Here is a 144179-nt window from a genome sequence, read left to right as displayed (position 1 = left end):
CTACATCTCAGAGGCAAATGTACTTTTTTACTTTGCTATGCTTTATAACGGGTCATTATTGTAAAGTGCTACCGAAAACGGTAGTTACTAGTTACTTTGCAGATTTAGATTAGTATTACAAAAAAACGCATACACATCACACATCAAGCTCACCTGCAAAATAATCTCAAGATTTTCTTTCCGTAGCAGACGCCATAGTGCGTGGCAGTTTGACTGTACAAGAACATGATAACCAGGGTAGATAATAGCAAACAGGCCACAGCATTTATCTTTTTTCGGTGCTTAGTTTAATAACAGTCTATGTATAGGCTGATGGATAGATAGATTGTATGGTGAGAGAGCAATAGTGATCTCATTGTACTGAACCTGGTCCAGACTAAATAGCGATAGTAAGACTGCTGGCACATATATTGTTAGATGGCGCAATTTACAATGTACAGAATGCACATGTACAGATTATGTAAGAGGATAAGTTATTAGTTCTCTCTAACACACACACGCACGCGCACGCGCACGCACACGCACACACACACGCACACACGCGCACACACGCACACGCATACGCAAACACACACCAAATTTGGTACTAGTTGTTGGTCCAGTGATTTTTTCCCCCTTGATGTTGATAAAGAGAACTTTATTTTCTGGTAATATTACTTGATTAGCTAGCTAGTGTTATGGCCTATATTTGGTACTGCGGTTTCAGTCACTGATAGGGTAAGATAACATCTTTTTGGTCATAATTTGGTATGACCTCATGCCGTCTGTTGTACTGTTCAGTCTCTGACCATGTGTTTGGTTGAAAGATGAGGCTTGTTTGACCCCATGCCCTTTGAATCCGTCTGAAATACAACAACGTGATCCTGTGTAGCTTAGCTGATTGAACATCGCACTAACACTGCCAGCGTTCAGTTTGTTATTCCAAGAGGTGTCCCCCGATACTTAACCACTTAAGCCCCATTTTATACTCCATCTTTTAGATTTTCTTATATAATGACATGCCCAAAATAGGAACACCGGGTTGAAAGTGGTTAAAAGGTCCACAGTTACAGTATAGTACTGTAAGCTACTTAGTTGAAATCATCAACAACATGGTATGCTACTGTATGTAGCCATAGGCATGACTTCATAAACCTTATGTTGTTGCCACACACCTCATACTAACTGTAATGATTTACTAAAATGGTCTTTCCCCTGCCATTTCCTTGTGTGTTATGTAGGCCGACAAGTTTCCATTACACTTGCTTTTTCAAATCCGTCACTGGATGTTGGAGAGAAGTCAAGTGGAATGGATGGAGAGACCAAAAGAGTCACTCTTAGAGGTTTGCACATATTTATGTCTGTATGAGAGAGTGGAGACAGAAAGAGAACACAGTGTATATGGAGAGGGGGGGGAGAGAGAGAGAGAGAGAGAGAGAGAGAGGCTGGCCAGTGAATTTAGTGTTGTTTATCTCCATGACAAAGACATTTGACATTTCCACTCCGGCCATGGAGACTCCCTCAGTGCTGCCAGCGCTGTGCCGGCATCTCTCTCACACAATGAAATAAAACTCCTAATCTCTCAGTGTGTACCCAAACCCTGCCAGCATAGTACTCCAGCTGCCCTCACATTCTCTCTCTCTCTCTCTCTGACCCTCTCCCTCAATCTATCTCTCCCTTGTTGTCCCTGCAGTGCTGGTCGCAAACCCTCTTTCTCTCCCGCCACCACAGTTCCCTAGCTCACCCCCCCAAAGACCACTTCTGTCAGGCTATATTCCTGGCACAGGCCCCCAGCATGGCTATTAATGCATGAGAATGGACGAGAGAGAGAGAGAGAGAGAGAGAGAGAGAGAGAGAGAGAGAGAGGTGAAAAAGTAAAGAACAGGCAACAGTTGTAGGGAAGTTCAGAGAGGTCAGTGGTCTCAGTGTGTGTGTGTGTGCGCGTGTGCGTGTGCGTGCGCGTGCGCGCGCGCGTGTGTGTGTGTGTGTGTAGAGGGGTGTTCAGTGAGGTATGTGGCCACTCCCTGGCTACCCCTGGCTCTCTCTAATGACTTCCAGACAATAGGCCCTGTTCCCGTCATCATCTCCATGGAACCAAGTTAATAACTAACTGGCCAGTGGGAGAGCTCACCTTGATGCCCCCTCAGACAAATGCTAGGTCTGCTGGGTGAGCTTTTAGTCATAGCAAAACTCGCCTAAGAGTACTCAAGGTTAAACTCCAATCTGTTGCACCCCTGTTCACCTCCTTCACCACTTTAACTCGCTATTCTTCAAATGTTTTAAAACAATGTTTTAACCATTTTTGACAAAGCAAATGGTGTTAACGGTTTAGTTTTTTGGTAAGTTTGGGGAATGCGGTTTTGTGGTGTTTATTTTGTGGGTTTTTGACATTTTGTGCTGGAGAGTATGAATCGTTTAGACATACCTCGTTAAATATTTGTGTCTTCACACAGCTGAGAGCTTAGTGGTGTTTTGGCATTTGCTCCAAATATGGTGTCGTATTCCTACAAGTATTTATCCCCACCAGCTAAAAAAAGAGGCACTGCGTGCCGCGTGGAGACCGCAGGCCCTTAAGGCTCCTTCTCCCTCTGTCCTTTCCTCTCTTCTCAGTGGAGGTCAGAATCGAGCCTCTCAGGTTAACGCAGTGTTCTGCTGCGTGTGGTTTCCCCTCGTTTTATGTGTTTGTTTATGTGGTTCTGAGGCCTGAGGGGCAAGGCAGAGCCAGGAATAAAGAGGATCCAGGGAATGACGTGGGTCCATGGGCCGCTTAGTGCTACGGTGGTGGTGGTGGAGAAGATGATGATGTGTTCTCCAGCTGGTGTCTGGTAACTCTCGCAAGCTAGGTAAGACCTAGGATCTCCTGAGGAATGGTGCTGACTGCCGGGAGGGCATGTGCAATGAGATGGATGCTTGCCTCCGTCATGCAAGCCTCATTTCTTGGTCAGTCGTCGGGAGGCGAGTGTAAGGAGTCATGGCAGACTTGTCTGTGATTGTACTTGTCAACCTTTAACCTCCCATCATCTGGCCCAAGTTAATACGTCTGAACCCCTTGGCCTGCTGTCATCGGCCTCGCTTAGAGGAACGTTAAGAGTAGAAGGACGGGGAGGCAGTCAGACGACGAAGAGAACAAGAGAAGTGCATGTTACTGCTCCAGTCTTCTCATTCTTTTTGTTTAAACACTTGGTCCTATTTTATACTGCCCGCAGCGAAAATAGCTACTCTTTATTTTTTTTTATTTTTTTTTACCTAAAATGGACCATAATACAAACACCAGGGTTAAAGTGGTAAGAGTTGGCGCTTTTGGCAGCACGTTGACTGTTATAAGAGGCTGTTGTGTTTATGTGGGAGGTAAACACAAAAAAAGACAATTTAACACAAGTTACAGGACCTCCCTGAGTGACTTGGCTGATAGTTAAAATTAATTAAATCTAAAGCCCGAGAGAAGAAGAGAGGGGAAAGACAGGGGTATAAGGGAGAGATACAGTCTTATCAAGGCCCAAGACTGCTATACTCCCCCAAAAGCTGATAATCCAATCAGAATGTAAACGCAGTTCACATGCTCTCAATCCCACCACACATCCCACCCTCCTGCGAGTGAATCCGTAAGAGAGCCGGTGGGAAGTCTGGGTGTTCTCATGTGCCTCGGTGCACAGTAACATCTTTAGTGGTAATTTACTGTAACTCTATAGGCAGTGGTGTAAAGTAACTAAGTACATTTACTCAAGTACTACACTTAAAGGGGAATACCACTCATTTTCAACATTGAACTCTTTAATACACCTTAGAGCTGTTGTGTGGAAAAAGGTCCCTCCCCCATTCTATGTTGCCTAGAACTGGATAATCGATTGAGGTCACGTGATCAGTGACATACGCAAGGTGTACTTTTTGCTGAGGGGGCGGAGCTACGCATTGTGAGCTTGTAGATCTGCTATTTTCAAAAGATTTTTTATACATGTTGAACTTGTGAAATGGGACATTCTGCATAATGAGTACTTTTACTTTTGGTACTTAACGTATATTTTGATGCTAATACTTTTGTACTTTTACTTAAAGGGATATTTCACTTTAAAAAAACTTTGGGTCATTGTATCGTCTACTCAGGCTTATGTGAGCCCCCCAGACAGTTTTTAGGTTGCTTGATTCAGTATTTAGATATTTGATATTCATTTTACAATGGGTTTACAAACCCATTGTAACTTCAAACTCCATTTTAACCGTGTTAGATTAATCAGAAACACTCGTCCTTTGTTCTGGTGACTGATATTGTCTTTCTAATACGTGAGGAGACCGTGTTTTTTCAATTACTTTTTTCATTTATTTTAAAAAATGGGAAAATGAAAAAAACAAAAAAACAATAAAATGACATAAATGAAAAAAGTCATCGAAAAAACACGACCCCCTCACGTATTAGGGTTAGTTTGTATAGGAAGGGGGCGTGTCTGATAAAATGAATATCAAATATCTAAATACTGAATCAAGCAACTTAAAAACTGTCTGGGGGGCTCACAAAAGCCTGAGTAGACGATAAAATTACTTTAAATTTTTTTTTAAAGTGAATTATCCCTTTAAGTAAATTTTGATTACCGGACTTTTACTTGTAACAGAGTATTCCTACTCTACAGTATTGATACGTTTACTTAAGTCAAAAAAAAAATAGTACTTTTCCCACCACTGCTCTTAGGGTGTACACATGTAACAAAATGGATACATATTGTACACTCTCTGAGTAAAAAATTCAATAAATCAACACTGAGGATTTTTGCTGTGTGCACACAGCAAAATCGTTCAAGTGACACAGAGGATTAACTGTGTGGTGGTATACAACTTGGACACCCTATAACAACGAGTGGGATATTCATCTCTTGTTGCAGTTACTCCCTCACCTGCAATCATATACGTTATATCTCAAAGGAGGGTATGTGTATTTTTCACCCCCAACTCCCAGCCTAGGCATGTATTTTGTATGATTCCCTATTAGAAAGATTGCAGGCCATGTGAATGCGTTTGAAGAACAGGTGGTTGTAGTGAGTGCTTCCTCCAAAAAGGATCCCCTGTATAAATCTAGGAGCAAATTACAGAGCAGGAGCGCCCTTACTGAGGCCCTGCATGCTACCTCTGTCCTTGTATTGCCAGGGAGGGATGTAATGGCTTTACAATAGTAATAATAGAGAATTTGTGCGCCCACCCCTAAAGCGTCTGCTGTCGACAACCTGTTGTCGGATAGCGTCGTTCCGTCGAGTCGGGACTTCTATCGACCCGGTGGTGAGAAACCGAGCATGTTCATGGTCTTTAGGCCGACTGCTAGACACGTGGGGTAGTGAAGAGGGGGGTAAAGGTTTGGTCCGAGCTGGCTCCTTTGTTGCCAGATTCTGTGAGTGAAACAAGCGACCAGGTCCATGAAAACAAGCCCAAAAGAAGCGACCAGTTACACCACTTGAGCCCTATTATATCAGCTATTTTCAAAAAGAATCTTGAAAGCAAGCCCGAATAAGCAACTACACTTCAGAAACAAGCCCAAACAAAAGCAACCAGCAACTATGAATATTTACAAGCGACTTTACAGGAAAACAAGCCTAAAGTCACTTATAATAAGCAGACCTGGCAACACTGGCAGGCCAGACTGCCAGCTCTAACGCATTTGCACAACAAATGTGCGCATCGGCCGAAAAAACTAAATGTAAACCTTTTCCAACAGACTACCAGTCTGAAGTAGTCTGTTTGGTGGAGAGTCACCTTTAGGGACATTTTATGCTTCTGGTCTTCAGTCAGGAGGACTACTCTGCTACAGTACATACATTATGTGTGTGTGCTGTGTGCTCACAAGCCCACAAATCACAGCATGCAAGTTCATATACGACAACAAATGACTTGACCCTGTACTCGCTTATTTAGGTGAGTCACATACAGTTGACTTTCACAAGTCATTTTTCAATGGAAGCCAGCGACATAAAGCTGACGGCCGGTACTTAACAGGCATGACGCGCTACCTCCAAAAAGTTGAGCTGGCTTCAACTTTTCTCAGCGCTCCAATGACGCAGTGTCATTGAAGTCACAAGTGCCAATCAATATGTTTCGTTTCACCATTTCCACTCCCCTTCTCTCTCCCCATAATTCCAGCCCTGTTCCGTGAATAGAAGAAAAACTCATTCTTGCCGTTAACCAGTTCTCTTTGATGTTTAAACCCACCGTTTCATTTACACAGTGTGGCTTGAGCAACACTTGGAACAGCAACAGAGTCCTATTGTGTTATTGCCGTTAGAAAGTGAAGGTGAGTTTGTAGTGTGACTCATCTTGATTACAATCTGTTTGTATCCCACGTTAGAGCGTTGACACCGTGTTATGTGGCTACTATTGTAAACAGCTCATACACAGAGAACACAAATGTGAGCTATGCAAAAACAGCATAGCAACATTAAGGTGTTGTTTTGTGTGCCATGAGACACACGCGCACGCACGCACACACACACACACACACACACACACACACACACACACACACACACACACACACACACACACACACACACGCACACGCACACACACACACATTCTTACACTCCAACTGTGCCGAAATTTGAGTGGCAAATACTGGCATGTCCCTCCTACCCCCTGTCAACTCTCTCAACATGCCCCCATTGTTCTAAAGCGTTCCATTCGACCATCGCCCAAAGCCAGCAGGAGCTCAAATGTCACCCCCACGGAGAGACACAGAGAGAGAGAGGTCGGACAGAGGATGGGATCAAATCAGAGAGTTGAGTATGAATTCCAAGAAAGATGAAGAAAGGACGGAGTAAGACGGGAAGGAACACAGTTAAATCCTCAGTGTTCATTTAGCTTTTAAGAGTGTACAAATGTAACCAAATGGACCGGTTAGGGTCCATTTGGTACTCTCTCTGAGTTACGCATGAATAAATGAACACTGAGGATTTCACTGTGAAGGATGAAAATGCTCCTCCTAACCTCCTTCCCACTCCACTCGACACATACCGACTGTCCAGTCTCCTAGAAGCGGCTCTTCCTTTATTGAAGTGTCACTGCATGAGGATGGCTCTGACAGCTTGAACAATGCCTCCTGGCCTTCAATCAGAGCTAACTAACCGTTGGACGCAGCAGTAAGCCTGGGCTCTCACACTCTCTCCTGTTTGAACAGGCAACTCTTGTCTCTCAGGGCACGTCGCCCAGGAGCAAAAAAGCTCAGGTTGCTGGAGAACTTTCACATTGTTCCTTGAACTCCACAGTGTTGAAGCTGTACCGAGTCGGTAAACATCCACCAAGGCAGTGAACGAAAGTAGGAACTCACTTTAGGTGCAGTGAGGCTACAGGTTGCATCACATAATGCTATACAATAAGACAGTGGTTCTCAACCTTTTCAGGCCACGACCCCCCAAAAGAATCATATTTGAACTGGAGACCCCCCACCCTGACAAGCACTTGTTATTGTAGGCATTACATTTGTGAAAATAGCAGATCTACAAGCTCACAACTAGCTTGTAGATCGGCTATTTTCAAATGTTTTGCCTCTTTCTAATAAATGTTTGACCAGTTTTTATAGTAGGCTATAGTTTGTTGATTACTTTTGATGCAGTCTGGGGACATCTGGGGACCCCCCCCAAGATCATATGGGGACCCCCCTGGGGGTCCCAACCCACAGGTTGAGAACCATTGCAATAAGATATAATTCTATCATAAGTTGGTGTTCTAGCCGTTTTTCGATTGTGCAGAGTCTTTTTCTGTACAATACTGCAGTAAGACACCAATGAAAGACAAACTATAGTGTACCTCAGTCAAAACACCGCCAGTTCTCTCTCCTTGCTGCGAATCCAGGACCCTGGGTGTCTCTTTTTGTTGGCACACAGATGTTCGGCTCATCTAGCGGCTCGTTGACCGAAGAAACTGTCTGTCTTAGTCCCTCAAATCTCTCTGTTTATTTCCCTGTTCACACCACAGAATGGGTTTATTGTCAACTTTCAGTGTTACTGCAGTAAAAGAGAGACTAAACCGAAAGAGATCTGACTTTAATGAAAAAGAGAGGGGCAGTGAGACAGATCTGACAGAGAGAGTGTGCTTCCAAACAGGGTAGGCCAGTAAAGCTTCAGAGAGATCAAATCAGGGCGAATAAGAACTACTTTGTATCATTCTCGTTCTCTCATCGCTACTGTTTTGTTGACTTTGGCAGGTCTGTTTTGTTTTTACAACATGGGCCGGATTTTCCTAGTCGTTGCATCACATGATCAGTTATGATAAAAATACCGTCCCATCTTTTGGTGTTGAGCTTCACATGTTTGTCTTGCTCGGCCCCATCAGATGTACCACTGCTCACAATAATTAAGGGAACACTTTGATCCCTTAATTCTTTTGAGCAGTTTTTGTTAGCAGTATGTACACAGTTCATGAAAACTCAAAATAATTAAGGAGGGATCAAAGTGTTACCTACATTTCTTTGAGCAGTATATTTGACAGCAGCGCAGAATGTTGATTCCAGCATGTTGAAACTCAACATTGAAAGTGGCACAAATTTCTAACAAAAGCGTTTTGCATGATGGAAATAAGGCTAGAATAGTGCCAAGGTTGGAAGGGAAAAAAATGGGACATATCCTTTAATAACTGTTTCCCTCTCTGTCTTATTATTCACTCCATCCCCTGCAGTCTGACTGAGGGCTTTTCCACGTTTTCTAGTCAGTTTCCTCCAAATATTTTATAGTTTCCCTGCGATGATGCAATGACGCACATTCAGAGACTTGGGGATTTGTTGTTCCTGGAAGAAAGAGAGGGGAGCTTTTGTCTGCTTGAACTTCTTTTTACTAAATTATGATGCACTGTGTGTGTGCGTGTGTGTGTGTGTGTGTGTGTGTGTGTGTGTGTGTGTGTGTGTGTGTGTGTGTGTGTGTGTGTGTGTGTGTGTGTGTGTGTGCGTGTGCGCGTGTGCGTGCACGTGCGTGCGTGCGTGCCTGTGTGTGCACGCACATCGTCGCTGTCGAAGTGGAAACCATCCATGTCCAAAACCGTTAATTGTCAGGAAATGGAAAAAGAACCTGTGTTCAAGTGGATCCAATGTAATGATTATTTAGTCACAAATTCTTGTTAATACTTTTCAATGGTTACATAAACCCACAGTCAGACCACTTTCAACCTGGCGTCTCCCTATTTTGGGCATGTCATTATAGGCTAAAACTGCTGTAATAATGACAATTATAACATAGGGTATTCATTTATGAAAAAGATTAAATATGGAGATGCAAGGTTTCTGCCCGACTGGCAATATGCAGCTGGTCAAGGCAGAGCAGACTAAAAACAGCTGAGCCATGTATCCTCTCTCTTCTAACACAGTCTGGTTGACTTTATGGAGAACAATGAGGATTAAGGAAGGTATAAACAGAGCTTGGTTTGTATTTTGTAATAATGTGTCCCAGCATTCCATTGCACATAGTTCTTTGTTATGGCATCTTAATTCAGTGAACATAGGACGTTACGGACCCTACTTTTGGCCAGTTATCAGTAGGCAGTGTGTGCACATCGTCAACGCACAACTTGTCACGTGTCTGAGTGCACAGCTACTTTTTAATAAGAGGAGAAATGTGACTTGCGAAATGTGTTGTGTGTGTGTGTGTGTGCGTTTGTGTGTATGTGTGCGTGTGTAAAAGAATCAGGGGGGCGTGCAGATATGTGTTTTCTGACAAGACATATTGTTTGGCACTAGAGGTGCCATGTAAGTGATAAGCTGTGTGTTCTGCCAGGGGGAATTGGACCTCAGCATGAAGTTCCCAAAACCTCAGTCGCCCCGGTCTCATGTTCCCCTCCCTGACCTATGATGGACTTCAGATGATCTTTTGCCGCTAAGCTGTCGGGAAGCTTTGTGGTTTGTCTCCCTCCCCCATTGGGACAGCCAGCTGTTTCCACCTGGCTGCCTCTTCCCTCTGTCCCCCTTCTCCTCCTTCCCCGTACGCACTCCATTACTGGTCCATTTTTACAAGAGTCAACTGCCTGGCACCGTTCTACAGCTGACGTCTATAAATTAAGCATATATAGGCCAAGGGAATTATTTAGAATTTTCACCTATAATGACCTGCCCAAAATTGGGATGCCATGGTTAATGTTCAAATTAAAGGTACTGTATTCACACAGTGGAGGTGTGATGTATAAACAATTATGTAAATCGCAGGCGAGTATTTTGCATCAAAACTATCCCTATAGTTCACGTTCTGTGTGGATGTACACATGTACACATGACACAAACAGTTTGAAATATAATTCTGAGCAAATTGATCTCATGAAAAAAAAAATCCCTCTGTGTGTAAGGACCTTAAACTTCCAGATTTAGCTGTGTAATGCAGTATGCAACAGCCTTCCCCATGGTTCTCCTAACCCTCTTCTGACATGATAATGTCCGCCATAATTCCCCCACTCTTTCCCTTAACAACCCCCCGGTTATGTGTGCAGCCCCTTTATGAAGTAACACAGCCCTCCCTGCTCGCTGTACTGTCTCTTATGCACTCCCCAGTTTACATTCCTATACGATGAACACACAGCTGGGTATAGCCTGATTTATAATAGTTGCGTCATGGAATTTGAGCTTGTATATTGGCTATTTTCTGTGCTCAATTAAGTATACATCAGGGTTATGCCTCTATCCCTCTCCCCATGCTAATAGCTCAGCTTAGGATCATGCTATACTTTGTTAATCAACTACTTTCCGTTTTCCTTTTTCTTTTTTGAATTCAGTCAATGCCAATTCCACCATTTTTGTATAGTCCCTGTACTGCCAACACCTACTGTTTGGTCTGGGGAGGGTGGAGGCAACCATGTGTCTCCTCCGATACACATGGAGTCGCCAGCTGCTTCTTTTCACCTGACAGTGAGGAGTTTCACCAGTAGGGTGATACCTACTTTCCAAGCTCCCTGCTGAACAGGCACCCCAACTAACCTGTAGGAGTCGCTAGTGCAGTGACAGAAATCTGGCTTCCCGCACGCACAAACACGGCCAACTGCATTCGTTGGAGCACACAGCCAAACCTGAGGCACTGTGGAGGAATCGAACCCCATTCTCCATGGTGGTGGTGGCCAGGAACTTAGGGCAGTAGTAGCGTTTTCTTCCCAACGACCCCCAAATTGATATATATTTGGCCGTGGACCCCCGGAAGAGAAGATTTGTGTTAAATAATTCAAAATTATTCAAACATTTTCAAACACTTTAAAGATAAAAATAGCAGATGTACAAGCTCGAGCTGTGAGCTTGTATACGGTATCTGCTATTTTTAAATAGCCATGGTAACATTTTGCTGGGGACCCCCTGGAACCCCTCCCCGGACGGCACTTTGAGAACCACTGCATTAGGGTGGCGAGAGGGTAGATCACGCCTGAGGGCTAATCTGCGCTTCGTCAAAGGCCAAAACTAAACACAGCTCATTTGCTTTGATGTTGACCTTAATAAACCGTGTCAGTTTGTATGGCTATCAGCGTGGCACCATGGACCTCATGGGCAATCTACTGTACATATGTCTATGAAAAGGTTTTGGGTATCAACACTTTGCCACTAACGTCTAATCTACAACAAGCCCACTGGCAGTGGCACGTGGATGGAGAGGGATTGACCCACAACCTATTTGTGCCTAAGTGTTAAGATAGGAGTCTTCATGGTGTGATTTCAGGCATGGATCTCTGTTTGCTGCGACGTGCGGCTGGTTGTGGAAAGAATGTCATTGCTGCTCAGTGTTTACGCTGGCGAGATTGTCAGGAAATAGTCAGGGTCACACATACCGTAGACGCACTATTCCCATAACATGTACTTGATGCTGATGATGTTGACATTATAACTCGATCTCCTGCGATTTTCGTCATCTGGCTCAAGTGCCTGGGCTAGATCTCCAAATGCAATTCGGCTGTTCACCCATCACTGATTGTGAGTGTGTGTGAGACAGAACTGTCAGATAAAGTGCTTCTCTAGCCTTATCAGAGGAGGAGACAGACACACAGCCCAGACCTCTGGTGTCGATAACACCCACTCGGCTGACGACTGTTTTACCGATATAGTATGGAGTCGTGCAACTGGGGTAATGCTTGATTTGTTAGTTTGCGTGTTTTGTTCTGTTCATTTGAAGTAGGGTAAAAAAATCACATGTTGGAGGAGAGAGTCTGATTGGCTGATTGAAAAGTGTACCGATCCAACGATGACTCAGAGAGAGGCAGACATCTGGATTCGTTTTTCATGACCAAAACCAAAGCAACATGATGGTCGATCCCTTTGTCTTTGCTCCAAACATAACATATTAGTACATATTATGGCTCCGCAAATAACTTAACTGCTTGCCCAAGAGGAAAAGAATCAATGTGGAGTAGTATGTACTAGTAGTTTTGCCTGGTGTTAACATGCGATCTTGTGTGTTCCAGAGCATTGAACGAGAGGAGCCAATAGAAGTGGACCCGGTTCCAGCACATTCTGCAGTGGAGAATGGACACTCTACCGTCACAGGTAACCATCCAACAGCTGTCTCCCCCAGAAGCATTAATTCATCCCTAAAATGTACAAACTAAATACAAAATTCCTTTGGACTCAATTTAACTGCTTAATGCTGACACTGTCACACGACGAAATTGCTATTTTTGCTGTATGTGCGACATCGGCATACAACAAGTATAAATTAATCACATGCCTAGGATATTTTATGGTGATGCCAGGGTAAGGTTTGGGACATAGGGTTGAATACCTAAGTGAACGAGTAATGCTCTCTCCCCTTTTTCAACAACTACCTTGCCCTTGGGCAGGGCAAGGCAGTTGACGTCAACCCACTCCAGTGGCCATCAGTAGAAGATTGTATATGTTCTGGAAAGCTCAAAGCTCCCATGTGTCAATATGTGAATCTGTAGAAATTACAGAGCAGTTTGTTTAGTCTTGTCTGTCCCAGATAACTCAAGATTAGAAAAAGATGGCACAGTTTTGATCATCACTTGGCAGATGTAAAACTTACTCCCCCCTTGCATCTCTTTTGTCCAATCAGAAAATTCAACATTGGTTCATGGGAAGATCTCTCCACCCAATGTCGTGCCACATGAGCACACGGCTCCAGTGACAATGCGGATGCCGCACCTCCCTATCACGGCTACGACCAAGACGGCTGAAATGGGCCCCGACTCACCTGGCAGCCCTACTGATTCCCAGGTCTCACCGGTCACAGAGGCACCGCCTCCCAGCCAGTCAACCGCTAACAACAACGAACCTCAACCAATAGGAGAGAGCCCTAATCAGCCAGGTGAAATTCATAGTTCACTCACACACTAATGTCAATTTGTCAAGCCCTTCTTTACATTTTATATAGAAATATTAAGCTGTATTACAGGTCATATAGAATGCCCCTCACTTTGAATCTTGTTTTCTTTTGGTTTGTCTTTGTTGTTGTTGTTGTTAAGTGTCTTCTATGAAGTCATGGACTCCAACTCCAGCAGTCAGGACTATGGGATCACCCAGAATACAAGGCAAGTCTTACATTTGGGTTGCATTGACCATTATATGTAGCCTGGTAAACCCTCCCTCCGGAAATCTCAATTCTATTTGATTCCTGGAGTGAGTCTGGCATGAACCGCCTCTCTGCAATATTGGCTGTGTATGCCAAACGGCCGCGCCTATCAGCGTCGTCGCTCATTGTTCTGTGATTGACAGCTTACGTTGGCCAATCAGGTGGCGAGTTCGAGTGAGCCCAAAACACGAACGGCAGCCATCTTTTTCTTGTGCGGCCAATTCTCCGCTATTTTTTTACTTCAAAAAGCTCTCTAACTTCTATTTTGAGGCACGGAATTTACTTATAAGATATCGTTTGGATAGAATTTAGTTGTTTAACTTCATATATGTGGTCAATTAATCATGACAAAGCCTATTTAAACAAAAATAATTAGAGAACCGGTAGGGGCGGGCAGTGACACCATTGTACCCGAAAAAGGCAACCCATTTTGGGTATGGCTGTCTCAAAAGTCCCGTCGCGTCACATTAAGACTGGTGAACTGCTGATTGGCTGAAGGGGAAAAATTATCATTGGCTGAAGGGGTTGTCAGTCAACGGTATTACTCCCGCCCAACTCCAGCACAGCCAATATTGCAGACAGGCGGATCAGGCCAGACTCACTCCTGAAATGAAATGGAATTGAGATTTCCAGAGGGAGGGTTTACCAGGCTACATTATATGCACACAGTGGACATTTTGTTCTAATTCCATAGTGGGGGGAGGGGGGGGTGCACCACCCCACCTTGGGGTATGCCATTGGAGCAAAATGGATGCCGTGTTTTTTAATGTTTGAATGCATTTTGTCTTTCGCAGACAAAGCCTTATCTGCACCTCCCAAGTCTGTGACCTACTCTGGGCTTCCCCAGCATGATAGGTGAGTGGGGTTTGGCTACTTGTGCTACAGTTGAAACACTAGCAAGAAGGTCATAACGTCTGTCTGTTAGCAGGACATCTAGAGCAGTTATGCATTATGATTATAAAAACACTTGGTGGAAAGGTTGGTCCTGGACCAAAGAACTGATTCAATAATGTTCACACTGATTTGGCCAACAGGGCAGTGTGTGGCCTGTCACAAAAATGCATATAATTTAACTGAAAACAAATAACAAATTGACAACAGCAAAACGATAAAGGAGGTTTATCATGCACACATAAAGAACTGATTAACTGGTTACACACATCATGAAGTTCTATTGGACTAAAGAGGGTTTGGCGCCAGAAGCATCGCAATGCCAAACTGCCACCTTGGCGGAGGTCTTGCTCTATTGGGCAGGGCACATTTTCTACTTAGGTTATGAGTAACAGCTATTTTCCTGTTCACATAGTGTGATCTCTCTTCCCATCCTGCAGGGTCAGTGATATCAGCAGTGATGCATTCTCTGGGCGGGGAGTGGAGAGGAGGCGGGAGCTGGTGAGGTCACAGACTCTGCCACGTAACATTGGTGCTCAGTCCCGTCGATTAGTTTTTGAAAAACTGGACTCTGAAGCCAATCAAAGGTACATAATATCAAGCACGCAACTTCTCTGACTTTTCCTTCTTTTGTTCATTCAGACCAGAATGCAACTGGTGGCTCAGATAAAGATCAGATGAGATGAGATAAGTAAGAATTGCGTGCTGGAGAGTTTTCACAGTTGGCATACGCGGGTGTTCCCAATTGGCAGCGACATCTAACTTTTTTGATATTCGTGCCACTGCTCGTACCAGACCACTGAATGTCATTGTGTTAAATATACAGCATTTTAATTGGTGGAGATGAGGCAGTGACTAATGGGGATCTATAATAATCAATACACAGAAAAACATGATTTAAATGGATAAAATACTTGTATTTTTGCTGCTCTTGCATAGTACAACTTCCAGCAAAGCATAGATGTAATAGAAAAACAACTATAACTATACTTTTTAAATGACAGAGAATTACAAGAAAACTTTGTGTAATGTGTATTGTGTAATACACAATACACAGTGTATTACACTCTTATGTCTCCTTGTCCTACACTATTGAAAATCATTGTGTCCTTGTCCTACAGTATATTCTTTGTCATTATGTGTCCTTGTCTTACCCACTTGTTCTGTGCAGCCGTCCTAAGCCAGTGGACTCTAAGCCCAAACTGAAGCGTTCTCAGAGTTTTGGCGTGTCCAGTGCGAGCAGCATCAAACAGATACTTCTGGAATGGTGTCGTTCCAAGACCATTGGATACCAGGTAATATAATACCTATTGGTTGTGTGTGTGCGTGTGTGTGTGTGTGTGTGTGTGTGTGTGTGTGTGTGTGTGTGCGTGCGTGCGTGCGTGCGTGCGTGCGTGCGTGCGTGCGTGCGTGCGTGCGTGCGTGCGTGCGTGCGTGCGTGCGTGCGTGCGTGCGTGCGTGCGTGCGTGCGTGCGTGCGTGCGTGCGTGCGTGCGTGCGTGCGTGCGTGTGTGTGCGCGCATGTGCGTGTGCGTGTGTGGTGTGTGGTGTATACCAGCTTCTGTAATGATGGGATATTATTGAATTGGAAATGACAATTGAATTTCCCTGCAGTGATTAATAAAGGTTCAAATATATATCTACTAACATCCTGTGTCTATACGTAGGTTTATACAGGTTTAGGAGGATGTGTGAATGAGATATGAGGACAAGTTGAGCAGAGTTAAACCTTAGCTGGACCGTGCTTGGACTCTGTACCTTTTATTTGGTACCACAGAGTGTGGTGATTAACACTGCCATTGGTTTGCCTGTTACAGCTGCTTGTGGCAGCCAGAACAGAACATGTGTCCTTCGTTATACTCACCCCTGTCAAACACACTTACACGCATAAGAAAGAGATGGAGACAGAGCGAGAGACAGACAGAGAGAGATGGTCGTCTGAAACTGGAGAGGTTGCATTTCATTACAGACAAACTGAGGGCTACTTCAGGACTGCCTTGGAATGACATAACTCTGAAAACATGCAACAGAGTCAGACTGAGAGAAAGAAACATGAGGAGCAAAGAGGAGACAGAATGACAGGAGAGGAAACAGGAATAGGGCGAAACAGGATCAAAGAGAAGGAGGAAAGAGCCAAGTCGGCAAGGGAGAGGAGAGGAGGAGACACGCTGCCTCTGTTTTGTCCATTATAATTACGAGAAAGACACTGAGTTACAATTGATTGTCAGTCATTCATTTTTACAAGTCATTTTCTTGTGTCTGTTTTTGTCTTAACACACTTTACTGGTTTTCCTTCTGCATACGAAGCCGCGAATGCACGTGTGCACGCACGCGCACACACACACACACACACACACACACACACACACACACACACACACACACACACACACACACACACACACACACACACACACACACACACACACACACACACACACACACACACACACACACACACACACTCGCTACTGTCTCATCTCTAACCTCCTATGCACAACATCCCTCCCTTCTGTATGTGTGTCTGCAGAACATAGACCTCCAGAACTTCTCGTCCAGTTGGAACGATGGCATGGCTTTCTGCGCTCTGGTCCACTCCTTCTTCCCCACCGAATTTGACTACAACTCCCTGGCTTCTGCCAACCGCAAGCACAACTTTGAACTGGCTTTTGGTACTGCAGAGTAAGTGGCAGTGATACTGTATTTCCTGTTATGTCTTCCTCCAGAGTGTACCAACAGCGTGTAAATGGAACCAAATGGACCCAAAAGGGTCCATTTGGTTCCATTTACACGCTCTCAGGGTTAGATGAACACTCAGGATTTTACAGTTTATACTTGACAGACTATTTTAAAGACCCACATGAAAAGTTACATTTGGTTGATCTCAAATAAATGTGGAAATTAAAGATTAGCGTCTAACAGAATTAAATACAATACTTACTGTATATACTGTCGCCACACTGTGAAATCCTGAACGTTCATTGACCTCTGACGGTGTAAAATGGACCCTTTAAATTACACACAGTACACGCAACCGCAGGCAAATTAAATAACTTTTAATAATAATTGAATCAGAGAGGTATTTTCTCCATGCAAACCATTAACAGTGGCCATGTGCAGGACAAAAAAAACATTGAACAAGGGCTTAGATAACAGACTTTCCATTGTAGCCCTGCTGCAATCTGTAATGTACTGAGATCCAGGCCTCACATACTATGAATGAATGATGCCTCTCCCAGGGCCCAGAGTGCTCTCTCTGTCTGTGTCTGTGTCTGTCTGTGTCTGTGTCTGTGTCTGTGTCTGTGTCTGTGTCTGTGTCTGTGTCTGTGTCTGTGTCTGTGTCTGTGTCTGTGTCTGTGTCTGTGTCTGTGTCTCTGTCTCTGTGTCTCTGTGTCTGTGTCTGTGTCTGTGTCTGTGTCTCTGTGTCTCTGTGTCTCTGTCTCTGTCTCTGTCTCTGTCTCTGTCTCTGTCTCTGTCTCTGTCTCTGTCTCTGTCTCTGTCTCTGTCTCTGTCTCTCTCCTCTTGTCTGCCCTTCATACTTACTTACCCTCATCCATACATCCACATCTACCTTGCACATTCCTTTTACCTGACCACATGGTGTTGAAAACACCATGGTTGAACACCATGGTTGCAAAACAGAGTGTTGCTGTTCTCTGAGTGAACAGACAGACAGACAGACAGACAGACAGACAGACAGACAGACAGATGCGCACACACACACACACACACACACACGCACGCACGCATGCACACACACACACACACACACACACACACACACACACACACACACACACACACACACATACACAGCTGGAAACACACACAATCAGTCACACACATAGATCGATGGACATAGGACAGATCATACATAAGTTCACACATAGTCCATCTATCGTTCATCATGTTTGAAGCAGTTTCACAAACTTACATCTTGATGGCATCAGACATGAGTCTAGACTCTAGTAGATGTCTCATTTCTGTTAGAGAAATAGACTTTAAACTTAGAAAACTTGATCGTCCTCTGATAGGCAATTTTTCATTTTCGTTAGAGACACGCTGTTGCAAAATCAGATGACACTTTTTGTATTATCAGTAATAAATCAATTAAATTAACGACTTCTCTTCTCTGACCTAAGTTGTTTTTTATTTCTCTGCATGGCTTCAGGGTGAAGGCAAGCTGTGACCGGCTGATTGAAGTGGAAGACATGATGATTATGGGTCGTAAACCAGACCCCATGTGTGTCTTCACGTACGTACAGTCTCTCTACAACCACCTGCGCAAGTTTGAGTGAAGAGCCAGCATGGCAACTGAAGCAAAACAAAACATGATCTCAACTTTGCAATAATATCTTGTCATCTTTGGCAAGCTTTTAAGTAGAGACTTGAATTTTGCAACACTGTGTGCCTTCACAGTATTTACTTGCAGTAGGCCTTTCTCTGCCCAACTTTGTCCTGAGTGCAGACATATGACTGGTGTAACTGCAGATGGAGCATTGCACTCTGAAAGGTCTAGTATGCCCCCTAGTGGCATACAAGTAATATTACGCCATATGCTGTAGCGAATATGCCCCTGAGCATTATTCATGAGTAAAGTGCTTACACCTCTGTTCACAGATGCACAATGGACATATATCACAGGCAGAAATTGAGAATGCTGTGTATGTGTGTTTATATTATCTTAGTTGTTAATGTGCATTCATGAAGAAGATTATTTTACACATAGTATGTGGGATTTGGATTATATACCGTGTGTGTGTGTATGTATATGTATGCTTGTTCTTTATGTAGAAGTATATTTCATGTCACAGAGGGAGTGAAGAATTAGTTGTTATATAATTCACTATCATGATTTTTTTTAAGGAAGTGTAGCAATATTAACATTTAACTGCACCAAGAACATTGGAACACATTTCACAAAATCTATTGTTATAACAGTTACTGTGCTATGTGGATGGTATATCATTATGGACACATTCTTTAAAGTCTGCATTTCAATAGCTTATTATAAACAAAATTGTCAGAATTTTGGAGAAGCTTCTCTTTTCATGTGCACAATCAATGGTATAATTAGGTGTGGAATGAACAGAGAACACAACAGAATAATAGTGAATAGTCAAGTGGTGTGACATGTCAGATTTAATTTGTTTGAAAATGAAAGAATACATTGTGCCCGGTTTCATTCCCAGGCTACTGTATATTTTTCACATCACCAGACAACATATGACTTACAAGGTCTTGTATTGTCCCTAAATATATATTGTTTTAGAAGCAATACATTTGGGACATCTGGTCTAAAGGATTTGTCAGTCAACGTCCAACGCTGTATCTGTGTGTTGATTCGTTGTCAATGACTGCTCCAACAATGGCAAAACAAAATTGCTTTACTGTGAATGACAATTTAAATGTTAGATTCTTAATGTTTTGTCAACAGGAGTAACCAATTCCCCAGTTTTAAATCACCCTGATCCCTTCATTTTGGTACATTGTAGTAGGCTATCAAATACAAAAGACGACCTACACAATGTGTAGTCTTACAGTGACTTCCGTCTGTTTCTGTCAGAAAAGTAAATGAGATAAGCTGATATAGGCTGATCCCCATGTTCAATAGCTTGGAAATCCTTCACTGACTTTTTGCGGAATGGTTATGCTGGATGTCCAAAAGATGTTTGATACAATATATTATTATTTTGATCAAAGCCTCAAAGGACTCTAGGCTGGTGGGCTTTAACACCAAGGCAAGGGGAGGCAGTAGTACAACAATAACATACAATATACAACCAATTGGATGCTTGTGCTCTTAGTGCTCTGTGTACATGTCTGGTCTGCAATGCATACTGTATGTACGGATGTAAGTTACTGTTTGTTTTGTTCCATTCACTGTCAATGTTATGTCTATTAAATAGACAAAAATATTTCACAGACTTTGTGTTATTTTTGTACAGCATTTTGGTCAGCGTTGTTTTACTCAATTTACTGCACTTATTTACAATATACAGCATAAGACCATATAGGTATGCGCCACCGGCTTATGTTAAGCACTGGTGCGCACAGTGATTTCTCATAATTATCAGTCCTGGTTCCCCCAAATACACACAAAATAGGCTAAACGAACATAACCAATTATATCAATCAAAACCCCAATTAAACACGTTCTCTACACACAATAATAAAAATAATAAAGCACAATAAATCAACCACAAACTTTATTTTGTATAGGATGTAGCCTACCAGAGTGTAGCCTACCTTAAAGCCAGTTCCATAAGCGATATTATTGCCAGGTTTGGAGGCAGTTGGACTACTGGTCTGCTGTAGGACCCCAGACATAACATGATAACATCATAATGGGGATCCTAACAAAAAAGAGGAAAAGACAAATCAGACAAACACACTGCACACACTGTGCACGAGCGCACACGCAGTCACGCACACACACACACACACACACACACACACACACACACACACACACACACACACACACACACACACACACACACACACACACACACACACACACACACACACACACACACACACACACACACACTCCAATAACAATTAAAGTAGTAATGATGATGATGATAATAATAATAAGGCAGGCAGAGATATTGACATCGGTGTGTGTGTGTGTGTGTGTGTGTGTGTGTGTGTGTGTGTGTGTGTGTGTGTGTGTGTGTGTGTGTGTGTGTGTGTGTGTGTGTGTGTGTGTGTGTGTGTGTGTGTGTGTGTGTGTGTGTGTGTGTGTGTGTGTGTGTGTGTCTGATTTGTCTTTTCCTCTTTTTCAGAGATAGACTTTAAAATAACACTACACTACACTTTTTTGTGCTGGTCCATTTTGGTCCTTGGTGCCATCGGGAAATAACGTCAGATAAAATGTCTAGGGAAAAGGGCCCCTGCATCCCACCACCACCACCATCATCAATGAGTGCAGACATTTTCTGCACTCATTTAATTTAATTCACTGTTATGTTGTATCTGGGTAAACTGTGAAATGATGCTGATAGGTCTATTTTATCAATAGTTTTCAATCAATAAAGTTGCCTTGGGTAACGCTTTGTGATTAAATGTCAAATTATGTGGCATAGTATAACTAATCCCACTGTCAGCTGTCACTTTTCACCTAGAAGTCAGACCTGCATGTGCTCACGTGTAGACCTGCAACAGCAGAAGGTCACTGACTGTCTCTTCAGGAACCCAACAACAGCTCATTGTGTTTAACTTGACCACTGGTTTAAACAACATTAGGAAACAAGCCCAAAATAAGTAACTACGCTTTAGAAACAAGCCCAAAAAAACACAACCCAACTACCAATATTTACAAGCAACTTTACAGAAAAAGAAGCCCAAAGTCGCTCATGATATTAAGCGGACATGGCAACACTGGTGTCGGTCAACTGGTGTTGGTCAACCTCGTGCAAGCGGTGCTTGGGCACGGTGGGTGGGTTCGCTGGCACTGGGTGGGTGGGGTCACTGGCACTGGGTGGGTGGGGTCATTGGCACTGGGTGGGTGGGGTCACTGGGCGGTGGGTGGGGTCACTGAGGTGAGTGTTGTTCTATGGGTGTATAAGAAGTTGATCTGAGCGCATCATTTAACATGCATGATCCCTGGCCTCAACACAGCAAAACAGCATTCTTAAGCATCATTGTTTTCATGGAATTATACCAAAATGACCCTCTTCACGGACACTGACTTCACTTTGAACAAGCAGAACGAGCATACAGCCATGGATTTTAATGCACTCTTTGGAGACCAGAATAACTGTACAGGTATGTTGAATATTTGATTTTATGTATTATTTTTAACAGAATCTTTGATTCTTTATTTAGCCTATAACTTCATAATTGCTTCGTGCATTTTCCCCCATTCTTTTTTTAATTTAATTTGATAAACTTTATTTTGAACTTGCAGGTAAAATAAAACAAGAACCAATAACAATGAAAGCCACAATATAAAAAATAAAATAAAAATGAAGTAAACAAAAACATTTCAAATGCGATCATTGATCATCCCCAACATGTTCAAAAAGAAGTAAGAAGAAGCAAAACCTATCTACTCCTACTCCGTTCTTATTTAACATTCATAATCCATATAAACAATTACAAATGTAACTAATTCAATTTGAGTAGCTATTATTATGGCCTAAACTAGATTAATGAATGGCTAAAAGCTGAATAGATAGCCTATATGCCCTATGCCTTTGATGGAAAATAAATGATTAAATATGAATTTATAGTAGGCCTAGCATTAGCATGATGATAAACAAAATTTATATCACTTTCATCCAACTTTTTTGTGTGATTGTCTAAATTAATAGCTAGGCTGATTTGTAATCAAACTATTCCATGTTCTTTGCTATAATCATGCTTATTCTTAATGTTTTACCAAATACCCAATCTTCTCGAAACATTTATGGTTTTCGATTGAAGTTAATTTAATAAATCGATATAAACCTTTACCAAGTACATGCACTGAAGTACAATTTTCATTTAAATTATTTTTCAATTTACTTCTACTCCACGACATCTCAAAGGCAAATATTGTACTTTTTACTCCACTACAATTTTATATGAAAACTTTAGTTACTAGTTACTTTGTAGATTTGTATTATTATTACAAAACATGCATTAACCACTTTATCCCTATATGCTTCTTTTTTTTTTATAGCCAATCTACAATAGCCGAGCTACAAGCTCACAGTTTGAGATTGTAGATCTGCTATTTTCAAAACAGGTTTTATACATTTTGAACACTTGTGAAATAGGACATTCTGCATAATGAGTGCTTTTACTTTTGGTACTTTAAGTACATTTTAATGCCAATACTTTTGTACTTTTACTCAAGTAAATTTTTAATACCAGACTTTTACTTGTAACAGAGTATTTCTGCATTATTGCAGTATTGATACTTTTACTTAAGCAAAACTGTCATCATGGGGCAGCCGTAATGTCCAGTTTTACACTGTGGAGTCCTTAGTGTCTATAGGGCACGGCTTGCCCCGTGACAAGAACATTTTAGTTACTTTTCCACCACTGATTGCAGATGTCAAGAGGGAAACGACGCACTTGTCTCCTGAGGCTGGGTACATGGAAGGCCAGAGGAAACGCAAGCGGACCATCTTCAGCCGAGCACAGCTGTCCGAGTTGGAGCAAGCTTTTGCCGTGACCCCTTATCCTGACATAACTCTGAGAGAGAGACTGGCTGCTCACACACACCTACCTGAGAGCAAGATCCAGGTTTGTATGCTCATTGAATTGTCACTTTTTAAATTTAAAATTAACATTTACTTTACTAAAAGTACTAAACATTACTTTACTAAAAGTACAAAAGTATCAAAATGTACTTAAAGTACCAAAAGTAGAAAGTAGGCTACTCATTATGCAGAATGTTTCACAAGTTTTTCAAATGTATAAAAATCTTTGGAAAATAGCCGATCTACAGGTTCACAATGCGTCGCATCGCGACACATTGTGAGCTGTTTAGCCTATACTGATAGAGGACAAATAATTAGATCATTAGATCAGAAGTATTTTCATAATAATAATATGATTTTGTCTCATGTGATGTTTATCAAATAGGCTGGGGAGTGGGGACAACTATAGCTAATGAAATGATGTTTATGTTTGTTACACAGAGATTACTTTCTCATCTAGAGAGCGAAGGAAGAATATATAACCTTTCACCAGTAGCCTATACAAAATACCACAGCAAGTGCAAAGGTGAAAGCTACAGAATGTTACCCAAAGAAAAGTCAACCAGGGACAAGCGAAACTGTGGCTAGAGTAACTTGACGCAGACCTCATTACAGTAACACTGCTCAGATGTCACTTTAATCCTTATACACCAGTTCATCCAATATTTATGCTTCTCAAACATTTACCTGGTCAGTTACAACAGTTTGATCAGAAACTGAAGCTACGTTGGGCTAACTCAATGACAACCCTTGCGTTTCCCCACAGGTGTGGTTCCAGAACAGAAGAGCCAGAAGTACCAAGACTGTCAGACTTTCCAAGTCAGCCAAGTCAGTGTTGGGTGGGAGAGGAGCTGTGGATCCCTTCCTGTCCAGGACCCGGTTTGCCTCTCCTGGACCTGCCCCCTCCTCCGCCATTGGAGAGATATTCAGGCCAGAACGGAACCACTCCCGGGAAGAAGGGCAGCAAATATACTCCGACTGGATCCGATTCTATAGCAACCCTGTTTCATCATCTACATCATCCTCTTTCCATCACCAGCCCATCTCCCCGAGTCTCTCTGAGGCTGTTCTCTGGGAGGAGGAACGGCAGGTGCGGCCGCACCTAGGACCTCTCCCCGGCTCCCTCCCTTCTTCCTTTTCCCAGCCAGTTCATTCTGCATCCTCCCGCTTGTCTCTGGATGTCAGCTTTCACCAGAACTTCAAGAAGTTGAAGCCCCAAGGTCTGAGCCCAGGTGGAGCCCACCAGGCCAGGTACAGAGGCAGCCCTGGTGGTGGAGGTCACTGCTCTGTAGATCAGGTGGTCCCCTCCCACCCGCAACAGGTGTACTGGGACGTGACCCAGGGACAGGGACATCACCATCACCACCACCACCACCCTCAGGTGGGACCGCAGACGTCTATGGGTTACATCTCAGACCTCATCTACAATGCTGCTATTGCCACTAACTTCCTATGATTCAAAGGAACACGTCAAACATTTGACTGCATGTCCATTGAATTCTGAAGGAGCTGTGGACTTTTAGTAAACAACGTTTCTTAGCAAAGATGAGCCTGTGGACAGGAGAATGTGTAATACACTATGTTAAAATGTGTCTTGTGTGAGTTGATGGCCTGGCGATAATACAATTACAAGGACAATTGTCTGTTACTGTTTCACCCCTTATCTCATTTTACAACGATGTCCATCTCTAAGCCAAAGAACACTGTAGTACTTTCCAATGGGTGTTGTCAGTGTTTCTCTTAAACCGTTACAATCTGTTATCATGTTATTGTCAACAATGTGTTCTTGTTGTTACATGTTGGTTATTACAGTATTAGTGATTTTTTTTTTTACAGTGTTACAGTTGTTGGTTGTTGCAGCTATTATTGTTCAGTACAGTATTTGTGTGTATTCCATCATCCCATTTTGCTCTCTAAGCTGTTACAGAAAATGTATTTCCTGTAAGAGCCAATAGACTACAGGGAGCTCAGCTGTGTACAGTATATGAATAACAGAACATGTTCATATAGTGGTATCAGTCCTCTGACGTGAATTCTGCTCCTGTTTTACGGCTTGGATTTGAGCCGTGGCATTACAGTATGATGCTGCAACCAAGCATTATCTTTAAAAACATCCAGATTAAAATCATTCCTTTTGCTGAGATACCATGACAGGAATTATTATTTTCTGATTTACCCCCCCCCCCCCCCCCCCCATAGATATATATATCTCTCCAAAAGTATTAGGACGGGGTTATGGACAGATTCATGGGAATAAAATAGAATAATACCTAAATTAAAGCTGGAGCTTGGTGTCTATCAGCTTACAGGATCTGTAATTGTGCTTGGATTTATGTTCTGTAAGTATTACAACGGAGGAATAACAGAGACAGATATGACAGACAGTAGGACTCACTCACCCACTGCTGGACAACCATCTCTGAATATCATAATAATCTTTAATACAAAAATAATCTTCCAGTAAACCTTTAATCCTGGTGTCAAATCTCAGATCTTGGGGAGATACTTTTTTGGGTGCATTTCTGATTTAGTTTCATATTTTAATCTTTCGACTGACATGAGAGGACCTGTCCTTATTTGCAGATGAGGGATGAGATGAGATACTAAAATATGAGGGCGGGAGACCACAAACACAAAGCAGACATTCTACTATGTTATAGATTAGTGATATTCATTTTAACAGGATATTCCTCTATCACAGCTGTCCTCGCTGAACAGTAATTGGTTGTTTTGACGCATTGGCGGTAAAACCCACGTGGCCCTCTAATTCCAATCAAAACAGATCAAGTCAGACCAAGAAAAGTAATACTACTACATCTGTCAGGTGGAGATAGATTACAGGAGATAGCTCCACGATAGCAATAATAATAGGCGTCACAAACATTGCATCTGTAGCAATGACACATCTGTCATGTTATTTAGTAGAGGCCAAGCAAAGGCTCTGAAAACAAATGATTTGAAACTAACGTAATGTAAGGAATTTATCGATGTAACAGCTATGGTCAAATCTAATTCATTCAAATTTGAGTTAAAGTCAAAACAGGTTTACAATTTATATTAACATGATTTCAATGGACTTCTTGAAATACACACCTCTCCTGCAATCTACAAGGACTTTTAGGCACTATACAGGATGTTCTAAATTGAGTGAATGCATCAGTAACCAATTTATAAAGCACTATTCCTTAAAAAGGTGTGGGCTGTGACGCTGTGACATCATATCGCTCCATATTTGCCTCTCCATTGACTTCCAGTATAAAATTAAAGCTTAACATTTCAAAAAGTATAAAACATTTCAAAAGGTTGTATACTAGCCCAGTGGTTCCCAAACTTGGAAAATTATTTTGGGGGGTCCCCAGATGATTAGCTTAATGTGCAACATTGTTTTCTCACTCAACTGCAAACAAACCTACATACAGTATAAGTGTATTCAGAGTATCTGCACATTTATAAAGTGACAATTTAATGACTTTTAAGACCTTTTTTAATAGCAAATTGGCCAAATATTAGGTAAGAAAGAGGCAAACATTGTGAAAATAGCCAATCTATAAAATGTCCCGCAGTGTGAGACGTTGTGAGCTTGTAGTTCGGCTATTTTCACAATATTTATCTGTGGAACTGATTAAATGTAATGATTCAAGTTAAATGTAATGCCTACAATTCCAAGTGCTTGTCAGGGTGGGGGGTTCCCAGTTCAAATATGATTATTTTGGGGGGTCGCGGCCTGAAAAGTTTGGGAACCCTTGTACTAGCCCAGGATTCCCAAGCAAGCCAGACATTCGAAAGTTTGACTGAAGTTTCTAGGTTAAAGTTGATTGGAAAAAATAATGCAAATATATTTATGTATAGGCATACATTTAATTTCTCTCATTATGCCCAAAATGACTGATGTCATATGACTGACGTAATAGACTGGCCTCCAAGTATTTTTTTATTTTATTTATTTTTTATCCCACGATTTTGGAACCCTATTTTTTACACCCAGTGCCAATTGTCTATGTAATTCCTCCCTCTGCCAACCTTCCCTCGGCCTCCAAGTATTCTGATAAAGATTACGAATATAAGACGAGTAGGCACTCTGTGAGACATTGATTTAAGACACCAGCTAACTAGTACAGTGGTCACTGTATTGGTCAGTCAATACAATCCTTGAATGACCATGACCATAGAGACATGCTATGAAAGCACAGGATCTAATAATGGCATGACTTCCCTGTGAATATCTGAATCATAATAATGTCCATCTTGCCCAAATGGAGTTTGGTGGTACAGTGGATCTGAGAGCAGATCCCAAAATGTGAAAAATATGACTCAGCCAAGGATTGAACGCTAACCTCCCTGGCTCAGGGAGCACACTCTAACCACAAGGCCACTGAGCCACCCTCTAGGCAGCATGCTGTAAAAACAAGACCGGGTCTTGGCGTGGATCCCCTGTGCAGTCCGTAGTTGAAGGCCAGTCTGGAGCCGTGGGGATCTCCCTATTTGGGGTGGCTGACCACTTCAGTACCATCTTGTGCAATAGGCAAGGTAGAGAAGGAAGAAGTAGAACACTGTACACACTACAACAATGAAAATTATTGGACTTAAGACCAAATTGGGGGAAGGAAGCTGGGCTGAGGTATAGCTTAATCATTTACTGTAACTGGACAAGAGTGGACATACAGTTCACTGCACTTTTGTTAGCGCTCATTTTATTGCAGTAACTTTTACAGTTCCACATATGACAGCAAGGAGGAAATCAACAGACATTCAACAACATTCATACAGAACAGTAGGTTGACAATATAGAGGTTACCAAAGATGAAGGGAAGTAAGACAAAACTAGGAAAATAATACGTACATAATAAAACAAAGTAACTGTAAATAAATAACAGAACATCATTATCATTTAAATATGCTGTCAGGAGAAAAGAAAATGATCGCCAATCAAGCCAATCAATTTAGCAAAAACAAAAATGTAGAAAAACATTCATTTCACACACGTCCTAAAGAACTCAGTCACAGGATCACAGCATGAGTGAATATAGTCCATAAACATACTGAAGTATAGTAGCCTAAATAGGTTAGGCTGTAGTAAATTGAATCTGACCCTGAAAATATTTATCATTTACATTTAAAAAATAATCATCTTCAGGTGAAATGGAATGTGTACCATGTTGCTCATCATAACAGAGAATGCTTCCATGGATGCAAGGGTTCCAGATCTGTCTCCATGTTTGCTAGGTTCCCCGTTACAATGGTGGCTGTGGTTCCCTAGTTCTACCTCCATGGCTGCCACTAGGGTTCTCCTAGTTCTCCCTCCATGGTCCGCACAAGAACATAAAGCTCAGCCAGGCCCACTACTGACGCAGCAATCACAGCAGATATGACCCTCTGCAACACAAATGGAAGAACAAGGTTAATTAACATTTACATGCATTCCAGTATGGTAACTTTTTTAAATGTTACTTAGACAATTACATTAAATACTTAGTTACATGAAACATTAGGTTGGAATATGGCTTTATTGGCTTATTATTAGGTTCACTTTTGCACAAATTATTTGAGAATTTTACCTTGCTGTACAACAGGGGTGGACCACCATGTCAACCAAATAGCCCATCAAGATCACCCAGTAGATCTTTAAGACATGGTTGCCCACCCCTGGCTTAATGCATTTGATCATAATATTCATATTCTTTGTATTTTCCTACCGGTGCAATCTCCGTGAAGAGGTACTGGCTTCCCATGTAGGAACAAGCAAAAGTGGCAGCAACTGTCACTAGGAAGTTGAATACAGTCACCACAGCGGCTTTTGCAGATCTCACTGCAGAGACGGGTAAAAAGCAGACACTTTAGTTAATGTGATAACCTACAGTTAGGGAAATCATTGTGAATCTTTTGGACATTAAGAATGTATAATGTATATTGCTTTTAGTTCCATAAATACTAACTTTGCATCCCAAAATCTGCCAGTGTTCCACCGCGACTTATTTCCTGGAGAGAAAAGCGAGGTACATACAAGATACAATGAGTTAGATCTCATTTTGCAAGAGAGCTTTACTAGCTTTCAAGGCTACAGCAGGGTTGACACACACTTCACAAAACCACACTATATGCTATACAATCAATCTCCAATCTTTCACTCTCTGTTATATGACAGATTTTGGTGTCACCCCTTGGCTCAGGTCCAGACTACATTTTACAATACATGATTTCCATCAGTAATATAAATCGAGCATGATTTAAGATATAGGCCTACATTTCTACAATTATAAAATGAATAACATAGCACTGAAAATTCACCTGAGTGTTGACATTTCGTGTAATCCTGTTGTATTCCTCATTGGCTAGTTTGACTTTGATCCTCTCCAGGCGTGCCACCAGCTCAGGGTTCTGAGATGACACAGAACAAGCACACTGTCAGTTAAGGCCGTTCCCATCTCTGGCCCTGGAGAGTAGAGATACTGTAGTTCTCTCTCCCCCAGACTACCAGATTAGGAATATTAAAGGCAAATATCAAAAGCTGAATAGAGAATAATAATATGATGATGAATGCCTCCGTAAATGGTAAAATAAAAATGCAAAATTGCAAAAAAGTTGCCTCCGTGCATCAGTCCACTTACTCTGGGTGGCTTCAATACTTCAGGCAGATGCAGTGAGCTGTCCTCTAACAGTTCATGCAAGTAGAAGGGATGACCTACAAGTAAAACAGTCATAATCATATTCATAAGTAGTAATTTAGTTATATAATTAAACATGACAAAACAGTATTTGGGTTTCTGATTGTTTGTAAACTTTGAAAAAAACAAATGGGCAATACTTAAATAAAAAATATATATAATTCCAACACAGCAATGAAAATGAGGTATGTTAGTTAGTTAGTATTTTTGTTGTACATAGTGTTATCTTTTTCAGTTTTTTTTTGTTTTGATAGTGGTGCCACTACATATGTCTATGAATTGAAAACCAAGGACCTTGTTGGAAACAAGACCGCAAGGACTTTTATGAACTGACCTTTTAGACAAAGTATTCGAAATGTAACTATGTTTTTTTTACATTTCTTGCCTAATAAAATATTCAATCAATCAGTTAGTGTACAGTATGTTGCTGTTTGCTATTTTACTTGTCTAGTATGTTGAAATTGTATGAATGTATTTATTACAAATTGCATTATTCTGTAGCCTATGTCTCTGCTATGCCCCCCCTCCCCCAAACTAAAACGAAACACATGGCACTCACTTGGTTTACACACACATTTGCTTTTTTTTGTTTTATCCTTTTGACAGATATGTACACAAATATGTCATGTATGTGTATATGTCATGATATGACATGACAGTCGTGTTTCAGGGCTACCAAGTAAACCATTGGTTCTCAAAGTGGGGTCCGGGGACCCCTAGGGGTCCTTGAGGGAGTTCCAGGGGGTCCCCAGCTAAATGATAGATTAGGCACCAAATGGACCATTATGGGTCTGTAACTCTGAGAGTGTACAAATGGATTTGGTTCCATTTGTACACTCTCAGAGTTAAATTAACATAGATTTTATAATATAAATTGGGGTCCAAGATATAGAAATGCCATTAAATGGGGGTCCATAGCCTAATGCATGTCAAACTGAGGGAAAGTTTGAGAACCACTGAAGTAAACTAATGTGATCACCATTATCCTGAAGGTACTTCTTGAGTTGTCTTGCCACTCCAAAGGACAGTGTTGTTGGTTCTTGTCTTTCAAGGACCTGCTCCAGCTCTTCTAGTAATCCCTGTGGAACCGACGAGAGGTTCTTCTCCAGGAGCTCCACCACCTTCTCTCTGAATGTATCCCCAACCACAAAACTAGAAGCCATCTCAGTTGATGAGCTGCAGCTATAATTGATGGGAAGTGGAACTGCTTCCCTCTTTGTAACGTTAACCAGCGAGACGTGTTTCTATTTAGAAATCAGGCATCAGTTTTTTTCCCCTATATCAACAACTTTAATCCTCTAATTTTAACCCACTGGGTGTCAACAGTGACAGCAGAAGACGGGCGCAGCCATGTTGTTTAATGTTTACCTTGTGACCAGTGTTGCCATGTTTAAAGAGAGAATTAAGCATCCGGGGGTCTAGCAAAACGAGCCCAAAACCCAAAATATCTTGAAATAATTTTTAAAAATGTGGAATATTTTCGAAACATTTTAACAACACAATACTTGTATGGGGGGGTCCCTGGAGTGAAATGTTTTCAGACGGGGGTCCGCATACAAATACATAATAATTTGGGTTTCCTTGACGCGAAAATGTTTGCGAGCCACTGGTTTTTAAACGACAATAGGAAACAAGCCTAAACAACTACACTTTAGAAACAAGCCCAACAAAACACAACCCGCAACAAAATGTACAAGCAACTTTGGAGAATAACAAGCCCAACGTCGCTTATAATAAGCCTACATGGCAACAATGCTTGTGACATGATGACGTAAACTAGCCCGTGTTATGCTACTTCCTGTCTAAAATATTCACGTTACAATCGCATGTTCATAATTTTTTATATTTTAGAGACTGAAATCATTAATTAAAGCAACACAATTGCATGTTTCCCAAAGGTGACTTAAAGACACAATCAGTGCCAGTCATTTTAAATAATTTAGAATGTCATGTTCTTGAGTTTAATCTCTTGATAGAAAGTATAGCTTTAATTTCTTCATTTCTTTCCTAACCCATTGTATTAGTCATTTAGGTCGGGGTTAGGCTAATATTTACAAACATTACCAATTACTAAACATAGCCTACGTTCTCAGCAACAAAACACAAATATACAATTAACAATTTAAATAATGTTTCGAGTCAATCAACTATTAGAGAATTAAATCGTGTGCCTTTACAATTTTGAGTTTTTTTTTACTTTACTGGAGTATTTCCAATTTTCAGTTTTACTTAATTACTTCTACTCCACTATATCTCAGAGGCAAATATTGTACTTTTACTCCACTACAATTATTTGAAAACTAGTAGAGTGCTATTTTCAAAAGATTTGTATACATTTTGAACACTTGTGAAATGGGACATTCTACATAATGAGTATACTTTCTACTTTTGGTACTTTTTTTTTAAATTTTGACACCAATACTTTTGTACTTTTACTCAAGCACATTTTGACTTTTACTTGTAAAAGAGTATTTCTACATTGCTTTTACTTAAGTAAAACATGTGAGTACTTTTTTCCACCACTGCTACGTTAAGATCACTGAAGGTGGCTTTAAAAACGACGCTCGCCCGGTTTTGCTATATCACGTGGTGTTTGCGCGCATGGGACGTGGGTGCGAGCGAGCGAGCGAGAAGCAAGAAAAAGATGGCGGCCTGCGCGTTACGCAGAGGTTTGCTGACCACTGTCAGTAGATACAACAAGAAACACACACAGAGAATATTCAGTGTCGTTGACAGCAGCTGTGGCTTTGAGGTGTGCAGACCGCGAATACAAGCATGTCTGTCCAGCACCATCCAACAGACCAGGTTCATGTCCACACGGTAAGAGTGTCCTCCTGTGATAGAGATAGCACTGCTAACCAGATCGGGTAGGATACGCCGAAATCGGTTACTTGTAGAATTCCGCGACTCTATAGCAGTGGTTCCGTAATCCGTCCCCCAAACATTTTAGCCTCAATCAAGACCCAAAAGAGAAATCAGATGTTTTTGCCTGGCTGGGACCCCAAACTGTACTGAAAATAGCAGATCTACAAGCTCATAACGCGTCACGAGCTTGTAGATTGGCTATTTTCACTACCTCTAAAACATTTGTTTCCAAATTCATGGAATTTCTTAGATTTGTTTTTTGTTTATTAAAAAAATTAAATTATTAAATTATTTTGAAAAATCATTGAATTTGTTTCATTTTTGCATTGTTTTGAAATAATTATGAAAAACAATGTAGGAAACAAAACATAAATGGATGTCTATATACTTGTGACCCATAATAAATGTGTCTGCGACCCACTGCTTGGGAAACGGTTCGTTTAAAGTGTTGGAGATGTTTTCATCCCAAACACACATATACACGACAACACGAGAGCAACATTATTTGGGTGTATGGCTCCTCACAATTGTAGAAACAAGACAAATTCAAAACGAATTGTACATTGTAATATATTTAAAATAACTAAATAATAACAGCTCACTTTGAGTGCTACATAACCCCGTGTGTGTGTGTGTGTGTGTGTGTGTGTGTGTGTGTGTGTGTGTGTGTGTGAGAGTGTGAGAGTGAGACACACAATATTTATTTTATCTGTACAGTTTTAAATATAAAGTGTGTGTGTGTGTGTGGGAATGGGTCAAGGGATCATATGTTTTGTGAGATGTGTGTGTCTTGCCTGTCTTAATAAATGACTGTGCATGTGTGTGAGGTAGTTTGCCCATTTTGTGTGTGTGTGTGTGTGTGTGTGTGTGTGTGTGTGTGTGTGTGTGTGTGTGTGTGTGTGTGTGTGTGTGTGTGTGTGTGTGTGTGTGTGTGTGTGTGTGTGTGTGTGTGTGTGTGTGTGTGTGTGTGCGTGCGGCACTAGCAGGCAGATCATAAGACTGGCTGCCTGGTGAAAATTTGCCGCAGGTGACTCAAGGTCAAGGTGTTTGCTTTGTATTGCAACCTCTCAGGTTGCAGTCACAATTCCTTCCATAGACTTCTGATTATTATATTTAATGGTGTGATAAACTCCCCAATATTGCACCTCTACGACCAGCTTCTTCCTCTGCAAGCTTTTGGTTTCACAAAACTTTCTGCCAATAAACTTCTTTTGCTGTTTTACACCTGCATTACTTGAGTGTGTGCTTATTATCGGCATCCAGGCAATCAGCAAACAGAGATGAAAAACAGGCGTAAAACAGCAAAAGAACACCACTTTGAAAATTGCAATGCATCTCACAGTTTGACAGAAATGTGCTCATCATAACATTGGATGGTGGAACACAACAGTGGATTATTTTCAAACCAAGGGCTTGCAGATACAAAGAGGATAAACCAAGCTGTCTGTAAATGTCCAAATACATGGGTCACCATTTAATACAACCAGATAGGAGTTTTGTTTCTCATGAAGAGGGCTGTCTACGAAAGGAATCGCGACTATTAGAGCAGTGGTTCTCAACCTTTTCAGACTGCGACCCCCCCCCCCCCCCAAATAATCATATTTAAACTGGAGACCCCCCACCCTGACAAACACTTGGAATGTAGGAGTTGAGGCGTTACATTTAGTTTGACTCGATTTCACAGATAAAAAGTTGTGAAAATAGCAGATCTACAAGCTCACAGTGATCGGCTATTTTCACAATTATTGCCTCTTTCTTATATTATTTGACAATTTAGCCATGTTTGACCAGTATGTTATAGTATAGTTTCTTGATTACTTTTGATGCAGTAATGGTCTTTTTCTTTTCTTTTTGAGGTAATAAAAAGGTCTTAAAAGGCCTTTTAAATTGTCACTTCACTCACTGTCATCTGGGGACCCCCACAAAATCATCTGGGGACCTGGGGTCGGACCCACAGGCTGAGAACCCCTGCTTTAGAGGTTGCAGTACAATGCAAACGCCCAAACACAGTCACACAAGTCGCTAGGTTGCTTCTTGGAAATAATTGTCCCGGAGGCTGCTGGTCCGGGCCTTGAGGCTGCCCTAAAGCTTGCCGGATGGTAGCAGCTGAAAAAGTCCATGGTTTGGGTGGCTGGGCTCCTTGCTAATACTATTCTTTCTATCTTGTATGATATTTTATTTAACCATATTTATTTAATACCACATTGAGATTTCCATCTCTTTTCCAAGTGGGCCCTGGTCAAGAAGGCAGTGTCAAGTCACCCTATTTGTATAGCACATTTAAAACATCATGTAGACCTCAAGATAGAGACCACAGAAATAAATAAAAGCATATAAAAAAGAAAAGCGTTTCCCAAATTAAGTTCTCACAGTGGGAACATGATGAGATATAATATATTATAATAATATTTGATATAATATACTTATATACATATATGTCCACGTTGTTGAATGAGTTGGCACAAAATACAAATACATTTTCTATTTGAAAGCGATAAAAGTGGGAAATATGTTGAAATAATCCTTAAATTGCACTGTTGTATGGGATTAAATGGTGATAAGATTAGTGCTTGCTGAGAAAAGGTCGACATTCAGTGCAAAGAGGCATACATCCCACAGCGACCTCTTGGGCCACAGTATTCGACAGGTCACCAATTCCAGTGTAACAGATGCTAACGACTTTAGCTATTTGTAGCTAGCCTGTGCTGTGCTGTGTTGTCTGTCTGGACTTCAAGATGGCATGCTTTCCACACTCCGTTATTCAGAGATACGTTGAAGGCTCTGACAGCTTGCAAACCACTACCAGGAAATATTCCAATATCATTATCATACTGTAGGCTATTCAGCTGAATTGTTTCCCTTCTGTTCACCCAGCAAACATACATGGTTAGCATGGAATAATAATGCTGTTGCTCAACAATTACCTGACGTAATATGACCCCATGGCATGGGGTGAAATGCTTACAACTTGAACAGATGGGTGATAACCTTTAGCTATCAACAATTCAATAAGTCTTATCTCTCGTGTATGTATGTATATATATATGTGTGTGTGTGTGTGTGTGTGTGTGTGTGTGTGTGTGTGTGTGTGTGTGTGTGTGTGTGTGTGTGTGTGTGTGTGTGTGTGTGTGTGTGTGTGTGTGTGTGTGTGTGTGTGTGTGTGTATATATATATATACTTATTAACAAAACCCAGTAACTGGGGAAAGAGCATCCACACACTGTGCATGCATGGGTTTGGTGTGTACTCAGATATTTTACTTATGTAAAAGTAGCAATACCACAATATAAAAATACTTTGTTACAAGTAAAAGGCCTGTGTTCAAAATGTTATCTGAGTGAAAGTACAAAAGGCATCAAAATATACTTAAAGTACTAAAATGTTTGAAAATAGCGTTGTGGTGCGTTGAGCTTGTAGATCGGCTATTTGCCTCGGTATAAAATAGGGCTAAAGTGGTTAATGTTTGTTTTATAATATAAAAGCAAAGTAACTAGTAACTAAAGTTTTTAAATAATTGTAGTGCAGTAAAAGTACAATATTTGCGTCTGAGATGTAGTGGAGTAGAAGTGTAAAACTGATTGGAAATACTCCAGTAAAGTAAAAGTACCTCAAAATTGTGTAGTACTTGAGTACATACTTATGTAGGTGGTTGTACTTTGAGAGACCACATTCTCCATACCATTGCTTGTGGGGCACCATCTAACATAAACCATTGTCACTCACCACAGTGGGTGCACTATAACAATATAGCAGTTTTTTTGCCTGACCAGTGCTGAAACATGTTATCAGCTCATAGATTGGGTTCTGTCATTAGTAACCTGGATAGTCGGTTGGTTGCACAGTGCTGTTAAGCTATGTATGCAAACGCATGAACTCTAGAGTTATTCATCAGCCATGGTGCATGGTAGACCTACAGTTTTAGTTGACAACAAGCTCTCTGCCCTTGTCTTTGAAAAGGCAAAGTGATTACATGTACAGACTAGTCTCTCTGGTTGAGTTTGTACTTTTTGCTGGGTGGCGGTTCCTGTGTGTAGATGGCTGATACGCATAACCAGCCTTTAGCCTACTGTCCCTGCCAAGGGCACAGAACTGGCACCAGTGACGGGAGACTTCAGTGGAAAGGAAGAGATTGACTATGCAATGGGCCAAGCACTGGGTCTAATTACCTGCCTTCTCCTGATGGGTTGAGGGAATAAACACATTTGGATCAGTGTGGTGTGAACGTGTGAATGAGGTGTGTGTGCACCTCCATGGCTAGAGAATAAAAAGTAGAAATTCAGCACCAGCTTGTTGCTGTGACAGTAATTTATGTAACCATTAATCATCACTTGCCTCATGGTATCTGTTGCCACCTTTCATTGTCCTAATGACGTCTTCACAGCAGTGAAATCCCATGTGCTGGACAGAAGAACATAAACAGACAAAATCAAGTCTAAACAGCCCACTGGATTATGGTTGATTTAATACATTTCTCAAATGAGAAATTACTCCCTGTAATTCGCTCCCACTCTGGCTACCTACTGTAAGCTATGTGGAAAAATAGATGCCTCTATTTGTTGGCAAGGCTTGCTTTTGGCCACTGGTTGCTGTTGGCCATGGGATGTGCCAGCCTTTGCAACTGGTAGAGCTATATTTATATTTGATATCTTTCTAGTTTTTGTTCAGATTGTAGGAGAAAGAGAGACCAAAAGAGAGGACAGTCTGAACATGTTCTGAGAAGGGGTTAAAGCCAGGCACAAATAGAGTTTGACTCTGAGGTCAAGTATTCCTGGTGAGAGAAGTGACCCCTCTGCTGGGTGAAAACAACCAGAAATACCCTATACAAATGGTTTTTCATATACTATACGAGACTTTTTGAAGTTGGAACTGGTCACCAGCTCTATCAGAACCACAACTGAAAATCTCAGCATTTAAGCCACACAAAATGCTATTATTCTTTTGTTTTGTTTGTTCGTTTGTCTGTTGGTTGTTCATTGTTTTTGATGTAAAGTGTCCTTGGGTTTATGAAAGACGCTATATAAATTCAAGCTATTATTATTATCAATCCTGTGGGTATTGGGTAATTTGTATCTAAGCTGGGCTTATGGAGAGATGAATGCCAAGAAAATATAGCCTACAGTATGTATGTAAGACCTTGTTTTCAACGACATTTGTTTCTATTTCTAACCCAATACTCGGACCTACCACCAAGCAGCAGTAATGGGCACCTCACTGGTGTTGGTCAGCTGTCCACTGCTTAATCTTCTGGGGGCCATGCACTGAATGATATGAAAAATAATCTGAAACAAATTTACTATGTATTAATAAATCCCCCCTGTCCATTTTGCTACCCTCGCCAACCCCCCACCCACACCATACTAGTCTCATCTCTGTTGTACAGATTAGCTCAGAGGAGAGCGGAGAGGTATTCATGTGATGTACTGGCTTTAGAAGTCTGCCAGCTGTTGTTGTCTGTGTCTTGTTGATATTGGTGGTGTTTGTGTGGCTGGGTGTGATCCATGGAGGAGATGGAAGGGATAGAGATTAGTGAATGAATGGTATTTTCTGTTTGTTGACCTCTGACACGTTGAGGTGTTTTCTTCAATCTTGTCAGACAGCCTATCGCTTGGGATTGTGATTACGACCGGAGTCAAGGGGATTTTATTTCTTTATGGAGATGACTTATGTTAACATGATTTAAAAGTATGCACAGTGAGCTGTTGTGTGATTTCCAGTATAAGGTCCTTGAGGGACTAAGACCATTGTTGTTAACTCATACTAAAGTAATCTAATCTGTTTGTGGTTTGCCCTATATTGTTTTTTCCATAACAGTTCATTTGATTTGTTTCTCACACACACACACACACACACACAGCTGTTTGTAATGGTGTTGCCGGTTTCTGGCAGGAACAGGCCTGAGACGAAAGTTTTGGAGACAGTTGGAGTGTTTGAGGCAGTGAAGCAGCATGGCAAATACGAAACAGGACAGGTAAGGGAATGAAAGCGCACACACGCACGCGCACACACACACACACATAAATATATATATATTATACATGATTATTTGTTTATGTAGTGCATTTCACACAAAAGGTACATTACTAAGTGTGATCTTATTGTAGACTAGGTTGTCATCCCTTATATGTACTGTATATCATCAAAGGATCATACCAGTGTCAATACATGTCATTGTCTATTCACAGCTTTGGGCCATATAGCGTACAATCCTTCATAAACATAGACCTGCATAGCTGTTAATGGCTTCATTTCTAGATTTAGTATTTGTTTACCTTCTCTCCTAAATCATTACAACTTACCTGAATAAAATTCAACGATCTAACATAACTGACAGAAAAAGAACACCACAAATTATTATAAATAATGATAAATATTTAACAACATCACGTGTTGAAGAATTGTGTCTTTATCTCGGTCTCTCTACCTCCCTCTCAAAACTCTAACGAACCACGTTATTCTTTGGAAAATGGTCCGCAGTAAAAGTATGTTTAGCCCATTGACTACAACCACAATCTACTGTACCAAGCCCGGTCTTACTGTTATCTTACACATCATCTTACATTAAAGTTGTACAATGCAGATTCACAAATAACGATTTTTAGCAACCTCTGCTGGTCACTACCGTCACTGCATACAATTTCCATAGTCCTCGATTACCCAGAATTCCATTTGTTTTCACCGGAAGCGTTTCAAAAAGCGTTCTTTTAATTGTTTTATACTATCTGCGGATCGTTTCTCTTAGCCAGTGGAGCATTAGTTACCATGAGCTGTGCTTTCTTTTTCTGTTCTTTTTCGATCTTCCAATCCTACCTTCTCTTAAAATCAGCGTGAGGTTCCTTTTTGTTAGCGTGGTAGTTCCTGGCCAAACAGGAAACCGTTGCGGTAGTTCCTGGCCAAACAGGAAACCAGTGCATTTCCGCCTCCGTTTTCCGGCCAGATGACGTCATTTTCCCGGGAAAGTCCCCCCCGACAGTGTTCAATAGAAAATATATAAATAAAAGGCTTCCGGGGGTGAAATTCATGGAGTGGGTGTTGTGAAACTTTTGCCACTCACAAAAGATATACAATTTAACTTTAGTTTTGTTGAAAAGGTTACCTAGTATTACTTTAACTCTCTCAGTGCCAATGAAATAAAAAAATATGTTCATACTGTGCCAGCAATGTTTTTTTTTTTTTTCAAAGTAAAAAAAAAAGTGCTTAGGAAGCGAGATACAGCCTTTTTCAGTTAAGTTAAACAAAGAGTGGATGGAGCTGCAAATCTTCAGATAATGATATCTTGAGTTCTGATTTTTTTTCCCCAAAAACTCTGGATTTTTCGTTCTGGCACTGAGGACATTCAGAAAAAAACTCGGGATAACTCGGGGCTTGGCACTGAGAGAGTAAAGCTTACATTTTTTACGTTTTTCTTTTTTTGCTCCTAATAAAAAAAAATTAAGCTGTTTTGTAAAGCGACTTTGTGTACTAAGAAAAGCGCTATATAAGTCTGATGTATTATTATTATTATTATTACATGGACTTATCCTCCCTCTCTCCATGTTGTTGTTTTTCCCTCCTCAGCTGTTCCTCCACAGTGTGTTTGGCTACAGAGGCATTGTCTTGTTCCCCTGGCACGCTCGGCTCTATGACAGAGATGTCACCCCTCCAATGGCCGAAAGGTAAACAGATCTTTTACACAGACTACTCTTTAAGGCTGAGTTGCCAGTTCACCCCCACAAATGTATGCTCCTTACTTGTATTTTCCAGTGATTTTATTGTAAAAATTAATTAATTAATTACTCATCCACATAGCTTAGTAGGTCCATCCAGTCATCTCAGGACACCACAGTTTATAAGTACAATTTAAGTTTGGTAGAGGTTTGGGTTTTGCAGTTACTCCCCATTTACTTGCATTGCAAGGTGAAAAAGTCAGACTTTAGAACAGAAACAGATGCAAACAAAGTTCTTGTTTTATACATTCTGCTAAAATTACAATATCTGGTATAGCAGTTTTGTTTTTATAGATAAAAATGCTTGTAAGAAACGACGATAGAAACTTATTGTAAACAGAAGAAAAAACACGGAACCAGGTTTTGTCATTTAATGGCACTTATTTGCGTTCATTTGTGTGCTAAAAGTGTGATTTTGAGACCAGTTTCACCGTGCAAGTCAATGGGAAGAATATGTTGGATCATCAACTTTTTATCTACGGAGCAACTATTTAGAAGATATCTTGCCAATATGGTAAGGTAACTACTTGTGCTTTATAACATTTTGTTTTATTTTTTTCATTTAACATTTTCCATTTCAAACAATTTTTTATTTTCTAAAATAGCAGATTTTCAAGCTCACAACACAGCAGTTCGTCATACAACAAAGTATATAGTCCTTTAGGTTAAACTAAGATAAATATGCTTTTTGACTGTGGGAGTTTGATATGTTGAACTTCAATCTTTGTGTCTTTATCTTTACCTACTCTAGCAAACCAGAGCCCCCGGGGGCCCACGGCTCCAAGGAGGTAAAGGGGAAGACGCACACTTACTACCAGGTCCTCATCGACACTAGGGACTGCCCTCACATAGTGAGTTACTGCGTCATTTCATTTATTCAGAACAGTTTAAAGAGCAGCATATCTTTATCTATTTCACAAGTTGAAAACAGGTTGTGAAATGGTTCTGATGTGGATTGAATGAATTATTACCATCATTGGAAATAATAATATCTTATTTGAATGTAGCTTATTTTACATTTACATGAAAGTGACTATAAATCCCCATTCCCACGTCTATATTCACCTCTTCTTGCTTAAACAGTTTTCTCTCTTGGACCTCTGGAAACGTGTAAGGAGAAAAAAAGGCTATGCAGAAAGTACAATAAGTTCAAGTGCAATAAAACGTCTGTTTACAAAAATGGCCAAATGATTGTCATAAATAATCATGATCTCATAATTGAGCCAATCGTTATTATCATTTTAGCCATGATCATGCAGCCCTACTCTTTAATAGGGTCTTGGCTCAGAAGCAGGTGGGAACTAGGGGCAGTGTCCACAGAATGTGTTTTTTGAGCTGCCAGCTCCTTTCTGCTATGTATTTCTATGGTAAAGATGCGCTGGTGGGCTCCTCTTCCCAGAATCAGAATCAGTTTTATTGTCACATCACAGGTTTACAAGGTAAAAAAGTGGGTGAAATTCGTTTTTGTACATCGTTCCCATCGCAACGTTAATTTCCATAGAAAGAAGAGGGGTGGGGGGCAAGTGGGAAGGAGATCAAAACAAGAGAGCAACAGAAGGCCAGACAAGTTATCTACATATTTACAAAGTACCTGAGATAATAAAAAACTAAGGTGCCTGAGCATAGCAGCAATGTATGTATACTGTGCATGTTATACTTATACTGTGCATGATATACATATGGACGTTAAGGTGCTTAGAGAAAAAAGAGCACAATAAAAAAAAAGACAAAAAAAGTCAGTGCGTTATACATGGGATTAAGGTGCAAAAGGTCAGTGCGTGTCCACCTAGGGTGAGCCTGAGCATGGCGCTTCAGCGCCCGCACAGCGACGGACAATAGTTCAACTTTTGGAGTGGAGCGCCGGTCATTTGATCCTCCCGGTGGTGTCTGACAACCTGGTAAATTTTGGCCCCGACGTTGAATCGTTGCCACGTCCATGTTTACATCGTTTCACCTGAGCTATTTATGCTAATAACGCAGATGCCAGGATGTTCAGGCACAGCAACGGTTGATGGGTTTGAACGTCGCAAGCATCAATAAATACTGTGTATCCAAAGCGCTCCTGCACTCAAAAAAACACTTTCTGTCCCCTTACTGTTATGGATAGTAATTTGACACATACACCCCTTGTTTTACTGTGTGTTTCTGTTGTGGTTGACAGTCTCAGAGGTCCCAGACAGAAGCAGTGACGTTTTTGGCCAATCATGATGACAGCAGAGCTCTGTATGCCATCCCAGGTATGACCAGCCTCAAATAAATATATATATATATATATATATATTTTAATAAATCCCAGAGGGGAAATTCTGCCTCCGAAAAATACTAATAATCACAACTAAAGATAGATAGATCTTGTTCACAGTAGAGGTAGGTACAGTCCCTCAGGGCTCTATTCTAGTGACCTTTCTGTTTTCACTCTACATTAAATATCTTTGCTGAAAACGGCCAATCTACAAGGTCACACCGCGGCACGACATGTTGTGAGCTTGTAGATCTGCCATTTTCTGTGACAGTTTTCCCAGAATACGAATGCTGGGGTTTCAGTGTTTTTTTTGTTTTGTTTTGTTACATAGAACCTGCCTTACAGAGGAGTTAGATGTAAGAGCAAAATGGCCGCTGTGTGAATACGATCATTGAACAGATCAACAGATAGTCCAAATTATGGGGGGGAACAAAAGCTAATTTATTTCCTGAAATATTTTCACTATGTAAACAACGGCTGTGGCTGGATAGTTTTCTACACTTTTCAGTACAGTTGAGCTCAGCAGTGTTACAGTGTTAGTGTGGTTGATGCTGGTGTTGTATGATGATGCGTGAGCGCTTCTGTAATAACTTGAAAACATCTGAGCTGGTGCAGCTCATCGGGTACATGTGGCGGTGTCCTTGTGAGTTGCTCAGTCTGTATACTTTACCTAAGATCTTGACTGTTTCCGAATGCATCTCGTTCTCTCCAGGTCTGGACTATGTGAGCCATGAAGATATCCTGCCCTACAACTCCTCAGAGCAGATCCCCATTCAGCACGAGCTGTTCGAACGCTTCCTCGTGTTCAACCCTGCCAAATGTAAACCTTTTCTCTTCAATGCTGCACAAAATCCATTTACTTCACTGCACAGTCACAATTGTGGTTTAGGTCAGTGGGTATGGTTACGTGCCCACTGACTTTCATTCTAAAGACCAATTCATACTTCGGCCCACCACGGTGTCGAAGTTAGCCGACCTACAAGCTCATAATGCGTTGCCGATGCGTTTACAATGCGTTTGTGAGTTTGTATGTCTGCTATATTCAGTGCACAACACTGTCGTGCGACAGCATAAATTAGGCTTAATTGTCATGTAAACCCCTAAACCTGGTTTTGTTATCTTGAGAGCATGACTGTGTCACCCAATGAATTTCTACTTTTTTATGGCGTGGTTTTGCAGGGGGTTATGATTGCTGGAGCTAATCGCACCAGCAGCTGGAATGATGAGCACCAAATTTCTAGGGCTCAGATTGGGTGGAAACGTTACTCAAATTTGTAGTCTTAGACGACTGACGCCACAGGCTGGCCACTTGAAGTCTAAGATCCACATTGGAGTACTGCCATTCCCATGTGGATGCCAAGATCCACATGATTGAATTCTTTATTTATTTTTTATTTTAGCTATTGGACCTGTTTTGAACAGACACCCAAGTAATAAAAACTGCTCCCAACTATTTTGCAATGGTATCGAAATAGACACAAGCTGTAAACACTTTTAGTAAATATAATTATGGCCTCAACCTGATGACTTACAATTCCAGGGGAGTACGATGAGCACGCAAACACATTCACAACCTGTGTAATTGAAAGTTTGCCATTTGTGTACCAGCACTATTGTTGAAACAAATTGTGTGTGTGTGTGTGGTCATCATAGCTCCTCCATTCGTGCCCAGAGACACTCTGAAAGCATGGCAGGAGAAGAACCACCCCTGGCTGGAGCTGTCGGACGTGCACAGAGAGACGACCGAGAACATCCGAGTCACCGTCATCCCCTTCTACATGGGCATGAGGGTAAAGAGGCAGGACACTACATTCCTGATTGACTGAAACTATGCAACCTACCTGAAACTGGATTTTCTGTTTATTAAAGAGCTGGAGAGACAGGGAGACTCCTGTTACTGAGCAAACACTATATAGCAATGATTACTATCAGAATATAGTGCTTTAACCTTTTAACAAAAAAGGTTTTGTTTTTACCCAAAAATATCACTTGCCCTACCTTTTAATGATAACTTAAGTTTCCTTTTTACCTGTATTGTTTTCATTTAAAATCCTTGTTTATTTTTTATTCCTATCATTATTTCCTTCTTAGGAGGCCCAGAATTCCCATGTATACTGGGTGAGTAGCTGACTATCTGTGGAGAATTGCCATTTTTGTTCAGAAATATATCGCCTTAGCTAGGTCTAATTTACAACTAGTAGTAGAGTATGTGTTCAAAATCTGTGTCTGCCTCCATAGTGGCGGTATTGTATACGTCTGGAGAACATGGGCAATGAGGTGGTCCAACTGAGGGAGAGACACTGGAGGATCTTCAGCCTCTCAGGAACCCTGGAGACGGTCAGAGGTCGAGGGGTGGTGGGCAGGGTCAGTACAACTGCAAGCACTCCTACAGTACACACACACACCTGCCAGCGCATACACACTGTGTCCAAGATCATCCAGGAGTCCACACATATTCAGCTTTGCATAAAGTTACAGGATTTCGTATAATCACTGTTTCAGTATTCCAGGGGAAACCTCAAAGTGCAGTGTGTGTGTGTGACGAGCCTGCACACAACTCACTTTATTATTGTGTCTTAACTGCAGGAGCCAGTGTTGTCCAAAGAGCAGCCTGCCTTTCAGTACAGCAGCCATGTGTCCCTGCAAGCCCCGAGTGGTCATATGTGGTGAGTTTGTTCATTCACACATTTAAAAATGTTCATGGAATTGTTGCACTTATGTCAGCCAAGCGACTAATTTATTACATTTGTGATCTCTGCAGGGGTACGTTCCGCATCGAGAGGACAGACGGCTCCCACTTTGATGTGCGCATTCCACCTTTCTCCCTGGAAAGCAATAAAGATGACAAAGCTCCCCCTGCTGGTTACACCCTCTAACTGCCACAATGCTCTTCCCCACCTACAAAGCTCCTGGACTCACAGCGTCAGTCCCGGCCATGGCTGTCTGGTCCCTTCCTAGTACCGTTTGCTTCAACCTTGCTCATAAATGTAGCATGGGTAGGGTTAAGGAAGGACAAAGTGTTACCTTTTTCCAATATAATCCAAACACGGAACCGTTTTAATAGTGCACTTTTCTGCAGTGCACCATTAATTGAAGTAGGTTAGGGCAGAAAAAACATTTGGCAGTCCTGTGTGTCTGGGGTCGACCTTGAGGTTATGGAGACGTTTTTGATACACATTGCTGAGCTGAGCTGAACTCATTGCAACGCATCTAGTATGGTGAGTAAAATTGCCACAAGAACTATGAATAAAGGGAAGGTTTCACACTGACTCAGTCTACACTGGGCTTCTTGTGTCCAACAGTTTTGACAAACCCAGCATCAAGCTCAGCTCAGCTCAGCACTGTGGTGTGAATGGGGAAACTTATGTCATTGAAATACCAACAGTGAAACACCAACGATCCAAAAAGCTTCCTTTTCTTCTCAGTCTGCTTCAAGTGAAAAACTACAATCCAGTGCATCGAAATAAAGGGTTAATTTTATAAATCCAAGGCATATGCAGTACTGCCCCGTCAAGTCTGATTTAGATGTGTCAAACGTATACAGAATGTGACAGTTGAGCCTAATTTACACTTTGGACACTTGACTGGCTTGCTCGCCGAAAGTCACTGATCTTGGACATGCGACACTGCTACGCTTTCGTGGCAGAGGAGGGAGGAAAAGAGTGTTTAATTCAGGCAAAGTTGCATGTGGATAAGTTGTTTGAGAATTAAATAAAGTGTGTAATAACAGCCTTGGTGGAGAAGAAGAGGATGACGGTCTCAGTTCTGTTGTAGGTCATGCATCCTGCACTGAAGTAAAGAGACTTCAAATTTTGAGACACAAGTTGGATGTGTGTCATGTTTAAAAAATTATGTCACCTGGACCCCAACATTTCTCATGTAAAGTGAGGAATGAAACAAACTTTTGGATAAGTGATTTGAAACAACTGTGATAGTTTATGTACTTACTACTGTAAATAGATGTGTAATTAAAGGAAAAACAAACCATTGCTTTAGCCTTGTATTTCCTATATGTATGAATGCACCTGGAATTCTCAAAAAACACAAACGCAACTACATCTGGAATGCTTTACTTTATTTTGGATTGACCTGAGAAAAAACAAACATGTATCTGAAAGGTACATTACATATATGGGAATAGAACAATATAATTTATTAAATATACTATAATAGAATTTAATGCAACATTTTCCTTTGACTTAATTATTGAGCCAAATGATAATCTGCTACAGTGAAGTTCAAGGCAGGCTGATAATTCTGACGTTCTGAATGATAACTTTTCAGCATTTGATTTTCTAAAAAGGATTAAGGCCATCTACTGATAATCTTCCATGATAATAGTTCACTTTATGCATAAAAGAAATGTTAAATGCATGAGTGTTATTTACTATTATTCTACTTTATCCTAATAACTATATAGGGTATACTATCATGTAAAACCCTATGGCATAATAGTATCATTGAAGGAATGAACTTTGAAAAAGCTGTCAAGAAATTCCATTCCAGTTTGTAAAAGCCAACAGTGCCCCCATGTGTTTAAAATGGTTTTCACATCCCAAAACAAATCACACGAAGAAGTTATGGACAAAGTCCAATTCAATAACTTAGCAGTTTATAGCCATACATTGATACAATGATTTAATATTAGTAACAGTAATATACAATTACATTCAAATGGTCAAGATTTGAAGCGTCCCTCTTGGAGATCTCAGTAATTCAGTCACTGATGCATGTAATGTATATGAAATCTATATCAAAGTCTCTCTCCTACACTTTCTCCCTCTCAGCTTTCCTACAGCTGTCTCCCCTAAACAGTCTCCCTCTCAGCTTTCATACTTTCTGTACTTGTTACTGTCTTTCCCTCTCAGCTGTCTGCTGCTGTCCACTGCTTTCGCCTCCATGGTACAGTAGTATGAATATTTAATACATTTTGTTTGCCATTTCACCACATTGGCCTTGCATTGTTAAGAACAGTTTAAAACACACATGCTATAAAACAACACTGGTTAACAGGAAACTTTATGCCCAAGATAAAGGCAATCAAGAGCAGAAACTTGTCTCAGCTATCCTGTCTCTCTCAGCTTACCTACTGTACGTCTTTCCTACCTAGTCTCGCTCTCAGTTATCGTGCTTTGTCTCTCTCTCAGCTTTCAGTCTGTCTCTCCTACACTCTCCCTCTCAGCGTTCTTACTGTCTGTCTCCCTTTCCATCTCCCTCTCAGCTTTATCAGTCTCAGCTTAGTCAGTCTCTCCTAAACTGTCACAGCTTTCTTACTGTCTGTCTCCCTTTCCATCTCCCTCTCAGCTTTCTTTCTGTCTGTCTCTCCCTTCATCTCACTCTCAGCTTTCCTATTGTCTGTCTCTCTCCTACCATCTCTCTCTCAGTGTCGTGCTGTCTGTCTCTCTTACACACCGTTTCCCTCTCAGTGTTTCCTCCTGTCTGTCTTTCCTACGCTGTCTCTGTCACTGATTTCTTTAAAAGAAAGTTCACTTCCTCTTCCCAGATCTGCGAAGGCGTCCAATTGCAGTGGAGAAGTGCAGGGCTGACCTCTGGCCCAGGGTACGAGGGGAGTCGGGTGTGGGTGTGTTGGTGTGGTTCCCCACTGGAGCATCACTGGTGTGTTCAGTGCAGAGACGGGGGGTCCCAGGAGAGACAGAGCAGGAACGGAGGGCCTGGGTTGGTAAAAGAAAAGAAGGCATAATCATAATAAAACGTTAGTTGTACTGTAAATAGCACTGTTTCACAACGTGGTGTTCAGGGCCCACCAGGGGTCCAAATGGACCCTTGTGGGCCTGTAACTCAGAGAATGTACAAATGGAGAGTGTGCAAATGGAAGCAAATGGACCCGAGTTAACTTCAACTTCTCAGAGTTAACTTCAACTTCAAATTACTTCATTTTCCTTCCGGAACTTCATTTGTGCAGTGGTTAAAAACAACATACAGACACAATACACAGATACCCGGTCAAAAAACCTGAGTTAAATAAACAAAGAAGATTTTACAGTGTAGATTAGGGTCCCAGAGATAAAACAATGGTATTAAATGGGGGTCAGTAAATGCATATCAAACTGGGTGTCCTCGAAATTCAAATGGTTGAGAAGCACCTTTCACTCATGGGATGTAGCTCTAGGTGTTGTTAGGACGGATACAAATTTAAGGACGAGACAGAGGACACACAACATCATTACAATAGATTATCTCTTACTCACTAGGCTCCACTAATAATGGTGGTCATCACATAAGAGAAGTTACAGCCTTATAGGAGCTTACATTCTCAATTCAACTGCAATATCAGACCACTGAGAGACAAATTGTGCGTGTGTGTGTGTGTGTGTGTGTGTGTGTGTGTGTGTGTGTGTGTGTGTGTGTGTGTGTGTGTGTGTGTGTGTGTGTGTGTGTGTGTGTGTGTGTGTGTGTGTGTGTGTGTCACAGTGTGTGTGGCGAGGTGGTGGCATACAAACCCCAGTTATGGGGAAGAGCCCTGCATCACCCACCTGAGTGCCTCCGCCATCGAGTCCGTCCAGGTGGGCCCGGAACGTGGATGTCTGTTGTTCCAAGGAGAAAAACCTCTCCTGGACCTTGTCAAACTGAGAGAGAGAGAGAGAGAGAGAGAGAGAGAGGTTTGAGCTCCCATGAACAACGTCTGTTTTCGTCTAGCGCAGTGGTTCACAAACCTTTCAATTTCAAGAGCCCCCATAACCCTGAGAGTGAACAAATGGAACCAAATGGACCCCTTAATGGGTCCATTTGGTTCCATTTTGTATATTCTCAGGGACAGACCTGTAAGGGTCCACTTGGAACCCCCTCTCAACCCTTGGACCCCACTTTGAGAACCAGTGGCGGCTGGGTGGGTGGGGGGGGTGTAATGTACTGTACAGTACCTGCTCAATGTTGGACTGCAGCAGCAACTCAGGCCAGACGGCCTCTGCACCAACAGCGCCGACACGGTGTGTCGTGTGCGTGTGGCTCCAGCTCAGCTGCTGTGGGACAGAGGAGAGGACTCAGTGCAGTGGTGGAAAGTACTATGTTCATTTACTTAAGTACTGTACTATTGTACTATTACTCCACTACAATTAGGTGAAAACTTTAGATACTAGATGCTTTGTATATTTAGATTATTATTACAAAACCCACTTCAGCCGTTATATACTGTACATTTTGGCCATTTGAAAATAGCAGATCTACAAGCTCACAATGCGTCGCTATGCGACGCATTGTGAGCTTGTAGATCTGCAATCTTTTATAGATTTTCATACATTTTATATTTGAAGACTTGTGAAATGGGATATTCTGCATGATGAGTACTTTTACTTTTGTACTTTAAGTATAGTTTGGTGCCAATACCTTGTACTTTTACTCAAGTACATTTTGATTTCCGGACTTTTACTACAGTATTTCTACATTGCAGTATTGATACTTTTACTTAAGCTAAAAAATTTGAGTACTTTTTCCACCACTGACTCAGTGTAAACACAGCCAAACAGAACACAACACAGTACCATATAACACATGAACATGCTGAATAGAACCTTTCTGCTACTCAGTCTGATTTATGTTTTGCCTTCTGTTTGGCTTTGTTTTTTATATTTCTTTACTCCTGTATATGTAACTACTGAAATTACACATTTCTATTAATATTTAAAGTTATGTTGTTTTTTTCAATGTGTTTTTTTACCCCATCTTACTTGCAGAAGTTGTGTGCTGCCCTCCAACTGCGTCTGGCAGTGATGCAGTCTGCTCCGGTACTCTTTCAGCACTGTGGACAAATTCTGCTCCGGACATACATAAAAGTACAAAGTATTATAATATGAACCAAACTTTAGCACCTTTCATCAGCACTCAAAAACCAAGAGCCATTGGGAAATATAGTAACACCATGATGACACATTACAATCTACCCCCAAAATGTATCAAACAATAAACCATGGCATGTTTGAAGGTGAGCCCAAAACGTCTTTGAATGCACCTTACCTTTAAAATCTCTTTAGCATTTTTACCAACCAATGTTACAATGCTTTACACACTGCCTTAGTTTACACAAATATTACCTGAGTGATCACAATGGAAATAAGCTGCAGGCCTTTTCGCGTTTTATCCTTTTAATAAGGGTGTGAGTGTGACAATGTATTTTACATATCTCTGCAGTAGGGCAGAAACCCGACAGTCCAAAATGTAAACATTTCAGGAGATTATTATTATTATTTTTTTAGCACAACACTGCCTCATCAAAGTTGGTATGGTGACTTTATACATTGTCAGATACTTGAATGTGTCCTTATTATCATCACTTCTCCCATACAGTATATAGCTCAAGTGGAGTTAGGAGGTTTTTGACCATTAATGTGGAGATAGGTCTTTTTTCCGTCTGACTTCGCCTAAACTCTAATCAAAGATGGAAAAAACAGCCATCTCTAAGTTGGAGTTAGGTGGTTTGACTGACAGTTTTGAGGATCCAGTTAGTTAGGCGGTTTAGTCAAAAGCACTTTTTTAATACTTTTCAGTTAGTTAGGTTTAGTCATAAGTTACATTTTATAACATGAAAAAATTGATAATAAATGATTACGTTTTAAAATATGTTCTGTACATATGTGTGTTAAGGAGTGCTTTTAAGGCTGATGCAGTGCAACTGCCCGCCCATCAAACCATCCTCCACCTGTTCCTTCTCATCACATCCTTACCTCGGTCTCCATCTTGACTGTGGACAGATCTCGGTGGCCTTGGCTCCACTCCTTGGTGAGGGTGACCCCAGTGTGGAGCTCTTCCAACTGAGCCCAGAGGTGTTCCAGTCCACCTAGCATGGCCTTTACATGGGCCTCCAATTCCCCCTGCGCCTGGAGAAGACTGCGCAGTGACCTCGTCCTGTCAGGAGAAGTGTTGGACACATTGACTGTGGCTGTTTTAATCCTGAGCTCTGTAAATTGTCAGTGTTTATCTTATATATTTTTGCATTTAATGCTGTATTTCAGATAGGGCAGAAAGAGAGAGCAGAGACATGCGAGACAAGACGGAGTTGGATCCAAACTCGGGTCCTTGCTCACAAGGAGCATGGTCTGTGCACGAATTGGCTGAGCAACCAGGACAAAAACAAGAAATGACACTTATACTAACTAATGTGTTACTGTATATCATGTTTTCTTGTTAATTCTTCAGTCTTCAAGCATGCTCACCTCTGCTGTAGGTAAACACTGGTGTGCTTCACCTTGTCTATCAGTATGGGGTCTGTGTCCAGGTGATTCACACCATCTGGCTGTGTCTCTGACAGAATGTCAGCCCTTTGAAGTGCAGAAGATACTGCCTGTTGAGGGAGGAGGGCAAAAAGACTTGAGAGTTTGACCGAATAAAGATGGAAAGATTGTGTAAGTATGTGCAATTTGTTTTTAAAAAAGCAGTTTATAAAATGAAATAAGACAAGATGCTAAATGAGAGCAGTTTCGACAGCTTCAGCATCACCCAGCTGACGGCTGCTCAGATGGTCATGATGAGTGCTGAAGGGGGTTGTTAGGGGTTAAATGTCAGTCCAAAAGTCTGATATCACTTCGGGGCAGCATACTGATCACTCCCACCAAGTTTGACATAAATTCGCCCATCGATTCTGGATTTTGACCTTTACCTTGTGACCTTGATCTTTGACCTTTGACCCACACATAGCTGTGGGCAGATACGTATGTGCTAACGACTTAAGCCCTATATACTTCCTCATACCACAAATAGCCAAACATTTTGAAAAACGTTGAAAATATTTTCCCCAAATAGGGACGCCAGTTTGAAAGTAGTAGACAACTTAAGACCATAAAGCTTTACACTATACAGATATTTTGAATTGCTTCTCATTTGTATTATTTAGTCATGATTCTGATTGCATGACAGTTCATTATGGAGCCTAATCTCATAGAGATGATGGCATTTCTTGTTTAAACGATATTCAAGTATTTCCAGCACATGTACAAACAAACTAAATTGCAGTGGTGTAAAGTAACTAAGTACATTTACTCAAGTACTGTACTTAAGTAAAATTTTGAGGTATTTTTTACTTTACTTGACTATTTCCAATTTTCTGTACTTTTACTTCGACTCCACTACATCTCAGAGGCAAATATTGTACTTTTACTCCACTACAATTATTTGAAAACTTTAGTTACTAGTTACTTTGTAGATTTTAATTATTATTACAAAACATATACACTGTATAAACCACTTCAACCCTATAGACATTTCGGCCATTTGAAAATAGCCGATCTACAAGCTCACAATGCGTTGCGATGCGACGCATTGTGAGCTTGTACATTGCTATTTTCAAAATATTTTTATACAATTTATATTTGTATATAATTTATATATAATTTATACACATTTATATTTATATTTATATTATTTAAAAACTTGTGAAATGGCACATTCTGTATGATGAGTACTTTCCATTTTTGGTACTTTAAGTACATTTTGATACCAATACTTTTGTACTTTTACTAAGTAATTCTTTTTTAAAACCAGACTTTTACTTGTAACAGAGTATTTCTCCACCACTGCTAAATTGCGGCACCATCTCCCTCAGGTGGCGATCTCACCTCCAGCCTAGAGAGAAGAGCCTGAATGTGTTCTAAAGTGGGGTCAAACAGGGCCTCCTGCAGAACACACAGCAGCAGACTGTCTGTCAGGGCGTGGGCCAGGGGAACAGGCTGGTCTGAGCTGCCTCTTTTTCTGGAGAGCCTACGGAAACAAGAAGAAGGATTGAAATAAAAAGGGTTAATCCACTAATACATTCATTATATGTATATATTATGTATATGTACTAGAGGTTCTGTACAAGATAGATCAGCGCTACTCAACCCGCGGCCCGCGGGCCGCATGCGGCCCGATCGCAGCGTCTTGGCGGCCCCCTCATGGTCAAAAAAAAAAAAAAAAAAAAAAAAGTTTTTTTTTTTTTTTTTTCCGTTTTTTTTTCGTTCAAATATATGGGTTGCTAAAACATTTTTCAAAAACAAACAGACAGACATACATACAGGTGCGTCAATTGTTACAGGTATAATGCATAGTTTTCTATGCATTTCGGGTTTTTGGGGGGGTTTGACCCCCAAATTTTTCCGGCCGCGCGGCTTTGCCGCGCGCCCAGGATAGGTGTCTGCCACTGGACATACACACAACACAAAATAAACTGGTACAGTGAAAAGAATATGATGTCAAAATGTACATTTTCTTGTGTGTTACAAAATCGAAAAATCCAAAATAGGACCGTCATTTTTATGGCGGCCCCTTGGACTTTTGGTATTTTGCTGAGTGGCCCCTGAGCCATCTTAAGTTGAGTAGCCCTGAGATAGATTATCAGCCTGAAAATCTAGTAGCGCTCTACCTTCTTTCCCCTTCTAGATATATGTGTGTAAAATGTTGGTCTAATGTCTGGTCTAATTAAATTATCATATCTATATTACTTTATCATGATAATATATTTTTGTGATAAATTGTGTTGAACATTTTCCCCCAAATAATATACTACAGCAAAGCCGGGAAGTCATTTTGACACGAGCTCTTCTAGTGTATATGGATACATGAAGTTGTTGAAACATTGTCTCACCATGAGTACTGCTGGTAACTGGTGTGTTCTTCTGTCATAGCCTCTCCCCACAGCCTTTGATGGGGCTCCACCTTCATTTCAAACACAAGGATTGAAAAATAGACATATTTTAAATCACTGCTGCTTTTGTAGGCTTGCACAGTAGACTGTAAAGAAAGAATACATCTGAGGTGTGACACATTATACCGTACATTATACACCACATTTGGAACAAGGACAAAGTTGGTATGACCCGGCTGGGGAAGATAGTACCATGATGTCATCGGAATAGAATAACAATGGATTAACAGTATAGTAATATTGTACTTTTATCTACAACTTATTTTTATGAGCTGACTTTAACGACGTGAGCTGGAGGCTGGATGCCATGAGGCTGGACTCACCTCTCTGTGTCTGAAGCTCGGGCAGCACCTCAAAGCGAGGACACACATCCACAGGCCAGTGCACAGCATGCAAACCAGCAGCAGCCTCCAGAACACCTGCGCTGGGCTGAGAGACGGGTGCAACGGTGCCTCCACGTGGCACACAGACCACACGATGCCTACCAAAGCTAAACTGTACCAGCCATGCCAATGGAGACCTGCCCTCGGAGTGTGGGAGTTGCGTTTTGGCCGGTTGCTGAGAGCCAGTCTGACCTGAAGAAACAGAAAGATGAGGTGACAGAGAGAAACACAGTGACAATTACAGATATCATTTTGTTACAATAAAAACAGGCTAAACAATTGGTGAAGTAATTGTTAATTATTGTTAAAGAGAGCCAAATGACAATTACACATAGTTCTAATAATAAGATCAAGAAAAAAGTGAAGAAGGAAAAATAAGACTAAATAAGTTTATTTGTGTAACTTTCAATTCAATTCAATTATTATATTATTATTTCATCTGTTCAGCTAATTGACAGAATCGATACACCAATATCACAGTCAGGTTATGTGTGAGATAGTAGCCTATCTCACACATAGCTGTGGTGTATAGTAACTAAGTACATGTAGCCTACTCAAGTACAATTTTGAGGTATTTGTACCGTACCAATTTCCTATACTTTTTACTTCTACTTTTACTTCACTACATCTCAGAGGCAAATATTGTACTTTTACTCCACTACAATTATTTGAAAACTTTACTAGTTACTAGTTACTTTGTAGATTTTGTAGATTATTACAAAACAACCAGTAACCACTTCAGCCCTATATACATTTCGGCCACTTGAAAATAGCTGATCTACAAGCTCACAATGCGTCGCGATGCGACACATTATGAGCTTGTTATTTTCAAAAGATTTGTATACATTTGAAAACTTGAAATGGGACATTTTGCATAATCAGTACTTTTACTTTTGGTACTTTAAGTACATTTAGATGCCAATACTTTTATACTTTTACTCAAGTGCAATTTGAATTCCAGACTTTTACCTGTAACAACAGAGTATTTCTACATTGCAGTATTGGTACTTTTACTTAAGTAAAACATTTGAGTACTTTTTCCACCACTGCCTCTACGTGGATGGGAACTGTGGTGATGGTGTCAGCTATGATGCTACTAGCAAAGAGGTCAAACCTAGTGCTCTGCAGGGATTTGAGCACAGCTGCACTCAAATCGCACTTCTTCCTGCCCTGTTCCATAATGGTTCACCTCAGGGAACAAAAAAACCTGCCAACTCAAAAGCTGATTAAGATAAAACACCAGTACGTACGTTTCTCTACAATTCAGCTCTCTCTCCCTGTCCTCCTTCCTTAGTTCCTTCTGTCGATCCATGCATCAGGCCTCTATCTCCCTCTGTCTGTTTCCCTCTGTGACCTTGATGGTATTGGAGGCTACTGAGACACGGACTGAGACAACTCTCGGGTGGCGATTTACTTCCAACAGAAAGTTCATTGGGTGTGTGAATTTGTCAAATGAGAAAACCAGCCTGTTGAACCGGTTCCCTCAGTCCACTTTAATTTATAGAGGTAGATGTTTTGCTTTTGTCTTCCCACATTCCTTGAAAGCAGAAAGGTGTTAGCACACTGGTGGTAATTGTGTGGGGACCGTATGTGTGCATACCCGACCCACCCAGTTCATACCCGACCCACCCAGTTCCTAAAACAGGGCGTATTAAACCAAGCAGAGAACCTTACTGTACAGAAGTCATTACTGTTCTGCATGACTCATTCCCACCACACAAGGGCCAATTCAGATTATCTGACAATACCTCATACAGTAGATGAGTTAGGTCAATAACATTTTTGCCTAACAAACTGCCTTGATTTAATGTTTACCGTAGCTAAAGTTAGATTGAGGAGTTAGGACTTTGTCTTTCAAAATTCTTTACATAAAAATTAAACTCCATGTTCTTCTGCACTTAAAACAGTTACAAGCCCTTTTTATAAATTGAACTTCTGTGTTTTACACTTGGCTCGACAAGGGGATGTCTTGTGTGTAAAGTCTGTCTGTTTTCACAGGGAACAGACTCCCTACGTTGGACAAACAAAAATGTCTAAAGATGTTGGATCTAAGCTTTGAGTGGACACAAAACTGCAATACACAATGTAAATGTTGAATATACCATGGCATTATCTTCGATTCTTGAAGCAAAACCACTATATCCACCCTTCTTTGTTTTGTTGGTGTAGAACAAGTTACTGCCCCTAGATGGGGTAATCTCCCCAAGCTGTTATAATATGGTTTAAAAGGCAGAACTGGTCCCTGGTGGCTCAACCAGTTAGTACAAAGACCATATGCTCTATCTTAAGAATTAAGCATAACAATATAAAATAATCTCTATTAGCTTGTGAAAGGGATACTACATGTTTTACAGAAATCTACCTAACGCAATATAAGGATAAAACATAGCAATTGGATATTGTGTACTTGATTATGTTTGAAAATCTAGGTTATTGTAGGCTTAAATGTTTATATACAGAAGCAGAGTTAGACATTAATTCTTCTTTTCAGATCAAAGTGATTGGACAGACACAGCTTAATGCCAGTAACCCAGAGTAAAAACGACCATTGGCTGCACAGAAGCGGAAAAAGAAGTTCCTTCAAGCTATGGCTGAACTTTTAAAACACACATGACCAACTGTCTGTTGGGAGAAATAAACTGTACATTTTATTTCATTCTGTAAAAAAACAAAGATTCCTTTTCAGATTCAAATATAACTGTGTCTTTATTATATACAAATATATACAGCATGCATGAAGTCAGTTTCCCTCTATTGGCAAAAGTAAGAAATTAATGAGGAACTATATACAATCAAGCTCTTTCTCCATCTCTTGGCTGAGGGCAGTCCATAGTCTTTCACTCTGTTCTCTGTATTCAGAGTTTTTTTTTGCCTCTTCAAAGGTCCATGAAAAGCAGCTGTAGCATACTTGGTCTGTTGTCTGATGTCAGGAACATGCTCTCCATCTCCATCTGACACCCCTCCTCATCCTAAAATGCATACAAAAGATTCTTTAACCACTTGAGCCTTATATATATTTTGTTGTAGGCCGAATAGCAAAAATACCAGCCCTACAAGCTCACGAAGCATCGCAAGCTTGTACAGTGGATCTGCTATTTTCACTACTTGACCATTTTTGACAATTTACATCTATGACAATACTGTATGCCCAAAATAGGGCCGGCAGGTTTAAACTGGTTGAGAATGGAACACCCAAAAATGCTTAAAAAAACAATGTTGATGCAATGCATCTGTATAAGCCCTGTCGTCTGCTGCTTATAATGTTGGCGATGTAAGTATTTATTGCACTGTTATTCTAGTTTTGCATCAGTATTGCTGGAAATAACATACATTTGTAGACACTTATGATAGCCATATTAGCCGATTTAATCAAATATACAAAATCACAACAGTATAAAACAAGGCTTACTAACCAGCATGGTCATGTTGACTGCATGTGTCTGGATGTTATGACTGTCTTCGCCAACACCTGCCACCGTCTCCACGAAGGGATCCATCCAGTCAGCACAGGGCTCAATGACATCAAATGACACACCTGAGGACAGTAAAAAGTATGTTGAGTTCAGGGTTGTAGTCAAGTAAATGATACAGTCAAAAGAAACTAGCATTGTTGAACGTTGACTTCTATAAACAGACGTGCAGTGAATGTGTATTGTGATCAGTGGTGGAAAGTAACTAAGTACTGTACTTAAGTACAATATTGAGGTATTTGTACTTTACTTGAGTATTTCCAATACTTACTACATACTTGAAATCATACTTCTACTTCACTACATCTCGGATCCAAATATTGTACTTTTACTCCACTACAATTATTTGAAAACTTTAGTTACTAGTTATTTTGTAGATTTTGATTATTATTACAAAACATACATTAACCATTTCAGCCCTATATACATTTCAGCCATTTGAAAATAGCAGATCTACAAGCTCACAATGCGTCGCGATGCGACGCATTGTGAGCTTGTAGATCTGCTATTTTCAAAAGATTTTTATACATTTAAAAACTTGAAACGGGACATTCTGCACAATGAGTACTTTAACTTTTGGTATTTTAAGTACATTTTGATGCCAATACCTTTGTACTTTTACTCAAGTACATTTTGCATTCCGGACTTTTACTTTTACTACAGAGTATTTCTATTTTGCAGTATTGATACTTTTACTTAAGTAAAAAATTTGAGTACTTTTTCCACCACTGGTGTATTGTGATTCAGTTTCGTGCTTACTCTGAGTCTCTGTGACTCTGTGCGCGTGGACGTCCACTGTCTGGTCCTCCCCGGTAGAGACGGTGCTCAGCCGTTCCCTGCTCTCAGGAGGACTGAGCTCCCCGCCACAGGCTGACTTTAGGAATGTGTCCCAGATGAACGCACCCACGTCAAAGTTCCCCGGGAGCGTCTCCTCCTGCTCTTCCTTCCTCTCCACAGAGAGCAGCAGGGGGCTGGAGGAGCACCGCAGGACTTTGGCTGCTGGGCTTTGGCTTCCGGTTTCTGGGGACCGTTTCCTTTTTTGCCTGCGGACCGCCTTGGCCTGCAGACAGGACCCCCCCAGCGTGGTTCCCTCAGGGTGATGAGGGTCCCTGTTCTGGTGGTCCACGCTGCTGGTGCCTTCTGCTGCATCTAGTCGCTGCTGTGACTCCAGGTAGGGGCCGGCCTGGCTGCCTGTAGGTAGACCTGCCACAATTAGTACATAATCGTCTAATCGCAATTATTTTTGCATAATCGTCATAATCGTTTCCATGCTGAAATATGTCCACACATTTCCGAATATAAAAAAAAGCAAAAATAGCAGATCTACAAGCTTACAACGCGTCACTTTGTGACGCGTAGTAAGCTTGTAGATCAGCTATTTCTGTTTTTTGTACACGTATAAAATGATTATATATGTCAATAAGTTCTTTGTATATTTAAGTTATTTGTCATATCTGCCCTGTGGATTTTTTTTATTACGAAGCCTAAATGGCAAACAGAAATAAAATGATGTATTCATATGTTCCAATGTTCAGTGCCAAACACACAATTCAATCGTTAATCGCAATTATTTGAGTGACAATTAATCGTCAACTCGTCAAGAATTTGTAATCGTGACAGCCCTACCTGTAGGCGTGCAGGGGCCGGTCTGGCTGCCTGTAGGGTTGTAGAGGCCGGTCTGGCTGCCTGTCCAGGGGCCGATCTGGCTGCCTGTCCAGGGGCCGATCTGGCTGCCTGTCCAGGGGCCGGGGGCTGTTGGAGGGGAGCCGGCCTGCAGTGGGGTGTGCAGGGCTGAGTGGATCTGGACAGAGGGCTTCATGCTGTTGCTCAAGGTGCCGGTCAGAAGGCTCTCGGCGTACTGAGGGTCGACCCTCCAGTACCCTCCTTTCCTCGACGGCTCACCTTTCTGACGCAGCACCTTGATGAAGCCCTTCTGCGTGGACAGGTTATGCCGGACCGTGTTCTGCGAAGAGGGGAGAAGCATTTTTCATGTGATGACACTTCAAACTGAGGCTATGTCAAGAGGCCACTTTTAATAACCACTTATGCCCTATTTTTTTACTTTATTGTACTCGAAAATAGAAGATTTACAAGCTCAGAAAAGGTCACAATGTGATGCGTTGTAAGCTTGTAGTGCTTTTGCTGAAGTGACAGTCTTCCCTCACCAAATTTAACTCACAGAATTGACGTTGAGTCAACAAATCTCATCATGTCCATATACACTTTCGATGTGACAATTGTGAGTCACAAAGAACTGCACCAGGCATCATGCAAGTAAGATCTACTATTTACATTTATATTTCTTTAAACCAATTTGTTTTACAAATATTTTTCACAGAAAGTTCACCCAAGAATAGGCATGCTAGGGTTCATGTGGTTCCTTACCTTCCATGTTTGGTCAGCATGGTGGAAGTAGGCGAAGTTGCCGCTGATCCACTCGTACAGGTAGGACACCGGCACCGTGTCCTCCTCACTGTCCTGCATGGCCATGCAGATCAGTGTGGCACACGAGTACGGTGGCTTCACGCTGTTGGTCCTGTAATCAACCGTACCCTGTGCCACCATGCCAGGGAGAATCTGCAACAAGATTATTATACTTAATTAAAACTAACAACATAACAAAAACTTGAATTGCAAAAACTAAACAAAACGAAGATCTTTTTTTTTTATATTTTTGGTTAAAACACGAAGTTTTTCGTGAAAGTGAAGAAGCTCTACATTCTGATAGTAATCATTGCTGTATAGTGTTTGTTCAGTAACAGGGGTATAGCAATGATTATTTAACACTTATTTTAACAGAAATAAATCACTTACTGCACCTTTAACATAACTAACTGAAACTGTATAGTGTTAACAAAAACAATATCCTTAGTTACTTATATATTTCATACATAAACCTAGTATTTTGGGTGGATATGACATCTACCCCTGTTGGGTCAAAAATCTTCCAAAATAGAGGCAATATCTGCATTCTCAAAGCACACTGCACATCACATTGTGGGGCGTTGAGAGCTGATTGTAGATCAGCATGTTTTCGCGAATTGTGTAGATTTTCGTTAACTATACATGTTTGAATCTCGCCCCTGACAAATAAAAATAACACTAAAACTACAAAATTAAACTAAAACTAGCCCTTAAAAATAAAATGTTAAAAAACTAAACTAAACCAGCAAACCCACATCAATTGAAAACATGAAGTCATGAAACAAGAACACAAAATACAAATCTAAACTATACTAACCTTGTTGTGTATGCGGCTGCAGGTTGTCACTATGGGCTTGCCGGGGATCGGTGGCGTGTCCATGGATGCCAGGTCCCCAGCCAAAGGGGACAAAGGCCCCTCTGGAGAAGCCAGCAGCTGGTTGCAGATGAAGATGGGAGGTGGCTGGTGGTGGAGGATGGCCGGCGGAGTGCCTAGCTGGGACCCTTGTCCTCCGCTGGCACCAGGGATTGAGCAGGCGACCTGTAGCCACTCTAGGCTGGTCAGGCTGTTGATGTTGATGTTTTTATTAACAAAAATGCATATACAGTATATATTATATTTGTACGTATCTGTCAAAAGCAGTGGTTCACAAAGGTTTTGTTGTTTAGTTGAAGAAAGCCGTTGAATTCAAACAAAAAATAATTTCTGGAGCGTTTGTTCGATAAGTGATGCTCTCTGCTGTGTCTCAAGGTGTGTGACTGATCTTGCACTTTCGAAGAGCATCTTCCAACGATGTGCCTGTGAGGAGAGCTTTGTGATTGGACAAAGGTTGTTGATTTTCAAGATAGCCAATACCACGCCTCGCACCTGTCCACGCCCCCAATCCCTTCATACCACCTATCCATTGGCAGAGCGTCATGTGCTTCTGGTCTTCTTAAAGTGACAGCGCCCTCCCAGACGATGGGAGCCTACCATTGGGAGGCGATTTCACCAAGCGTTTCACCAAGTTCTCGCGTACAGATGAAAATGGTGGGACTCATAACTCTATGATAGAGTTATAACATATTGGGAGGCAGTGGTGTAATGTGACTAAGTACATTTACTCAAGTACTGTACTTAATTACACTTTTGGGGAATTTTTTGTCTGGAGTATTTCCAATTGTCAGTACTTTTACTTCTACTCCACTACATATCAGAGGAAAATATTGTACTTTTTACTCCACTACAATTATTTGAAAACTTGTTTACTTGTTACTTTGTAGATTTTGATTATTATTACAAAACATACACTAACCACTTCAGCCCACTACATTTTGGTCATTTGAAAATAGCAGATCTACAAGCTCACAAGCTTGTAGATCAGCTATTTTCAAAAGATTTTTATACATTTTATACATTTGAAAACATTCTGCATAATGAGTACTTTCTACTTTTGGTACTTTTACTCAAGTACATTTGTTATTCCGGACTTTTACTTGCAACAGAGTATTTCTACATTGCAGTATTGATACTTTTACTTAGGTATGAAATGCGAGTACTTTTTCCATCACTGCACACAGGTGATGGAAATACGTGATATGTTGTTTTAGTTCAATGATTAATATTTTCTCCTCTAAACGCATATGTGTCACATAATGACCAGAAAGAGTCTTTTCTTTTCTTATTCGAAATCAAAACAAAAATTAAAAAAAATAGACACACGTACGTAACCGATTTGTTACGTTACGCGATGATGTCATCACGACTACGCTAGCGTTTGAAGTTGTTTACCGACAGCTGACCAATCAGCGACGAGCGAGAGGCGGGCTCATTCGGGATGCTTCAGGTATAAAATCGTTAAGCAAGACGAGCTGCGTCAGATGTGTCTGAGATTTTCATTGATTCAGTCGCATTTACCCAGAGCTTAACAGCCACAAAGACCTGCTTTAACAACCACTAACGGACGGAACCACCAACCAGAGGAACTTCTACAGATTGTTTTATCGACTTTTTTCTTGCAGCAGTGCTAATTTGTTGCTTTTTCAACCAGCTTTTTCCTCTACAACTGGTGAGTTTGATTTATTTTCATAATGCTCAGGCCGGGGGTTTAGGGGGAAACTGTCATTTTAATGCTATTTTATTGATTATGTTTGATTGTAGCATGATCTGTCAAAAGTTTAGAGGCTACAATTGTTAGTGGATGACTTTTTGCGGTTACTGCCCGTAACCGAAATAGTTAACATGACAACAACTGCTGTTGAAATGGCAGTTAACTAACGCGACGCCAGATGCATCGTGATGCGTTGTGAGCTTGTAGATCTGCTTACTGTTTACCGTTGACGATCGTGCTGTCGTTGAAATAGCAGATCTACAAGCTCACAACGCATGGCGACGCGTATTGATACTTTTACTTAAGTAATTCACAGGAGGAGAGCAGTTATAGGCTCCCTCCACACAATGATATTTAATTCAATGGTGGTAGAAGCAAGCCTACTCGGATTATTTTATTTACTCAAGTAAAAGTAGTAATCTCACAATGTAGAAGTATTCTGTTGAAAGTAAAATTACTTGAAGTAGCATACCAAAGTAACAGTACTCATTATGAATGGCATTTCACAATTGTTGGGGATTTGGCCCCAATATGTCAAAAATAGCAGATCTACAAGCTCACAATGTGTGGCATTGCAAGGTTGTAGATTTGTATTTTTGAATAGATGCAGTAAGGATTAATTGGTATGTATGTTTTGTAATGATCTAAATCTACAATGTAACTTGTAACTAATGTTTGTAATGAGATGTATACAATATTGAAAAATGGGAATACTCTATGTACAGTATTTCCATTTTTACTTCCATATTACTATAGTAGCCAACCTCAAATTTGTACTTAATTAGGCTACAGTCAGTTAGTATCTGTGTAAATGTTTAGTTACTTTCCACCACTGACATAAACTGACATATCTTTCTGTTTCTCTGTCCCTTTCACAGCTGTCTCAGCTCTCTCTTTCTCAGCTCTCAACTCTCTCTCTCTTTCTCAGCTCTCAACTCTCTCTCCCTCTCAGTGCTCTCTCTCTCTCTCGCTCGCTCCCTCTCTCTATTTCTCTCTCTCCCCCCCTCTCTCTCTCCACAGAGCAGGATGGAGCTGTATCGCATCCAGTTGATCAACAAGTCGGTTGCAGAGCGTGGCAGAAGGGCGAACAGGTTGATCAACGTTCACGTGGACAACCTTAGGAACCGTCCCCTGTCCGATGATGACATGGAGGTCATCACTGCGTGCATCCCTGAGCTGTACACTCGCATCGACCAGACGAGGGACCTTTCCTCACTCACACTGGTCGACAAGGAGCTGCTCAGGCCTCCAAAGGACTTCACGGTGGCGGTGCCGCTTCGTAAGCCAGAGCCCCTGGTGGACCCTGGTAAGGTAAGTACATGGTATTACTGTCGTTTCAGCCACACCTGGAAGCAGCCCACCGTGAAGCCACCAGGGGTGATGCCCACTGCAGATACGGCTCTCTACCAGGTCTTCTCCGGGTCCCTGGTGACTCCGCCCCACCCCACCACCCTAACATCACCCTTCAATGGGTGGAGGCACGCCCGCAACCAGTACGACCTCGTGGAGGTCTCTGGTCAGCAGCTGCCCAGAGTCATCTCCTGTGTGGAGACGACATGGGAGAAGGGGGGACGGGTGCTCCATCGCCAGTTTAGGGTGACCGTGTACAGGACAGACGGACAGATGATGCTGTCAGTGTTCTGTAGCTTCCCCGGCGATAAGGTACGGAGGCGTTTTGTCTTCAGCAACAGGGCGCCTTCCCCTTCTACGCAGGGGAAGAGGGAGGCTGATGTCGATGAGACCATCGTCAGAAGCCCCCCTCGAAGCAAGCCACGTCTAAGACTGTAACGCAGACAGACGTGGGATAGTTGAAACACCCATTCAAAGCTGGAGGGAAAACCACTTAGAAGTGGAGGCGCATGGGGCACCTGGAACCCCTGAAAGGGGCTGCTGGCTCCACCTGAAGGAGCGGAGGGACAGGAGGCGCCGGGACTGGAGTAGATGCTGGTAGAGAACAGTATCCTCAGTGGACATCACCGCGCCGGGACTGGAGTAGAAGCTGGTGGAAACCCTGTCGGGGAGGCACCACTTGAAGGAAAGGTGCAGTTTGTGAGTAGGTGAGTATGCCTGTCACAATTATTACATAATCGCCTAATCACAATTATTTGAGATAATAGCAGTTGTTTTTTGCATAATAATCGTAATAATCATTTCCATTTTAAAAAATTCATGTTTTAAAAAATGACAAAAATAGTGGAAATGGCAGATCTACAAGCTCAAAACGCATCGCATCGTGACGCGTTTTGAGCTTGTACATCAGCTATTTCCACTATTAATGTTTTATTTTATGTGTTATCATTTGTCATATCTGCCCTGTGCAACTTTTGTTTACGGAGGCTAAAAGCCAACCAGAAATATAATTGTTATTCATAGTGTTCCAACAATGATGTCAGTGTGTCGTGATAGGATCAGGTTGGCTGATGCCAGGGTGTGTCCTAGCCTCTGGGGCACACTGTTGCTCCGATTGTATGTTGTTTGTTATAATGTTGTGATATTGATAGGTCGTTTAATGTTAAGTTGAGGTTAAATTAAGGGGTGGTTGACGACTTGATAGGGTTCTGACTTTTAATATCAGGTAGTAATAGTCGTATTATAATTCTGTTGGCTGACGACTTGATAGGGTTCTGACTTTTAATATCAAGTGGTAATAGTCGTATTAGAAATGCGTGTTGTTGTTCAGGAAATCCACCCCCCACCCCCCAAAAAAAACAAAAGGCAAAAAAAAACATTTGTCTGTCTATGTGATGGTCTCTAACCCTGGCGTCTTGCGGGGTCAGGCTTTAGGTAGCGTCTTGCACCTGAGCTTTTCTGTTGACTAACAACTTTCTAGGGTTCTGACTTTTAACATCAAGTAGTAATAGTCGTATTAGAAATACGTGTTGTTGTTAAGGAAATGCACCCCCCCCCCCAAAAAAAACAAAAAAAACATTTGTCTGTCTATGTGATGGTCTCTAGCCCTGGCGTCTTGCGGGGTCAGGCTTTAGGTAGCGTCTTGCACCTGAGCCTTTAGCGTCTGTCTGTATGTCTGTCTGTCTGTCTATCTATGGGGCGCCTGGGTGTGGTAGAGGTAAACGCACTCTCCCACCACCGCAGCAGAAAGCTGGGTTCAACACCCAGCAGTAACGGCGGTGCCTCCACCTTGGCCGGGCGCTCCATCAAACACAATTGGCCGTGTTTATGGGTGGGAACTTAATCTGGCTATGGATCAAGTGACCGTCCTTTTTGCTGCACGGCAGAAGTTACTGGCAAGTGTGTATGGGAGGATGCACACAGTAGCTTATACCTCTCTCCAGCTAGCTGTGGAGGTGGTTGTGGTGCCAGCAACAGGGACTTAAGGACACTTGGGGACAATTGGGAATTGACGATGACTAAATTGGGATCTCCTCTCATGGATTGACACCTTGACGTTGGTGGAGGAGCTTGCGTTATCCCAGTGACCCAGAGAGCTACGCTCCTGGCAGGTGCCACCATGCCGGGCAGCTCAAAGGGTAAGGGGTCAGACTAAGGACAATCCATAGTTAAAACAAACATGTTACAGAAATCACTGCTCAAAACCAAAGCATTCCAGGCAGGTGATACTAGCCACGACAACACCTGTGCAAGGTAGAAGCCCCTCCTGGGAAGGTTGGGGCATGAAATGGAATCTCCTGGACCCAAAAGAAACCATCAGAGATGGAGCCTGGTATGTAAGAACTATTATATAAACTGTTGTATGACTCATTATGCCAATATTGCTTTAGTATTGTTTAGGATGTGTTCAGAACAGAGCTCTGCTGTGAAGAAAACTGGGTTAACACTTTACTTAAAGGCTGTGTCTATAATGCATTCTTAATGCACTTATAAGGCTCCATAACATCCGTTATACATATTTATAACTATGCATAACAACTTATAACATTAATTTCAAGGACCCCCAAATTGATATATTTGGCAACAGACCCCCATCTGAAAAGCTATTGTCCCAAGGACCCCCATACAAGATTTATGTTTAAAACTCTGATCGGGCAGAGAGCTTGTAGACCAATGTTTGTGATGCTATAATTTAGACCACAATTTGAGAACCACTGGCTTAGGGAACCCCTAAGACAGAGTCTTTGCTTGAATTGTCATGGTTTAGTTTCTGCACACCTTAACAGGAAGTAGATAAAATAATTGAATCAGAGGGGTGGTGGCAGTGGTGTAAAGTTTACTCAAGTACTGTACTACAATTTTTAAGTATTTTACTTTACTGGAGTATTTCCAATTTTCAGTACTTTTACTTCTACTCCACTACATCTCAGAGGCAAATATTGCACTTTTTACTCCACTATTATTTGAAACCTTTGGTTACTTTGTAGATTTAGATTATTATTACAAAACATACATTAACCACTTAAGCCCTATATACATTTCGGCCATCTGAATATAGCCGATCTACAAGCTCACATGATCGGCTATTTTCAAAGATTTGTATACCTTTTTGAAAACTTGCATTCTGCATAATTGCATTCTGAGTACTTTTTACTTTTGGTACTTTACATTTTGATGCCAAATTGCCAATACCTTTGTACTTTTACTCAAGTAAATTATGAGTACTTTTTCCACCACTGGTGGTGGGAGGGACATTAGGACTTGCATTGTAAACTAAGTGAGTAAATGTCCTGGTTTTCTGTTCACACTGCAGGCTAGAGGAAACAAAAATGAAACATCTCACGAGGAGCAGTTTGTCTGCTCTGAGCTGACCTCCACCCAGGAGAAGCTGTAGCCTACAGCACCGCTGACCAGGTGAGGAGTGGTGCAGCCGCCCGTCGCTTTTAATACCGTAGATTTAACTGACGGGGTCGCAGAGGAGACGGGGTCAGTCAACCAGTGTAAAATGATCCTTAAGATTAGTAGGAGTTGCAGTATGTTATGAACACAACAGCAATTCTCTCTCTGTCCGCTGGGCCTAAAAAGCTTGGTCTTGGAATGGAACAGCAGGCCTATTACAGATCTTTTCTTTCTACAAACATGGAGTTGTCCCTTGATGACGACCATCGATTATAGCAGTGGTTACCAAACTGTGTATTTGCATTTCTAAAGTGATCATTTAGGGACTTTTAAGACCTTTTTTAATACCAAATTGTCAAATATTATGTAAGAAAGAGGCAAACATTGTGAGAATAGCCGATTTGCTATTTTCACAATATTTATCTGCGGAAAAGAGTCAAACTAACTGCCTACAATTCCTAGTGCTTGTCAATGTGGGGGTCCCCTGTTCAAATATGATTATTTTGGGTTTAACCAATTTAGACCTGTCCTGGGGCCTTCTAAAACGCCTTACAACTAACGCTTTATGATTTGAAAAAAAAGTGTGATTATGTTGCTATATACTGTGTGTATATATGGCAACAACTAATGTGACACAGATGCTGTTCCTGATTGAAAGGTATAACAATGTATAGGTTTAACCGGTCTATTGCTTGGCTCAGTCTAAAAACTACAAAGAGCTGGCCATTAAACCATCTCATGGTTATGTGATCTCATTACATTTTCAAGCATGTAGAAAAGGCATGCTGGAAAACGTTAGCCTGGTATCCAGCCTGCTTCGCTACGTTCGGCGGACTTTTTTTTCTCTCTTCGCTTCTCAGTCGAGCCTCCTATCTCCAAGGGAGGCGGGACATGCCAAAAGCTTCGAAACCTACCGTGGCTTCTGATTGGTCTGTGGTGCGGGGCGGAACAAAAAAAAACAGTGTGATCGTTGTGATTCGTCATTCGTTTGAACAACATCCAATCAGCAACGACGTTGCCCAACGTAACATATGTAGTTCCAGTGTAGTTCTGCAAAACGAGTCAATAGGGTGCTCTCCAGACTGAGAAGCGAAGAGAGAAAAAAAAGTCCGCCGAACGTAGCGAAGCAGGCTGGATACCAGGCTAGGAAAACGTACCATCCTCCATGTAATGTTTTGTTCACGTATAGCCTGCCCTACACTATTTCTTTTGTGTAGGGCATTTTTTTTTTACTACTGCGACATGTTGTTGCTATAAGCATTGAGACAAAAAAGTTAAAGCGTGCAGTTATGTTTCTGACTATGCGCCTTGACACAGCAGCAACGAGAAAGATAATCCCAGTCTGACTTTACCAGTAGCAACACTTTTCTCATCAGACCGTACAGGAGTGGGTGTGCAATCAATCACTTTGAAAGTAGATTTATTAGAAATCACTCACTGTAGTAATTATTCTGCTGTAAATGATGCATCCTGCCCTGTGAGGAAGCTGAACTAGTCACATCACCCCAGTCCTCCACTCCACCACCTTAATGTGATGTTGTGCGTTTGTCCTCTCCAGCTGCTGAATACAGACCATGTCAGTACCAGTGATGTGTCAGGACTCCACGCTAAGCTGGACAGGAAGAAAGAGGTGATACTCAATTTCTTTGTTTTCAGATGGATTTCTTCATATTTTTGTTTCTGTGAATTGAACAGAGTGCATTCTAGCTGATTTTATTTAGGTTGCAGTAATCAATTTCTTCTTTTTTTTTAAACTCCAGGTGGATCACCAGAATAGTCAGGTCCATCAGTGTCCATTCCTCAGTCATCTCAAAACTTGACTACTGTAACTCCCTCCTTACTGACCTCCCGGCATGCATCACATAAGCGCCTCCAAATGATCCAGAATGCAGCAGCACGTCCGGTCTTCAACCAGCCAGTCTTCAACCAACCTGCTCCCAGTTGCTGCCCACACAGATGACAAAACACTGATGTTGGCCTACAAGGAAATATGGCACCCTCTACCTTCAAAGCCTGATCCAACCCTACAACCCCTCCTGCTCACTCAGATCAGCCAAGGCATGAAAGGTGAACATTCCCTAGCACACCTCGGGACAACGCTCCACACGCCAACCTCACCCCCTAGCACTTCACTCTCCCTGTACCCCTTCCTGCCACCATCTGCCTCCAACATTTTGGTCATTCGTTCTCATGTTTTTGTTAGTTGTATTAGGCTTGTTTTTCTAGACCACAATATTAAGAATGTAATTTAGATTAGCAGTTTATTTAAACAGATGCTAGGTTCGTTTTTTTTTACCTGGTATCCTATAGTTTCAGTATACAGATTAATATTTTTGATATTGTTTAAGCTGATGCTAGGTTCTTGATTAAAGTTTCATCCTAGTTTCTTGAGGCACTACTACACTGTCTCTCTACTACAATGCCTAAATTGTAATATTGAAGTGATTTATTATCTGCTCATGCACTTTTAAAGAGAAATCATTCCAATCCGTATACAACTCAGACCACCAGAAGTGGGCTTGAGTCCTGTGGGGTGTACCTGAGGTATGTTGAAAAAACAAGACCGGTGCTTGGACCCCTAATAATTCAGGTAAATTCGGCCTAGAGTTAAATGAAGAAATGGAATGTCGTCATTGTGCAACTGATTGTGCCAGATTATATTTGAAGTTGAAAGCAGTGTGATATTTTCTTAGTTAAAATAAGTGTTAAATACTCTGTATTTTGTTATAGATTGTCTGTTCAATAACAGGGGTCTCCCCCCATATCTCCAGTTCTTTACAAAATTGAAAATACATTTTGAGGGATAATTGTTTTCCAATCAGGAGAGAGAACGCATATGATGACACTGTTGGGCCAAAGTTCCATTTGTCCAGAATATATCTCTAAATTCAATGTGTGGAATGCAGGATGAACCCTACTGATTATAGTGACCCCATGGCCTTTCCTCTAGCAGTGGTTCTCAAACTTAAAAATGTCAAGGACCCCGGAACTCTGAGAGTGTACAAATGGAACCTTATTATTTAGTTCCATTTGTACACTCTCAGAGTTGCAGTCCTGTAAGGGTCCGTTTGGACCCCCTCAAGGAACCCTGAGGCTTTTAGAACCACTGCTCTAGCGCCTCCTTTGAATACACAATGTAAGCCCCCATGTAGTGTGATTGTATACCAATCCTGTGAGGAAATACTGATTTTAAATATATATATTCCATTTGGAACAAAGACTTTGAGGGTCTTCTAGCTGTAGATGTTACTATATTATGATGATTAATTTCTGAATTGCAAAAGAATGTTTTCAAATGCGGGTATATTTCTGAAGGGGGGGGGGGGGGATGAGATTTCAGGGGCAATTTATGTATGTTTTGAAATGTGAAAGATGGCTACATGAAAGATTCAATTGGAGAAATAGTTTGGGAGGAGTGTGAAAAAGCTATGTTATCCATAAGAAATAAACTCAGCCTTGTGATCTACTGTGATGGACTTAAAGTGGTGGACTTGACGTTTACAAAGCATGACGCATAGAACTCTTCTTCATTCCTCCAATAGTGTTAAAGCATCATAACATTATAGCGGCTGTGGGAGATTTTCATGGTAGGAGTCACAAAGACTGCCTATACATTTTCTACAATAGATGATCGATTCTCAGCAGCATTATATGAGGCTTAACATATGTTTCATGCTGCTATATATTTATAGAAACTGTCAAATGTTTGTATGCTACCAATAGTGTAGGCTAAGCTAATATACAGCAATTTTGATGTTGGGCAGATCAGATGTCTCCTGTCAGAATTGACAATGAAAGGCTTTTATTCCTGAAGTGGGAAAACATGTTTTCTTGGAAGTTTTAAGAGGTAATATTATTTAAAACAGAAATAACATATTGCATCCATCTCATGGAATGACATGATTAAAATAGTTAAGTATTTAACTCCAGTTCAGTGGCTTGGGAATCAATGCAATTTGCATTCACCAAACGTATTCCTAAGGAGGCGTAGTGTGTACGACACCGCCACCTCCTGTCCATAATATTGAACTACAATAACTAACTACCTGACTCTTGTACACGAATTTCCAACATTAAAAACAGTAGCTGTTTGCTTATTACTTTAATTAGATTGGTGCAGCCTCAATTAAATCACAACACTAGGCTTCTGCGTTTTACACACTTTATTGTTAGGGTTTTATTATTTAATTCTATTGCTAGAGTGTTTTACTACTGGAGTTTCCAATTTTCACTATTTTTACTTCCTACTCCATTACAACTCAGAGACAAATATTATTATTATTCATGTAGGACTCAAGTGTGTGTGTGTGTGTGTGTGTGTGTGTGTGTGTGTGTGTCTCTCTCACGCACGCGCACGCACACACAGACAGACAGACAGAGAGACAGCGTTCGTATTTTGCCTAGAATTGCCATATCATTGCCTTGAAAAAGAAAACCAATTGCCAGGTCATTTAATAGACGTTAAAGATGTAGTGAACTGCTACCTGTAATTAATAATGTACTATTATTAAATTATTATGATTATGTATTAGTATTATTAATAATACATTATCAAATTGGGATCTTCAATGTTTTTCAGGCCAGGGACCTCTTAGCTGCAGAGACTAAGCATAACATTGTGTTGCATATTACACTGTAGCTTTCAAAGCTAGCTGACAATATGTATCTGATTGTCTCATCAATAATATCTGTTGACTGTTGAGATATTTGAGTCTAGCTTGGAAGTATTCCACAGGTTTTAAGTGTCTGTCTGGCTTAAAACTGGCTTGTCTCCAAGTGATGCTGCAGGTTTGATGGCACTATAGCAGGGGTTTTCAACTGATTGTGAACCTAATTGATTGTGACTAAGAATCAACCAGGGGACCACTGTTTGTGTTGGGTGGGGATATGGGCTAAGAATAGTGTTTTTGGTAACACTTGCTGTCCCATGTCTATAGTGCATTATAATCAGCTTATAACACTGTATGATTATAGTTATAAGAACTCAAATACGCATAACCCTTTATAAGACTGTTTCTCAACCATGAACACAAGTTCTTAAATAATGACTGAAATATTATGCTAGTGAGTAACTACTGTCAGTGTCAACTACATCAACGGGTCATCTTAGGTCACCAGGTCATTGAGTGATCTGTTTCTCATGACCATGTCTATCTCTTCTTGGCTATAGTGGAGTCTCATGTAATTTTCTGGCTCGAACCTTGCCCTGTAGGCTACTGTACATATTCTTCAGGAATGCCAGCATGAAAATACTACTGTCACAGAGATACATAGTTATAAAAGGTAAACAATACATTTAGCTTTTACTGTAAGCTCTGGAAATTCTGCCTGACAACTCCTCCAGAACTTCACAAGGGATAGTGAAGTTCTTAACTTTCCTGCAATACTGAATGCATGATCAGGAACCACATGCGATACCTCCACGGGCCACCAGTTGAAAACTCCTGCTCACGTACAAGAGGTCGAGCTGCAGTGACTACACCCCACAGCTGGGTGACGCTAGTTTGCTGATAGAAACTTTGAAGTGGGGCAGTGGGCACTGTTTGACCCCCCTCTTCCTTGCTGCTGCCAGCGTTGCCATGTCCGCTTATTATACGCGACTTTGGGCATGTTTTTCTGTAAAGTTGCTTGTAAATTTTTTTGGGGCTTGTTTCTAAAGTGTACTTACTGTCTATTGTACATATTTCTTGTTTTTCATACCAGTAACATGTAAACTGATTGTATGACGTTCTGCATAGTAGTGTATATTTGTATGTCTTAAATGTCATCATGATTTGAGTGCACGGCCATCTCAATTTAAATAAGCAAGTGCTTTTATGAGCGATCCAGTTTAGAGGACCTTGTATTGTGTATTGTGATTTGTACCTCCATGTACTGTTGCATGTCTTTCTAAATAAAGTATTCAATCAATCAATGTAGTTGCTTATTTTCGGCTTGATTCCTATTCCTAGCTAATGTTGTTTAAACCAGTGGTTTTCAAACATTTTCATGTCAAGGACCCCCAAATTAATATGTATTTGTCTACAAACCCCATCTGAAAATATTTCATGCCAAGCAGGGACCCCCCCCATACATTTTCTGCAAGATTATTATTATTATTTAAGCTCGTTGTGGGCTTGTAGATCTGCTATTTTCAAATAACCGTTCATTCGTGAGTCGGACTCGTGACTGTACTACTGTCTGTACTCATGTGGCCGCTTCTTTTGGGCTTGTTTTCATAGACCTGGTTGCTTGTTTCCCTCGCAAAAACCTGGCAACGCTGGCTGCTGCTCGTACGCCGCGCCTCTCCTTGTTCGTGGAGAGACCCGAAACGCGACGAGGAGGAGGAGGAGGCCACCCTGTCACCCACTCCCTCTGTAACGGTCGCTATAACCGTTAAATCAACAGGACCTTTTCTTTTCTGTTCACTTCTCAGCGTAGCTGCTGATCTGATCCCCCTATAGTTTCCCCTGGTTTTTCCAGCTTATCCCCCCCCCGGTCCCCGGACCCCCTGTCTGTCTGTTACCATGGCGGCGAGTGCGAAACGAAAGCAAGAGGAGAAGCACCTGAAGATGCTCCGAGAAATGACCAGTTTACCTCCCAACAGAAAGTGCTCTGACTGCGACCAGCGCGGGCCGACCTACGCCAACATGACAGTGGGCTCCTTCGTGTGCACCTCCTGCTCTGGCATCCTGTGAGTATATAGTTACTGAATGACCTTATTATAGCAGTCAGTCAGTTAGACATGGCTGCGCACACACGCATACATTATCCATTCAACTGCATTGTGTCTAGGCTAATGTTAGCTGTTGTTACAATGTTACAGCCACAGTGACTAACGTTAGCGATGACTGGTGGTGGTCTGGTCTCTAGACTTTGTCTTTATATATTTAAACGTGTATTTGGGAGGGACAGCACAATGAACACCACACATATGTAATTACGCCGGATTTAGCTAGAATGCTAATTTCCATCCGCAGTCCCCCATACAGAAAACGAGCAACATTTACAAATAGAGCACATATAAATATTACTAAAGGGTACAAACGGATGAGGAAAAACGTCCTAGTTTTGACCTAAAATACCAGAGACTCGGGGAAACTAACAGCCTGCTAATGCTAGCCATGGTGGGAACTTCTATCTGACACTTGCTAGTTAGTCAGATCCTCTGGGCTGGTAGATAAAGCCGGGTATGTGCTGGAGTAGCTACTAGTTGCTGGTGTATCTTGTAGCAGGCACTACCACATTGTTAACTAACAGTAACCTAAGTACATTTACTCAAGTACTGTACAGTACAGTACTTGAGTAAATGTACTTAGGTACTTATAAGTACCATTTTTAGGTATTTGTACTTTACTTGAGTATTTCCAATTTCCAATACTTTTACAAAACATACGTTAACCACTGCTACATTGTTCTTGACTGCTTGTAAAGTTTCATGCCAAGCTCTCCTAACTTACCCAACGCCCCCACAACTGTAATCATCATCATCATTATCATCATCATCATCATCATCATCATCACACACATATCCAGCATAATATAAATCATCTTGACAATGATTCACCAATATTTGATCAGTAGTCCATATTTGTCCACACATCTACATTGATATCCGCGCAGATAAGAGCTTGATGTCCACGCTAATTCCACAGTTTAAATAAAAGATTGTATGATTTTAAAGAAATTAATCCATTTTGACTTACTGCAGTATTTATCTGATTTAAAACCTTGTTGTGCCGTTGTGTAACCAGGCATCTGCGCTTTGGATTTGGGATTAGCGAAGCACTCTATTTCTCCAATATTGTTCTGAAATGCTTTCCTCTATTCAGCAGTCATATGTGTTTCTAGATATCTAAGTCCAGTAGGTGAGCATGATGCATCCAATGGTAATTCACACCTTCGCCCTCAATTTATTTTGACGATTCCACTGTCTGCACAGTACAGTAGGTTCGGTTGACCCATATACAGTAGTAGCTAAATCATTGGGGCAACTAGACCTAATATATGTCAAAATGCTAATCTCCTCATAGCTCTGAGAACATATTCATCTGAAGTCTTTGGAGCATTTGTGCATATTGCACTTCCTTCTTTCAGACTGCATAAACTCTTACTTTAAACCAAATAGTGCTAGAAATTATGCTTCAGAGGTGTAAATTAAATGTTGCTGCAGTCAAATACAGTACTTGTTCAACTACAACATCATATCTGCCTACTTCTGATACACCATGGGTCCTAGACTTTCAAACAGTTAAAGTGGACACATGTGACACACATCCAGTATCAGAGACAATGTGTTGTTTTTGCAAGTGTGATGAATAATTTGAAAGATTCTACGAAGTCATGTCCCTTTTTCTCAACTATTTACCTTCCATTTGTGGGTCTACAACAAACAACGTTGTTTGCTTAACATAATCACGTGAAACTGACAGTACTTCTTAATTACAGACGAAAGCAAGTCGACAGTAAGCTATTAGCAAGTACCGGTAGGCTAACTCAATAAGTTAACCTAATTGCAATGTCCTTTTCTGTCACATATGTATTCCATTAATTGCCATTTGGAGGTCATCCTGCCAATCTCTGTTTGTGAATAATAGTTTGTCTGATAATGTGGAAACAGGGAAGTATGTGTCACTCTCTCATTTCTGTCCAATGCCCTTGTAACTCTATTAGAAGGTTGTGAAACAGTTTCCTTTCCGATTTAGGCCATGCTTCATCCACACTGCTTTAGTTTGGAGGTGTCCTGTCTTTATCCCATCAGATACAGCCTAGGGCCCTAGACAACAGATTTTGTGACCCCCCTCCCCCATTGTGCACACTGAATCTTGGCAGTCTTCCCCCCCCCCCCCCAAATGTGCAGGCTAGTATAGAAGGTGTGCGAAGAAAAACGATATCATGACATACACACTTTCCTAGTAATAGGCTCTGGCTATCCCTCTCCAGTCCCCCTCCAGGGAGTCCTCTGAATTTCTCAGCGGTTTATGCTAATATGTTGCCATACTTTGTAATGTGAGTTAATTGAGATATTCTATAAGGTCCCCATCATGTGGGCTCCTCGGAATTTCACCCTCGTTCTCTCCCAAGTTATTACCTTCATGGTAACACAGGGTAATATCGAGCAAACACATCCTCAAACCAGATTATGACGGGAGCCTTTTTATCTGTAGCCTCAATTATTTGAACTGCTCAGCCTCATTTGAACTTCTGCCTCAGGTAATTGGGAAATGACCTGCTTTATGGGGAATTCGAGTAATGGCAGAAGAGTAAACATTGGCTGTAAAAAGGATTGACGTCTGCCTCATGCATGCAGGAAGCGTTGTGTGATTGTAAGGTCAGGAAGTGGCAGGGCTCCAACATGCTGCTACATCAGCAGCATGTGATGTTACATGTGCCACAGGAAGGGGAAGAGAGGTAGCTGTCTGCTTCTCGCTCCATTCTTCTCGCACAGGGGGGCCAGAAAGATTTACACTATCTCACTGTGTGCATTGTTAGGCCTGTCACAATTAGTACAAAATCGTCTAATCGCAACTATTATTTGAGATAATCGCAATTATTTTTGCATAATCGTCGTAATCGTCATAATCATTTCCATGTTATAATCAAATGTAAAATAGTGGAAATAGCAGATCTAATCAAAACACGCCGCAATGCGACACATTTTGAGCTTGTAGATCGGCCCGGAATGTTTTTAAGTGTAAAGTAATTAAATATGTGTTACTTGTCATATCTGCCTTGTGCAATGTTTTATTACGAAGCCTAAAAGGCAAAAAGAAATTTATTTTTTGATTCATAATGTTCCAATGTTCAATGCCAAACACACAATTAAATCATTAATCGCAATTATTTGTTTTATCAAGTAAAATGTCATAATCGTGACGGCCCTATGCATTGTCTTGATTATTAAAAATGTCAAGAGTGAGAACATTGTTCCTTTTGTTTATATCTTGATGGACAACATAAACACTGTCCACGTCATCCACACAATATTACAGCAATGCATTGTAATGGCCAGTGCGCCCGAAGGAAGCCCCTGGTGTCTGTCTCTCTTAACCATGGACCATTTGGTGGCCATACCGTCTTTTAGTTATCACACTTACTTCAGTACATCTCAGCGGCAAATGCCATTGATTAAACATGTAGCCTTACACTATTTCAAAGTTAGTTATAGTGCTATCTGGTGATGCAACTCGCTTTATTTCCATGATCTCATTTACTTTATTATCTCATTTATGGCTGTCTTGTCAGCCGAGCATAAACCACAATCATTTGTTCTGTCGAACCAGTGTTGTTTTGTTTGCCTGCTCTCTGAATAGTAATATTCCCTACTTGTGTAGGGGGTTAATAGGGGGGCGCTAATACCTTCCCGTGCACCAAGCCCCCTTCTAGTTGTGTTGTAGTGGGTGGAGTTGGAATGTACTATGTAAACACATTCCAGATGAAGGTGGAGGCTTCCCCAGGAGGTACATTTACCACAATGTCTTTTGCTGGAATGTTTCTTGTGTCAGGAAGTGCCCCATACTCAGCCGATCTGTCCTCAAATCAGCGGGGCTTTGACATGGTGCAAGTGGGAAGATGTTAATGTTAAATAAATGATTGCATTGATCAATATTTTGTTGACTGATTTGAATTTTGAAGTTTCACTTAACCATTCCTGACTTTTGATTTCACAAAGATGACCCTAAGTCTGCATTTGTTTTGGTATGCTAAGCAGTAGCAAAAGAGGTGGATGCCGCATAGATTGCATTTGCATAGATTTCTCTATTCTTATCTCTATGAGTATTTTCTGCAAAACATTGTTGGGAGCTTGTACAAAAAAGAATTTCACTGTCTCTTTTACTCATGTAAACTAGTTTTTGGAGTCTTTTGAGATTCAATGCTGCCAGTTTCTCTCACCCTGGAGCTGCCGCAAAGGATGGTACAATGGTCTCCCTGATGAGCCCCTCTGAGATACAGAGCTACGTCGAAGTTATGGGGTTCATAATTATTTTAGGGTTGCACGATTAATCGGTCATAATATCGGTTATATGAGCCTTAAAAATGTAATATGGGTATCGAACCGATATCACAATAATATGTCTGTTTTATCCAACATTTGTTTTGAAAATAATGTTTTAATATATTTAATATATCAGGTAATAAGAATGCACTGTTTATTAGAAGTCTGCATCTGCACCCAGAATCACAGTTATTGTATAACAGGTGTAAGCGAAACTCTACTGGAAACTTGTTTTGGTATTGGTCGATTTAACCATGCAATAATCGTTAATTGCAAATTCCAATATCGGGCATACCTAATCATTATGTGAATCTGTGGTCTAGAGCCTTTATTTAACTTTTTTGGGGACATCAGCAAGTATGCAGGCGATGTGTCCCAATTTTAACCACTTTCTACCTTCCCTCCCTATTTTGGCCATGTCATTCATTATAGGTGAAAATTCCGAAAAAGAACACGATTGTGTTGTGAGCTTATAGATCAAAACACCATTAATTGTTGTTCCAAAATTGCCACTCTCCCCACTTTGTCCCGTAGATCCCCATGTGAAGGGTGACAAGCTGAGGCAGTGGCTGTGGCTCAGGTTTGAGGATAGGCACACTCACACAGGTGTACTACATACATGCACATATGTCTTTATAAACTACAGACACTGAAGGTGTGTCTCAATTCCTCACTCTGACCTTTTTGTACGGAGAAGATCATCATATTGAGAGACCTAGAGGGCTCTGGAACTCCCCCACAGTATCTGACCTAGTTTTGTCCTCATGAGACTGGGAACTGATCATTTGTTTGCCCCAGGGTACTAGGGAAAACATGTACTTATGTACTCTATACACACACACACACACACACACACACACACACACACACACACACACACACACACACACACACACACACACACACACACACACACACACACACACACACACACACACACACACAATCACTTGTTTATATTCTGTTACTTATTTATTTGAGTAGTGCATAAAGAGAGAGGGGAAGAACCTAAATAGTAAAATCTACAAACCACAAACAAACAAAAAAGAACTCTTAAATACTCTTTTGTCCCACCCATCTCAAATAACTGTTTTTGCAATATAGCCTGGTAAGATCTTAGTCATTTTAGGTGCATTTCCTTTGAATGCAGTAACCCAGTGAGGAAAGTCTGACCAGTGTGGCACATTGAGCAAAGTTGCTGTTGCAACATTATGTAGAGTAAATGTCACATAAGTCACATAATAATAGTTTCCTACTGTGAGGAATCACTGGCTTACAAGTCAAGTTGCATCTTTCATTTTGTTTACTCTCAAACCAAGTATGTTGTGTACAGTCAGATATACTATATTTTATGGAATACAATTTGCAAGTGTGTAATTGTCATGGTGTGAGGCGCAGGTGTTAAGTAGTATCTCTTGTTACTTGAGAACATAATTTTGCCTTCAGGGTCAACGTACATTTTAACAAGATGTTTTTTGCTATTCATGTTTTACAGCTTCTATGGATAGGCCCAGTAGCGACAAACGTGTAACAGAGATGTAAACTAACTCTATGTTATAGAATGACACATTCCATCTAGTTTGAGCCCAATGCTAACGATTGTACTGGACAACCACTATCTGTCGTGATGCATCACAGCCAAGTCCACACACACTAATGATTTGCAACGCAACCAGTTGCAAGCAGCGGTCAGAATTGACCTGTTGCAGGTCGCCACAGTTTGGGGATTCTGTGTGGTTGCGCTTAGTTGCAACTTGTTGTATTGCAAATCATTGGTGTGGACTGGGCTGTAGACATGGGGTTTGACAATAATTTTTAAAGCAGCACTGGAGTTCTTTCTTTCTTAAAAAGTTATTTTTGGGTAGAGTTTTTTCCCCCAGCATTTATTAGATGGGTGCAGTGAAGAGAGAGAGTGACATGCAGCAAATGGTCCGGCCAGCTGGGAATCGAACCTGGTACTCACTGTCAGGCATTAGACAGCGAGTGTCTAATGCCTACACACCCTAACCACACGCCTATTACTTTAGGTCGCCCCAATAGCAGCACTTGATTAAATGTGCTTAAGGCCTATTATACATTCTATTGTGAAATAGATGAATGTGAAATTAATGTGAAACAGTTGAAACGTGTAGGAGGGGGGGGGGGGGTAATGGACAGATGAGTTCCTTATTTCAAGGGTGTCACCTTTTTAGTGTGGTCAGTGAATTGTACTCTTAGTGGAACTCTGAGTACTCTTGTGGAGCTGATTGGTCAATATGCTGTGCAAATAGAGAAGAGCATCTAGGTAGAGCTATTGATGAATGCTAGGCTGACTGATGAGAAGCATAAATAATTTAGCAGCCATGTCTAGTCTTACAGTGCCTTTCAGCTCCAGTGCTCCACCAAGGCTTTTCTTATGTCACCAAGGAGATGGTGTTTGTAATTGGGATGGTGTACAGCCAGGCAGGGAGGTGTTTTTTTTAGTGAGACAGAAAATGAACAGATGAGTGGAGAGGTTCAGGTTAATCAGACACAGTGAAGTTGTGAGCATGTGTTTCTGTGTTTCACTAGTGGTGGGAAAAGTACTCAAATGTTTTACTTAAGTAAAAGTATCAATACTGCAATGTAGAAGTACTCTGTTAGGGCGCGCTCTCACCAAAAGTTGGCTGGCCGCTGTTAAACGCAGGTTGTGCGCGGCCACAGTTTTTTGCAGCCAGCGGATTCTAAAAAAAACGCTGTGACGCATCTGTCACTTGCTTTCAAGCCCCTCCCTCCCCGTTGCGTTGCCCGTAGACTAGCTTTGTCTGTAGCCCGGCCCGGTTACGTTGCGACTTTATCGAGTTTATTATAGGATGGACAGGCGGAGGGCACTTGTAACCAGGCCAGTTCTTTAATGTCAGTCATATGGAACTCTTTCATGGTCAAATCATAAAGTACTGGGTGAGATGCAACAGCTACAACCAGTTGGTCCACTGAGAGCACCATGTTGCTTCCTGAGTCTTGGGACGGTCCGCCTTCGACTCACTCGATTGGACAGAGGGAGAAAATCAGCTCCTGCCTCCAGCAGTTTTATGCTTCCAATGGACGTGTAGAGCAGATAAACGCAAGGTCTGCGCGACAAGCGGAAAAATCCGCTCTTGCGTGAATCCACGCATTTACATTGACAATGCATTGGCAGATTCTGCATGCATTGGCAGATTCTGCCCCAAAAGTGCGGTGAGAGCGCGCCCTTACAAGTGAAAGTCCGGAATTAAAAATTTACTAATTTACTTTCGTACTTTTTACGTAAAAGTACGAAAGTATTGGTATCAAAATGTACTTAAAGTACCAAAAGTAAAAGTACTAAAATGTTTGAAAATAGCCGATCTACAAGCTCACAATGTGTCGCGATGCGACGTGATGTGAGTTTGTAGATTGGCCTCTGTATAAAATAGGGCTAAATAATGTATGTATGTAGGGTTAATGTATGTTTTATAATGTAATAATTTATATCTGCAAAGTAACTAGTAACTAAAGTTTTCAAATAATTGTAGTGGAGTAAAATTACAATATTTGCCTCTGAGATGTAGTGGAGTAGAAATAAAAGTATAGACAATTGGAAATACTGCAGTAAAGTAAAAGTACCTCATACAGTAATTGTACTTAAGTACAGTACTTGAGTAAATGTACTTAATTACTTGTTTAGGCACTTTGTAACTGTGTTAAGAAGGAATGAGAAGGTCCCCGGTTCGCCCCACCCCCTGGCCCGCCCAGTCAATGTGTGGAAGTGTCCCTGACTAAGACACTTAACCCCTAACTGCTCCCCATGCAGGCGCAGTATTAATAGCACCCACTGCTCCTAATAGTTAGGATGGGTAAATGCAGAGGACACATTTCACATATGTGGGGTATAGTAACAAAAGTACCCTAGAGGAGGAGTGGTGACAACATTTTTATTATTATATCCAATATGTATTTTTCCCCCTGCTGTGTTCTGCTGGCCTACCACACCTCCCCTGGAGAGTTCAGGCCAGGCCTGCACAGGAAGAGAGGGGAAGTGAAGGCAGGAAACAGCCCACCTGACGCCCCACTCTCCCATCACTTTCACCACACACACACACACACACACACACACACACACACACACACACACACACACACACACACACACACACACACACACACACACACACACACAGAGGACCTCACGCAGGCATAAGCAGATTGAAGCCTCACTTAACTTTCCAATGGTTCTCACACACCTGCTCAGGAGTTTCCCTGTCTTTTAGGAAGGCTTAAGTAGCAACATTAGTATGGGTGTGGTGGTGGGTGACTGGAACGGCCAGGAATACAAGCCAGGGAAAGGAACAGAATATTTAACATGACATTTTTTACAAAACAAGAGAAGAGGAAGGGTAAGGCCAGGCTGTGTGTGATTCTTCCACAGCTCATCGACATAGTTAAGTTAAGTGGGGCCTTGTTCTATGTGGCATAAGAAATAACCTTGTCAGAACAGCAAGGCTTTTGTGGGCTAATGGGTGTTGCTCTATTATAAGGGTTTCTATATTCAGAGAGCCCTCTTGTACTTGTGGTGCACTGACAAATGTGTTCATTGGGTTGCTACTTACCCCTGATTTATACTTGGTTACGTGCTGGTGTCGTACACCAAAAAAAAGCTAATCTCCAAGCTCACAACGCGTCGCAGCGCGATGCTTTGAGCTTGTAGATCGGCTGTTTTTGGTGCACGACACCGGCTCGCATGTAAGTAAGTATATATTACCCTTTAGACAGGGTTTCCCCCTCCTTGTCCTTCTGTCTGGTTTGTCTCTCTCGCTCTCTCTCTCGTCTCTTTTGTCTCCTCAAGTCGGAGGCGTCAGTGCTGCTGTCTCCTTCACCCCAGATTCAAGCAGCAATAAGTCAGCGCATTGCTAATTAAGTGGTCTGACCTGACAAGTGGGATCTGGACGTTGTCCAGAGACGTGATGAGCGTCGGATGTGAGAGATGTGTTCAAATTAAATTAACCCCTGCCTATTTCTTTCTTTCCCTTTTGTCCGTCTCTCTCTTTCTCAATCTCTCTCACTTCCCGTCCGTCCCAGGCGAGGGCTGAACCCACCCCACAGAGTGAAGTCAATCTCCATGGCGACCTTCACGCAACAGGAAATTGAGTTCCTACAGAAACATGGCAATGAGGTAGGCATGCCAATCGTCTGCCGGGCTCTCTGCCCTCTCCTGACTGTTAATCTGGCTGCTGCATGTTGGGACGCGTGACCCTGTGCTTGACTACGCTTGTCTTGGAAACTCTCTATGTACTGGTATGGCGTCATGCTGCACTTGTCCTATAGACCAGTGGTTTTCAACCCGTGGTCCTGGGTGGGGGGTGCCAGGGGGTCCTGGGTGGGTCCCCAGTGGGTCCCCAGTGAAATGAGTTAACATAGCGTCACAATCATTTTAACCACTTAGCATTGGCTATTCAAAAATAGCATTTTCAAGATCTACAAGCTCATAGCGCGGCACTCAGTGCCGCACTATGAGCTTGTAGATCTTGAAAATGTGTGCATATTTTAAAGCGAACATTTTTAACTCAAATCTTTGCGTCTGGGGGTCCCTGGCACAAAACATTTTCAGATGGGGGTCCGCGGCCAAATATATATCAATTTAGGGGTCCTTGACATGAAAAAGGTTGAAAACCACTGCTATAGACTTATCTCCCTGTTTTTTTTACCAGGTGAGAATGTACAAAACAATAAGAGTTGTGATTGGTATTGAGGTGATAAGGATAAGGATAATTCCTTTAACAGGTCCGTTCATGAAAGTCCTTTGCGGTCTTGTTTCCAATGAGGGCCTGTGAGCAATTTGGGGTTAAGAGTCTTGCTCAGGGACAAATGTCATTTCATTGACACATTTGCTGGCCTGGCCTGGAATCGTACCTGGGGCAACCAGGGCCTCTGGCTCCCTAGGCGGGCTCACTAACCACTCAGCTATGGCCGCCCCATGATACCAATTTGAATGGACAATTTAGTACATATGGCAAAATAAAGATGTAAACCATTATATTAATATTTTGTTGTTCACAGAACAGACAGATAATTGAAGTTTTCTGCAGTGAGCTCGGTGTTAAAGGACCAAAACGGGTTGAACTTTATAGCTGACTAGATCAATAGGCGGAAAGTATTGTAGCTGGTTTGACCAAAGCAACTAATTTGATTACAAATGTTTGGAATTGCCTGCATCCAAGAAACATAATTTAATTGTTTCTACATTTTATTGATCATGATGATGACAATAACATTTTGTATGAACATTTGTAAAATGTCAGCTAATATGCCCACCTGGTAATAAACTACTCGAACTAGAGAATTTCAGACCAGTTTACCCTTAGACCAGACTCTAAACTACGTTTATGCAGCTGCCTCTTCTTCACAGCTTCCTTGCCTTTTGGGTTTGGGTAGCATTCCTTGGATATTTGCCTAATCCTGTGAAATGGGATTTATAGGCCAAGTGTGTGTGAGCTCAGCTGTGAGAATAGGCCAGCGTGCTGAAGACAGTGGTGTTCTTTCACAGTGGTGTTCTTTCATAGATGGTGTTGCTGTCTGTCTCTGCTTACTATCTTAATGCCAAATACACTGCTGCTGCTGTTATTTATTTACTTTACTATTGAAACACACAAACACTTTATTCTGCCATGTTGGTTTTTGAATTTGGGAAAGGGCATTAAAAAAAACAACAACCTAAGTAGGGCTCTGCTGTTTTCTATTGGTTTGATGTTTTGTATTTGTGTCAGGTGCTCTCTGCGAAAGGAGGGGTGGGAAAAAAATTACTTGAAAACCGCAGGAGCATCAATATAGCAACCTTGAAGGATTTAGACATCATCAACCTTCAGCCTCCTGTGTGTCTACCTGGCCCTCCATTTTGCTACAGCTTATAATAGCCTCTGCTTCCCAGTTGGCATTGCTCTATTTCACAATAGAAACGTTGGATGATCCAGTGAAAGATGGCATATATTTAAAAATAATTCACGTTGTGTCAATCACGTTTACACACTGCTCCCGAAATGTTCGTCCTTCATAAGGTTTTTCGGACTAGGTTAGATTTTCTGCGTTTTTCCGCATCCTCTTGTCTATATATTGCATTGTTTTGAGGCTGTAACCTACGCTGAAGAATGAATCCTGTGGATTCAGGAGAGGCTCATTGCCTAGCTTGTACTTTTCCGATGAGGTGATACTATTCAAATGTGTGTGTGTACTGTCAGCTGGGCCATGAAATAAACTTTGAAACGACTGGGATAATCCCGCAGCTCCTTGATCAGCAGATGAAACTATCCTTGCTCTTTAGCGATCTCACAGTGGACCCAAAGTGGACCACGCAACAACCATCCTTGCTGCTTGCTTAATGAATGTTTTTTTTCTTCTTTTTTCTGCGGAATGTTTCTAATAGAGTAATACACATCAAACTTGGTGTGCAAGGTGGGTGTGCATAACGATTTTTATTGGATGACGGATAAAACAATGCAATTTAATTTGATAGACCTGGAGACGCTTAAATCCTGAAGGCAGTGTTTTTTTTTAAAAAGTCTGTCTAATAACATACTCCAGTCTTACACTATAATACACTATATTATAGATGATCTCAGCAGATCTTTTGTGAATCAAAGGTGTCCTTACATAAAATAATAAGACAACATACAGTTTAAGACAAGAGAGAGAGAGCTGTGATTCTCTCACAAAAAGGAAAAAAAAGTGATTGTGAACCATCATTTCATCACAAGGTATAGAGTAGACTGTTGAATCCTTAGCCTTTTTACATTGTTACAAGTAGCATTAATGTTTCAGCAAAGATTCACAGTCCCATAAATTGCAGATATCCGGGGGTCTCCCTTGATGGCTGTAATTGTTCATAAACCATTTATGCATCACTGGAGCAAGCCATTGATTGTATTACATGTCACAACACTGTTCATGGGAATTGTTGGATTAGGTGTAGGAGAACTGTGGCTTCAGTCCACTTCAGACAGGACATGGTCTTTTTCTGATTACCGGTAATCAAAAAAATTGATTACCGGCCGCATTGTATAGTAAAGTGACAGTATTACAGGCCAGTGAGCCACAGTTCAAGACCTGTAAGTAATGTTGAACAATATAAGAAATCTGCTTGTGAATGACTGTTACTGACCAAATGTATTAGAATGTGTCGTATTTTGACTTTGGGACATTTAAGTTAGTTAAAGGTAGGGTAAATGATTTACCGTGGTTAAAATAAGTGTTAAATAGCTCTATATTCTGATAGTACTCATTGCTACAGAGTGTTTGTTCAGTAAAAGGAGTCTCCCATGTCTATCTCTCCAGCTCTTCATTAAACAGAAAATGCATTTTCAGTGCTCTCTCCTGATTGGCTTAAATTTTGTCAACCTGAAAATGTACTATATTCTGTTTACTAAAGAGCTGGAGAGACCCCTGTGACTGAACAAACGCTCTGTAGCAATGATTATTATCAGAATCTATCTCAGGGTAGCTGATATTGGTAATGTTGGTGATATTGTCTGCCACTGAGGTGATACAAAATGATAACTGAATTATCGTTTAAAGCCATTCTTCCAACTTATCTGTTCTAGGTTTGCAAACCGTTGTGGCTAGGCCTTTATGATGACAGAACCTCCTCAATACCAGACTTCAGAGAACCTCAGAAAGTCAAAGAGTTCCTTCAAGAGAAATACGAGAAGAAGAGATGGTGAGAAAATGTTTAATATTTGATAGCATAGAGAGGATATATAGTCCTCAGGCACGGCAGTCATATGATTTTTGTCTTTTATTTTTTTATTATTCTCCCGCTGTCTTGGAATGCCTCACAGGCAGTTGGCCGCAGGCGAGCACCAGACACTTGTTTAAATGCATAGAATGTAGGTCATACAAGCCTGCTTGAGCCACAGACCTATATTGTTAGATGGAAAAACATATGAGGTGTGCAATCCGCTTGCTAAAGGGGTTTATTAAGATGAATGTGCTGTAGTACCATTGATTGAACCATGCTAATTAATTATGATGATATGAGGTCGATTTGCTGTGGGTGTGTTGTGATCGTTAAAAGCGAGACGACTAATGTGAGCAATTATTTCATAGCCTGCATGCCGTGCAATGAAAGTCTTCCTTTGTATATTGTTGCTGTTGGGCAGAAACCTCTTATCTGCAAATTGTAGTAAATGAATAGCCTACTTGATCATACTGCAGAGTCAATAATGGATAGAGTAAATAGAGTAAATTAGAGTGACAGGGACTGAAACGGAGACAGAAGAGTAAAACCTGCATTCTCCTCTACAGGGTCTCATATCCGTGACTACACAATTACAAATATACCACATCTGAGATTTTACTTACGTACTTACTGAGATTTTACTTACTTACTCTGTCTGATTCAGATTGAAAAGTCTGGCTAAAAACTGTATTTGTCACGTGTGTGTGTGTGTTGCTTTGTGTTTTTATCCAGCAAATGACACACTCGACACTGCCGGCACAAATGAGTCAAAATGTTCAAGGTAGTAGTGGTGTCACCCACTGGCACTGGAATGGAGATGCAGAGATCCTTTTTTTTGTCCTCCCACTTTTCAGTCTAGTCTTTCTCTTTTTCTTAGATATAACAAGCTCCATTTCATAAACAAACCCTCTTCACAGTAATTAATAACCACATATGCACATTTATTGTTATCATTTTCTGTAGTAGCATGTGTTCATTAAATAATTTAATGTAATGCTTCGCAAAAGCGCTCAGTTCACCCTCAGGCCAGAGTAGACCCCCTTCGCAAAAGGGACCAGTTCTCTCATATTCCCCTTCGCGTCCCACACCTCCTGGGCCAATCCGGTGCCCTGGTGTCACCTATTCTCATGAGGCAGAATTAGAGGATCTTATATATAGTCTGTCACTACCAGCAGCAGCACTACTGCTATGCTGTATCCGATAAGCTACTATCTCGCCGCTAGCTTGTAGGCAAGCAAGATAGTAGCCAGGTGAGCCTCACTTGAGTATTGAATGTTAAAAGTGAGGAGAGAGTGTTTTTTTTCTCACTGTGGACTGCCATGTTGATCGGCACTGAGAATATTAAACATGATATTTCACACCATTTAAGATATGATTAATTTGCCCCACCTTATAGAATGAAGCTAGCAAATGTAGCTAACAGTGGTCATCATACTTAACACATTGATTGCCAAGATATTAAACATAGTTTTCTATCCCCGTGCCGGCGTATAATTACCTCAATCCGATGATATTTGAAACGCTGTGGAACCGACATTGTGTAAAAAAAACACACGGAAAAAGTTTCCTGTGAGTAGACGGAAGGATCTGTGTATCCATGGGAACGACAAGTTTCCAACCGCAATCCGCCATTTTGGAGCTTTGGTCCGCTGAAAACGGGTGGTTTTCAATGGAAAAAAAAGAAACTGAGTTACAGCCGTTTTTCTGAAAATCCCATCATTGGGGCGGATGGAAGTGACGTTTTTTGGAATGATGTCACATCCACATTTTTCTTCTCTGAGAGACGATCGATCATTCCAAAGCTGTGTTAGGTCGCCCCTTGTGGAATTTTCCCCAAAAAATGTAAAAACGAGTTAACTCGATCTAGGCAATCAAGCGATGGAAAACATTGTGCCTCAACTTTGTACTTGAGTAAATATACTTAGTTACTTTCCAAAACTGCACCCCTAAATCTATGATTGGTTGACTGGCTGTGTAATCTCCCTCTCAGGTATGTCCCTCCAGAACAGGCCAAGGCGGTGGCTTCAGTCCAGATCTCTGGCTCCTCCAACAGCAGTACCAGCAGCACCCCGGAGGTCCGACCACTCAAATCCTTGCTGGGGGAGTCAGTCCCCTCCCTGCACCTCAACAAAAATACTCCTCCTAATCAGGTTAGATATGCTCTACTCAAACACATGCATAGTTGAAAGTCCACGTATGCTACAAATATGGCTGCTTTTATACTTAAAAATAAACAATAATAGTGGAAATAGCCGATCTATAAGCTCAAAACGTTGCATCGCATCGCGACGCGTTTTGAGCTTATAGATCTGCTATTTCCACTATTTTTGACATTTAAAAAAATATATGACATTTTGATTTGATTTGATTATGACGATTATGCAAAAAATAATTGTGATTATATAAAATAATTGCGATTAAACGATTATGTAATAATTGTGACAGGCCTAGCTACAAACGCATGTCACGAGATTACTTGTCTTTTGCCCGCACACTGTCTCCTAAAGTGAGTTTCACTCATGCATCAGATCATAATTTGGGCAAATAGAAACACACACACACACACACACACACACACACACACACACACACACACACACACACACACACACACACACACACACACACACACACACACACACACACACACACACACACTCATTTCAGACTTTCCTTGTCTCCGTCAGTCTCCGGTGGTGAGTCGTGTCCAGGCCCACCAGCAGCAGTTCCACGAAAAGAAGTTTGACCTCCTCAGCGACCTGGGTGGAGACATCTTTGCTGCCCCGCCAACCCACAATGCAGGCAATGGCGGCAACTTCGCTAACTTTGCACATTTCAACAGCCACCCACGTAAGCAACTGATTCAGTGATTGATTTAGACAGTTTCACTACCTTATTCAGACACACACAACACACATACACACATAGTAGTACATCCTGGTATCTTTGACAGCCACGTGCTGAGAGATACTGAGCCTCATCTGACCAGTTCTGCAAGAACGTGGTCATTTATTAGTCTGTGAGCCATGTATATCGGTGGTTGATAGACCCGGGCCGGCCGTGCATTATAGGACACCGCCGGAAGAGCTGTGGACTTACACTTCTCCATGGTTACTAATGCTTAACATAAAGCTGTTGGTGTTTGAGTGTTGTGGAGGATAATGTCCTCTCATTTCCTCCTCAACGATCAAGACCCATCCTAATGCAGTAAGCAAAGAGGCATCCGCAGAGATCCACACAGGAGGTATAAACACGCACAAGCGTCTGTCTAATGATGTCTACAATAGCGTCTGCACACACACACACACACACACACACACACACACACACACACACACACACACACACACACACACACACACACACACACACACACACCCTTGAATCCTTGTGTGCTCAGCCAGCGGTCCAGACAGACTGTGTCCGGTGGGAGAAGGTAAACCTCAGAAACTCCCCACAGCCATTACCGCTACCGCGTCCCTCATTGTCAGTGGACACCACTCTGTCATTAGCGCACCATTCATTGTGTGTGTGTGTGTACTGTAATCATCGTCCATGCCTCTAGTGCTCATCTGTGTAAAGCCATCCTTGTTAACATCACCCATTGTTTTTGTTTTGTTCTTTGTGTCAATTTGTGTCTGTCCATGTCCTGCCATGACCTCCAGCGTCTCAGAATTCTAACGCAGACTTTGCGAACTTTGATGCGTTCGGCAGCGCATCTGGGTCGTCGGGTGCTTTCCCCTCCTCCGCTCCCCAAGCCCCATTGCAACCCTCAGGCACAGGTAGCGCAAAAACACCATTCAACCAGACAAAATGTCACATGTAGCGCAACATTACAGGAGGACATTATCATGCTGCAACATATGCACACGCACACACACACACACACACACACACACACACACACACTCACTCACTCACTCACTCACTCACTCACTCACACAAATGACATGTACACTTTTGTTTACATAAAGTGCATTAGCCATGTGTATTGTATTGTCAACTCATTGTCCATTTTGGTCTGTCATGTTATTTCTACTCAAACATGTGTCTGACCCACTCATTGTCACTGCCTGTGTTCAAATGGTCTTCTCTGTTATCATTGTCCTCATTTCTGCTCTTCCAGTCCTACATGGTATCACAATGAGCTTCTCCGTTACAGTAATCCTGCCCACTTCTGCTTATACACGATGGCCTTTTGCTCTGCGCCTGTTGTGACTGGCTGCCTGGCTTTAACACGCAGTCTCTCTCACTCTCGCTCTCATTGCTCTCTGACTGGCTTTTGCTCATTCATTAAACACTGTGACAGACGTTTTAGCCCCCTCCTATCCCTGGGCCATGATAAACAGAGGATGTTGTCAATACCACACTGCCCCCTGGTGGCGTTAGAAGTCATGATAACTGTAGTGTGTGTGCAGCTGCACCATGACCTCTGGAGGAGTCTATTGGCTTAAGGATAAACCTCCACTCTCTCTTCCGTGCTCCGTAAAATAATCTGTCTATGCTGGGGCCTGACCAGCCTGCTGCTGGCCTGCCTGCCTGGTGTCAACTCTGTCTCTATTCACTCTGTTTGCCTCGTATCTTTCACATCTTTTGCTTTGACAGCTACTATGCTTCTTTGATTAACCCAGTAAGACCGGGAACGCATCTCTGTCATTTTAGATTTCTTTGGCTATTCAAAAATGGCAGATCTACAAGCTTGTAGATCTGCAATTTTTGAAAAATCTTGAAAATGTGTGCAAATCTTTGAATATATATATATATAATTTTTTAGAGCGAACATTTGTAACTCAAATCTTTGCTTCTGGGGATTCCACAAATGTCTTCTAAATCCTAACGGCTTTCTGGAAAAAAAAAACGTATGTTGCTATAATATCAGTGGTTCTCAATCCTTTTCATGTCAAGGACCCCCAAAATGATATGTATTTGGCCACGGACCCCCATCTCAAGGTATTTTGTTCCAGGGACCCCCAGACCCAAATATGAGTTAAAAATGTTTGCTTTAAAAAACAAATATATATTTTCAAAGATTTGCACACATTTTCAAGATGTTTCAGAAATAGCAGATCTACAAGCTCATGGCGCGGCACTCGGTGCCGCGCTATGAGCTTGTATATCTGCTATTTCTAAATAGCCAAAGTATAAAATAATGGTTAAAGTGGTTACACAGATGCGTTCCCGGTCTTAATGGGTTAATAACATCATTTTATTTTCTCCTTTTGGCCTTGTTGATGTTTTTCTTTTCTTTTCTTTTCACCCTGCACCTCTCATTTCCCAATTCTCCCTCACCTTTGGTTGCCAGTGTTCACTGTCCTCTCATCCAGCCGCAGTGTTGGTGAGTTTGCCACTGCTCTGTCTCTCCTGGCTGCTCACAGTAAGTCTTTCAATCATTGGGCTCTCTTTAACAGCTCCCGCCCTCTCCTCTGACTGTGTACCAATCACCCAGAGACCCCTTTCTAGCTCTTTGCTTCTCTCTCCCTCTCTCTCTGGAAATATGTGTCTACAGTACATGATATGTCATGGGTGTACAGTATGTACGTCTGACCCTCAAAGGAGCACCCTCAATTGTTAAAATTAAGTTTATTATCACTATTAAGTATTAACTCTTTGACTGCCAGAGTATTTTCATAATGTACTCACCCAGTGCCAAGCGATTTTCGAGCGATTTTCGTGTTTTTAGTAGTTTTAAAGTTGTCATAAAAGTTTAGATCCATATTTATCGATCGATTCACTGTGTGTTTCCGGAGCAGGAGTCTCTGACTATTGCTCCGGATGCAAAACATTGCACCCGGAGCTAGTGTCCCCTTCGCTACAGGCCGTTGGAAACACGCGTCTCCTCGGAAAAATTGACACAAAAAAAAGAACAGAGATACAGGCAGGCGAAAGAAAAAAAACTACAAACATCGACGGGAACGGAATGACGCTATATCTATTATTTCCGTATCCGTTTGTGCTACAGTTTTACTGCTCCCTTCGGATTCAAGATTAGACCGTGATCTTCTCTAAAATAACAATAATTACAAACGCGCGTCGACGGCCAAGTGGACAAACTAGCAATTGACTCGATAACGCGTCGACGGCAGTCAAAGAGTTAAGGACTATTATAATGGTTGGAGCCAATAAAAAGGTAATGAGGAGCAAAATCACGATCACATGAAGCAATTCACAGTTCATGGGACCAGTACTGTAAACATGTATTTTCACTCAAACAAGAATGCCTTGGAACATCTCTAACAATGTAACATGAAGCTACAATAACCGCTTTGATCAAGACCGCAGCACCATCTGTTTCGTCCATTCCGTTTGAATCTAAACTCAAAAGTCTACTAAATCTAGTAATCCTCAGCCTAATGCGATGGCCTTGTCATAACTGAATTCATTCCAAGGAATGGTTCACAAAACTAGGACACTTTCTTTCCCTTTCCCTCTGTGTGAGAGTTAGGGTCTGTCGTTCTCTAAGTCTATAACTACCTGTGGTGAGAATGTGTATTGATTCGAATCAAACTTTGATTCGCTGACGTTAGGTTCTCCTCAGCACTGCACGTGCTGAGGAGACACTCTTGTTTTACTGGTGCACATTATGGACACTGTAATCATTCAGTGTTCCAGACCTAGACCCCCTGCAATCCCTTCCCCTCCTTCCAGTTTTCTCTCTCCCTCCTCCCGTTAATCCATTACGACCGGGAACGCATATGTGTGTCGTTTTTAGATTTCTTTGGCTATTCAAAAATAGCAGATATACAAGCTCATAGCTTGTAGATCTGCTATTTTTGAAAAATCATGAAAATTCGTGAATATATATATTTTTAACATGTGTAACTCAAATCTAATTGCTTCTGGGGATTCTACAAATGTCTGCTAAATCCTAATAGTTTTTTGAAGAAAAAAAATCGTATGTTGCTATAATATCAGTGGTTCTCAAAAATTATATGTACTAGACCATACCCATTACCCAGTGAAGTGCGCAGGCGAAAGTAGTTGCAAGCGTGGGGTTATTGCACGTCCCCCCCCCCCCGCGCGTCCCGTCGCGTGAGGCAGGCGGCAACAACACTGTGTGTGTGGATTCGACGCATGCGCAGTTTGATCTCCCGTTGTTCTTTAAAACGCTAATAAACAGCTGAGATTTGGCGAAATTGAAAAACGGGCTTTGCAGTTGCGTTCAGATGGTAATGGTCAATGGCTGTGTGCAAATGCAGATCAATAGCTCCAGCCACTGAGGAGAACCGGGCACACATGTTTTGCTCTCACCACGGTCGACTACAGAGGTTTGTCAAATTATAGGAGGATTTGGCCGTGGACCCCCATCTCAAAATATTTTGTTCCAGGGACCCCCAGAAGTTGTAACAGAGTTAAAAAAATTCGCTTTAAAAAAATATATATACAAAGATTTGCACAAACTTTCACGATTCTTCGAAAATAGCAGATCTACAAGCTCATAGCGCGGCACTTGGTGCCTCGCTATGAGCTTGTAGATCTGCTATTTTTGAAATGCCAAATAAATCTTAAAATGACACACAGATGCGTTCCCGGTCTTAACTCATTCACTGCCTGAATTATTTCTGGCCGCGTTTGCCCACTGCCAGAGATTTTTCATTGAAAAAAAAAAGTACTCAGGAGCCGAGATACTGAATTTTTTAGTTTTAAGTTAACAAGGAAGTGGATAGGAGTCTAGATCTTCGGAAAAAAAAGAAAAAAAAGAAATACGTTTTTACGTCAGTGGCAGTATTGGTAAACGGGAATAATTACGTTTATTACGTCAGTGGCAGTGAATGAGTTAATGGGTTAAGGGAGTGTTAATGCTGATGCTGTTTCATAAAACCAGCCACCCAGGCCCCCTCTTGTGACTCTGCAATATCTCTCCTTCTCACACACAGGTAGCTCCTCGGGGGGACTAGCTAATTCCACTTTTGCTAATTTTGACAACTTCCCCAAATCCTGTAGTGCTGATTTTGGATCCTTCATTTCCGCGTCCCAGAGTAACTCCACAGGAGCAGCCAGGGAGGCTGTAGAGAGCGCTAGCGCCAGTGCTGCTGATAGATATGCAGCCCTGGCCAACCTGGATCTAAACGTCTTTAGCTCTGCTAACACGGAGCAAGGTAAACCGCTTCTCCTGCCTTAACCCACTCTGTTTCGCAGAATTAAAGATGTCCTTGAAATGAAGGGTTGCCATTTTGAGATTTTCTTTATTGTGCAGGGCATGCTCACAAGCCCATTGGCGGGCTACCTTCTACATTGTTGGATCGGTTTAGGAACATTATGTTGGTGGAACGCAAGTATATAAACATTGAAATAAGGGTTCTGTTAGAAACGAACCGAATGGAAAATTCAGTTTTTAAGCTCTGCCCAAAACTAAATCTTTGAGGTAATTTTTTTTCATCCTATTGCCATTACAGTTCTGAGATAGTCCAGGTTTGAGTGATGTTTTGAGCCAAGGCCAACTCAAAATTTCCCTCAGCCCTGGTGGTAGCTTTAGGCGACCATGATGAATAAAGGCACATTTTTACTTCGTCGTTCAACGGTGTCGCTGGCTCACATTTTTGGTTGAAATTTTGGTTGACAATTAAGTATAATTGGGCCTAAACGTTTGGAACTGCCTGTCAGATATTGATAAAAGCATATTAGAGTATGGTGTTGTTCAAAGATTTAATACAACTTATTTATTTAAGAGCAACATTTTGACAGCATTAAAATAGTATTGGAGTGTGTGGCTGCTCTTACTCTCTTCCCTGGACTCTTCAAAAGCCAGCTCCTCTCCATAATTTGCATTGGTTCATTGGAGAATTTTTGCATTGCGTGGACTGAAAAATCCATCATAACTTTCCGCTCATTGCTACACAAATTCCAGGGGTGGAAATATCATACAGGGCTTGGCTTAATTCCCTTTCAATCTGATCAATTAAAAATGTGAATAGAACAGCATTTAATTTACTAAAAGCTGAATTTTCATTCTCAGTAAGTAGGTTGAATTTGGGAACCTTCTCAAAATGTACGAACGTTAGAATCACGCAATCCACATCAATACACATGACTGACTGAATTGGCAGTGGATTGAACCCAGCCTTGCTTTTGTGTGCTCGTTTACCAGGAAGTGGTATTCCTGGCACGGTGAGCTCAGCCCCAGGGGGTGTTCCGCAGAGCCAGCCGGTAGCAATGCCCAGGGGAGACCGCTACGCTGCTCTAGCTGCACTCGATACCGCCTTCGGCTCAACACCACCAACCAGTGTTTACAACAACACCAGTACCTCACAAGGGTAAGACACTACGGATGTAACGATTCACTCAACTCATGATATGATAAGATTACATTTCAACTTCATAAATGATGTGTTGTCTCATGTTGCAGGGGAGTGTTTGTCTCCGGGACAGGGCCATCATCTGGCCAGGCACAGCAGACTCTACCCAGCATGCCCCAGGGTTTTGGAGGTGAGAAAGGTTTAGGCTTTTTACCAGTCTGAATTGACAACCCCAGTCTCTCAGACCTTTCTCTAAACGTAGCTCTAAAGGAGTGCAGGGTCTGGCCAAAGTAATTTATCAAAATATATGCTGGTGGTTATTCTTTTCTGAACCTTGTTTGATACAGTGTATGTGTAACGCCAGGGATTCGATCCCGGGTCTCCCGTGTGGAAAGCCAACATCTTAACCACTAAGCCAAATGGAATTCTTTATAGCTCGGGGGAAATATTACACTTTTAGGCCATCAGGCTGAGGTTGTGAGCCACTCTGCTACATATGTAACTTACAATGTTAAGTTCAATTTGATTTTAAAGATGACTGACTTTGCTCCACAGCATGAGAGGTCCCCAGGCAGCTCAGCCCTGCTAATGAGGCATGTTTAAGGAACAACCAAGCTGACTCCACCTGAACACTCAAGGCTGCATTCAGGCTCAGAGCAGGGATTAGGCAAACACGATTGTGTTTCTTAAGGAAAAATCCATGCAGAAGACTGGTGACACTAACCTGACTCCGCCAGATGGAAGAAGCTTGCGACACACATTTTGTTTCACAACCTAACTTCCATCTGGGACCCCGGTAGCAGAATCGCTGCAAGACGGCGATCCCTTTTTTCAAGCTACTAGGCAGGTGATTGGATGGGACCGTCTGTCTATCACCGTCTATCAACCAATCATATTGACGCGTCTACATGACGTATAGTAGCTGCGCCAGCAGTAGTTCTTTTGTATACTATTCAACCATGATGAATCGTGAAAGAACTACAACGCAATAAGCGCTTCTCGATGGCGTCACATCCGGTCTCGCCAAGATCCCGCCCCTAGCAGCCACTGATTGGTTCGCACATGCCGCGGTGCGGAGTAGCTCTACCCTCTGAGCGAGCCCAGATGGAGGCTGTATTGTGAACCTGTATTGTGTTAACTCAATAGAGCATCGCAGTTCCCGCCCACTTCCTGGTTTTTCCTGGTGCCGGAAGGAAAAACTCAATGCATTTTTCCCATTGACATTTCCAAAAATATTTATATCAATTAATTTAAGCCTAGAATCAAGCCATCCAGGGTCCTGGTGAATCATGACCATAAAAGTTTTTTTTCTGTGATTTTTTTTTAATTTTATATTTCATTATATGATATACTATATTTAATAAATACCCTTTGTTTTGCCGTTTAAGAAAAATAATAATCACAGAATCAAACGTTTTATGGTCATGATTCACCAGGACCCTGGATGGCTTGATTCTAGGCTTAAATTAATTGATATAAATATTTTTGGAAATGTCAATGGGAAAAATGCATTGAGTATTTTGCGGTGGAACCCGGAAGGGGCGGGAACTGCGATGCTCTATACCGCCCCCATCTAGCGGAGTCAGGTTATGGTGACACTACTTTAAATTTGTTTGGGAGAAAATTGAGAACTTTATGTTTGACTGAACCACTCTAGTGTCCCAGTGGTCATTTGGGCCCCTCTCAAGATGAGAAATCAGTTTTGGTCCTAAAAACCTCTCGGCAGTAAATTAACCTTTTGTTCCCAGTGTTTGAAATGGAAGGAAAGGATTGTGTTTTCGCTGCAATATTTATGGGGAACTCTGCCCTAGAGCAGAGTCATTGTTTCTGTTCTTATATTGTGTTTTATGTTCCTGTACATAAAGCACATTGTACCGTAACTCTGTTTTAGGTTAGTTGATCAGTTCCTCACTCATGTTTGACTTCTCCACTCTCACCAACAGGTTCAACTAACCCATTTGTAGCTGCAGGTTCGGCTACAGCACCATGCAACCCTTTCCAGAGTAACGGGAGAGCGGCAGCACTGGCCACAGCAGGTGTGTGTGTGTGTGTGTGTGTGTGTGTGTGTGTGTGTGTGTGCGGTTGTTGGTGTCCATGTGTGTTTATGAGACTTGCATAACAGAATTATAGATAGATATTACTGACAAAAGGATTTACCTGACTTGAATGAAAAGTATAAGAGGTGATGTGAGTGTATTGATCTGTATGGCCGTCTCCTACAATAAATGTGTGTGAGAAAGTATGTGGGCCAGCGAACAAACATTATGGAAGTGGTGACTGGGTTGTCTGTCTGATTGCTCTCGCCATGCTGGACAGGAGTGATGGGGGCTCCTCTCGGGCAGGGTTATCTTCCTGCTCACTTTGGTAGGTCACCTCTGCTCACTGCTTTGTGGCTGTCTGTGGCAGCGCTTTCCTTTATAATTGAAACATACTACATGTAGTGAGTGTTCTCAACACTCAGACATGGAGGGTAGACACATTCATACACACGGTCATACCATTTTCATAGGAACAATGGTTTTCTTTTCCATGTATTCAGGTAAGCAAATCATTGGGTGCCTTTTAACAGTAATGGCTTTATTTGTGTTTTATTTTATTCTCCGGCCACTCCTTAACCTTTCAGGCAGATAAAGTCAGATAAAGGAGAAGTTATTGAGAATATTTTGACCATCTTCCCGTGGCAGCCATTTTCCTCTTACTTTCATATACTCAGTGCATATCAGGGGTTCCATACCTGACTATGAAGTGAGTATGCAAAATGGCTGCCGTGTGGTGTGAATACGGTCAATTGCTACATCACAAGTGTTGAAACTCACTTGATGCCTGAGAACACAACCTTACAGCAAAGGTCTTGTCGGCAAATGTGTTGTACGTGCTCCTTTTACCTACAGTAGAACTCCTCCTCTGCTACTTGCATGTGTTCTAACTGTAGGCTACTCTTAACTAATACAAATTCCACAAGGAAGAAGCAGGAAAGGAGGAATTTTGCACAAGGGAGCCACATTTGTGTAGGAAATGACACATGCAATCAGATAGACTACTCAGTATAAATGAATTTGCTCCCACCGTCTTGTACATGAGTGCGTTGTATCTCTAGTTTCTGGCACTTGTGGTGATATCTTCTGCTTCTCCTGGAGCACCGTTTTGTGGCTATGTTTCATTTTCACATTGTCTTCTTGCCTCTTAGACTTAAACCCTCACTGATCCCTGCAAGTCGGTAGCCAACTGACCAGTAGTTCACTCTCCCACCCTCCAATCGGTCTAACATGCTGCCCTCTAACAATGATTGATTTCACTCTTGTCCTCCTGCTTTCTGTTTTCTTATGCTGGTAAGTGGTAATGCACATTACTATGTGCCAAACCATGCGTTCAGTAACCTTGTATGCAAATGTCTGTGCGGCTGTGCGCAGAACTTCACACTATGATGTATAGGCACGGAAAACCTGTATATCGTTGATGTCGGGCAGACACCTCGTATCTCAATATTTCAAAATGAAAGCCCTACTTCGTCATACTACAGTGTCACACAAAAGTTGCAAAAATATCTACATAATATCTACAAGCTCACAACGCGTCGCAATGCGACCCGTTGTGAGCTTGTAAATTGGCTATTTGTTATATTTTTGAAAAGTGAAAGTCATAGTGGATATGTCTTGTCTGAGGGATTTATAAATATTGAACCAATGAAAAAAGCATTGGATCCATTGGAACACAGGTTATTTTTTCCATTTCCTGGAAACTAAGGCCAAGGTTTCAACCCGACAATATGCAACCTTTCAGAAGACTCCCATAGTTCTTTTAGTGCGATGAAATGCTAAAATGTCTGTGTGATTTGCTTGACACAATGCCCTCTGTAAGCCATTTCTTTCCTGCTGTGTTACAGCCACGTTTGGTACAGGCTCCATGAGCATGCCGGCTGGATTTGGAAACGCTGCAGCCTACAACCTTCCCACCAGCTTCAGTGGAACCTTCCAGCAACCCTTCCCTGGCCAGGCTCCCTTCCCTTGCCAGGCTCCCTTCCCCCAGCCTCCGGCATATCCCCAGCAACCCAACGGTGTGTGCATTGACGGGATTATCTGTAGGGATTAACAGTAGACCAGGGGGTCCGGGACCCCTAGCCTAGGGGGTCCTTAGAGTTACTACAGGGGGTCCACCAAATATTTGTGTGCTACGATTTTTTTTTTTTACATTAACTACTTGAACCCTAGAATCCCCTTTCTGAGGAGAACTTTTGCCAAAAATAGCAGATCTACAAGCTCACAACGCCTTGCACTGCAAGGCGTTGTGAGCTTGTAGATCTGCTATTTTTGGCAAAGCGGTTTAGTGTAGAGGGAAAAAAGAGTAGACCAAGTTAAAAAAAATAGTTTAATCTGCAACAGAATTTTATACAATATAGAGGTGGTCCCTGCTTCATCTCTCTCTCAGCTAGGGGGTCCTTGGCCTGAAAACGTTGAAGACCCCTGCAGTAGACAAACACTTTAAATGTGTGGAGAATAAAATAAAATAATTTAACCCATTAAGACCTGAGGCCGATTCTAAAAATGTTTTCTATATATATTTTTTTATATTTAAGAAATAAAAAATATCTCAAAATATTTGTTCCAGGGAACCCCCAGAAGCAAAGATTTGAGTCACAAATGTTCGCTTAAAAAAGATTTGCTCCAAGATTTGCTCAAAATAGCAGATCTACAAGGTCATAGCGCGGCTCTCGGTGCCACGCTATGAGCTATTTTTGAGGAAAAAAAAGTACCAGTGTAGCATACCAGCCTGCTTTAAAGCTGCAGTAATGATTGTGCGGAGAAACCCACTGTTAGCTGTTTAAATTACTACAGGCCTGTTGCTAAACATCTGTAGTAATGTTTTGAGTGCATAGATGGGTTTCCGCGCGACGTCATCACAGAGCAGAGTGCGCAATCTGCGCATGCCTGGGGTAGAACGAACCGGAAGCGCTCTTCACTCTGTTGTTGTGTTCGGGATTTAGATAGGCATAATGCTGCTATTATAGGCATAATAGGCATAATGCTGCTATTATATACAAACAGATCCAACTTCCGACAAATCATTTTTATTGAGTAAAGAAGATATTACAAACTGCATAATTTAATCTACTTTCATTAAACCCGGTGAAGACCATTTATTTTATGAATGTACATTTGACTAGAGCTGCTGCGGGTAATAGCGCCCTCTATAGGCTCACCCCTCCACTGCGCGCGCATCATCCTCTCATGTTTACAAACAGGAAACCCATCTATAGTATGTAAACATTTGTCCAGTGCAGCACTAGATCCCAGTCAGTTGCGTACAGGATCAGTATCGACAGTCGATTTTCAGTCTTAGCACAGGTACTTGACCCTTAGCACACCCTCAGGGGTGTATCCTCTCAACTCTGGTCTATTCATTATACAGCACACACCAATGACTGTATTTCACAATCTGACACTGTCAACTGACTTAAGTTTGCTAATGATGATTTGTAGGACACAGCCCATAGAGGGCCTGAACCATATACTGTAGACAGGTTGCTGTATTTTAGTGTGTAGTGTAGGCACTAGTTGTATGTATTGTGCGGTTATGTTATCTGTGTGAACACTTCTTGTATGTATTGTGTGGTTATACTTTCGGAATCACTCATTATTATGTTTATGTGGTCACTGGTCAGTTAATAACGGTAAAATAGGATATTATTATGCAATTTGACAGCAAGTATTCTACTACATATTCTACTAAATCTAATATATTTTATATATTCTACACTTTATTTTTATTTTATTTATTTTTTGACTTGTTTTCATTTTTCATTGCAATTGTGTCTTATTTTTCTGTATTGTCTTTTGTTTTAATGGTACAAGGAGAAACCAGGGTTGTGGCTCTTTCGGAGCGGGAACTTTGGGGGGGTGGGAGGGTTAACATACATTCACTGTTTTTTGTATGCTCATTATTATAGACCTGTATGTGAAAATATAAAATAAAAAAACCTTGAACAAAAAAAAAAATCTAATATATTTATCATCATCCCTTTTTAGGTGGAGGATTTTCAGTCTATGGTCAGACCAAACCTATGGTGGCTGCCTATGGGCAGCAAATGGCTGGACCTGGCGTCACTAGCAATCCTTTCCTGGTGAGTTTAAAATCGGTTTGTTATTGGTTCAACAAAAGGGATGTAATTTTCCATAAGAATTCGTTCTAATTTGTTGTTTTAAAAAAGGGTCTCCCCTTTTTTGTTGCCTACTAAAGCAATTCCCTATACTCTAGGCTGCACTAACCAAACTCATAACATCTGGCATATTTACAGAAATGAATATGAACTCTAGCGACCCTATTCTAGGGTGGACATTCATGTTGTGAGCTTGTAGATCTGCTATATTCAGTAAAGAGAAAAAAGAAGCAGGGCCAGGCCTTGTAGAGAGCGCTGGGGGACACCGGTACATACGGTTTAAATTGTTAAGGTGTTTCAGATAACTTCTGAACTATGTTCTCCCTGGACTGTGAATTCTAATTGCATAAGGAAATGTTTCCCATCATTTTGAAATGGACGATAATGGATTATGTAGTTCATTCAGAACTGTATTTCCCAAGTTTTGTATAAACCAATAGTGTATAACAAATATTTCTGTAACTATGTCCACAAACATCACTACAACATTCAGCAAAATATTGCAACCTGTTCTTTTGTCAATATTGCAACTCTACGTGGCCATAAAATACCTCTCTTCTGCTGACTCGTTGCACTGGCAAAACAATCATTGTTCTATTTCATTAGTGGTGGTGAGGAAACCCCAGTGGCCGGGTTAAAGCTAGGATTATATTTCTTTCTCACGAAAATAAGATATTGTATCAATATTGACACTGTCCTTGCTTGTATCATAATCTTGTGTGTGTGTGTGTGTGTGTCTCTTCCAGGCCGGAGCTCCATCTGCACAGTATCCAGCGGGAGGCTCTTCGACAAATCCCTTCTTATAGCGCTCCATCCAATCAGCACCAATAGGCCTATATAGGGTCGACCACCGGTGCACTTGCACCTCTTGCACTGTTTTGTTTCACAAGTAGCTTTAAAAAAGAACACACACAATGTTTGTAAGGTCATGTATTTTCTATTGCATTTTGAAAACAAATGTCAGTGACACTAAGAAAGTGACAGTGTCATTGACCGCTTCCATGGCAACAAAACAGAGGAAAGGGGATGGTGCGTGCAGATGGAGAGGTTGGTGTCCTCTCCTATTTAACCTGTGAACTGGTCTGGCATCCACTGAGCCACAATGTATATTCAAACTGGCTGATAACTAAGTTATTGCAAATATCCCATTTGTTATGCTGCAACTATGTACATATTTCTTAGATGAAATTAGCTCTTTGTGCATATCAGTATTTGTATCTTTAACACACACATACAAGGTTTCATAAGACAGAACTGTTACTTGGAAAAGCCGAGGGCTATTGTGGGGCGATTGTATTTACAAGAACCGAAAGCCGTTTGTTTATGCTGTATGGTTTATTTGTGAGGTGTTTGTAATGAAGAGGAAATCATGTATTTTGTTTGTGTGTGTGAGAGAGAAAGATAAGTAAGAAAGGGTGAGTGTTCAGAGAAGGGCAGGGGTCTCCTTTCTCTCCTGCTCTCATGCTGCACAGGGGCCCACATTCCCAAATGACTTTTAAGGATACGGTCATCTTGGTGCTGAAGATTGTTTCAGGAACTGGTAAACAAGAATGACTGAAGACCAATTACTTTGGGTGTTACAGAATTTTAAGTTAATGTGTAAATATATATATTAAAATAATTTTAATTAAAAATAAATGACCAAACTGTTTATTTATGACACATGTACAGTTCCAGTTGTGAAAAGGTTTTTTAATATAAAATCAATTTATGCTGTTGCATTCAATTTACTGAAATGTGGACAAAAGGAAACAGTTAGTTACTGTCAAATATAAATATTGCATTACAGTGAGGTTCCTTCTGTATTCAGAATTTGCTTTCGAGGTAATCTGGTGAACACAGGTTCTTCTTGTCAGTAGTTGTCTTTTTGTGGTTTTTCCGCACTTTCCAAATAGTGAACACTCCACGCAGAGAAAATACAATGGCGATGACAGTAAAGTAGCTGGCATATATGATGAACTGCAAAAAAAGGGGGGGAAAAAGGAAGGCAAAAAAAGCGTTCAAATAATTGTAGCTGTACTTATTATTGTAGAGTTACAAAATGTGCTCTCCCTGAACAGGCAACTGACCTGAGGTATGATGGCCAGGCCAAGTCCTCCACTGTCGACCACTACTGAGGTGATGATTGTCTGAAGGACCAATGCCCCAAAGTTATTTGCTCCAAATATTAGTGCATATCTTTCCATTGACAGATCGGCTGCAATTTGGAACCTGAGGAATAAGGGGAAATCGTGATTTCAAGATGGAGTGATCGTTAAACTGTTCAAACGAAATACAGTAAAAGGGCCAAAATGTGAAGGTATTTCCATATTTAGCCTGCACATTTACAGTACATGATCAGCCTATGTGAACTACGTCTGATGACATACTTACATTGCTATAGTGATCAGAAGCATGTACACGCACTTGAAAATGACATATCCAGTGTAGCAGGCCCAGATGTTGCCTGTAAAAGCCATGAGGAAGAGTGTGGCTGCCCCAAGCCCAGAGAAACCACCCAGGGTCAACTCTCCCCACTGGGCCCAGTTCACCTGCATGAATCCTATACCATAGGCTGTTGTAGCTCCTGCAAGGAACACACAGGGTTAAATAAATAAAAAAAAACACATAAGCAGCTCATATTTTAATGTCAACTGAGGAATAAAAAAACATTCTGATGAGTGGTAACAACTTGACAAAAGTGGTCAACATAGCCATTATACTTAAACAATGTGTATTTTTAATATAGGCTTAGTCAGCAAGTTTCTAGACAGACCAAATGACACCAACCAGGGTATTGACAACAAAAAGCAACAAGCCAACTCTGTTGGTAGCAGCATTAACCCATTAAGACCGGGATCTACAAGCTCATAGCGTGGCACAGAGTGCCGCACTATGAGCTTGTAGATCTGCTATTTTAGAAAAATAGTGATTTTTTTTGTTGCAAATCTTTGAATATATATTATTTAAAGCGAACATTTTAACTCAAATCTTTACTTCTGGGGATTCTTCAAAGGTCTTCTAAAACAGTTTTCTGAAATTTTTTATTTATGTTTCTACATCAGTGGTGCTCAAAACCTTCTTCATGCCGAGGACGCCCAAAATTATATGTATTTGGCCGCGGACCCCCCCATCTGAAAATGTATTGTTCCAGGGAACCCCCAAAAGCAAAGATTTGAGTTAAAGATGTTCGCTTGAAAAAGAATGTACAGTACATATCCAAATATTTGCAAAAAATGTGCTGAATTTTTCAAAAATAGCAGATCTACAAGCTCGTAGCGCTATGGGCTTGTAGATCTGCTATTTTTGAATGCCAAAGTATAAAATAATGGTTATAGCTAAAAATCTAAAATGACACAGCTATGTGTTCCCGGATTGAATGGGTTAATGTGCAACCATTATTTAGTTTTGGTATGCAGTGTTGCAGTAGATGGCCAATACTTACCAAACAGATTGGACACAGCCTCTACCCCTCCGTTGTAGATGGTAACGTTCTGGTCAGGCTGCACATGCTCCCACAGCAGCTGCATTCAAGTATTTAGGGATTTGAGACTTAAGGGCCCTATTCTGGGCGCCGCCTTACCCATTATCCCTAAACTTCTTTGCCTTTTTTTACTATTTTGAAAAACATTTTCAAATAGTTCAACTAGCCGATCTACATCGACACGTTGTGAGCTTGTAGATTGGCTATTTGAACGATTTGAAAATGTTTTTCAAAATAGTAAAAAATGGCAAAGAAGTTTAGGGATAATGGGTAAGGCGGCACCCAGAATAGTGTTTTAACCCTTTAAGACCGGGAACATATCTGTGTCATTTTAGATTTCTTTGGCTATTCAAAAATAGCAGATCTACAAGCTCATAGCGTGGCACTCGGTGCCACGCTATGAGCTTGTAGATCTGCTGAAAAATCGTGAAAATGTGTGCAAATCTTTGAATATAATATTCTACAAATGTCTTCTAAATCCTAACAGTTTAAAAAAAAAAAAACGTATGTTGCTTATATCAGTGGTGCTCCAAATTTTCCCCCTAAAATGATATGTATTTGGCCGCAGACCCCCCCATCTCAAAATATGTTGTTCCAGAAGCACAGGTCGGAGTTAAAAATGTTGGCTTTAAAACATATATAGCATACATATTAAAAGATTTGCACACATTTTTCAAAAATAGAAGATCTGCGCCAGGAGCGTTGTATATCTGCTATTTTTTTAATTGCCAAAGAAATCTGAAATGACAGAGATGCGTTCCCTGGATTGAATGGGTTAATCGGATGTCACCCTGTTTGTTTTGTGTGGCATATTGGACCACACTGACCTGTACATAGTTGACGGTCTGGTTGTACCCGCAGGTGGCCAGTGCCCACCACAGTGACCAGTAGAGCAGTTGGCGGGAGGCGTAGCACTGGCGGAAATCTCTCCCCAGCTGGAGTAGGACCCGGCCACAACCCTGTGCCCGGTTCACCTGCCCTTCCCTTCGTCCTCCTGCACTTTCACACGTTCCTCCCACTGACTCTTCACAGGATACGTTCGGGTTGTTTGTTTCCTCCGTCGCACCTCCGTCTCTTCCATCGATACACTTCCCTGGAACCTGTGGTGGCAGGTGGCCAGAGGAGGAAAAAAGGTGCTTTTACTTTACTTGTCCATTTTTCAATACTTAATGCTTGTACTCCACTACATCTCAGAGGCAGATATTGTACTTTTTAATCCACTACAGTTATTTGAAAACTTTTAGTTCTAGTTACTTTCTAAATGTAGATTCTTAACATAAAACCAATTAAACCACTTTATACTTAAAAAAATAGCCGTATCTACAAGCTCACAACGCATCCGCCACACTTTGTGAGCTTGTAGATCTGCAATTTTTGAAAGGTTTCGAGTACTTTTACTTTTGGTATTTTAAGTACATTTAAAAATCTTTGAATACAGGGCTTTGACTTGCAGCAGAGTATTTCCATATTGTGGTCTTGCTACTTTTACTTAAGTAAGAAATGTGAGTACTTCTTCCACCACTGGTGGTGGCTTGCGGTGGAAGAACATGCTCTTCTGTGGCATGGGCAGGAGGCAGGAAGTGAGCAGAGCCATGGCGGTGAGGACCAGTGTGAACACCAGGATGTGACGATAGGACATGAGGTTGAAGCTGACCATCAGCTGGCCAATCACGGAGCCAACGGTGTAGCCCAGGAGTTGGACACTGCGACAGTATGACGTAGCCTTCCTGTACTTGTCCACCTCCACCATGCTGTGATGTAATGAATTGAATGTTATTATGGTACTTTCTGGATGCGACTTGGATACATCCACAGAAAAAAAACATACATCATGAGAGGAATCACTGCAATGATTGGTTAGTAGGTCAACTACACTTGATTTTTCTGTAGATTGTAGCTTACATTGTAGATGTAAGTGATATGTTTTAGATAAAAAGTTAAAGCTCTATATTCCACTAGTAATCATTGCTATAGAGCACCGAAGTCTGACGTAATTTACGCATCCTACCTGGTTCGCGGTTTTCCACCCCCGTTCTGAATCCCCATAGACGTCTTTAATATCGCGTCAAATAAGAACTGTGTTCCAAGAATAAACAAATGATCCCGGCGGTTTGACTCTTATGGATATGAAGCATCAACTGACAGTGGGAAAACGCCAATGTTACTTCAGCCGAATTAGTTACATTTTCGCCAGAAACAGACTGTATCAAATATAAGTGACTGACTATCATAAACTATACAGAACCTCCTCCCTGACAATATCGCCAAGACAGTTTGTTTATTTTTGGACCACAATTCTTATATGAGACGATTCTACGATGACCCAATGTTATTCTCCATAGAGAAATTACTTTACGAACCAGGGGATGAACGAGTGACGTCAGGACTTCTGTACTCTATAGAGCGGGTTTTATATAGAGGTTTTCTTTTTTTTTACAAAAACAAATAACCTATACCTATTCCTTTAAATGTGAGTCTGTATCTGGGGATAAATGCATGGAAAAGTACAATAAGCACTTTCTAGATCAGGGGTCGGCAAGTAAGTTTGGCCTCGGGCCACAATCAATGGCTAATTTAGGACCTGGAACTTGCAACAAACAACCATATAATAACTGTATTATTATAAAAGTTACTACATAAAGATGTGGTATAACAATTGCATGTGGAATGAAATGTTACAGGTGCAGACAGAAATGCTTATGTAATCCTTTTTGTGCAGGCGTCATCCTTGAATGTTTCACTCAGAGGATATTTAGTGAACATTTTATCTGGAGACAGAGAGTATTCCTTTTCGAACAAGAGCTCTTTCATGGTTCAAGGTCTCTTAGAATGGAGAGAAACAAAGTATCATTTAAGGCATGTGAAACACAGCTTTGGTGTGTTTTTTAAACGTGAGAGGAGTTTTTCATCCAAAAGTCTCAAGAGGTGAAAACATAACATTCAAAGAATGGAAATAGAACTATTTGTTAATCATACCTGATTTCATCAATTCAAAGCTATTGCTGTCCATATCCTACCTGAACTGTCAGCTATTGTAAATTATTTACAAAATTATTTGTCGGGCCAGTTCTGGCCCACGGGCCACTTGTTGCCTACCTCTGTTCTAGATCAAAGGTTTTCAACCTTTTTTTGTCTGCAGACCGCGGCACTCTGTGCCAAGACATCACTCTGTGCCGCGGTATGAGCTTGTAGATCTGCTATTTTTGAATAGCCAAAGTATAAAATATGCAGGTTTAAGTGGTTAAAATGATTGCGACGCTATATTAACTAATTTAGCTGGTACCCCCCTCAAGGACCGAGAAGAACCACTGTTCTAGATGCATTTATCCAAAACACTGACAAAGTGTCCTGACCTGATCTCGTGACTTTTTCAGTAGTGCTCACACACGACATACACACACACACACTCATACTCACCTGTAGATGTAGGAGAAATAAGCCACTTCGCTAGCTGTCACAACACCATAGAAGAACTGCATGGCCTGCATGGCCGCTACGCCTCGCAGCCACAGCAGCATGGCGGTGGTGACCGCCAGGCTGACACACTGGAGCATCACCACCGGCTTGTAGCGCAGCCAGTCTGTGAGGAGGAACACCGGCACCAGCACCAGGAGGTAGGAGTACGTCCATACTGGGAGAATCTGATTGTTAACCTGAGGATATCACAGAGATGCCAGTGTGTGTAAAGCAAGACATCTGTTAAAAGGGAAATAATGCAAATTTTTAATCACGCTGATGTGACCTCTACCAAGCTGTCAATAAAAGAGGTTTGACTCGTCAAGTACACAAACATCAGTAGACTCATTGGTAAAGTGGTTTGTACATTTGAAATGTTTTGTAGATGCTGTGAGACTAACAGTGTAAACATGATAGCACTTTCTTTGTTTTAACCACTTGAACACTATATACTTAGCAAAACGGACCTGAGTTGCAACTATACTTGTGCTTCTTTCTCTTCCAAAATCCAAAAATAGCCATTCTACAAGCTCACACGAGGTACGAGCTTGTAGAATGGCTGTTTTTGCCAAAAGTTCCCCCCAGAATAAGGATGCTGGAGTTCCAGTGCAGTGATTAATGACCAGAACTATTAAGCTGAGTCTATTTCTTGGTTTCCTTTGCACATGCAGGTTGTAAAAAAATAAATGGAACAAACTTTAAGCTGTACCTGCTGTGTTGTTAGGTTCTTGTCCGGTCCTGTCAGGTAGGGGATGAGAAAGGGTTCCAGGGGTTTAATGGTGCTCAAGAAGCCGTAGATACACAGCAGGGTGGTGGGATAACCCCAGCCTGCCTTCCACCTCTTCACAGCCTCCATCTGAACCTCAGCACCATCTGCCTCTTCTGAGGCTAGGGACAGCTTGCTCGCCTATGGTTCTAACTAAACTGTGTGTGTGTGTGCGCGTGTGTGTGCGTGTGTGTGTGTGTGTGTGTGTGTCCGTCCCACTGCTTACTTCCCAGTGCTTTCTCTTTGCAGAAGGGTAAAGGCTGGGAACGAGGCTACTGCTTACATCATTTCTCCTTGGTTTGTGAATCAACAACCTGCTCAAAGGTCAATGCGACCTGGGTCGCATTGACATTCCTGCTCAAGATGAGATATGCCTGTCATAAATTTTACACGAAGGTGATTAAGTTGCTTAAACAACGAGTGATATGTTTTTGTAAAAGAAAAAACTACTTTTAAACAAAGGTTTAAGCTCTATTCAGATAGTAAGAGCTATATAGTGTATAGAGTACAGAATTGCATGAAGCTAATGTTCACTTTTCAAATGTAGAGATGGTGTGTGACATTGCTTTATACACAGATGACACATGGAGGCAGTGCAGACTGCAGACATAGCTTTAGACTAGGGCTGTCATAGGAATTACTGTAATTCATCGTTGTTAATAAAACAATGTTCAATCGTGTTCAAAATGGAACCATACTACCAACAAAATACTATTGTTTAATGTAAAGAATATCATTCATAAATGGACGCGAGAATTGATAAGACGTATTTCAACCGGCATTTACCTAGTTTGTGAAACAGTGAACAAAGGTTGGCAGCGTTTTGAAAATACCAACTTGGTGTAGTCTACACATTCTCACTCTCAAGGCGTACTACAAAAACAAATAACACTTCTGGTTGTCCACGTCAAAATAAAACCCACATGTTTTTTATTAGACATATATGATTTTGTACTATGCTCCTCTTTACTCAGCCAGTACAATCAATCTGCCATTACTACAGTGTCCACATTATTGCCTGTTTTCTGCACTTAACTGTTAGATCACAATTGTTCTGCTGAGATCACCTCCGCACTCTGCCCTTGTTTCTGTTCCTTGGCCCGTGTCTGCCCAGCGTAGCAGTGATACGAACAGACGGTGTATGTCCCTCGTATTAGGAAGAGCACTGAAATGGCAGCATAGTAGCTGCCGTAGATAATAAACTGCAAAAGAAAGAGATGCCTCTGTCATGATGAGTAGCCTATTACTGATCAATGTTGCAATGTTGCATGCCCTGCCTGCAATGCATGCAACTGCATGCATGCAGGCAGCGGTGGAAAGTAACTATAAGTACATGTACTCAAGTACTGTACTTAAGTACAATTTTCCGTACTTTTACTTCTACTCAATTACATCTCAGAGGCAAATATTGTACTTTAACTCCACTACAATTATTTGAAAACTTTAGTTACTAGTTACTTTGTAGATTTTGATTATCATTACAAAACATTCATTAACCACTTGAAAATAGCCGATCTGCGAGCTCACAATGCGTCGCAATGTGACACATTGTGAGATTGTAGATCTGCTATTTTCAAAAGATTTGTATACATTTGAAAACTTCAAATGGGAAATGGGACATTCTGCATAATGAGTAGTTTCCACTTTTGGTACTTTAAGTACATTTTGATACCAATACTTTTGCACTTTTACTAAATTTCGTAAAAGTACAATTTTGAATTCCGAAATTTTACGTAACAGAGTATGTGTACATTGCAGTATTGATACTTTTTCTTAAGTAAAACATATGAGTACTTTTTCCACCACTGCATGCAGGGCCATCTACCTCCAGGTGTCACTCTCAGCTTTCACATGATGTGACAAAGCTTACATCATACATCATACATTGATAGTCATTCTGAGTACACTAAGAGCATCTGCCAGTTCAGTGTCAGAAGGATGCCATAAACACAATTCCCTTACCCTAACCATACTTTAACAATATTGATAGTTTTGCACATGCTTGATCATTAGTAGCAGTGGTGGAAGAAGTACTCTGATATTTTACTCTTCTGTTACAAGTGAAAGGCCTGTGTTCAAAATGTTACTTGAGTAAAAGTACAAAAGTATTGGCATCAAAATAAACTTAAAATACCAAAAGTAAAAGTACTAAAATGTTTGAAAATAGCAGATCTACAAGCTCACAACGCGTCGCATCGCGACGCGTTGTGAGATCGTAGATCACTCGTAGATCGCTCGTAGATCGCTCGTAGATCGCTCGTAGATCGGCTATTTTCAAATAGCCTAGGTATAAAACAGGGCTAAAGTGGTTAATGTATGTTTTATAATATAATAATGTATATCTGCAAAGTAACTAGTAACTAAAGTTTTCAAATAATTGTAGTGGAGTAAAAGTACAAAATTTGCCTCTGAGATGTAGTGGAGTAGTAGTAAAAGTATTGACAATTGGAAATACTCCAGTAGAGTAAAAGTACTTCAAAATTGTACTTAAGTACAGTACTTGAGTAAATGTACCACTGATTAGTAGCATATATACACACACACACACGTACGTATGAGCTTTGCATAATTCAGTGTCTATTAAGCACATACCTGTGTTACAATGTCCAGTCCTAATGCGGTTTCATCGACAACAATGGCTGTCAAAATGGTCTGCAGCGAAAGGGCAGCAAAGGTGTTGATTCCAAACGTTAGAGCATAACATTCCATGGAGAGACTGGCTGCAATCTGGAATCTGAAAGGGCAAGCGTGATATTTTCAAGCTGACATCGAGTTCCTACTTATCCAAAGTAGGCCTACTTTTACAAAACCTCAATAACTGAAAAAGGCCTGTGTACATTAACCACTTTCAACCTCGTGTTCCTGTTTTGGGCTTTTGTCATTATAGACAAACATTTTCAAAGGTTTTTCAAAGGTTATGCGTTCTGAGGTTATAGATTGGCTATTTTTTTCAATGTGAAATGTGAAGCAGTTCTAATACCAAATAGTATATGCAGTGCAGGATCTTTATACCTTAATGCTGTATGGTTGCTGGTTGTGTTCAGTGGTGGAAAGTAACTAAGTACATGTACTCAAGTACTGTACTTAAAGGAGAATTTTGTTAGATCACATTTTAATAGCTCTTTTTTTTTGGTGAGATCTGATGTTCATAGTGATAGTTTTTTTTTTTTGGTTGCATAGTGTTCTGTCACTATGAACATCAGATCTAAAAAAAAAAAAAAAAAAAAAGCTATTAAAATATGTGATCTAACCTAAGGCCTATCCGCGCACATTTTAAGCTGCAGCGGACCAGGGGTGGAGTTATGAATTTTTTCTACTGTACCATTCATCCTAAGATATCATAACATCATAGAAAAGGTAATAAAACTTTAGTCCAAAATTCTCCTTTAAGTACAATTTTGAGGTATTTCTACTTTACTTGAGTATTTCCAATTTCCAATACTTTTATTTGTACCCCACTACATCTCAGAGGCCAATGTTGTACTTTTATTCCATTACAGTTATTTGAAAACTTTAGTTTACCAGTTACTTTGTAGATTTTGATTATTATCACAAAACATACATTAACCACTACTGTATACATTTCGACCAGTTGAAAATAGCCGATCTACAAGCTCACAATGCGTCGTATTGCGACACATTGTGAGCTTGTAGATCATGCTATTTTCAAAAGATTTGTATACATTTGAAAACTTCAAATAGGACATTCTGCCTAATGAGTACTTTTAACTTTTGGTATTTTAGGTACATTTTGATACTTTTGCCCTTTTACTCAAGTAAAGTTTGAATTTCAGACTTTTACTAGTAACACAGTATTTCTATATTGCACTATCGATACTTTTACCTAAGTAAAACAACCACCGCTGGTTGTGTTGCCATAAACTTACGTGGTGATGGTTATGAGGAGCATGTATGAAGCTTTGAACACGACGTAGCCAGCATAGCACGCCCAGATGCTGCTCGTGAGTCCCATCAGAAACACAGCTCCTGCTCCCAGAGCAGAGAACAGGCCCAGAGCCAGCTCTCCCCACACCGCCCAGTTCACCTTGATGTGACCTACAGAGAAGGCTGCTGCAGCACCTGACCAGGGAAGGGGACAAATTAGCAGTGGTGTAAAGTAACTAAGTACATTTACTCAAGTACTGTACTTAACCTGAGGCGATTCTTTAAAATGTTTTCTAAATCTTAACAGTTTTTTGAAAAAAAAAGAAAAAAGAAGAATATCACGATTTTTCAAAAATAGCAGATCTACAAGCTCATACTGTAGCGCGGCACTTGGTGCCGCGCTATGAGCTTGTATATCTGCTATTTTTGAATAGCCAAAGAAATCTAAAGTGACACAGATGCGTTCCAGGTCAGGTATTTTTTACTTTAGTGGAGTATTGCCAATTTTCAATACTTTTACTTCTACTCCACTACATCGCTGAGGAGAATGTTGTACTTTTACTCCACTACAATTATTTGAAAACTGTTACTAGTTACTTTGCAGATATAAATGATTATATTATAAAACATACATTAACCACTTTAGCCCTACTTTATACATAGGCTATTTGAAAATAGCCGATCTACAAGTTAGATCTGTAGATCTGCTATTTTCAAACATTTTAGTACTTTTACTTTTGGTGCTTTAAGTATAATTTGAAGCCAATACTACCCACTTTTACTCAAGTAACATTTTAAAGGTTTAATGACATTCACTTTTACACCACATTCAAAGTCTTTGTCCTGGTCCTTCAAAAGTGTACAAAAAGTTTTAAGTGAAAATTCCATTCCAGTGATCAATGGCAGGTGTTTTTCTCTCACATTTCTAAAGCCTTTTCAACTGCAATGAAAAAAGAAATCTTTGCCTGCGGGTGTCGCTGGTGAGGGATTTTGCTTGTCAATCATCGCCTCTGCTCCGCCCCCCCCCAAAGGAAAGGATAGGGGAGGGGAGGGGCGAGGAGGAGAGTGGGCGGGATTAATCGACAGTGACCTCACTGTCGAAGGGCCAAGCTCAGATTACTTTTCAGCCTAATTATTCAGAAAACCCCAGACCACAGAAAATCCACTGAATGTTCTAAGTTCAGGTTTTTTGGGTGTAATTGAGGTCATAAAACCCCAAATAAAACATTGAAAATAAAAAAAGTGAAAATGAATGTCATGATACCTTTAAACACAGGCCTTTTACTTGTAACAGAGTATTTCTACGGTATTGATACTTTAACTCAAGTAAAACATGTGAGTACTTTTTACACCGCTGCAAATTCATTGATTGGCCTATGGCTATGAAGGACAAGGCCACCTGAGCATGTCAGCACTATGTTATTGTGTTCTTAGGATCAAAGGTATTTCCAAGGATAATCAGAATCAGAATCTGTTTTATTTGTCACAAAGGCAGTGAGTACAACAAATGTTCTCATGCACGCTCCATCGTTTGCAGTATTCCGTGAGAAGAGAGAGGACAGAGTTAGGGAAATACTGTAGATATACCAAATAATTACAAGACATCGCTTTCCCTGAACGCTGGCAGTTAAGGACTAAGGGAAGCCTTGTGCACACACCCCCCCACAAACTCAATCTATCATGAAGCACTATTTCTGGAACACACTCATCAGCAATAATCAGAGAAACCGTTGCCCTTCAGCTCCATTTCCTTAAGTGAAGCAATTACTTTTCATTTCTTTTTGTCTAATTTGGATACAAGCCAGCGGGACCATCAATCTGCTTAGCCTCTCCAAATCAATTCACATTATCCATTTAATGACTTATCTCATACAGAACTGAAACGATTGTTTTTTTCTGCCTGTAATTCTGAGTCGATCTGTAATCAGACATGATGGCTTTTTATTAACATTGTGACATTTTATCTGGGCACTATCTGAGCTTGTTGTATTGAATTTCCTCTCATTTTACAATACGTCACTGATTAATGTCCTGTGACCTGGCTGCATAACAAAAAAGGTTTTATCCCCCACAACCCTATTCATGAAATTACCATCTTAACACCATATTTCATGGTGTTAACCCCCCCTCCCCCCACTACATATTATATTCAAGTTAAATGTGTGTTTTCAGACATTTAGCCACTTAAACCTTCAATACTTTGTAAACTTGACCGTTGGCTCTGTACTTGGTCTTTTTCCCCTCTACACCAAACCTCTTTGCCGAAAATAGCAGATCTACAAGCTCACAACGCCTCGCTCTAAAAAAAGACCAAGTACAGAGCCAACGGTCAAGTTTACAAATTAGTGAAGGTTTAAAGTGGTTAAATGTCTGAAAACACACATTTAACTTGAATATAATATGTAGTGGGGGAGGGAGGGGGGGGGGGGTTAACACCATGACACGTTCCCCTCAGAATAGGGATGATAGGGTTCAAGTGGTTAGTGTAAAAAAAAAAAGTCCCTATCACACAAAGATTTGGCAGTCCCCCTGTAGTTACTGTGAGGACCCCCTATGGGGGTCCCGGACCCCCCTGTTGAAGACCCCTGCTCAAAGGCATCGTGCGTACAACTAAAATTGGCTGGTCTCACCTACGAGAGTGCACAGTGCCTCCACCCCTCCATTGTAGACAGTGGATGTGGCCGATGGTTCAATGTGGTCCCACATTAGCTGGATGTAGTTGAAGACCTGCACGTAGCCGGCTGTGGCCAGAGCCCACCACAGGGACCAGTAGATCAGATGCCTGCAGAACACGATTACTATCATGAAGATCAGTGGTTCTCAACCTTTTCAAGCTGCGACCCCCCCCCCCCAAACTAATCCCATTTGAAATGGGGACCCCCCACCAGTGGTGGAAAGTAACTAAGTACTGTACTTAAAGTAATACTAGGTAACGTTAAAACAAAAACTAAAGTTAAATTGTATATCTTTTGTGAGTGGCAAAAGTTTCACAACACCCACTCCATGAATTTCACCCCCGGAAGCCTTTTATTTATATATTTTCTATTGAACGGTGTCGGGGGGGACTTTCCCGGGAAAATGACGTCATCTGGCCGGAAAACGGAGGCGGAAATGCACTGGTTTCCTGTTTGGCCACGAACTACCGCAACGGTTTCCTGTTTGGCCAGGAACTACCGCGCTAATAACAAAAAGGAACCTCACGCTGATTTTAAGAGAATGTAGGATTGGAAGATCGAAAAAGAACAGAAAAAGAAAGCACAGCTCATGGTAACTAATGCTCCACTGGCTAAGAGAAACGATCCGCAGATAGTATAAAACAATTAAAAGAACGCTTTTTGAAACGCTTCCGGCTTCCGGTGAAAACAAATGGAATTCTGGGTAATCGAGGACTACGGAAATTGTATGCAGTGACGGTAGTGACCAGCAGAGGTTGCTAAAAATCGTTATTTGTGAATCTGCATTGTACAACTTTAAGTACAACTTTGAGGTATTTTTACTTTAGTGGAGTATTTCCAATTTTCAATACTTTTACTTCTATTCCACTACATTTCTGAGGGAAATATTGTACTTTTACTCCACTACAATTATTTGAAAACTTTAGTTACTAGTTACTTTGCAGATATAAATTATTACATTATAAAACATAGATGAACCACTTTAGCCCTATTTAATACCTAGGCTATTTGAAAATAGCAGATCTACAAGCTGACAACGTGTCGCGATGCGACGCGTTGTGAGCTTGTAGATCTGCTATTTTCAAACATTTTTGTACTTTTACTTTTTATACTTTAAGTACATTTTGATACCAATACTTTTGCACTTTTTTCAAGTACATTTTGAATTATGGACTTTTACTTGTAAGAGAGTACTTCTATATTGCAGTATTGATACTTTTACTTAAGTAAAGAATTTGAGTACTTTTTCCACCACTGCCCCCCACCTTGACAAGCACTTGGAATTGCAGGAGTAGTGGAGGCATTACATTTTTGCCTCTTTCTTATATTATTTGACAATTTGGCCAATGTTTGATCAGTTTTATAGCATAGTTCGTTGATTACTTTTGATGCAGTAATGTTATTGTTTTTTTTAGGTATTAAAAAGGTCCTAAAAGTTCTTATATTGTCATTTTACTGTCATCTGGGAACCCCCCTAAAACCATGTGTGGATCCCGCTGGGGGTCCCGACCCACAAGTTGAGAACCACTGATGAAGATGATTATTATGATACTTATGACACTGTTACTAACTACGAGATGAAAACTACAACTGTACTGTAAATGATGTATCAACAAATTAACATGCACTGTAAAATCCTGAGTGTTCATTTAACTCTGGGAGTATTGTACTAGTTAGCCATACACTGGGATGGGTCAGGAGTAAATATCCCCTTTTTAAATACTTAAAAAATATATAGTACTAGTATAGTAAAACATTTGTCAAAGGGAAAAAAAGAATAATCAAAGACAATTCTGAATAATAATAATAAAAACTTTTAAGAAATAGTGAAAATAGCAGATCTATTTATAAGCTCACGTGTCACAATGCAACGTGTTGTATGTTTTGGGTCTCAGCTGAAAACGTTTGGGAAACGCTGTACTATAAGTAACCAAATGCATGGGTTTAACACGTTTCGCTTAAGAGCTTAAAGGAGAATTCCGGACAAATTAAGTGTTATCTTTGATGTCTCGTTACTCACCTACCGACGTAAAAAGTGGCGTTCTTTTTTTCCATAGATTCCCCTGTCGTCATTTTTTAAACCCCCTCCGTTGTCATAATGGGAGCGCGTGGGTTAGGGAAATTCGTCTATTATAACCGATGCATATTATACCGATACATTATAACCTTGTTTCCAGAACCTGGCAACACGAGTTGCCAGGTTCTGGAAAGAAACAAGCATCCAGTGTTAAATCGTTCGCCATTAACGGTAGCCTCGCAGGAAGTTTCAGCGCATGTTTGACTATCATGAGACTCTACAAAGAATCGTAGTAGAGAAAAAAATAACTTTGCATCGGTTATAATAGACGAATTTCCCTAACCCACGCGCTCCCATTATGACAACGGAGGGGGTTTAAAAAATGACGACAGGGGAATCTATGGAAAAAAAGAACGCCACTTTTTACGTCGGTAGGTGAGTAACGAGACATCAAAGATAACACTTAATTTGTCCGGAATTCTCCTTTAAGGCAGTATTAATAGTCAATTAGTAGTCACCAGCCATATAGGGAGAACCACCTCCGATCACTGAAGATGTGTTAGTTATATTGTATTGACATATTCTACCATAGAGTTTTAATTAATTAAAATACAGTAAGTTTGCAGCTTTATAAGCCTTTACTGTTTTATGCTAAACAAAACAAACAGAAAGTCATATAAAAAGGAACATACTTGGAAGAATAGGAGTCTCTAAAGCTTTTCCAGAGCACCTGGCCAGCATGGGCAACACTCTGGCTACTGCACCAGCCACAGCCATGCCCCTCGGTCTCCTCTGACCCTGAGCCAACCTCTTCCTCTGCCTTCTCCTCCTCCTCCTCCTCCACCACACCGCCCTCCCGCTGGGCCTGGGAGCCCAGAGGGGCAGCAGCCATGTTCCCTTTGAAGAATATGCCACGCTGGGGCATGGGCAGCCAGAGGGATACGAGGAAAGCGAAGCTTACAATCCCCAGAGTGATAGCGTTGATGTAGAAGTAGTCCATCCCTGCCGAATGGGGTTGACGATCGAAAAGATTCATTCAGAATTATGTCAAGGATTACTTTTGTCCCACAAATAGACGGTTTTCTAATTTCCTTTGACATTACCTCGCTCAATTATGCTTTTTTTTCTTTTGTTATGGCATAACATCAACATATTATTTAAGGAGCACCATGAAAGTAGAAAGTATCATTCCAAATATCAAAGATTTCTACATAGTAAAATCCTCAGTGTGGGAGTGTAAAAAACTGGTAAAGATTTTGCTCTCTCAGAGTTCAATGAACAATTCTGTCATGCTTCTATCAAATCTGATACCACCATGTTTTTTCTGTTTCAGGTTTGGGATTGGTTACTTAGTTACCAATAGCTCTACAGTACCTGCCAGGGAGATGAGCAGCTGGCCTAACGTGGCACCAAATGTGTACCCAGCCAGCATGGCACTGCGGAGATACCCTGTGGCCTTCTGGTACATCTCAACTGGTATTACACTGTAGATGTAGGAGAAGTAGGCCACCTCTGTGGAGGTCACCACAGCATAGTTGACCTGTAGGAGCATAAACCGTTAGAACGGAACATGGAATTAGAGAGGATGCTAGACGCTGTACTGTAGAACAGTATTTCTCAAACTGGGGGTAGGGGCCCTCAGAGGGGGTCCCCAGATGATTAGCTTAATGTGCAACATTGTTTTTCACTCAAAGGTAAACAAACCAACATACAGTACAAGTGTATGGTATCTGCACATTTCTAAAGTTACAATTGAATGACTTTTAAGACCTTTTTATACCAGATTGGCCAAATTTTACCTAAGAAAGAGGCAAATATTGTGAAAATAGCCGATCTACAAGCTCACAACGCCTGGCAGTGCCAGGCGTTGTGAGCTTGTAGTTCGGCTATTTTCACCATATATACTGTGGAACCGAGTCAAACAAAATGTAATGCCTACAATTCCAAGTGCTTGTCAGGGTGGGGGGGTCCCCAGTTCAAATATGATTCTTTTGGGGGTCATGGCCTGAAAAGTCTGGGAACCCTTGCTGTAGAAGACGCTTACATAACGGCATATATCCTGCAGCATGGTCCAAGCAATGTAAATAGTGGGTATTTTACAACCTCCAAGATCAAGCAATAGAATAATCAATACATTAATAACGTTTCTTCGTCATACATGCTTGAATCAGTCTTATATAGATCTATCTGCATTTTGTGATCAATAATAATGTTCCTTTGTATTTTAATGAACCTGAAGGAATGTCATAGCCGGCAGTCCTGGGGCGAAGCAGAGCAGAACATAGTTGGTGACCAGGAAGAGTCCTTGCAGGACGATGAGTGGCTTGTACCTCAGGAAGTCAGTCAGCAAGAACACAGGAAAGAGGATGGCAAGATAGGAGTAAGTCCATATAGGGAACAGATAGTTGGTCACCTATGGAATATAAGTGTAATAATAAGAATAGGCCTACAAGTATTGGTCATTGGTATGATCACATGCCCATACAAAATAACGTATATCTGTTGACTTTAGACTTGATGTCAGCTGTTTGGACATTTGACAGTAAGATAATTCATGAATACAAGGCCTGAAGCTGTATAGTTTACTGTTTGTGCATGGGTATTATTGTAGGCTATTCATGTGTGTGTGTGTGTGTGTGTGTGTGTGTGTGTGTGTGTGTGTGTGTGTGTGTGTGTGTGTGTGTGTGTGTGTGTGTGTGTGTGTGTGTGTGTGTGTGTGTCCGCCCGCATCCATCTTACCACTTCTTCAGAGATGTGTGTGTGTGTGTGTGTGTGTGTGTGTGTGTGAGTGAGTGAGTGTGTGTGCGTGTGTGTGTGCGCGCCCGCATCGATCTTACCACTTCTTCAGAGATGTTTTTGTGTGGTCCAATGAGGTATGGAGTAAGAAAGGGTTCCGCAGGTCTGCAGTTGGCAAAAAAGCCATAGATTGAAATGACTACAGCAGGATACACCCAACCAGAGGACTTCAGCCTTGTCCAACAGTCCATTCTTTTCCCCCGCAGACAAAATGTCCCCAAATGTGTCTTTGGTAGTAAACCTAAAGTATGCCACTTGACTTCCCTGGTCTTAAAGAACGAGCTTTCTTGGACTTTATTTGAGCTGTTACTTAAGTAGCAGTTATTACAGTGACAGACGTACGGTATCATTTATGGACGGCACGTGCCTGTCTAGGGTTAAGCTCAGTCTGACTGGAAGTTTATGAGAGAGAGACTTTGACCGTTTCGGATATAGGAGAGTTGCTGATTGAAGATAAAAATAAATGTTACTTTCGATTGTCATAAAAAGAAAGGCATTATTCAATAAGTTAGTTGCGCCTGTGTATAGTTTGAACAATACCATACTGTATGTTTGTGACCACTAAACATGGTGCAAGTGTAGCTAATCAAATCAAATGGGGTGTGCTGCACTTACAGTAGGCTACAGTCGCACGAACCGTTTTGCAATCATAATGTTTTGTGCAGCTTCCTTCATTTTAATTTAGGCTTATGCACCAGCTTTGGGTCTATCTACAATATCTACAAAATATTCAATGAAAACCAAATCATTCCTTGGCGTGGTTGTATTATTAAAACATTATAAAACATTGTTTCTTGATCAGCTGAGGAAGCATCCTGGAGATGTTGCAGGGTGGTCAGTTTGCACACAAACTCACTGATGGGATGATCAACTGCAAGCATTTCCTGAAACCAGTGGTCTAGGAAGTACTCAATATTGTATTGTATGTTTTTGTAATAATCTACAGTAACTCTACAAACTAACTAGTAAATAAAGCTGTCGAATATTTAGTGGAGTAAAGGTACAATATTTGCCTCTGAGATATAATGGTGTAAAAACAGTACTGAAAAACTCAAGGAAATAGTCAGTGGTGGAAAAAGTACTCAGATTTTGTTTTACTTAAGTAAAAGTATCAATAGGCCTACTGCACTGTATAATACTCTGTTCAAGTCAAAGTCCGGAATTCTAAATTTACTTGAGTAAAAGCACAAAAGTATTTGTATCAAAAATACTGAAAGTACAAAAGTAAAAGTGCTCATTAAGCAGAATGTCCCATTTCAGTTTTCAAATGTATAAAAATCTTTTGAAAATAGCTGATCTACAAGCTCACAATGCGTTGCATCACAACATGAGCTTGTTGATCGGCTATTTTCAAATGGCCAACATGTATAGGGCTCAGGGCTGAATTGTGTAATGTATGTTTTGTAATAATAATCAAAATCTACAAAGTAACTAGTAGTTTTCAAATAATTGTAGTGGAGTAAAAGTATAATATTTGACTCTGAGATGTAGTGGAGTAGAAGTAAAAGTACAGAAAATTGGAAATACCCCAGTAAAGTAAAAACACCTCCAAACTTTTACATTACTTGAGTAAATGTACTTTACACCACTGTTTAGTTATAGTCCTAAATAATGTTTAATTTTTTTCACATGAAAGGGGGGTGCACCGTTCCCGGAGGTACTGCAATACCGGGTCGATGCGTGGAGTGGACGGAGCAAGCCCCTATTCCATCTCCCAGTTCCAAAAATCAATTTAATATATGGTCCCCGGGTAGGGGACGTATCAGATATTAAACTGATAAGAACAGATACTACACTTGATCTTAGCCAAAAGGCCGAGAAGCGATACCGATGTGCCTCTCAAGAAAGGCACTAGATTCACCGTGTTAACAGCCACGGTCACGGTTTTTGTGTCTAAAATACGCCACAAAGCCACAGAACAAAACGTAAATAATGCTGTGCGACCAAAATAAAACGAGTAAAGTAAATCTTCGAAAAAGTACGATTTTTTTTTAAATAACAGGGAAATGTAAGCGCTTCCTCTGTCGCCGACATTCTTGGTCACGTGACACACGCTAAACCAATAACAATTGAAGTCAAGCTGATAATATTTACAGCGATTTTACAAGGTTTTTCGTGTTTTTTTACTCCCAAAACTAAGACTCCATGAAACTGAGTGTAGGAATGACTACATAAACAAGAACTGCCATTCAATATAATGCATGGTAACCATACATAATGCCCTTTACATTCATTACATTCATCATCACATTAGGCTACATATATTTCACACCAAGCACTCTAGCACAACCCGGTGGGCAATCAACATGACTGCATGATTATTCAATGTAGAAATATTCAGCTTAAGTAAAAGTCTTTTGTAATAATAATCCAAATCTATAAAGTAACTAGTAATTTAAGTTTTCTAATAATTCTAGTGGAGTAAAAAGGATAATATTTGCCTCTGATGTAGTGGAGTAGAAGTAAAAGTACTGAAAATTGGAAATACTCCAGTAAAGTAAAACATACCTAAAAATTGTACTTATAAGTGCAAGTACACTGCTCATATCATGTCGTCAATAACACAGGCCAACATCACAGTGTCCAGTGTCAACGTACGTTTAAAATGACTTAAAACACACGCCATACAGCCTGTTTTTGTTATTCATGTGTCCGTGGAGTGTTTGTTTCACACACGTGTAAACAAAGGCTATCAGTTCGGAGTTGTGTCGGTTCTGCGCAGGCGTGCCGTGTACAAGTGCCTCTACGAGTCTGTTGTTGGCATAGCAACCGTATGTTGACGGAAATAGTTAAGTCTACAGTAAGCAAAGAACACAGTAGGCTACAGTCCAGAGCAAGATGAAACTCAAACGATTCCTTCTGAGATATTATCCACCAGGTAATACATCATTATCTTTGGTAAATTTGTTTTGTTTTCTGCTGGCTGCTCTGCAGTTAACCACTTAAACCCCAAATGGGCAACCGGAGGAGTTTTTGATTGATTGATTGAATACTTTATTAGAAGTTTTCAGAAAAAAAGAACATGAAAGTACAGTTCATTGAGTCACTCAGGGCTCAATACTCAGGGCAATACTAGTGTCTTTTTTGTTTTCTGTTTATTGTGGGGATTCTGGGGTTTAATTTAAGTGGTTAAATCGTATTTTTACTATGGCGCACCACCATCTTATCTTTCTGCTAAAGTTTGATGCCAACTTTGTATTTGTGTTTTCAGGTATCATCCTGGAATATGAGAAACGAGGAGAGCTGAGAACCAAATCAATTGACCTTTTGGATTTGTCTCCAGAGTAAGTGTAGCTAATTGTATGCTATTTGATCTTTCCAAATTGTGTGCTCTGTCCAAGTTTTCATGTTGCCTACTGTTCCTGAAGAAAATAATAATATCAGCATAGACTGAAAACTCACCTTGTCATTCAGTAACTTATTCTATTTACACTCATATTGTCTCAATCTAATAATAAATTATATTGTTGTACTGTGCTTTCTCCATGTTTACTGGGTTTGTTGAGCAGACTCAGGCAGTTGTCTGATCTATCCGATAACATACAGAATTTCAGTGAAGTTATAAGCTTCTGAAATGTCGAAAACATCATCTTCAACTATAACTTAATGAGAAATGAAGTGGCAGGAGAATTATATAAATATATATTTTACCCTCCCTGTCTCCCACCATGCAGGACAGACCCAGAACAGTTGGTGGCAGAGATCAAGAACTCAGAACCTCTTATCACAGAATCCCGGGTTGAACAGGTCAAACAGTTGATCCTCAGACTGCAGCAGAAGCAGGCCCAGCAGGAACACCACCCTTTCTACCTCTTTAAGGTCAGAAACACATGGTTGCTATGCGCAGTGGCACTATAAATGGAATAGTGTGGTCAAACATTAGGGGAACACAAATCTTCTTATATTAAAATTAGCTTGTGGGCGGTGGTGCATAGGCGCATGCATGGGCGTCACACACATAACATTCGGATTTGATTGGCCAACAAATGTCACAATCACAGACGTAACATCCAGATTGTATTCACATGATTTAGTTCTCTGACAGCTCTGCTACATAGCGGCCTGAGCAGCTAATGTTGGAAAAGACACTATATAGGCCGGGCCCATATCTTTATTTTTACACACTTGCATAAAATAGCGTAATAGAATTAAATAGCGAAATAGAATTGTAAAATAATAATGCATTTTAGCTTTAGCTGTTCAAATTTGATAGTAATTTGGATGATGAAAATTGGAGTTGTTGCCAAAAACGACATAACTACTTTTACTACTTCAAAGGGGCACTAGAGAGCAGCAGTGGGCAATATTGTGTGTGTTGTCAGCACATTAAAGTCACTATCGTGTATTTTAGATTGTTGTACAAAGGTGTTTTTGTTGATATTTATTTACTTGACAGTCAGTTGACATTTTCTAATATTCCTTCTCTGGTCTTGTTTTGCTTCAGGTACTGCAGACACACTTATTGCCACTGACAAATGTTGCCTTCAACAAATCAGGGTCAAGGTACGTTTATCTGCAACGCACAGGGAGCTAGCATTCTGGATTGCAGAAACCCCCAGGCATTTGCATTACTGGAACGCTGGGGAGGAAAACAGTAACCTCCATATTTCTACTATTTTCTCTCTCTCTCTCTCTCTCTCTCTCTCTCTCTCTCTCTCTCTCTCTCTCTCTCTTTCTCTCTCTCTCTCTCTCTCTCTCTCTCTCTCTCTCACATTGCAGTTTCATAACTGGGAGCTATGACCGGACATGCAGGATATGGGACACAGCATCAGGCAAAGAGCTGCAAGTGCTAGAGGGTCACAGGAATGTGGTCTATGCCATTGCATTCAACAACCCCTACGGGTATAGAGAAATATCTGTTTCTTTTGACAATCAGCCATGTGTTGTTGTTCGGTTGTTTGAAAGGGCTTTTGTCCTTTTCAAAGATGTTCAGTACAGTCATTTCCATATGTCCTTTTCTCGAAACCCAGAGACAAGATTGCCACAGGTTCTTTCGACAAGACCTGCAAACTGTGGAGTGCAGAGACGGGGAAATGTTATCATACTTTCAGAGGACACACTGCAGAAATAGTAAGTAACCGGTAACAGAGTGCACAAAAGAATCATCAGCATTCATTTGGAAGAGAATTAATCATAAGTAAGCCTCTGGCAAGCCCTGGTTGATTTCTATGACAAATCCCAGAGTACCTAACTGAGCTGTGTGTGCTTGTGCTGTAGGTGTGCCTGGCGTTCAACCCCCAGAGTACACTGGTGGCAACTGGCAGCATGGACACCACTGCCAAGCTGTGGGATGTGGAGACTGGGAAAGAGGTGGCCACTCTGATGGTGAGCGGTCTTCTGTTTCATCAATCTGTCGGTCTGTCTCCCTTTATCTCCTGCTCTTATTTAACCAGGGTTGTCACATTGACAATTAATCTATTTTCCGAGTGAACGCTGACCCAGAAAAGGACGAAAGCAGCACACTAATTAAAACATGAAGACTACCGCAACATTAACAGTATCTGAAGAACCATTAACAACAACATTTTTATGGAGCACCGCCCCTTTGAAAGTCAATCAGTAACAAACACTCAGACAGATCACTGATGCTGTATCTATCGTCCGAGATTAAAATGTATAGCTGAAGTCGTAGGTGCTCCTGTAAGCATTCCAGTAATTATTAATTGACAAGGTGCTGCAGGCCCAGTGATTGCCCATCTGCTTGCCAACCCACTCATCCCCCAAACATCTGATGGGAAATGCAGATCTAATACGTTAATGCGGTGATCTTAGCCATTCCGAGGGGAACAGACGGCTCCCTTTGAAGTGGCGACTGCACGTAGCTGGATGGCTGACTATGGGGGCTCCAGAGAAAGAATGTCGCAGAATGGCTCGGAGCTTCAATTACTCGCAGAATACCTTGCTTAGGTCCTAAGCCCTAGGAGGCCCTCTAAAACAATTCTGTCGAATGAAAAAATGCGGAATTGTGATTCAGTTTTTTTCTTTGTACTTGAGTATATAGAGAAGGGGGATAGGAGAGATGATTAGGCTACTGTAAAATGAATTGGACATTATCATCATCTCATCTTCTCAATTTCTTTACCACCTCTCTTCCTCTATCTATGTTGTCTTTCACTCTGTCTCTCTCTCTCTGTCTCTCTCTCTCTCTCTCTCTCTCTCTCTCTCTCTCTCTCTCTCTCTCTCTCTCTCTCTCTCTCTCTGTCTCTGTCTCTCTCTCTCTGTTCCTCCAGGGTCACACTGCAGAGGTCATCGCCCTGTCCTTTAACACAGTGGGTGACCAGCTGGTAACCGGCTCCTTTGACCATACAGTTTCTCTATGGCATGTTGCATCAGGGAGGTCAGACATCAACTTCACACCACTGTGTGCGTGTGTGTGTGTGTGTGTGTGTGTGTGTGTGTGTGTGTGTGTGTGTGTGTGTGTGTGTGTGTGTGTGTGTGTGTGTGTGTGTGTGTGTGTGTGTGTGTGTGTGTGTGTGTGTGTGTGTGTGTGTGCGCGCGTGCGTGTGCGTGTGCGTATGCGTGCGTGTGTAAATTAATAAGGTCCCCACTCCTTTGGGGTATTTCTTTGTCACATACATGAAATGTGTCCTTTGCATTACCCATCCCAACTATTAGGAGCTGAGCTGTGGACAAGTGCCATTAAAACAGCGCCTGGGGAGCAGTCAGGGTTTAAGTGACTTGCTCAGGCACACTTTGACTCACATAGACCAGGGCTGTGTGTGTGTGCATGTTGTGCATCTTTTGTGTGTTTAATGACATGAACCCTAGTAGTAGCCCTATTCTGAGCATGTCATAATAGGCGAACATTCGGCAAAATAGGCGAACAATTCAGCGAAAAATAGCCAGTCTACAAGTTCAAAACAAGTCCCGTTGCAATCTTGTATATCTGTTATTTTCGCTATTTGATGTATAATCAAGTGCATAGGGTCTTAGTTAATACACATGGAACTGTCTGGACAAACAGTTTATGTGTGTGTGTGTGTGTGTGTGTGTGTGTGTGTGTGTGTGTGTGTGTGTGTGTGTGTGTGTGTGTGTGTGTGTGTGTGTGTGTGTGTGTGTGTGTGTGTGTGTGTGTGTGTGTGTGTGTGTGCGTGCGCGCGTGTGTGTGTGTGTGTGTCTCTCAGACGTGTTCACACTCTGATAGGTCACAGGGGGGAGATCACCAACGTCCAGTGGAACTGGGACTGTTCCCTGATAGTCACCGGCTCCATGGATAAAACCTGCAAGGTGAGCTCTCATCCCCTTCCTCTGAAAAGGCTGCTTCACCAACCACTTTCAACCACTTTCAACCACTTTCAACTTGCTGTCCCTGTTTTTGGGTACGTCTTGGGAAGATGGCCGATCTGCAAGCTCTCAACGCGTCGTATGACGACGTATAAAATAGGGCTTTTAAGTGGTTTTGGATCTGTCACTCTCAAATGTCTTTTAACCCATTAAGACCGGCAGGGAACGCATCTGCGTCATTTCAAGGTTTCTTTGTCTATTCAAAAATAGCAGATCTACAAGCTCATAGCGCTATGAGCTTGTATATCTGCTATTTTGGAAAAATCGTGTAAATTTGTGCAAATATTTTTAAAGCGAACATTTGTAACTCAAATCTTTGCTTCTGGAGATTCTACTAAATGTCTTTGTACGTTTTTTTTTACGGTTTTCTGAAAAACTTATGTTGCTATAATATCAGTGGTTATTGAAACTTTTTCATGTCAGGGGCCCCCAAAATTATATGTATTTGGTCGCGGACCCCCATCTCAAAATATGTTGTATATATACATATAAATGTATATATATACTGCTCAAAATAATTAAGGGAACACTTTGATCCCTTAATTCTTTTGAGCAGTTTTTGTTAGCGGTATGTACACAGTTCATGAAAACTCAAAATAATTAAGGGATCAAAGTGTTTTCCCTGCATTTCTTTGAGCAGTTATATTCAAAGATTTGCACAAAGTTTCATGATATTAAAAAAAAAAGCAGATCTACAAGCTATGAGCATTTTTCAGCTATTTTTTAATAGCCAAAGAAATCTAAAAATGACACACAGATGCGTTCCTGGTCTTAATGGGTTAATCTCCCACAACAATGTTTATATGCCAAGCATTATTGCTTGCCAAAAGTATTACTAGCCGGCATTGTATTTGTTGGCAGGCAGCATTAGTTGTGAATATTCAAGAATACTGCTCCCAGTTGTTGCTCATCCAGAAGAATTTCAATAACAAAACACGCCTCAAAACCTAATTCTGTGATTATGCAGAGACGTGTCGTGTTCACAAGCCAGAATTATTCATATCCCTGCATGTGCCTCTAGGGGGAAGCAGGTAAAAATACAGACTGACACAGCTAACAGGTACATGCTGGCGTGTTCACTGTGTCTGTGTGCTTTCCTTGCTGTCCGCCTCACTGTCTTTGTGTGTCTACACCAGTCGTTCTCAATCTATACACACCAGCCATTCGGCTGCCGTGTGTAATAATGAAAACAAAAATGTCAAGGTTTTAAAGACATAATACCATGTAAACAATAAATAAATAATGAATAAATATTAATATTATCATTAAATTCTTCATGTTTTCCAATTATGTGGGGGCCCACTTGTAGTATCCTCACAGCCCAACAGTGGGCTCTACACAATGTTAATGCGTGTGCGTGTGCGTGTGTGTGTGCGTGTGCGTGTGCGTGTGCGTGTGCGTGTGCGTGTGCTTGTGCGTGTGTGTGTGTGTGTGTTTTGTTTTCTGTAGGTGTGGGAAGCCACATTTGGGAAGTGTGTGGCCACCCTGTCTGGACATGAAGGAGAGGTGTTAGACGTCTGCTTTGACTACACTGGTCAGCTCATAGCTACAGCCTCTGCTGATGGTGAGACGACACAAAACAGCTGCCCTGCTTTTGCATCAAATCCATTTGAGGAAATAAGGATATTATATTGTCGCTGTCGGGTGGAAACCTTTTATGTCCAAAACCGTTCCTTTTTTATTATATATAAAATAAATAGTTCTACAAGCTTGCTATTTTCACTACTTTTGTGACACTCTTGCATGATGAAGTAGGGCATTCATTTACAAAAGAAAAAAACGTAGGTTTCTACCCGACAGCAACGATATATAAATGAATAGTGTTGGCTTACAGTAGTAATGTAAAGAAATTTGGGTAACACTTGCTCATAAGGTACCCGTAATTAACGCTTAATTTATGATTATTGATTACTTAATACTTGATTTAAGCGTTAATTAAGCATTAATTAAGAATTAATTAGTGTGGTTGCCCTAACAGGGCAACCACACTAGCCATATGTCAAAATGACCGGCTTCACCGGGAATCGTGCGCTTGTATTTTGCTAAGAGATTGATTGCATAGTTTAATTGATATTGATTTATTAGTGCATTAAATGTACCCATCCACTTTAATGGTAAAATGAAAAAACTCCAATTCAAGTCTTTTTTTTCTCAAAAACCGTAAGGCTTAGAGTTACAAGACTTGGAGGGGAGGTTCATAATTTAGTGAGAAATTATTTAAAAAATAATTACACCAGTCGGCTTCATGGTGGCGCTATAACAGCCCACTTTACGTTTTGGCCTATAACTCTTGAACCGTAGGTTGTAGAATGAAAATCTTTTTTTTCCTAGATTCTTTGGGTCACGACGCAACTCCCCATATAGGCCACGCCCATTTGCGTTTCGATAGATTTTCCACCATTTAGAATTTTCTTCAAAACATACTTTTAGCTCCTCTTCCCACATATTTTGTCAAAATTTCAAAAAAATCGGTACAAATTATAAAATTATCTCCAAGTAGAATTTTGATAGTCCATACCGTTCGTACAAAAAAGGCCAATAATCACGAACGAAAAGTCCGGTTAATCCCAAATTTGAATCACATGTCAAGGGTGGTTTACTCAACGAATCCCCAAAAGCATTTCCACTTTGATCCATAGGGGGCGCCACAAATGCACAAAATTTTACTGTTTGATGCAAAAACTTTTGGGGGGGATCAATCCTCTCAAAATGAAACGCAAGTGATCTCAGGAGTGACGTGACAATGTAATTGGTGCAGCCTCCGACGGTATTCCTCCCAGCATAATCCTCGAGTCCCGGCGGCCGCGACCCGCGACTCGCGTCGGCGCAACCACAATTTGCAATTTCCCAGAATTGCAAATATTCTAGTTCATCATGAATTCCTTGTAATTCATGTATTAAGTAACTTTGCTTAACTAATGATTAACTAATGATGTTAATTAATGATGAATTACAAGGAATTCATGCTTAATTAATGCTTAATTAATGCTTAACGCTTAATTAATGCTTAACGCTTAATTAACGTTTAATTAACACTTAAATAATGTATTAAGTAATCATTAATTAAGCGTTAATTACGGGTACTTTATGAGCAAGTGTTACCCAAATTTGTTAATTTTCTGTCCTGCTTTCCTGAAGACATGATATATAACTGGCTACTAAAAAAATCCCATGCAGTACATGGACCTACACCCTGAACGTTTGTCTGTCCGTGTCTCCGGCAGGTACAGCACGGGTGTACAGTGCAGCAACACATCAGTGTCTAGCGAACCTGGAGGGGCACGAGGGAGAGATCTCCAAGGTCAGTCACCACCTTCCATTGGTCCAAGGTGGAACACAAGCCACTGATTGATCATTAAAATAAACATGCTCTGAAAACGCATTTATGTGTGTAGTTGTATGTGTGCGTGCGTGTCTGTGTGCTTGTGTATACCTCAGGCTCTGGCGCAGAGGGTTTATATTTGAGCCAGGGTTCACCTTCTGTTTACTGAAACACATCAGGCGGCCAGTAATAGAGTGGATGGAGGATGATTCCATGGGATTATGACGCTAATCTCTTCCTAACAGGACACCTTTCCCCTTCCCCATCCACGTTTCTTAACCACGGTGGTCAACCTTTACTTTCATCAGTCTTTTTCATCCATTTAGAGCTCTGATCTCTCCCCATCCACCACCGTTTTCTCTTTAATATGCCCTTTACCGTCATTTGTCCTCTCTGTCGCTCCCCTAGTTACTCTGCCCCCTTCCTTCCGTTCTCAGCTCATTACGAGGAATGACATGCAGGAATTTGTTACGCCCTTGAAGATGGAATGAATGAATATCAACCTGGCAGAAGTGATTCTGAAGACAACACTTGAATGGATGTCATTACAGATCTCATATATAGCCTCATGCAGCATTAATGAGCCGTGCTACCTCTTTCAGCCTCATCCTATCAGGCCAACATTTCCCTTGTGTAATTGGTTTGCTTTGTTCGTTGTTCTGCTTATTTCATAGACTCTACAAGCTCATAACGCGTCACAAAGCGACGCGCTGTGAGCTTGTAGATCTGGTATTTTAGGCGAGCGACAATTTATAAGTCAGTCTTTACCAGTGGCGGAAAAAGTTCTCCCATTTTTTATTTAAGTAAAAGCATCAATATTGCAATGTAGAAATACTCTGTTACAAGTAAAAGTCCGGAATTAAAAATGTACTTGAGTAAATGTACAAAAGTATCAAAATATACTTAAAGTACCAAAGTAAAAGTATCCATTATGCAGAATGTCCCATTTCAGAGGTTCAAAATGTATGAAAATCTTTTTAAAAATAGATTGCGATGCGACGCATTGTGAGCCTGTAGATCTGCTATTTTCAAATGGTCGAAATAATAGGGCTGAAGTGGGTAATGTATGTTTTGTGATAATAATCTAAATTTGCAAAGTAACTAGTACTGTAACTAAAGCTGTCAAATAATTGTAGTGGAGTAAAAGTACATTATTTGCCTCTGAGATGTAGTGGAGTAGAAGTAAAAGTACAGAAATTGGAAATTGAAAAAAAGTAAAAAATACCTCAAAATTGTACTTAAGTACAGTACTTGAGTAAATGTACTTAGTTACTTTACACCACTGGTCTTTACACCTTTCTGGGCTGTGCCTTTCATTTCCAGTGTACTTTTGGTGTGTCAGTTTCCATTTCCTGTCCGGGGTCGTCTCTCTGGGCTGCTCCTCTTGTTTTTTCAATTTTTTTAAATGAAACACACTTTACTTTTATGAGTGTCTAGAGCCAGCAGTTTAATCACCACTGGCTTCACCTCAGCGTGTGGATAAAGAAGACCTCCACGGCAGGATGTCGTCTGTCTTCCTCCAACTCAATCATCTTAACCCATTTAGACCGGGGACGCATCTGTGTAACCACTTAAACCATTATTTTATACTTTGGCTATTCAAAAAATAGCAGATATACAAGCTCATAGCGCGGCACCGAGTGCCGCACTACGAGCTTGTAGATCTGCAATTTTCTTTTAAAAATCCTGAAATTTTTGGCAAATCTTTGAATATATATATATTTTAAAGGGAAACATTTTAACTCAAATCTTTGCTTCTGGGGGTCCCCGGAACAAAATATTTTCAGATGGGGACCACGACCAAATACATATAATTTTGGGGGTCCTTGACATGAAAAAGTTTGAGAACTGATATACAGCAACATACGTTTTTTCAAAAAACAAACTGCTTGGGTCTAGAAGACATTTGTAGAATCCCCCAGAAGCAAAGATTTGAGTTAAAAAGGTTCGCTTATTTATTTTATTATATTTATAGGAGACACACAAGAAATCTAAAAATGACACCCGTATTGAAGGGGTTAAGCCATATCGGTCCACTTGGGAGGAAAGGTTCACTCCACTAGGCAGGGTTCCCGGTGTCATTATCCCTCCTGTGAGCTATTTAAAGTTGGATGACCTTTCAGGGATGTAGGATGCCACTGACATTAGTAGAAAGGTGTCACAGACGCATTCCCTTTCCCCGCTCGCTCTCTTATCAATTCTATTTCGCAAATCGGTTTAAGCCCCTCGTGCTCGCTCTGAAAACCCTTATCTGTCACTGTCCCACTTGCACACCTCTGTGCACTCCTCTCTCTCCCCTGCTCTTCTCTAGACTCTAATTCTTGTTCTTTCTCTCTGTCTGCCTGTCTGTCTCTATCGGTGTCTCTCTCTGTCTCTGTCTGTCTGTCTGTCTGTAGATCTGCTTCAGCCCCCAGGGGGGCAGGGTGCTCACTGCCAGCTCAGACAAGACGGTCCGTCTGTGGGATGTTCAGTCTGGTGTCTGCCTGCAGGTCCTGGAGGGTCACACCGACGAGATCTTCTCCTCTGCTTTTAACTATGAGGGCGACACCATCATTACAGGTATACACCATCTTCTCTCTCTCTCTCTCTCTCTCTCTCTCTCTCTCTCTCTCTCTCTCTTACGCACGCACGCACGCACGCACGCACGCACGCACGCACGCACGCACGCACGCACGCACGCACGCACACACGCACGCACGCACACACACACACACAATTATATAATTCAGTTGCTCATTTTGGATTGAAAAGCTCACAGCTGAGTTAGCATATACTGTATATGCAACCATCTGCTCTCCGACACCATCATTACAGGTATACACCCCCATACTGTACAATGTACTGTATATGGAACCATCTGTTCTGCTTTCTGGTCCTCTACAGGCAGTAAGGATAACACATGCCGGATATGGCGGTGACCACAAGTGTGTGAAGAGGTGGTCTGACCAGGTGGCCAGGACTGGACTCATACCAGAAAAGAAGATTTACCTTTTTTCAATCAGTTTTCAATTCATTTATTTCTCTCTCTCCCCTCTCTCTCTCTCACACTTGCGCACTTGCGCACGCACATACAGCAGTTATTATTATCTGCTTGTGCTTGGCCTCCAATTCCCTCTGATTTCTCTAAATTGGTCTCAAGATTATTTTTCACACAGTACATTTAATGAAATAAAGCTGTGCAAACACTTGCCATATTTAAAGTACCAATGTACAAACCTTAGATCCATATCGCATTACAAAATAATAGTCATTTGATCAAGACTTTGAATGTTTTGCTTGTCTTGCTGGGAGTTTTATAATGTATATGCATTTCTGTTTGTTTATAAGACGTCTTTATGAAATCAGACACATGGGCTGGGGTTCTCAAAAATATCCCATTGTTTAAATGATCCAAGCTGACTGATTCATTTTTATATACATTTGTTCCCACTGCCATGTGTATTTTTGTATTATCTACTGAGCGGTATTCCTTTAAAACATGTGATGATGAATGTCTACACTTTTTTGTCCGTGCAAATTAAAGCACCTTGGTGCACAGTACTTCTGTCTGTTGGCTCATAGTAGAACCAAGTTGTTTTGAGGAGGTTTGGAGAGAAAACACAAGGTCCTATGCTGTTAACATTGACGTGCTCATATTCAGTGATGAAGTGTTTGTTTGAAGGACAGTGGTATGAGTAACAGACTGCTTGTGTTTCACGTCACATACATTTATTGATGTCAAAAGACAAATACATTCAGTTCTACAGTGACAGAGTTGACATTTGAATCATATCGCCCCCCCCTCCCCCTCCCCCCATCAACACTAATAAAACACTAGAGTACCACTACGCAGAGAAAGATACAGACCAGATTCACATACAAACTCAACATAACAAATCTTAATCTACCTCTGTCTTCCTGCTGTGGTAAAAACTAGTGAAAGTGGCCCTCCCTCCTCCAAGGTGCAGCATCTCAGAATCTACACTATGTACAGCTATCCAAAATAAACAGTTCTCCAGTAACATTGACGACAAGATAACTTACTTACATTAACTCAACTTCAAGGTCACGACAGAAATCGATGTGTAGGCCAACATAAACAACTACAACATGTGGACGTTACTGTTTACTTGAAGCAAAGTGCACTATTTGACTGCCGGCAGAAAGGGAAACAATGGCTTTCAGTGGGCTTTAATTCCAACAGCCTCTTTTACACAGTAATCTCTTTACAAAAAAGAAAGTAGACTTGGTTTATGATCAATACACGTGTTTCCTGTGTGTGTGTTCATCGTTTGAAACAATTAAATAAATAAAAATAGAATTTTGTTTGTGATAATCATTATATATAATATAATATAATATAATATTTGAAGCAGTAAAAACCTGCAAACTAGAATCTCTTGAAGGCCAGTTCATTCCCACTAAGAATGTCCAACCTGACAGGCTATTAGGCTATACTTTGATGTATCTCTCTATGACCGCGTGCATCTGAAATGGAACGTGCTTATCTTAAAGGGAGACTTGCCCATTCACAGTCACACGACTTCCATGACTAGTGTTAGGGTGAGACAGAGGGCAGTGAGACGTGTGCGGAGAATGGACCGGATTAGGCTTTAACCTGCACTGGGAGGCAAAGGGTTGATGGTTTGGAGCGTAGTAGCCTCGATCTCCAGGCTTTTATTGTTTAGTTTTGCAAAAAAAGTAAAAGCCTGGACCAGTGCGTCGGTGTACCCGGTATAGGAAGTGTTTTATTTCCCCAACCAACCAGAGTGCAGTGGGCGTCGCTCGTAATGTTGTGTTGACGCCTGATTATGGATCCCACCAACGCTCCAGGATTTAGACCCGCCTTACCTGTCTGATTGGCTCCCTGGCAGGCATAGTTTTACTGAGGTTAGGGTTAGGGTTAAGGTTAGGTTTAGGCATAGTCTTACTGAGGTTAGGGTTAGGGTTAAGGTTAGGTTTAGGCATAGTTTTACTGAGGTTAGGGTTAGGGTTAGGGTTAAGGTTAGGTTTAGGCATAGTTGCAAAAACGAGAACTGTCAATCACAGCAACTACTGACCAATCACAGCGGGGTTTGCCAAGAGCTAGAGTGGGATCCATAATAATGCTGTGTTGACGGGGCGGCGGCTGACGGACAGATTGGTGAACCAATGGGATCAGGCGCATTCTCTCCGCGCTGATTTGAAACCCGCCCCTCTATACACGAAAGCAGGAAGGCTAGTGCAGCCTAGGAGTGTAGAGACAGGATTGGGCACGTAGCTACTGAATACTGTAAAATCCTGAGTGTGAATTCAACTCTGAGAGTGTACCAATGTAACCTTTGTACAACATTAGGCTACATGTGTACACCCTCAGTGTTACAAATGGATTAGTCTCGGGATGCCAGATGACCTCCTAAGCGTCTAGAGACTGACTTGAGTCTACAAATGAATAAATTAACACTGAGGATTTTAGGAGCATTGTTAGAGTGTGTGTGCGTGTGCGTGTGTGTGTGTGTGTGTGTGTGTGTGTGTGTGTGTGTGTGTGTGTGTGTGTGTGTGTGTGTGTGTGTGTGTGTGTGTGTGTGCGTGTGCGTGTGCGTGTGCATGTGTGTGCGGGGAGGAAGTCCAGCCTAAAGGGTTTCCAGCAGCCAGTCAAACAGGCTGGACAGAGGCCCGCCCTCCTCTTTCTCGCGGAGTTTGCAGAATTGAACCACAGCGCCGAACAGGTCAGCAATCCTCCACGCCTTCTGTGACACCAGATGGACCACCCTCTGGAACTAATGAAAACAAACAAACAAACAAACAAACACAGTCAACAGACATATCCATCTCACTTGTTGACACATTACAGTGGTCTTACGTGGTATCACCCGGTGAATCTACAAGGTATTCTAATTTGAGCATGTAGAAGACTATGTATAGTAGAGATTTTTCGTACGAGTTTTATCACATACCCAGCCTTTAGGCTGAGAGCGTAATAACAGGACAAAGAGTGATATGGTTGCGTTAAACAATAAGGCTAACGCTGTATCTTCTGTAGGGATAAACTTCACGCTACATCTAAATATTATCAGGCTAAGTATTAATATGAACAGGTAGGAACACAATGCATGTTTTCAGTCTCCGCCAGGCCTAAGGCATGGCCGAGACTATGTTTTCGCCCCTGTCCGTCCGTCCGTCCGTGTGTCCGTCCATCCGTCCATCCGTCCATCTGTCCTGTTATAGCGCCACCAGGAGGCTGTTTTTTGCAAAACAAATTTTATTTTATATTAATTCCCAGATTTTGTCAAAACATCAGGCAAATCGGTACGCATTATCTCTACAGTCATGTGATCAAGACGGATCTGCCCGATTTATCATATTCCATCCTGATTGGCTAAGATTGGCTTTCAAGTATTTCAATTCATGAACGCAGCATACAATTGCTGTGAAACCTTGCATCCACATTTCCACTAGGCCCAGGAAGAAATGCCACCCTACATCTTTCAAATCGGCCTCATGTTGGCGCTATAACAGGCAGATTCACGTTTTGCCATATAGCTCTCAAAATTATTTCCCCTTGGATTGGTTCATTACGCAACTCCCCAAATAAGCCACTCCCATTTCCACCTGACAAGTTTTCCACCATGTTTCCACCATGTCCAGCAATTTTTTCTTGTTATTATTATTATAATTTTGTATTATTATTAAAGCTCAACCCACCTTGGGCGCCCCCTTTTCTTTGGACTTGCTGAAGTAGAGGCCAGGCAATCCGAGCTCAGAAGCAGCGATCCATTGCAGAGCCACCCTGAGCTCTGAGTCCACACACTCTGATTCCAGGTCACAGTTTACCACCAACAGCACCCGAGGGCCGCTGCTTCCCCCTACTGAGCTGCCTTCTGCAGGGTGACAGGAGAAGGTGATGGGAGGTTAAAGGACATATTACAGTAGGTTATGTCCTCATACACGACTCATGATTAACCCCCGGCAAAACAGCAATGTTGTTACATTCTTGCTTCCAATGTTCAGCTTTCTATACACATACAGTAAATCTCATTTGATTACAACACATCAGATGTTACTTCCTCTGAGTCCACACACACACACACACACACACACACACACACACACACACACACACACACACACACACTAGGGGTGGGACGATATGGATACCTCACGATACGATATATATCACGATATTAGGCCCACTATAACAATATATATCACGATATTCGATATATTGCGATATCACGATATTCAATATATATTGCAAGAAATTTCACCAACGATATATCACGATATCTGAAAATATAGATATATTGCGATATCACAATATATTGCATGAAATTTCACCAACGATATATCACGATAGTCCTTGTATTCAATTCATAAACACATAAAATAGCACCAAACAGTTCAAAATCATCATTACACAAATACAGAGTAGGAAAAACAACGTATCACAAACTATAAAAAACAACAACAAAAAAACATTTTTTTCTTTTTCTTTTTATTATCGATATTTTTCGGCAGTATATCGATTAGTTATCGCGGGAGAAAGTATCGCGATATATCGCGATATCGATATATCGTCCCACCCCTAACACACACACACACACACACACACACACACACACACACACACACACACACACACACACACACACACACACACACACACACACACGCATACACACACACATCGCCAATGATCACAACGAGTTGTGAGCTTGTAGATCTGTATTGTTGGCAAGTGACACCATCGTACGACATCGTTTTTCTCACACCTACTGTATGTCGTTACCAGAGCAACCAATGCAGATGCCCTGAATACACAAATCCGATCTGATTACTTTCAAATAACAGTGTGGATAGATCAGATCAGATTTGAGAAACAAAGCGGATTCGTCTGAACAAAGCCTATATGTGCATTGTGCACAAGTTGTGCATACTGACACCACAAGATGAAAGCTGCTTGCTTCTTCAGACCTTACACATACTCTGAACTGCATGGTGTTTTTTCATAATCTTTGTTCCAATTTAAGTCTTAATCTTAGTATTTATAAAACAGCATCTGGAGATCACAGATCTCTAGATGACAGATGAACATCTTTAATTCAGGAGTGATAAAACGACTTTTCATGCACCAACCAACACACAACAGTCACGACACAGTTTGATTGAAAAAACTTATGTTGCTATATCAGTGGTGCTCCAGCTTTTCCATGTCAAAAGGACCCCCAAAATTATATGTATTTGGCCACGGACCCCCATCTCAAAATATGCTGTTCCAGGGACCCCCAGAAGTACAGATCGGAGTTAAAAATGTTCGCTTTAAAACATATATATATATATTCAAAGATTTGCACAATTTTTCAAGATCAGATATAAATAGCAGATCTACAAGCTCATAGCGCGGCACTCGGTGCCACGCTATGAGCTTGTATATCTGCTATTTTTGAATAGCCAAATAAATCTTAAAATCACATGGATGCGTTCACGGTCTTAATGGGTTAAAGCAGCACAAGGACTTCACCTCCGAAACATCGCCCGCCTCCGTCCCACACTATCCCAAACTGCTGCAGAGAAACTCATCCATGCCTTCATCACATCTAGACTCGACTACTGCAATAGCCTCCTTTACGGCGCCACCTCCAAAGTTCTCAAGAAAGTCCAACATGTGCAAAACTCTGCTGCCCGCCTCCTCACCAGAACCCGATCCAGAGACCACATCACCCCAGTCCTCCACGACCTTCATTGACTCCCAGTAAAACACAGACTCGATTTCTAAATCCTGATCAACCTCCTGGAAATCCCCCAAAAAACAAACAAACACACCTGGGGTGACAGGGCTTTTTCACTTGCAGCCCCCTCCCTTTGGAACTCACTCCTACCTCACATCAAAGCCGCCCCCACCCTTGCCGTGTTCAAAGCCTCCCTCAAAACACCACCCTTTCAGACTCGCTTTCCCCGTATAACTCAAATCAAATCTCCCTTTCTGCCTTTTAATCTTAGCTTAAAGGGGAAATCCACCCATTTTCAATATTTAACTATGTCATTAATATAGCATAAAGGAGTTGTGTGGAAATAAGAAAAAATTAAAAAAAAAATTAACATTGCAAAAAAATTAACATTGCAAATTACACTGTGATGACTCATCATGGTGTAATTTGCAATGTTAATTTTTTTGCAATGTTACATTTTTTTGCAATGTTAATTTTTTTTTAAATTTTTTCTTATTTCCACACAACTCCTTTATGCTATATTAATGACATAGTTAAATATTGAAAATGGGTGGATTTCCCCTTTAATGTTTTTCTCTTTGCTAATTTTTTAGCTAATAAAGTTTTTTTTTTTTACTTTGGGCCCTAGGAAAAGCGCTAGCCTAATAAGCGTATATAAGTGTGATGTAGTATTATTATTATTATTATTATTCATTATGCCACTTACCAATGACTTTCTCCTTGCTCCTTTTGAGGTGGCCTTTCTCTGTCTCCTCACTGTGGGAAACAGAGTAACATCTGATAAGTGTGCTTGTCCATCAACAAGACAAATATTATACAAATGGGCAAGCAAAAATTACAACTTGATGAAGGCAAAATGCTTCCTTCTCCGTAAACAAAGTCCTGTTGGGAGAAAATGTTTGATTTGTTAAGCCCACATTAGCAGCACTAAAAGTACCTCAATATACCTTGCAATATACTGGACTGTTAGTATGAGATTATTATGTCATTATTATCCTACTTCCCAGGGAGGGAAAACGATTATAAGTAGAATTGTATATGGATGTCAGGCCCTGTCACATCAGGCACCTCTCACAGCACTGAATGACAAGGCTGTTATGGCCCTGTCACGGGCCCTGTCATGTTATCATGTTATGGTACCATGTTCCCAGCCCTGTCACAGGGATGTCAGGAAAGCCGTGTGACGCGAGCTATGTGAATGCACTAGAGTTGGGAAGCCGGGGCGAGGCTTCCCTCTACTGGGCGGGGCTTCTTTCGCTCTACATTAGAAGAGTTGGGAACGGTGGGCGTAGTCACATTCTAATACAGCCCGAATACCCAATCTCAGCACCGGCCTCAGTGGCTTGCCTCGTTAATCACTAGACTCCCAACCCACACTTCCTGGGATTCTGGAATCGATTCTCGCTTGAGACATTACTTTTTCAAACAACCGCAGACTACTTTTTTCGCCGATAAAGTAAAGTTTCGGACAGCAACGGAGGGGCGCAGTCTCAAGCGAACTTGAGCCACGAGAGGCACCCCGTGCCGAAGGTTGCGAAGTTTCCTTGTGCCTACTCAGCCCCGTTCGAGTCAGGGGAGAGCGTTTGCCCCAACTGCCACTCAAAGTGACTACTGGCCAATCACAGCGCGTCTTTGCCGGGACTTCCCCAACTCTCAACTCCAGTACCCAACTCTAGTGCATTCCCATAGCTCGCCCCTGTGACAGGGCCTGACATCCCTGTCACACAGTGCTGTGAGAGGAGCTTGATTTGACAGGGCCTGACATCCCTGTGACAGGGCCTGACATCCCATGTCCCATGATACTGACCATGATACTGACCATGATACTGACCATGATACTGCCCATGATACTGACCATGATACTGAACAAGATACCGACCATGATACTGACCATGATACTGACCATGATACTGACCATGATACTGACCATGATACTGAACAAGATACTGACCATGATACTGACCATGATACTGACCAAGATTCTGACATGATACTGAGATGATACTGACCATGATAATGACATGATACTGACCATGATACTGACCATGATACTGACACGATACTGACCATGATACTGACCATGATACTGACATGATACTGACCATGATACTGACCATGATACTGACATGATACTGACATGATACTGACCATGATACAGTGACCATGATACTGAACAAGATACTGAACAAGATACTGACCATGATACTGACCATGATACTGACCATGATACTGACATGATACTGACATTATACTGACCATGATACTGACCATGATACTGACATGATACTGACCATGATACTGACACGATACTGACACGATACTGAGATGATACTGACCATGATACTGACATGATACTGACCATGATACTGACATGATACTGACATGATACTGACCATGATACTGACCATGATACTGACATGATACTGACATGATACTGACCATGATACTGACCATGATACTGACATGATACTGA

General features: G+C 41.2%; 9 protein-coding genes across 11 annotated transcripts in view; 5 read left to right on the top strand and 4 right to left on the bottom strand.

The window, feature by feature from the left end:
• smtnl (smoothelin, like) overlaps positions 1 to 20295 on the top strand; it is a 28813-nt gene extending 8518 nt beyond the window's left edge. Inside the window, exons 3-10 of the mRNA XM_080428603.1 lie at positions 12364 to 12445; positions 12972 to 13223; positions 13381 to 13446; positions 14282 to 14342; positions 14819 to 14965; positions 15550 to 15673; positions 16908 to 17059; positions 18549 to 20295. Of these exons, the coding sequence (XP_080284729.1) occupies positions 12364 to 12445; positions 12972 to 13223; positions 13381 to 13446; positions 14282 to 14342; positions 14819 to 14965; positions 15550 to 15673; positions 16908 to 17059; positions 18549 to 18675 (1011 nt within the window). The 3' untranslated portion in view covers positions 18676 to 20295. The remainder of the gene's footprint in view (positions 1 to 12363; positions 12446 to 12971; positions 13224 to 13380; positions 13447 to 14281; positions 14343 to 14818; positions 14966 to 15549; positions 15674 to 16907; positions 17060 to 18548) is intronic.
• A 3169-nt stretch (positions 20296 to 23464) lies between these two features.
• On the top strand, positions 23465 to 25030 carry LOC308085459 (homeobox protein SEBOX-like; the record flags this gene model as incomplete). The annotated part of the gene is made up of 2 exons (XM_080428617.1): positions 23465 to 23617; positions 24341 to 25030. The coding sequence occupies exons 1-2, from the start codon at positions 23468 to 23470 to the stop codon at positions 25028 to 25030; spliced, it is 840 nt and encodes a 279-aa protein (XP_080284743.1). The 5' UTR covers positions 23465 to 23467.
• Positions 25031 to 28233: 3203 nt separating this feature from the next.
• Positions 28234 to 31590, bottom strand: vma12 (vacuolar ATPase assembly factor VMA12). The gene is made up of 6 exons (XM_080428616.1): positions 31216 to 31590; positions 30180 to 30253; positions 29860 to 29949; positions 29508 to 29550; positions 29268 to 29380; positions 28234 to 28947 (listed from the first exon to the last, which is right to left on the bottom strand). Exons 1-6 carry the CDS (start codon positions 31397 to 31399, stop codon positions 28852 to 28854), a joined length of 600 nt encoding a protein of 199 aa, XP_080284742.1. The 5' UTR covers positions 31400 to 31590; the 3' UTR covers positions 28234 to 28851.
• Positions 31591 to 32859: 1269 nt separating this feature from the next.
• poldip2 (polymerase (DNA-directed), delta interacting protein 2) lies at positions 32860 to 47035 on the top strand. Its single transcript, XM_080428612.1, has 11 exons — positions 32860 to 33056; positions 38994 to 39069; positions 40656 to 40753; positions 41556 to 41655; positions 42966 to 43041; positions 43759 to 43866; positions 44700 to 44836; positions 45138 to 45164; positions 45285 to 45410; positions 45633 to 45712; positions 45808 to 47035. Exons 1-11 carry the CDS (start codon positions 32881 to 32883, stop codon positions 45920 to 45922), a joined length of 1119 nt encoding a protein of 372 aa, XP_080284738.1. The 5' UTR covers positions 32860 to 32880; the 3' UTR covers positions 45923 to 47035.
• A 636-nt stretch (positions 47036 to 47671) lies between these two features.
• Positions 47672 to 56439, bottom strand: LOC308085455 (uncharacterized protein). Its single transcript, XM_080428613.1, has 10 exons — positions 56309 to 56439; positions 54999 to 55250; positions 54616 to 54686; positions 53612 to 53753; positions 52214 to 52341; positions 51725 to 51905; positions 50732 to 50815; positions 49928 to 50026; positions 49541 to 49633; positions 47672 to 48718 (listed from the first exon to the last, which is right to left on the bottom strand). The coding sequence occupies exons 2-10, from the start codon at positions 55065 to 55067 to the stop codon at positions 48533 to 48535; spliced, it is 1053 nt and encodes a 350-aa protein (XP_080284739.1). The 5' UTR covers positions 55068 to 55250; positions 56309 to 56439; the 3' UTR covers positions 47672 to 48532.
• Positions 56440 to 74599: 18160 nt separating this feature from the next.
• On the top strand, positions 74600 to 104993 carry LOC308085448 (arf-GAP domain and FG repeat-containing protein 1-like). 3 transcript variants are annotated; one of them, XM_080428604.1, is made up of 13 exons: positions 74600 to 74962; positions 84320 to 84413; positions 87832 to 87947; positions 89959 to 90118; positions 90656 to 90818; positions 91634 to 91750; positions 95843 to 96064; positions 97054 to 97219; positions 97312 to 97391; positions 99145 to 99237; positions 101085 to 101255; positions 103225 to 103319; positions 104102 to 104993. In XM_080428604.1, the coding sequence occupies exons 1-13, from the start codon at positions 74796 to 74798 to the stop codon at positions 104159 to 104161; spliced, it is 1704 nt and encodes a 567-aa protein (XP_080284730.1). In that variant the 5' UTR covers positions 74600 to 74795; the 3' UTR covers positions 104162 to 104993. The 3 variants fall into 3 exon arrangements, with proteins under 3 accessions (XP_080284730.1, XP_080284731.1, XP_080284732.1); XM_080428605.1 differs by lacking the exon at positions 95843 to 96064; XM_080428606.1 differs by lacking the exons at positions 91634 to 91750; positions 95843 to 96064.
• A 168-nt stretch (positions 104994 to 105161) lies between these two features.
• slc19a3b (solute carrier family 19 member 3b) lies at positions 105162 to 122604 on the bottom strand (the record flags this gene model as incomplete). Its single annotated transcript, XM_080429087.1, has 16 exons — positions 105162 to 105314; positions 105425 to 105566; positions 105729 to 105921; positions 106780 to 106858; positions 107646 to 107873; positions 108341 to 108569; positions 110236 to 110471; positions 110984 to 111130; positions 112108 to 112242; positions 113633 to 113774; positions 114928 to 115120; positions 117556 to 117707; positions 120310 to 120619; positions 120992 to 121157; positions 121851 to 122030; positions 122455 to 122604. The coding sequence occupies 16 exons, from the start codon at positions 122602 to 122604 to the stop codon at positions 105162 to 105164; spliced, it is 2835 nt and encodes a 944-aa protein (XP_080285213.1).
• A 2647-nt stretch (positions 122605 to 125251) lies between these two features.
• daw1 (dynein assembly factor with WDR repeat domains 1) lies at positions 125252 to 135973 on the top strand (the record flags this gene model as incomplete). The annotated part of the gene is made up of 13 exons (XM_080428611.1): positions 125252 to 125291; positions 125625 to 125697; positions 126088 to 126232; positions 126858 to 126916; positions 127133 to 127255; positions 127384 to 127483; positions 127631 to 127738; positions 128644 to 128750; positions 129538 to 129640; positions 131147 to 131261; positions 132922 to 132998; positions 135416 to 135578; positions 135903 to 135973. The coding sequence occupies 13 exons, from the start codon at positions 125252 to 125254 to the stop codon at positions 135935 to 135937; spliced, it is 1248 nt and encodes a 415-aa protein (XP_080284737.1). The 3' UTR covers positions 135938 to 135973.
• A 2637-nt stretch (positions 135974 to 138610) lies between these two features.
• sphkap (SPHK1 interactor, AKAP domain containing) overlaps positions 138611 to 144179 on the bottom strand; it is a gene marked incomplete at its 3' end in the record, with an annotated part of 118730 nt that continues 113161 nt past the window's right edge. The window contains exons 10-12 of the mRNA XM_080429086.1: positions 142413 to 142462; positions 139683 to 139858; positions 138611 to 138757 (exon numbers count right to left, since the gene is read on the bottom strand). Coding sequence (XP_080285212.1) covers positions 138611 to 138757; positions 139683 to 139858; positions 142413 to 142462 — 373 coding nt within the window. The remainder of the gene's footprint in view (positions 138758 to 139682; positions 139859 to 142412; positions 142463 to 144179) is intronic.

This window comes from Gymnoscopelus braueri (assembly GCF_963280865.1).
Source record: "Gymnoscopelus braueri genome assembly, chromosome: 5".
Taxonomy (NCBI): Eukaryota; Metazoa; Chordata; class Actinopteri; order Myctophiformes; family Myctophidae; genus Gymnoscopelus; species Gymnoscopelus braueri.
This window is presented reverse-complemented; position numbering and strand designations above follow the sequence as displayed.

Bases quoted from the DNA above. Each gene is read 5' to 3' on its own strand.
- vma12 (XM_080428616.1), bottom strand. From the start codon at position 31,399: ATGGCTTCTAGTTTTGTGGTTGGGGATACATTCAGAGAGAAGGTGGTG. The intron at 30,254-31,215 runs GTGATCACATTA...TTTTACTTGTAG, and splicing joins GAAGTACCTTCAGGATAATG to GTCATCCCTTCTACTTGCAT. The intron at 29,551-29,859 runs GTGAATTTTCAG...TTTTCTCTCCAG, and splicing joins CACGAAATGTCAACACTCAG to GAAATAAGTCGCGGTGGAAC.
- poldip2 (XM_080428612.1), top strand. From the start codon at position 32,881: ATGGCGGCCTGCGCGTTACGCAGAGGTTTGCTGACCACTGTCAGTAGA. The intron at 43,042-43,758 runs GTATGACCAGCC...CGTTCTCTCCAG, and splicing joins AGCTCTGTATGCCATCCCAG to GTCTGGACTATGTGAGCCAT. The intron at 45,165-45,284 runs GTGAGTAGCTGA...CTGCCTCCATAG, and splicing joins AGAATTCCCATGTATACTGG to TGGCGGTATTGTATACGTCT.
- LOC308085455 (XM_080428613.1), bottom strand. From the start codon at position 55,067: ATGCTGTGCACTGGCCTGTGGATGTGTGTCCTCGCTTTGAGGTGCTGC. The intron at 51,906-52,213 runs GTGAGCATGCTT...TTCTCCTGACAG, and splicing joins AGTGTTTACCTACAGCAGAG to GACGAGGTCACTGCGCAGTC. The intron at 50,027-50,731 runs GTAAGATGGGGT...TCTGTCCCACAG, and splicing joins GCAGCACACAACTTCTGCAA to CAGCTGAGCTGGAGCCACAC.
- LOC308085448 (XM_080428604.1), top strand. From the start codon at position 74,796: ATGGCGGCGAGTGCGAAACGAAAGCAAGAGGAGAAGCACCTGAAGATG. The intron at 96,065-97,053 runs GTAAACCGCTTC...CTCGTTTACCAG, and splicing joins CTCTGCTAACACGGAGCAAG to GAAGTGGTATTCCTGGCACG. The intron at 97,392-99,144 runs GTGAGAAAGGTT...TCTCACCAACAG, and splicing joins CATGCCCCAGGGTTTTGGAG to GTTCAACTAACCCATTTGTA.